The sequence below is a fragment of the Cupressus sempervirens genome, chromosome 3 (genome assembly GCF_028749045.1).
Source record: "Cupressus sempervirens isolate cs-2001-9-10 chromosome 3, ASM2874904v1, whole genome shotgun sequence".
NCBI lineage: Eukaryota > Viridiplantae > Streptophyta > Pinopsida > Cupressales > Cupressaceae > Cupressus > Cupressus sempervirens.
In genome coordinates this window covers 97,319,131-97,463,309 of record NC_143120.1, presented here as the reverse complement: position 1 = coordinate 97,463,309, position 144,179 = coordinate 97,319,131, and positions in this window count along the sequence as shown.

Here is a 144,179-nt window from a genome sequence, read left to right as displayed (position 1 = left end):
TGCTACTACCTGTGCTTCTTTTGATGGCTCATCAATAACCCTTGGTTCTGGTTCTCCTTGTAATGATGATTCCTTTTGAACATGTTCTTCTAAACTCGGAGGTGGAGGTGCCACTGAAACCTTATCTACCATCATAACCTGAGGTGAAGATGGGGGAGTTGGATGAGGACCTGGTGTCTCGGGTGGCATCTACATCCAATCTTGTTGTTGAAGTTCACCTATAGGAGTATCTCTAATCTTATCTCCAACCAATTTTGTACCCACTAGCATGAAATCAAAATCTGGGATAGAGAGAACATCATCACCTAGCTCCCTTTGCTCATTCACCCATCGTTGTACTTCATCTTTCAAAGAAGAGAGTTCTATCATTTTAGATTGGGTGGGTGATGGGGTGTTTGTGACACTCTTCCTTCTTTCCAATTTTGTAGCTTTGGCCAGTCAAGTTCTCCTTTGTAGAGGCACTTGCTCCTCTTCATCTGATTCTTCCTCAGGAATGGTTTCAGGAATAGATGGATTAGGCACTAATCTTTTACGAACTCTTTGCCTCTTGTTCATTCTAACCTTGATCCTCTTTTGTTTCTGTGGAACCATAGGAGAAGTGGGCTCTTCATGCACTAGATGAATGGATGTATCTAGAATTTCTCCCTCTTCTTGTTGACTTGTCAAAATAGGAGGCAATGGAAAATCAACCTGAATATGAGAAATTCTAGAGTCTTGAGGCTCTTGGAGAGTAGATTCCTATCGCTGCAAAGGGGCCTATTCTTCAACATGCTCTTCCTGAATCCTCTGAGGAGAGGCTCTCTTCCTCTTTTTCTTCTTCTTCTATGAAGGATGGTAGTATCCCACTAGATGATCAAGCTGATAGACTATTTCTGGCCTGATAGGAGACTAGAGTGCAAAGATAGGAACTGTGACTTTCTTCCCCTTTACCCTTTTTGGGTGACCATGTGCATGGAATATCATTGTATCTAGAATTGGATCAAGTGGAAAGGGTTTCTTGATCCAACTCTTTGTCATTCTGATGACATGTCTCACTCGATGATTAATATCATCTCCTTCCTCTCTATCAATTTCTGCATTCAGGATGGGCCTCTCACCAACTTTATCTATATTTAATAGGGGATCTAGTAGCTCCTATGAGTCTTGTAGCCTTATCTCATCTGGGATGGTCAAATGGAGAGCCTTTTCTGCTAAATACAAAGTCATTCTACAATAGTCTCTGATACAAACATCGTAGTCATTTGTGGCATTCATCCAATGATCTTTAATGGCATCCTTGTGATAGAACTCATTTCCTACCAGGTTTTCCACTTTACCAAAATTGTCAAAGAATGGCCAGGGAGAGTTATATTCTTCAAGAGCATAATTCTCCCATTCCCACTCGAAAGTCAAGATATCCTACTTTCTCTTTACTTGGTATGCTCCTATTACAAAAGGCCAATCCCAACAAGGCCTCCATTATTTTTTGATCCTCTCATAAGCTGACTCAATCTACCAAGAAATTTCCATTAAAACCAACTTGTCACTTGGGTACCTTGGGAGTTTCTTTGGATTGATGGATGCTCCACCAACCTGAATGTATGTGAATGTTTGGAATTGAATGAAATATGCACTTAGAGCTATGATTTGTGTCTTGGCCTCATCAAAAAATCTCTTCCCATAATCCCCTTTGATGAATCAAATGATGGAAAAGATGAAGGCATCATTCACAATTCTATACTCCTTTCTCTTCTTCTTCACGAGCTGAGGATAAACTATATACAACCATGCATTAGGATCCCGCATACTGCCCTTCTTGTACAACCCAGGATAGTCGGTTGCCCTTGCTGTAAGTAGATATACCACATAAGAAGTCATGTAGAACTTCTTCTTGTCTTTTACTGTCCACAACTGGTCACACAAGTTCTCACTAAGTGTGGTGGCCCAATCCAGTGGCATCTTTGTGTGTTTGATGGTCTCAATGAAGTTGACCATGAATGGAGCAAGATGACATGCTAAGGGCAATCCCATAACTCTGCTCAGGAGAATGATTGAATATCCAATGTCATCCTTCATGTATCCTCAAGTCATATCCACTTTTCTGATTGTCTTCCCTCAAGGTGGTTTCTCAATGAAGTATGAGGAATATATGATGTCTATGGCCTCTTGGTAATGATCCTTATGCCACCTCTTAGCTACTTCATATGAAAGCCTAATGAACTGATCGGCCCTAGGTAGATGAAAAGCCCTCTAGATATTATTAGGTCATAGATCCAAGACCACTTCTCCAGTGATTCTCTTTACCACCCTTTCATCAGGGACAAAATGTCGAGATAGGGTCATAATTAATTCAATTGACTGCATAGTCTCAGGATGTGATGCTGCATTTACTAACCTGGTACGGATTAGGGTCGATCTCAAAGATGATCTTTCAGTTGGGTTGTTACAAACTCTCAAGAACTCTCCCAAGTCCGTGTGTCCAAGTTCTGTGTCTTTGATCTCAGAGTATTCATCATGCAACCATGATTTTGGGGTTATGCCTTGGAACCTATACACAACTGGTTTAGCTGTTGATCCATATGTGGACGCCATCTGATTATATTACCTACGCATCATGGAAAAAAAAAATATTAGATATCAAAAAAAATGAAAAAGAAAAAAGTTTCCCCTAGCGAACTTTATTTATTTATCTATTTATATATATATATATATATATATATATATTTTTAAAAATCATTTAAGAGTGCGTGGATAGGTGCGTGCCACTCACAAGGCATTCAGAAAAAATGAGCAAGTAAGAAGGGGAGGGAGGGTTTTATAACCCCCTCTCCCTTTTTGCAAAGCGCACCGCACCTTGATGCACACGTGCACTAGATGATGATGATTTTTTTTTATAGAATTTTTTGACGCTAAAATTTCTAACTAAAATTTCTTCTCCTGACTCCCGAACTATGAGTCTGGGAGTTAAAAAAAGGAGGGGGTCCCCATTCCTATTGAGCAATGGGGCGTGTGTTGTAGACACCACAACACTTGGCTTGGTAGTAGTGATCACAGGGGTAGAGGACCTTGCTAGTTTCTTTTGTAGTGTCTTTGATGGAGTCTTCACCTTCTTCTTAGGAGGTTCATCAACCTTTTCTTCTCCTTGATCTCCTTTCTCTTCATCTTCCTCTTCTATATCATCACCTTTCCATTTAGTGAGCATGAGAGGTGAATTTGATTTGGCAAGTTTCTTCTCTATGTTTTCCAGAATTTTCTTTCCTCTCCTCAAAATTTGTGGAATTTGAATTTGAAGTGAGATTTTTCCCTTGACTTCCTCATATTTTCCAAAGTATTCAACTTTGGGTCCACAAACTCATTGATGAGAGCCTCAATAATGTCTCTAGTTTCATCAATATTTACCTCATATGCCAGAGGTTTCACCGATGCAATTCTAGTTCTGATTGCCTATATATGAACTTTGTCATAGTCAACCAAGAAGTATATGTCTTGCTCATAGTCATCTACTAGTTTTTTAGGGATCCTAAACCTTATCTACATTCTCTTCTTAAAGTTTTTAAAGTATGCATCCATTATGCCTTCTAAATTCTCACCCATCTCATCCATGAGCTCATTAATTTGATATAACACTAGGGTTTCCTTCTTCCAAACAATAGCTCCTTCTGATGGAAATAATTTTTGCACATAAAAGAATAAACAGACCAAGAGTGAATCAAAATTATATGAGTTGTTCTTGGAGGCCGGAATGCTCTCCATGTTTTTGCTCAACTGGATGGGCTGGAGCTCGACGAGTTCAAAGGATAGGTTCTTCTTTACAACCTTGTATACTAGGTCAACTGCTTTACATGACATGTTGGTTGGTTAGCTTGAACTATAAATTCTGTTAGCTATGACATGGATGCCAAACTTGATTTCCATGTCATTTGCATTGTTCAACTTCATTCGTTTGCCATCCCATTCAGCTAGGGTTAGCTTTGCCAACTCTATCTATCCTAGGGATTTTGTAGCCTTTGACTTCTCCAACATTGGATACCCATTTGTCCTATGAATCATCTTCTTTGTGATGGGATAGGTTTTCCTATGCCAGGATTTCATGTCATGGACTTGGCTTAATGTCCATGTTTGTTACAACTATAACATTTACCATTAAATTTTGACTTTACATTGCTCCAACATTTGTTTGATGTATGCCCTATCTTTCCACAATGATTACATGTAGGCATTTTGTTGTTTTAAGCTCCTTTTTGTGATGATTCTCCTTGTTTAGTGTAGCCCAATCCTTCTTTCCCTTTGTATCTATTTTGAGATAGCTTAGTCAACTGATCCATGCTTTATGGTGATTTAATCATTCTTTAATTTTCTTCATTTTCTTCTCTAGGATCATTTATGAGTCTTTCATTTTCTATCCTTAGATTGACAACTTCTTGATTTGTATTATTTAGCTAATTTATCACAGTTTCCTAATGTAATGAAAGTTGGTGGATTTCATTGTCTTTTTCTTCTAGTCTAGTTTTGAGTAATCTTTTGTCTCCATCTATCATATTTTTTCATGTTTATCTTTTTTCTTTTGTTCCATAACTTCACATATCCTTACTAAATGAATCTCTTGTTCTCTTTTCAATTTCTTGACTTCTTCTTGCAAAATAAGATTTCTTCCAAGTAGATCTTCTATAGCTTCATTTGCTTCATCTGAACTTCTCTCTTTCTACAAATATCTTCAATTCTTTCTTCTATGTATAGATTGGCATTCATCTATGCTGCCAATTCTTTTCTTCTTTTCAAGAATTGAGAGAGTTGATTCTTTGGTTTCTTGATTTGTTCCATAGCCACAAGTAGATCCAACTTTTCATTTTCAAAGGCTTTCTCTAGCTTGTATATTTGCATTGTCTCTAATCTTTTCTCTCAATCTACTAAACTTTTGATAAGAGAAACTTTCTTTGATACTAATTATTGGAAATATAATGCAAGCTAGGTGATTGGGGGGGATGAATCAAGAACCACTTAAAAATTCATTCACTTAAACCACTTTGTTATTGTTATCTAATCTACTTTCATGCATGGAACATAAAGAAATAAAGTAACAACACCATAACACAATATGTGGTAACCTAGAAACCCTCCAAGTAGAAGGTAAAATTAGGGTGGGGATGACACCCACAATGCTTCACTACTTCATTAATAAATTTGGCATGTTAAAGCTTACAATTTATCACTTCTAGTGATCTACTCGGTTAAGAGTAAGAAGGACTGCTAGTTCCACCTTGTGAAAGAATTTATACAATATAATTAAGTATGTATTTTGTTAGGAGTTTCTACAAATGACTCTTAGGCCCACCCTGATAAAGGATTTAGAAATGATGCACCTATTAGGATGAATCAATGGATTGATCTCTTATATGCAACTATTTTTGTTGATGAATGTTCGTTGAAGTAAACTGATCACTTGACTGTGATAGATGACTCTCTGCATTTCCTTATGCTTATTGTAGCCTTCTAAATATTTTTCTCTTCCATATTCACTTGTACGTAATTTTCTTCAACTTGTTGTACTTATTTTTTTGGACAATCAAAATACATTATATTTATATCCATCCAAATAATCATATTATAGGTTGGCTACAACTATAATAGTTCCAAAAATAATTACCAAGTCATCTCAATGTTGTAACATGGGTCCAATGTCTTACTTGAGAGATACTACAGACACTTGAGCAACACTATCACCGTGGCTAACTCTAGCACTCGGTTGATATTAGATGCTCGATTCATACTGATCACTCAAAAAACATTGTTCACTTGGTTCACACTATTCTATCTTCTTGGTTGTAATTCAAGAATAAGAATGCTTTGCTAACTCAATTTATACTAGAGCTTGGTTGATACTATAAACTTGATTGACACTATAACTCAGTCAGAACTGTCAACTCGATTAACACTACTTCCTACATGCTAGGTTAACACTTTAACTAGGTTCATTCATAAGCTCAACTAACACTTTTGTCTGGTAGCTCAATCACTACTAACTTTCCATAATGACTAAGTGTTTTGGCACTAAGCGACAATATGTCTTACCATAAGGTTAACAACTTCAACTCAATATCCATCTCCTTCCACAAAGTCCTCTAAAAATGACCAATAAACTTATTGTCTTGGTCAGGAATAATAATTTTTGGAATCCATGCAATCTAACAATCTCTTTGTAGAAAATCTCAGTAATATGCACATCATCTAATGTCTTCTTACATAGTATGAAATGTGTCATCTTATAAAATCTATCCACAACAACAAATATGGAATCACATGCTCTTGTTGTCTTAGGTAATCCAAGAACAAAATCTATACTGACGTCACTCCAAGGTTTCTAAAGAATAGAAATAAGTGTATGCAATCCAGTATTTTGACTTACTCCTTTTGCAACTTGAAAAGTTCCCCAACTCCTTAAAAAATTCTAAACATCTTTATATATTTGTTTCCAATAATACTTATCCTTAAGAAAACTCAATGTCTTATCAATTCCAAAATATCTAGCCAAACCTTCACAATCATTTTCTTTTATCAAATCAACTCTCAAAGAACTTATTTGTATACACAACTAAATTCCTTTGAAAAAAATACCTTCTTTAATGAATTAATCATCATACTTACTCATTTGACTTGATATATTTGATGCTCTACATTGCCTCCACACCTCAAAAAAAATACGGTCAATATCATATAACTTCTCCATCTCATCAAAACCAAGAACTTCAACCTTCATGTTAGTCAACAAAGAACATATTTTGCTTAATGCATTGGAAACTTGATTAGTAACTCTACTCTTATGCTTGATTACAAATGTGAAACTCTCCAAGTACTCAATCCACTTCATATGTCTTTGATTCAACTTATGTTGACTTCCCAAATATTGTAAAGCCTTATGATTAGTATACAACACAAACTCCTTAGGAATCTAGTAATGACTCCAATTCTACTAGGCTTGAACAATAGCATAAAACTCTTGATCATACACAAAATACTTCCTTTTAGCATCATTAAAATTCTCACTAAAGGAAGCAACATGTTTACCTTCTTGACTGAAAACAACTCCTATTGCACTACAACTAGCATCACACTCAACTTGAAATATCTTCTTGAAATCAAGCAAAGCCAATCTAGGTAATTCAACAACCTTTAGTTTAAAAGTCTTAGAACTCTTATTAGCTCCATGTGTCCATTTAATTTTTTTTTTACCTCCTCTCATCATATTAGTCATAGCATTACAAATAGAACTGGAATTCTTTATAAATTTTTTGTAGAAACTAGCCAAACCATGAAATGATCTTACCTCACCCACATTTTTTAGGTGTAGGCCATTCCAAAATTTCTTTAACCTTCTCATGATTCATTCTCAAACCATCAACTAAAATCACAAATACCACATACACAATCTCCTCTTGCATAAAGGAAATTTTTTTCAAATTAATTAGCAACTTCTCCTCTTTCAATGTCTACAATACTTGCCTAACATACCTAAGATCTTCTTCCTTATTCTTACTTAATATCATAATGTCAACTAAGTAAACAATTAAAAAATTACTCAAGAATAAATTTAAGACTTCATTCATCAACCTCATGAAATTACTAGGTGTATTAGTCAAACCAAAAGGCATAACCAACCATTCATACAAACCATATTTTTTCTTGAAAGAAGTCTTCCATTCATCACCTTCTTTGATTCTGATATGATGATAACCACTCTTCAAATCAATCCTTGTAAATAGTTTTCTCCACTAAAACAATCATGTCATCCATCCTTGGCATAGGAAACCTATACTTCACTATTATCTTGTAAATAGCTCTAGAATCAGTACACATTCTCCATTTTCCAATCTTCTTAGGTGCCAATAAAATAGGTATAGCACATGGACTCAATATTTCTATGATCAAACCTTTCTATAACAACTCTTGCATTTGTTTGTTAAGTTCTTCATTCTTTATAGGTGTCAACCTATATGGTGCTTTATTTGACAATCTAGCTCCAAGAATCAAGTCCATGCATGAATTATACTTCTTATAGGTGGTAAACCATTAGGTATATCCTTAGCAACAATATCTTTATACTCATTCAACAAGCTTTGAATTTTTACTAGCACTTGACTTACAGTGTCATTTTCTGTTCTCACTGAACCTCTACTATCTTCTAGTACTTGGATTCTATCTATCACTTTGTCATTACTATACTCTATTGCTCAACCATTACTACCACAACTTGGCCCTCTAGGAATTGTAGAAAAATAAACTTGGTTCTTTTTCATATCCTTTTCAAATTACTTTCCACTGAACATGAAAATTCTTATGGTACTACAATTGATTTTATCAGGAGACTCAATCAAAGGCGTTATTTTATCTATAACTCTAGTCATCCAAATAGTATATTGATTCAATTTTCCATTTTACATAGCATGTTTATAATATTGCCAAGGTCTACCCAACAAAATATGACAACAATCCATAGGCATAATATCACACAACACTTCATCAAAGTAATATCCAATCTTTAATTTTACAACACATTGTTCACTTACCAATATCTTATGCTCATTCCTAATGCATGAAACATGATAGGGTTTAGGAAGCTTCAGCCTCTACAACTACAACTTTTTAACAAGCTCCTCTAATGCCAAATTTGTTGAACTTCCACTATCAATGATCACTTTGCAACATTTCCCATCATTCTTATATTTGGTCTTGAAAAGACTTCTCCTATGAATAGGTTCTTCGTCCTCAATTTTATTGCTACATAAAGTCCTTCTCACCATCAAATTTTCTCCAATCTCAGGATCACTTTGAGGATGTAAAGATTCACCTTATATCACAACATTCTTGCTACCACTTTCATTTTCACTAGAGTATCTACATTCGAAGGATTTATGCCCTCCTTTGCCACATCTAAAACAATTACCATGAAAACCATCTCTAGGATAAGAATTACCTCTTCCTTGATAAGAACTAGTGTCTCCTTGGTAATAATTACCACCTTTCCATTTGGTCTTTTCTTTATCATCAATTATCCATTCAAATTTTCCCTTATCTTATGAAGAATTGTCAAATTAGCTAACTTCTCCATATGATCTACCTCTACCTCTCTAGAATCTACCACCTCTACCTCTCTATCTTTGTTCATGATTCTTAGTCAAGATCTCCTCAGCTTTCAAGGCATATTGGTATGCTTCTTCCACATTTTTCAATTTTTTAAAACTTATCTCATCTTGGATTGTAGATCTCAATCCATTCAGATACCTTGCAACTTTCTCAGCCTCATCATCCACATGTCCAAATTTGATGTCCAATCTATAGAATTCTTCAATGTGATCCTTCACAGTCATGTCCTTTTGTCTCAAACTTTGCATCTTTCTTAACAACCTAACTTGGTAATTAATAGGAAGGAAATTCTTCTTCACCTTGTTCACCATTTTTAGCCAGGTCTGGATCTTCTCTTTTCCTCTTATTTGTCTATTAGTTTGCAAATGCTCCCACCATAGTGAGGCATGACCTTTCAACCTAGTGACTGCAATCTTTACCTTCGTATTATTAAGAGTTCCTTAAAACTCATAGAACTTCTCCATTCATAGATCCAATCCAACACAACATTGGTGTCCAATTTCCTATCATAATGAATAGTTTCCACAATAAGCTTTGAATATTGCCTAGATAACACTCTCAACAATATTTCCTCATTTTAATCTTCCTTGTGTTTTGGATTAGGGTTTGGTGTCATTGCTTCATCATCACTCACATCATCAAGATTCACTCCTCTCCTCTAGAAGGTCTCCACACCATCTAATATGGGTATAATTTATCTCAAAAATTTGATAATAGAAGTGTTATCATTCCCTCTACCTTGAATCATATTTATAAATAGGTTCTTATAAGATCGCAAACCTTTGTAAGTTATAGGTCAAATTCATAGATCTTCCACCCTACAACTAAGTTCAACTTAGGGTTCTACATGATCCAATCTCCACAAGGATGAACCTCAAGCTCTAATACCACTTGATACAAGGAGGGATTGAATATAGCTAGGGCTAGAGGCACACCTAACTATATAACCACTTTGTTGAGTAAACATAATGGAAGAAAATGACATAGGGAACAACACCAAGGAGAGAGAGAACAATAAACACTTTATTAGTTTATCAAATTATCTGCATACATGCCCAACTATAAGGCCTTATGTGTTACAGGCAACAAGATTTTACAAAACCCCAGACTTAGAATTTTTATAGGTCCTTAATTTGGACATCTAGATATTCTACCTTGCATTCCCATCCAAATTCTCAAAGTGATGCCTAACCTTAACCTAAACACCTCTATTTATTCTTGCCAAAATGACTTATAGAATATTCTATATATTTACATAATAGAAGGTTGGTTTTAAAATAGTTTGCACACATCCCAAGTCAAGATTCTTACATTAAATTCACAATCCAAATTAAATACATAAGTTGACTCAAACTAAGAACTAATCATAGACAAATTCGGTCAAAGGAGGAATTCGGCATCAAGAAATATTAGGTTCACATACCACACAAAGGAACACTCGACTGATAGTGGACAACTTGACACATACATAAATGCTTAGCCAACATTGGACACCTCGGCACATACAAGAACTTAGCAATGACTGCAGCTCAGGAACCACTAGAACTCAGCATAAACTGGCAGAATGAACAAAATGAGCAGGATAGCAAGGCAACCTAGGATGCTCCTGCATCAATCTTTGATGTTGATTATTGTTGTGCATGGGTTTCTTATCATTTTACTTTTTAAGACAATTATTAATCACATGACCATCTTTGCCACAATAAATACAATGAGGTTAGAGTTAGAATTATTCCTTCAATTATTATTATTATGATTTGTATTATTATTATTATTATGAGACTTAACATGCGATTTTTTATTTGAATGATTAGAGTTATGATGATTAAGATTATGGTTATTATGATGATTATTAGGATCAAATCTAAAGTTGCTAATAGAATTCCTAGATATGAAAACATGTTCACTTGACTTAAGAGTACCAAAGTGAATTAGTTTAGCTTCTTCCCGACGCAATAAGTTCTGAAAAATAACATAAGTCAATTGAGAAGATAAACTAGGAATAACAAGTTGAGCACATATATTAGTAATAAATTGTTGAAATTGTCTAGGAAGACACTTTTTAAGAATAACATGAATCAAACGGAAATTGGCTAATTGAACACCTAAACTAATCAAATGACTTTTAAGAGCATCAAATTTTAAAAGAAGTACATCCATGGTTTTGGAATCAGTATACCTAAGATTCTTGAGTTGATCTTGCAATTGTATTTTGTGGGATTCATCTGGGCTATCATATGTGGTTTGAAAAATAGTCCATGTTTCATGGGATTTAGAATTATTTTTAATTAAAATATATAAATCTAGAATTATAGAGATTACAAGTAAGCATAAGGCTTCTTTATTCTTTGTTTTCCAAGCATTGTTTTCATCTTAGGTGGCAGATGCAATAGGCTCAATAGAAGCAACAATTGCAACATCCAAAATAAGTTTAAAACAAAAAATAAATGAGTTATAGATTTTCCATGAATGATAATTAGAACTATTTAATTTAATTTTAGGATTTAAGATAGACATGATTAAATGATTAATAAAGAATGACACACAAAAAATAGTGCCCCTTGATTTAAACTACAAGTACTAATGAAAAGTATAAGAAAGTCTTAAGAAAAAGTACACTAACTTATTTAATTGATTTTTAATAGCTGAAATAAAGTTACAACAAACTTATGTAAATAAATGATAGTTAAAAGAATGAAAAACTAAAGTAAAAGATAATGAAGAACTTAATATAATCTGATGGAAAAAGGCCTCTTATGAAAGTAGAGATTGAGACAAATTACAATAAAGACAAATAAAAAAAATCAAATGCTTAGTCTCATAGGTCTAATATGCCCTTATGAAAAATAGAGAACCAAGAAGCCGATATTAAAATTAAACAAACCAAATTATAAGATAGTGAAAGAAATCTTACAAAGGGCACACAAATAAAGGTGGAAGAGTCGATCCAAATAATAGAAAGAATAAGAGAAAATAATGGAGATAAGAGCTGAATATATTTATTAAAAAAATTGCTATTGCGATAAAAATATCAAATCAAATAATCACAATGAAGGAAAAAAAGTTATAGAAGAGTTCACCATTTGTAGACAGCAGAGATGATATATTTTGAGACCAATGCCAAAGAAGGATCAACAAAAGAGATAACAGCTTGGAAGGCTCTGCCCATGAAGAAGCAAACTCCAAGATGATGAAAAAGCTCAAAGAAATGCACTAAGTATAGGACACATAAAACTCACAACTAGGAGAAAATATTTTAAAAAAATGCAAATCAATATAAGCACTTTAAAAAAATTGGCAGAGATGAACAAGACTACCAACCACCAAAGATGCTTGAACAACATGCTAAGGGCAAGGGGAGAAATGAGCACAAAGGTCAACAAAGAGAAAATCTTGATAGGCATAGAAGTCAAACATAAAGCTTAGAGAGAAAACATTCTAGAAAAAGATTGCAACAAGATATAAGGGGAGATAATGTAGAGAGGAGAAAGGGGGCTCCTTTCTATATGAGAGGCATAAAATATAACCTTTTGGGTGAGGAAAGCATGCGAGATATCACAAATATATGATTGCTAGACAATGCATAAATGAGAGAGAGAGAGAGAGAGAGAGAGAGAGAGAGAGAGAGAGAGAGAGAGAGAGAGAGAGAGAGAGAGAGAGAGAGAGTGTGTGAGAGAGATAGAGAGAGAGCAAAATCTTGGTTTAATAAAACCAAGAGTATAAATAGAGAAAGCAAATACATAGTTAAACTGAATGATAGACTAAAATAGTAACAAATGAAGAGATAAAGACTAGTGAAATAGAGATCAATATAGGGGACGATTAGATTAAGTGTATGCTAAAATCTAAGAACAATATCAGGGAAAAGTGAAAATTGAATGAAAATCAAAGTGAAGTTTCTATTATTTCCTGAAAGAAATGAAAATAAGCTTTCTGGCAAGTACAATATTGTAGAATAATAAAGAGAGAACTTTTAAATACAATAAAGTAATAGAGCTAAGTTCCTCTTGTTTTGGTGGCTAGCCTTCAAGAAAAGAGGAAAAAATTTGCAAGAATATTAATAATCCTCTTGTGGCAAGCCTTCCAAAGGGGGTTAGATATAAATAAAAGATAAAATAGTAAAACCCTACACACACAAGATGTTAGAATAAGCTTAAAAACTACAAAAACTCTTCTCTCAAAATAATTCTCCAAAGAAGGTGAGCTCCAACGAATGGCAACCATGAACACAAAAACTCAAAAGAAGCATTAGTACATATGCTCTGATACCATGTAAAAAAAGATGAAGGAGAGAAAGGAAAATAAAACAATACAAGTGAGTCAAGTGAGAAATATTGTTACCATGAAATAACCAAGTTCTAGAAGCATACACCAATGTAGAGAAACAAAGAGACAAATATTTTAAAAGGGGAAAGAAAAGAAAAATCTCTTGTAAGTATTATGAATGAAGGCAAAATCTAGAGAGAGAGAGAGAGAGAGAGAGAGAGAGAGAGAGAGAGAGAGAGAGAGAGAGATAGAGAGCTCATCACAATAATGTCAATATGATGTGTAGAGAAGAATGAGAAGGAGAGATCTCTTTTATAGAGACGAGAATGGAGTTACCTTTGTAACTCCAACTTCTATGAATACCACATTCATAAAAAGTGTGTGCAAAGTGTTAAGATCCTCTTAAGGAGGATCAACTAATTTTCTTTATAAAAGGAATTACAAAATGAGTTATCCTCACATGTGGACTAGAGGACAAACTCCATGTAGGAATCCTTAGAATATCCCAAATTAAATACATCCAAAGAAAGATTAATATTTCTAATAGGTTCACCAAAATGTATTGTGGCATAAAATATGGTGTGGTATACACCATTACGTTAGATAGGAGGAAAACCAAGATCCATTCCACACCAAACAAGGAATTGACTAGCACATGAGAATGCCCCAATATATAAACCCATTTTGTGATGATGAGATTATTTGGGTTTTGTTTTGCCTTTCCCTAAGAGAAGGAATCAAATAGTGTGAATATGAATTAAGATTACTTTTACATATGTGTGTTGAAAATATAAGCAAGTAGACAAATTAAGATGCAATGTAAATGAAATGACAAGAAAATAAATGTCATGGATAAGATTTGAAATGTAATACCAAAGAAATGAAAGAAAACAAAACTGAAATGACTTACCTTGATCCAAGTGTTGATGCTTAGTGTCAGGAGAAGTAAATCTGAATCTTCCATGATGTTATTACTTGTAATTATATTTCAAAGATATAAGCAACTTTTTTTCTAACTTTGATATCTGTCTTATATTGTAGAGAAGTATCAATGCATCATTGTCTGATATACATGACAAAGACCTATATATACATACATGTATTCATACTGATGTATGCATACATGTACATATACATACATCCCTATTATGTATATATATTGTGATAGTATTTATATGCATTATCGACTAACTTAAGTGGTCAAGATTCACATTACTCTTGATAGACCTTGCTATCAAAACTTTGTATTATGAATCACGACAAATATCACTATCAAACTTTGTATTATTTATGATTGATGATTATCACTAGGCTTATTTTTATCTTTGGTGGATGTTTAGTCAAGATGCTATAACTTGCGTAATATGTATTACATCTTGTGTCGGGTTTACAACCTGTGACTTGGCACTCATAATGGTATGGAGATTACGCCTTGTGTTATCAGGTAACAAAATAATAATAATTAAAGAACATTTATAACATGGCTTTGAAGGGCCATGTCCCTATGTGGCCCTTGGGCCACGTAGAGGCATGACTCTTCAGAGTCATGGCTGTTTGGGTGCCAATATATTTGTGTTCCTTCAACTACAGTGAACATATTACAAAAAAAAGGTAATACAAGTACCTATAGTATTATATTCACATCAGTATATCAATTGCTATTATTATTTCACTGCATTTTTTTTACAAAGATACAGTAAAAGAAATCAAAAGATGAAGAAGGAAGAGTTCCAATACCTGCTACAAATACATGAAGATAAGTAAAGTTATTTTGCTCATATTGATTCTGAATTATAGAAATATATTTGTAATTGTTTATCTATCAGAGATCCTTTAATTTTAACATGGTATCAGAGCTGCACTGATAAGAAAACCATTGCAAATATTTATTTTTGAGTCTAATTTAAAGGAAAAATAAAAGTTTTAAAAGGTATCAAAGATGGTGAACCATGTAAGAATCGAAGATAGATTAGATGGAGCTTCAAATTTTTCATCTTGGAAAACTAGGCTTTTAATAATTCTAAGAGAGATGGAAATAGAAAATTATATTGAATCTAATTTACCTATGCCTGGAAATGAATATAAGAAAGCAACATGGAAAAGGCACAACAATAAGGCAATCAAAATAATCATAGATTTAGTTAAAGATCATATACTTCCTTCCATTGCAAATCTCAAAACTGCATTTGCTATGTTCACTACAATTCAAAGTACATTTAAAATTAATAATACAAGTAGATTGCTCACTATGAAACAATATCTACTTTACATCAAAATGAAAAATGGAGAATCAATCACATCTTACTTCCTTAGAATTATTGAATTAAAGGATCAATTGGCTACTATGAAAAATCAAATAGATGATAAGGAATTGAGTATGATTGCACTTAGAAGACTTCCACTTTCATGGGAAACTTTCATTAGAGGTTTAAGTTCCTATCCCAAACTTCCAAAGTTTGATCAATTGAAAAATGAATGCACTCAAGAGGAGTCCAGATTAGCATCTAGAGGTTTAATTTCAAATCAAGATGGTGACATCCAAGCTTTGTATTCCAAATTAAATAAGAAAAGAAAGTGCAAACATAACAAGAAGGAAAATAATAAAAGTCACAAATCCCACAAACATAGAGATTGGTCCAAAGTAAGATGCCTCAAATATGATAAGCTTGGTCATTCCTACTATGTGTGTCCTGAAAAATAGAAAATTCAAGCAGCATTGGCAAAAGAAAAAGAAGATAGACAAAAAAAATTATGCATTTATAGTAGCTCTCTCAAGTGAGTTAAACTCTAATCACAACACTTGGATCCTAGATAGTGGAGCTTCTCACCATATCTCCAGATTTAAAGACAAGTTTGAAACTCTCACAAATCATGAATCAAAAGAAGTTACTATTGGAGACAACTCCTCTCATCCAATTAAATGCATTGGTACATGTTCTATTCAACTGGATTCTAATATCACTCTGCAACTAAAGAACATCCTTTATGTGCTAGGGATCAAAAGAAATCTTATCTCAATCTCTGGACTTGCTAATCAAGGTACCATGTTGCATTTCAAGGAAATAAAGTTCTATATTGGACTAAGAACTCTTCTATCAAGAAAGCTATAACCATAGGGGTTAGGGATGGAAGTCTTTATAAACTATGTAATTTGTAAAACCTAGAGTTAAACTTAACTCTCAATAAAAATAAGTCAAACTCCATTGAAATTTGGCATAGAAGATTAGGTCATCTTAATTTTTGAGCTTTAGCATCCATAAGTAAAATTGTAAAAGGTCTTCCAAATCTTAATTTAGAGCACTCAAGTATTTATAAAGGGTGTGCCTTAGGGAAAAACACTAAACACTCATTTCCCAATAGTGTTCATAAATCTAAAAACATACTTGAGTTGATTCATATAGATCTTTGTGGTCCTATGTCATTTCCTTCTCTAAATGGATGTCTATTTTATGTAATCTTCATTGATGACTACTCTAGGAGAACTCAGATTTATTTTCTAAAACAAAAGGAGTCTTCTGAACTCTTATCCAAATTCAAAGAGTTTAAAGCCCTAGTTGAAAACCAATCAACACAAAAGATCTGATAATGGGGGTGAATTCACTTTTGATATTTTCAAAAACTTTTGTATTTATATTGGGATTAAGAGGGAGTATTCTATACCTTATAATCTGTAATAGAATGGAATAGTTGAAAGAAAAAATAGATCAATTGTTGAATCAGCCAGGGCCATGCTACATGATCAAAAGCTTCATTACTCTTTTTGGGTTGAAGCTTCCAATATAGTTGTCTACATTCAAAATTGTTGTCCTCACTCTATATTGGAAAACATCACTCCTGAAGAAGCATCTATCAAAGTTAAACCAAATTTAAGTCATCTAAGAATTTTTGGATGTCCAATATACATTCACATTCCAAAAGAAAAGAGAACCAAATTAGAGCCTTCTAGGAAGAAGGGGATATTCATTGGTTATAAAGAAACTTCAAAGGGGTACATAATCTAAATTCCAAGACAAAGAACTATTGACATTAGTAGAGATTTCATATTTGAAGAAGACACCACCTTCAAGACTTCTAGTAATAATGAAGAATCTATTTCATAAGAAGATCAAGATACAAAAATTGAGAGGGAGGAAAACTCTGACATCTCAAATCATTCAAAATCTAAAAAATGTCAACCTTAACAATAAGAAGAGACCTCTTTGGGCTAGAAAGATGTTAGCTAAAAATCAAGTTGAACCAAATGATGTAATTCAAGAAAGAAAAAGGACTAGAAATCAATCTTGTTATGTTGCTCTATTATCTAAACTCATAAAATCTGAACCTGCCAATGTTAAAGAAGCACTTTCACATCAATTTTGGAAGGAAGCCATGATTGAAGAATATAATTCAATATTGAAAAATGATGTTTGGGATATAGTACCAAGACCTAAAGATAAATCTATTGTTTCTTCTAAATGGTTGTTCAAGATTAAACATATTGCAAATGGCAATATTGAAAAATACAATGCAAGATTGGTGGCCCGAAGTTTCTCTCAAAAGGAAGGCATCAATTATGATGAGACTTTTTCCCCTGTTGCCAGATATACTTCAGTCAGAAAAATCCTAGCTATTGCTACATCTAAAGGATGGAAAGTACATCAAATGGATGTCAAAACTATGTTTCTCAATGGAAAGATTGAAGAAGAAGTTTATGTTGAACAATAAGAAGGATTTAGTATCTTTGATTGTCAGACTCATGTTTGTAAATTGAAGAAGGCACTTTATGGTCTTAAACAAGCTCCTAGAGCCTGGTATGAAAGAATAGATAATTATTTACTCAAACTAGGATTTGCCAAGAATGAAGTTGATCCTAATTTATACTTCAAAATAGAAGGTGACGATATGCTCATCTTTGTATTATATGTTAACAACTTATTAATCATAGGTGATGAACACATGATAGAAAAATGTAAACAAGATCTCTCTGCTAAATTTAAAATGAAGGATCTAGGGTTAGTTCACTATTTCTTGGGGTTAGAAATTTAGCAACTGGACAATTGCATTATACTAAATTAGGGAAAATACACAGTTGACATATTAAACAAGTTTGGTATGATGGAATGCAAACCAACTGCTACACCTATGGAGATAGACTTACACAAGCTAAAAGATGATATGAATGAATTTGAAGATGTGGATCCTACTTATTATAGATAGATTATTTGATCCTTAATGTACCTGGTTAATACTTGTGCCGACATTTGTTATGTAACTCATACCTTGAGTTAGTTTATGTGCTCACCTAAAAAGATACATTTGTAGGCAGCTAAATACACAATGAGGTATTTCAAGGGTACTATTGGAATAGAAATAAAATATGACAAAGTTAATCTTGAGCCAACTAGATACTCTAATTTTGATTTGGCTAGAAGTTCTATTGAGCACAAGAGTACTTCAGGATACTGTTTCAATCTTGGATCTAGTATGATCTCTTGGACTAGTCAAAAACAAACTTTTATGGCTTTAAGTTCTACTAAATTTGAGTATATTGCATCCTCCCTATGTGCCAAAGAAGCAGTATGGCCCCGAAAGTTACTTTTAGATCTCTTCAAAAGACCATTGAAGCCTACAGTGATTTATTGTGATAATCAAAGTTGTATCAAGCTTTTCTCTAATCCCATGTTTCATAATCGCTCTAAACATATTGAAATTCCATTTCATTACATTAGGGATATGGTTAATCAAGGAGTTATTCAACTGGAATATATATGTACTAATGATCAATCAGCTGATATTCTTATCAAACCTCTTGCTAAAGTGGAATTAAAATATTTCAAGGAAAGGCTTGGTATGATTATTTGTAATGGAAATTTTTGAAATAAAAGAGTTGTTTGTTTCTTCTATTTTATATGTTATGAAAGGTGATTAGCTTTCATGGACATATTCAGTAATCTTTAATTATTTACAAGGTGATGATCTTGTAATTAGAGATTATTTTTGGGCTTCTCTAGACATTGCTTAAGTGCAAGTAGAGATTATTTTTGGGCTTCTCTAGACATTACTTAAGTGCAAGTAGAGATCATTTTTGATCTTATCTAGAAATTTTTTAAGTGCAAGTAGAGATTATTTTTGGGCTTCTCTAGGCATTGCTTAAGTGCAAGTAGAGATTATTTTGGGCTTCTCTAGACATTGCTTAAGTGCAAGTAGAGATTATTTTTGAGCCTCTCTACACATTACTTAAGTGCAAGTAGAGATTATCTTAAGCTCCTCTATACATTTCTTAAGTGCAAGTAGAGATCAATTACTGCTCTTTCAGTGTTGGTTATTAGATGACTCTGATCAAGTTTTCCTTCTCCCTAGCTAAAGAGGGAGTGTTGATGTTTAGCATTAGGAGAAGTAAATATAAATCTTCCATGATGTTATTACTTGTAATTATATTTCAGAGATATAAGCAACTTTTGTTCTAACTTTGATATCTATCTTATATTGCAGAGAAGTATCTATGCATCACTGTCTGATATACATGACAAAGATCTATATATATCTACATGTATTCATACTAATGTATGCATACATGTACATATACATACATCCCTATTATGTATATACATATTGTGATAGTATTGATATGCATTATCGACCAACTTAAGTGGTCAAGATTAATATTACTCTTGACAGACCTTGCTGTCGAAACTTTGTATTATGAATCATGACAGATATCACTATCAAACTTTGTATTATTTATGATTGATGATTATCACTGGGCTTATTGTTATCTTTGGCGAATGTTCAGTTGCAATGCTATAACTTGTGTGATATGTATTGCATCTTGTGTCGAGTTTACAACCCACGACTTGGCACTCATGATCATATGGAGATTATGCCTTGTGTTATCGGGCAACAAAATCATAATAATCAAAGAACAATTATAACATGGCTTCGAAGGGCCATGTCCCTACATGGCCCTTGGGCCATGTAGAGGCATGACTCTTTGAAGTCATGGTTATCCAGGTGCCAATATATTTGTGTTCCTTCAATTATAGTGAACATATTACAAAAAAAGGCAATACAAGTACCTGCAGTATTATATTCACATCAGTATATCAATTGCTATTATTATTTCACCACATTTATTTTATAGAGATATAGTAAAAGCAATCAAAAGCTGAAGAAGGAAGAGTTCCAATACCTGCTACAAATACATGAAGATAAGTAAAGTTATTCTGCTCATATTGATTCTAAATTATAGAAATATATTTGTAATTGTTTATCTATCAGAGATCCTTTACTTTTAACACCAAGGAGGCAAAATGAAGTTTGGAAATTCTACCATTATCCTATGGAAAATTAATGAAACAATAGCAAATTAGGATGACAAAGACATATAGTAGCCAAATCAAAAGATCTAAATGCTCCAAAACCAAGTCAAACCGAGGAACCTGTAATCAACATAGCTCATCAAAATCCTTACTCAAGCATTCAACCATCATTAATTGATCATAAACTATCATTAATTACCTTGGCCTTTTTAATTAAATCAAATCCATTAAATCCCTTGGCTAAAGTAGTTAATTAAAAGGAATTAATAAATTTCTTAAATTATAACTTATCACAAGAATGCAAATCAATTGTTAATGAACCAATGGAAGTGTACCACATGGATCATTTAAGGTTCAATCATTATCACTCCTTAAGAATCAATCTTAACCAATCATTTCATCTCATTTCCTATAAAAGGAATAGTAAATGTTGTAGAAATTTATACTTAGCATGCATTTTCTTTTAGTTTATCATCTCATGCTTCATTTTCATAATGGAATTTGACAATCTACCTTTCATATACTCATTTTAGATGCATTAGACTTGCACTATTATTGAATTAAATCTCTCATTCTAGGATTATAATGTTAGTGGTTAGGATCTAAATTGTGAGAGTATATCCTTCTTCATCTTCTCCATGTTTTGACTGGAATTTTCTCACATAATGTTACAAATCTATCATATTTTATATTTTCTTTCACCTTCCAATAAGTAGTAAAAATAATTATTTATAAAATGTTTTGTTCATGTTTCTTGAATGATAGACCTTATATCCAACTACCAAAGGAATCATACTTCACTATTGAGTCTTCAATATCATTCATTTTTATTACCCTTTTATCCCATCTAGATTTGGTTAACTAAATGACTTGATCATGTTGTGCAATTCTTTATACCTATATTTCATAGTTAACACAAAATCTAGTTACAACCTAAATAATCTCTTTCAAAATTTTGTAAGATTGGTCCAACCATATAAAGTGATCATGAACACAACTCAAGACATATCTTACTTGTTAATGCTTGAATCCTTTCAAGAAATATATCACATTTTTGAAACTGTTATAGGAAATAACCTTGTTTTCATCCTTCAACACCAAATTCTAATAAAATATCTCCTTATATTGATCATATATCACTGTGGCTCCTAGATTTTCCAATCTTTAGTGGATGTCAAATTTGAGATCCTTGACGTGAATGACTCTATAGGGTACACTAAATAAGGCACCTTCTAGATCAAATTCAACCAACTTAAAAGGGTGCTCTGTAGACTATGGTCAAGGTCTCTTAAATAAATCAATAAAAATAGGCATAGCCATCATTATAATAATGAATTCAAGCCTTGAGATTTGATAAATACCTCTAAACACTCAAAACTAGGTTTCATTGTAGAAAACTTGAAAACTACTTGCAACTCTTTACCAAGTCACCTATAGATGGTTCTCTTAGTATCTTAGATTTTCTTTTATTAATTAGGTGAACACCTCTGTAGCTTCTACACTACTCTTTGTTTGCATAAATGACAAATGAAGTCTAAAACACCTTTTATCTACTCTTGTAGACTACCATTAAATGTATCACTATAAAGAATAACCGTGCACCTCTTATCACCAAAAATATCACTTCTAATTAAGTAAAACCACATACAATAAAACCAAACCTCATGAAATACATCAATACATCTCCATGCATCAAATATGTAGATAGATCTTACTACACATACATCTAGGTGGTTTAAGATTGACTTGATAATACATTCTCCCCCTAAGCTAATGAAATATCTACGCCTGATGGAGATGTGGATTCTTCTAATGAATTATTGTCATCCTTCTTATTCCATACCTTACTCATGTAATTTATTCTATCCTCATCTATATTAATTTTTTCCCTTTCTTGTCATTCATTGAGTTCATCGATAGATTTCTTGATTTCTTAACATACTAGCAATATGCCCAATATTATGATATTAGTAACATGTCATCCTAGTATATTTGCAAGGTCCAATATTAACTATGTTTATCTTAAACCTATAATTAATCTCTATGTGACCATATTTGTGGTAATGTGAACAAGTAACATCCCACAAGTTCTCATTATAATAAGGACTTTGTTGGTTCACAAATGATCCTTGATTGCTCATCCTTCTCATGCACTCATTATCTCTATGACCAATTTTTTTTGCAATTATAACAATGGTCATTACATCAGGTCTATTTTTGAAAACCCTATTGGTATGATCCATCTGAGAGATTGAACATGTAGGAGTACTAGGTCTATTCCAACATGCATTTGCAATATGCACCACTTTATGATAGTTGAATCAAATAGGTTGATAAAAAAAATTACTAGGACTTTTCTTGCTCACCTTTGGTAGAAACTTAACATCTTTCTTGGCCTTTTGGGTTCTTGAATACTATCCAACTTCATAACTAGTATAACCTAAACCATGTGTCTCAACATGCATCATTTGGTTATTGATTTGTTCACCAATTTTTGCATAAATTTCATTTCAATTCTTAAACAAATCATCAAATCTTGAATCTTCCTCAAACCTCATTTTCTCATTAACCAAGCTCTCATTACTCATCATTAGATTGTTGAGCTTGTTTGGAATTTCTCACTTTTATTCATTTCTTTCATGTAGATATGAATGCAATGTTCCATCCTCTTATTCATGTACTTGAATATTTCATGTTCATTATCCTTCAAGTCTTTATCGTTTGCTTGTAGGGAATCCTCTACAACCTTCCTAGGTTTCTTTGTTTCTTTCCTTGCTTCCATCTCTTGACCCATCTTGATGGAAAAAGCTCCTAATTCCTTTTTGATATTCTTCTTGACTTCATGCAATTTCTCATTCTCTTGTGATAAGTCCTCCAATGCCTCAACTTTCTTAGATTTACTATTTCTACATTATTCCAATTAATCACAAAGATCTTTCCTCCAGTTAAGAGTATTTCAACCTGGTTAAGAGATATTATAAAGACTTGTTAGGATAGACCCAATTAGGAGATTTAAAACTTCTTCTGAGAGTGACTTTGTTAGATGATTTTTTCTTCAGATGTATTAGGACCTTGATCATCCAATCAAGAGCGTCCAATTAAGGGATTTTTCTTTCTAATAAGTTAGAATAAAAAACTAAAGAGTGATCTAATATTTTCACAAAATGCATGGCAAATCCAATGTATCTTTGATCAATTATGTTCTTTGAATTTCTTCTAACACACTTTTGAACCTTTGAACTATCATCACAACATCCATAAGAACACTAATAGTGACCACACATCTAATCTTTCATCTCCTTTTATAATTGTTTTAATACAATGGAAATACCCTAAAATGGTTTACTATGGTTTGACTTAAAATATAGTTCAAACTCTATGAGTGAGTGTTAATGTCTTGAATTTTGTGTCATAATGTTGGCCCCAAAAAAATTACTAGGTAACTAATACATTTTTTGACTTTTACATTAACAAGTTATCAATTCATCACAACTAGCTAGATGTCAATTATTTTTCTCTTCATACTATAACTTTCTTAACTCATCACATCTTCATTTGTACTTCACTATGGTAGATGAAAATTTGGAATTAGGTAGATATATCTATGATGAATCTTACCTATCAATCCTACACTTAGAAATATCAAACTTCTTCATCTCTCACCACAAAATTTATAACTAGTTATCCAATTACTAGTACACTAAACACTTCATAATTTTTTGATTGTTTGATTGATTACTCTATTAGTATGGTTGATACATCACCTCTAAAGCATATTGTTTCTAACAATGACAATACTCAAATGAGGATCCACCTATTCTCATACCAATAATATTCTCACACATCATCATTATGACAACACACATTACTTATACCTAACCTTGAAGAGGTTATCATAATCATCTTAGCCAAAATTTACTCTAGAACTATCCTCTAAGGGTCAAATATATCAGCTTATAGAGCCTTGAAATTCAACAAGTCTATTGAGAAAAGATTACATTTTACTAGAAAAAGAAAAAGTGTTACCAATATGGGTTATGACACAAATCATATGGATATGCCTCAACTTGATGAAATAAAAACAAAAAAATATAAGGGAGATGTTGGCCAAGGACCCACTAAACATTGAGATATGCACCCTTAATTTGTACTGATGGAAAAATAGAATTGTAAGATATAAAATAAATTAACTAGCTATGAAATGTGTAGAACAAATGGGTTTAACCAAGAATCCACAATATATCACTCAAAAAGTAATAGAAGGAGAGAAGCTAGAAAAAGGTTCACCGTGAAGTCAAGAACATGCAATGAAGTTTGTGATGGTTAATTATTATAATTAAAGGTTCACTTTAGAAAACTCAAAGACAATGCAAACTAGTAAACAAGGAAACAATTTCTTTTTCTTTTTCTTCATCTAGGATTATCAAGATCTCATGGTGCTCCTACATCAAAATCAATTTTCAATATCCCATGATGCACCTACATCAAAATCAAAGAGGTGAAAATTTTGATAGCATGTTCTAAAACAAAAATATTGAAGTTCACCATCCTATTTGTAAACATATCAACCAACTATGAAATGTCTTTGAGTGGAAATTATTGAAAAGACTCAGGAGGTGAAATCCAAATGGATTAGTCTCCTTCCCTAATTCCTATAGGAAAAAATAAGGTGAAATTAAAATTAGAGGCTAAGGCACAATTTACTTTATTAAAACTAGAATATTAGAGGTCCCAAATCATATAACAAGAGATGAAACTTGGGAATTATATGTTACATTCTAGAGAAGCATCTGTAGAAGAATCTTACTAGTAAAGTGTCTCCTCTTTTGCACAAACCTAAGTTTAAAAATACAAACAAGACAACTAAGACAAAGAACTGCTAATATGAATAGAGGTACTCAAGGAAAGGGGGAAAAGATATTGGTGGCTAAAGGTGAGTCTAAGTTGATTGTGAAGCATGCGAGATGTTTTTTGCAATGAATACTAAAAGGTTAAATAATTATTAAAATTAGGTATGGGAAATATTGAGTCTTTTGGATGCCTTCTCTATAAAGGTTGTACCTAGAAAGAAGAATAATAAAGAAGATTCATTGGCTATGTTTATATATATTTTACTACGTCACTTATATTATGGGAAAAACTCCTACAAAATAGAGATGACATGTTAGCCAATCATACCTAATAATATAGTTGTGACATCATAGGTTGTGTCGCATAGATGAAAAAGGTCTTAAGATTATATGGAATAAAAAGTTCGTTGACATTCTTCCTATTATTTTATTGATAAATATGATTTCTATGAGAAATTTTTTCTTGGTAAACATAAAATATTATCTAAAATAGTTTATGAAACAAAAAGACCACTAGAAATCATCCACTCAATTTTTTTTAGTTCAATGGTTGGTTTTATGGGAATGTGAAGCATCATGAAGAACAACTATCTTTGGTTGAGTTTGTAATTAATAGTTAAATCATCACAAAGAACTACTAGCTTTGATTGATTCCTCATTCAAAACCAATAGCTTTAATTAAGTTAGGAATTGACCATGACAAAGTGCTTCATCTATTGGAGGTAGAAACATTTTTTGGACTTACTACAAATAGAAAGTTATAATGAGAAATAGTATTTCATCTTGATTACTTGACAAAAATAGTAATTTTGACAAGTGTTACACATGTATTTGCACAATTCATACTTACTAAATGTAGTAAGTGGTATGCAATTAGGTCTTTACAACTCATTTGTTATATGCAAATATAGGTCATATTTTTCCATATGTTTTAACCTATTGGGAGATAGTTTCCTTGTGGTTTTTTACTGGTATATTTTTTCCAAGTTTTTTCACAAAAAAATTGTGCTATGTGTGTTGGTAAATAGATTGATCACTATAACATTATTGTTGGAATACTTTAGAATAACTAAGGAGGGGGAGGTGAATCAATTATCCAAGACCTAGATGTATAAATAAAATATTTCACAACTTAGTGAACCCATAAGACATTTATACTCATGCATGCATCCATAAGATTATGCAATCACTTAAAACTTGTAGGTTACCATCAAATCAACTTGCATAAATGTAAAGCATGAAACATAATGGATTCTTCAATATGCTTAACAAAATGATTTACGTGAAAACCCAATTTGGGAAAAACCACCAGTACCAAGCTAGTCTTTTCACTCTTCTGAAGTGATACCCTATGAAAGGTCAACCTTGTTAAAGGTTACAATACACATTATTAAACATGACCCTGTTAAAGGATTTCAATCACCCTATTGAGTGAGCCTTGTTAGAGGAATTTAGACCATTCACTTGGAATGTCACTCAGTTAAAGGGTTTACAAATGATTGTTAGGTCAACTTTAATCCAAAGGATTTACTCTAGACTAATACAATTATTAGAGAGTAATATTAGGGCTTTAATTGGATACAACTTACAACTTCATTTGCAGATTATAGATCTTTGTTCAGTCCTCAATTCTACTTGGCCTTCATACTTTTCAACTCTAATAGCTTGTTCACCCTTCAAGCATTCATCTCCTTAAGCCTTCTTGCTTAACATGTCATTGAAGACTCTTCTCTTAGGTCACTTGATGAAGAAAAATTGTTGACTCCTTGTCTCCCTTAGGTTCTCGCACATGAAAACCTTGCTTTATGACAAGTCATTCCTATAAATATAAAACTAAGATATTTTTCCACTCATTCTCCATCATCCAATTTAGAGTTTGGATGGATTAGGTAGGATACAATGTATCTACTCCATATCTCATATCCCTTCTAGAAACTTCTCCTAAAATCCACTTTGAATTCACCAAAAATGGTTTACTTTGAATTCTGTGCCACTAGCTCATCAACCTTATCTTCCACCTGGTTCACACAATCCAAGAAAAAAAATGTGTTGGCTCAAATTCATCAAATCCATGATCTTTTAAATAACATAGCAGATCAATATTATCAATCTTTTGATGCTCGACACATACTACATTGCTTGACATCCATTGTGAAATTACTCGATATGAACTAAAGTTTACTGATGCTTGACATCAACTAAACTTTACTCAGTATCCACTATTATGCTCAACATACACTAGAATGAACATTTACTTGGCTCCAACTAATTTTTTGCTCGGCTTGCACTAACATTGCTCAATAGCTACTATCCACTCAGTCAAGCTTGGTAGACAAACTTTGTATAACTTTTTCTTCTAAAATTTCTTAGTGTAACTAGCCTTTGTAACCTTAAGTAGATTATCAATACATCATGTCATTACTATCTTAATTGATCCTTGTACTTCATTACATAATCATAACTCAACCTTTCCTCTAGGTGCTATCATTACATCTTTTGATCAAATCCTCTTCATCAAGAAAATAAGTGATAGTACTTAAATCTTATAAGAAGTTGTCTTACCAGCAAATAGTAGGTTTGATATTAGTGACAAAACACTGATTGAAGCATATAGTCTTCTTCAATAATCTCCCTCTTTCAATCTAGTTCAACAATCTCTCTCAACAATGATCTTTTCAATATAATCTCAACAATCTCCCTCTTTGGCATTGATGGCAAACCAAACTGATCAACCAAATCAACCAAATGGTAAACACCTTTGTTCAACCAAACTGACTAGGTTAAAATAGTAAGACAATACCAAAAAGAAAACTTGTTTTGAAATCTCTCCCTCTATCAGCAACTTCCATCTTCTGATTAGGTTACAAAATTCTTTCTTATAACTCCCTCTTACCATATCTCCCTCTTATGATCAGTAAACTCTTCCTCTTTGACAATAATTTCTTGATATAATATTTCTTGATTAGTAAAACTCTCCCTCAACATTATACTGGCCTAATCAGTAGATCATCCCCTTCTTTGACAAAAATGACAAAGACTTGTCATCTTTAACATGACAAATATAAACTTTTTAGTTTCTTTAGTTTTCTCCCTCTGTCACCTTGCTTGTGACTGATTTGAAGTTTTAGCTCTTTGATTACTTCAGGAAGCTCCTAAAGTAAGATCCTCTGCATCAATGTGTAACATATGAAAATCAACTTGTTTGATGTAGGGCATTCCTCTTGTTACTTATATAGCCTTTAATAGGGTTATCACCCCTAGCTTACCTCTTAAATATTCATGAGCATCCTTAGATAATGCTTTTGTGAAGATATTGGCAATTTGTTCCTTTGTGTTGACATATTCCATCTTCACCTCTTTATCTTGAACTAACTCTCTCAAGTAATGATACTTTATTTAGCCTTTGTGTGCATCACAAAATTTTTTGATATATTGATAGCACTTGTATTATCACAATAAAGTATCATTGGTTCTGTGATCTCTTCCTTCATACTTTTGAGTAGTTGTTTGATCCATACAATGTTTGTGCAATTTACAACAGCAACAACATCTTTAGCTTTAGTAGTAGATTATGAAGTACAATTTTGTTTCTTGCTAGTCCATGTAACTAGTCTCTTTCCTAAGAAAAATGCTCCTCCATTGGTGCATTTTCTATCATCAATGTTTCTAGCCTAATCAACATCAGTGTAGACTCTCAATTCAAAATTTTCATTCTTCTTATAGTATAGACCAAATTCTTTTGTTCTTTTTAGATATCTCATTATTCTCTTCACAACCATTAAATGATTCTCTCTGGGATTTGTAGAGAATCTTGCAACTATCCCTACAGATAATGCAATATCAGGTCTATTATGCACTACATATTGTAATTTTCCAATCATAGATTGGTACAATGTTTGATTCACCTTAGCTAAATCATCATTCTTTGACAACTTGTGTCCTATCACCATAGGTGTACACACTGGTTTGGAATCCTCTAATCCAAAAAATTTCAATATTTCCTTGACATATTTTGACTGAGTGATGTATATATCATATTTCATCTAATATAATTGCAAACTCATAAAAAAATTGATCTCTCCAAACATAGAGATTTCAAATTCTTGCTTCATCTAATTTGCAAAATCCTTACATAAAGCATCTTGACCTCCAAATATGATATCATCAACAAATATTTCAAATAAAAAAATACCTTTGCCTTTATTTGTCTTCATGTATAGATTGTTGTTATCATTAGTCCTTTCAAATCCAATCTTATGAAGTCTCTCATACCATGCTCTTGGTACTTGTTTCAAAAAATATAGAGCCTTGTGTAGTTTACATACCATGATCTTATTGTTAACATCAACAAAACCTTCTGGTAATTCTATGTAAACTTCTTCCTCTAATATACCATTTAGAAATGCAGATTCCATTTAATAGACTTTGAAACCTTTGTATGTAGAATAAGCAAGTAAAGTTCTTACTCCTTCCAATCTAGCAACAAGGGAAAATGTCCATAGTTAGTTCCTTCTTCTTGTGCACATCCCTTGCAAACTAGTCTTTCTTTGTTCCTTGTGACTTCACCATTTTCATCTATCTTGTTTCTAAATACCCACTTGGTACTAATCACATATTTATCTTTTGGTCTAGGAACTAGACTCCATGTTTTGTTTTTCTCTATTTGTTCAATCTCTTCTTCCATGGTTTTACTTTAGTCATCATCTTCTAATGCATCTCTCACTAATTTGGGTTCTTTCATGCTTAGAAAACATGTATCACTTCTTAATCTATTTCTTGTTAGTGGTCTAGCATCTTTATCTCCAATGATTTGAGCAATAGGATGATGTCTTTTGACATACTTAGACAATCTTGGTTCAACTCTTGTTTCTTCATTTTTTCTTTCAAATTTAGAATCATTGTGTATATCTCTATCAAGTAGCTCAACATTTTTTTCATGTTCACTAATCTCAAAATTAGAATTTATATCCACTTCATTTTGTAACTCGGTATCTACATGTAGCTTGGTCCCTGAATGCAACTCGATATTCATAGGGTGTGACTCAACCATCATTGAAACTTGTTGTTGATTTGTAGCATCTTCTTCAACAGGTATACCTTCATAAAAGTATACAAATGATTTGTATTCTTCTGGTTCTTTCATACGTTTAGCCTCATAAAATTCTTTCTTGATTTACACATGGTTCAAGGTATAGACAACTATACTTACAACTTCTCTCTAGTATTTCAAAGTGTTATTCTTCTCCATCATGAGTGTTCTATCATAGTCCATTATAGATTTGTTCCTCCTTTCAACAATTACTTTTTGTGGAGGTGTTTTAGGGGTAGATGTCTGTCTTTTGATTCCTATGTCATCACAAAACATCTAAAACTCATTTGATGTGAATTCTCCTCCTCTCTTAGATCTCAAACAGTTCAAACTTTACATGTTTCCTTTTCAACTCTTGCTAAGTACCACTTAAACATTTGGAAGGAATCAGATTTCTATTTTAGAAATAAAAATGTCATCATCCTAGAATAGTCATCAAAAAATAACATATGTACTTATCTCCTTTGTAGCTTTGCACATCAATTGGTTCACACAAGTTAGTATGAACAATCTCTAGTATTCCTTTAGAGGTATAAGTTTTACTCTTAAAACTTGACTTTGTCATTTTTCCTAACTGACATTGTTTGCATATTACATTATCAAGTTTCTTCAACTTAGGAAAATCTCTAACTTTCTTCATGTTATTGATACTAACCAAGATATCAAAGTTAACATGACATAACCTCTTGTGTCATAGCCATACATCATCAAATTTTACAACAAGATGAGTAACATCCTCTATATTAAGATAGAATAGATTACTTCTAGTTTGATCACCATTTCCAATTAGTTTCCCATTTATGTTATATATCTTAACAATCTTGTTTTCAAACTCAACCTTACATCTAAAATTATTCAGTTGTGACACACTCAACAAATTATAGTTAATTCCTTCAACATAGTAAGCATTGCCACATAAAATCTTATCTATGAGTTTGATAGAACCTTTTCCATTTACCAAACATGGTGCATCATTATCAAATCTTACACTATTTCCATCATAACAATTCAGGGTAATGAACTTACTTTTGTCTCGAGTCATGTGATGTGAACATCCTCTGTGAATGATCCATCTATCATTCTTGTTCACACAAGTCACAAGTGCAGTTGCCTCATCTTCATTAGATTTGTCCTTCATTGCAACATACACCACCTCATCATCATATTCATCAGAATCATACTTAGTTTCCTCTTCAACAATGTAGCAAGATTTCTTACCTTTATCTTTATAATCTTTGTTTTCTGCATCTCTTCTACTTTTTTATTTGTCACCACCTCTATAATTCTTCTTGCCTAGACATCTAGCAACAATATGACCAACCTCATTGCAATTGAAACAAATTATGGGTAACTTACCTTTGAACTTGCCTTTATCTTTGTGGAATCTTCTTTCTAGTAGCGCTTCAAGTTGTTCAACATCCTCCTCATTTGTATCACTATCACTGGACACTGTCGTGCCCAAAATTTTAGGGCAAAAAGGAAAAAAACACAACTAATTTTTTTTTTTAAGGTAAACCTAGGTGGTCAACACCTTGATAATAAGGATGTTAGGTATCTGACACATTCAGCAAAAAAATCCAAAACAAAATACTCCTCTAGCGATTTTCTTACTACAAGATTAATCATAACCTAGTACTGGTTGATGCCATAGTTACCAAGGGCATGAACTTCATAGGTATTTAATTTTCAAATTTTATGACAACAAAATTTATTTACGAGTTATTGAATACTACAATTGTAAAACATGACAAGGTTCTTAATTCAAGTATAAAGATGACCTTTGTATACTTATATAAATGTGCACAGTTAATATGCATCCAATTAGTGGGTAGCAACATAAAACCATAAATATTATGTTATGATAGAAATCATACTTAGTTACTAAATGACCCCATTTTATAATCTAACTATCCTTTACATTAAACATCTAATCAATTATATATCTAGTGGACAATATCCTAACATGAATCAAGTGAGTTTACGAACTACTTACCTATGTCACTCATCCATAACGAACCACCACATGAGCTGAGTCATTAATCTATTAATGAAAATTATACATACATACATATATACATATATATATTATATATATACATATATATACATATATATATGTACATATATGTATATATCTACATATATGTACATATATGTACATATATGTTCATATGTACATATATACATATATATACATATATGTAACTACATATATGTACATATGTACACATATGTACGTACATATATGTACATATGTGTACATATGTACACATGTACACATATGTACATATATACACATAAGTACATATATACACATATGTAAATATGTTGAACATATATGTATATATGTACATATGTGTATATATGTACATATGTACACATATGTACATATATATATAGATAGATAGATTCCATTACACATTGCTTCACATTTATTTTTGCAATGTCCACTTACAAAGTTAGGATGTGGAATCATAATAATAACATCATCTGGTTCTCATGATTAGCTAAAATTTTAACAAAAGTAGACATTGTGAAATCTTATGAAAGATGAATCTTCCTCGAACGTTCAAGGAAGATTCATCTTTCATAAGATTTCAAAATGTCTACTTTTGTTAAAATTTTAACTAATCATGAGAACCAGATGATGTTATGATTATGATTCCACATCCTAACTTTGTAAGTGGACATTGTGAAAATAAATGTGAAGCACCAATTCTCTTATCATTATGGTTTCAAGAACTAAATGAGATTAGAAATTTGTTCCAAATATTTTGATTACAAATCATCTTACAATATATATCTCCTAACATCTAGAAAGTACCCTTAATTCATTTCATTACTATGCTAGTTCTATTTTATTTTAATTTACTCTTATCTAGATATACATTGTAACGAACTCTTACACTGTATCATATTAATTAAACTCTAACCATATTAATAATCCCACTCACTATGTACTATATGCAAGGTTATTGGAATCATTTACCAATTATTTTAATTCTAACTACTAATACACTTTTAGTAGTATCCACTAACAATTTAATATCAATTAATAATTAAATTTAATAAACTTATATACCAAGCTTATCTTCTACTAACTTTAACCATCACTAATCATTATCTACTAGTATATATGCAACACCACTTAAGACCTAATTTTTAAACTACTAATCCCATTCTTCATTACAACCCTTATTGATTTATTAATTACAACTCCTTCCTAACAACCACTACTATAATAAACTTACCCCCTTTTACTAACATCAACTTAAGTAATTTCCACTATAACTTGCTAACCCAATAAATTCCAAACCCCGTGTTTCCACTAATGTCCACCCATCTATTCCTAACAAACCTCTCTTTACTTAATTTCATGTGCCCTTACCCACATAGCAAAGGCTATCTAGCAATTCGTTCAACTACCCAGATGCCCGCATCCCCCCTGCCATATACCATCCGTTCTATCATGCCCTGATGATGCAATCCATATATCTGCCTGTTAACATTAAACTTAAAACTATAGAGTGAATATTTTATTAAACAAACAAATTGTCTGGAAGTAGTAAAAAATTGATCACCTCCAATTTGGAACATGCAACACGTTATCTATTGAAGGATGTAAAAATGTTAAAGACACAAAAGCTCACGCAAGTTTGATGAAATTCAGTATAATACAGATGAGCATTTTATCGTATTATTAAGAAAAAAAAGCCCATCCCCAACCTTTATTTAATAATAATAATGCTAGAAAGAAAAAATCAAATGTTTTCAATAAGATCCACAGAAAACTAGGGAAAGATCAGTAGGTAGAGTACAAAATGATAAACACAAAACACGCCTATTAAATCTCTTGAAATGAATGAACAATGAAGACTAGAAGAATCCAAAAATAATTAATCAGAATTTAAAAGCCTTAGTAATGATCATAATAATTAGGTTAAAAAGCATTACTAATAATTGCCTTCAGTGTCTTAGAAAGGACCAGATGTAAGAAGAGAAGGTCCCATTCACATAATGATTCAATTTGTAACAAGACTGACTTGACCAGTGAAATGGTTTTTTTTGAGCTATTTTAATTTGATGGATACTTTTTGTATTCAAGTCTTTTTCCACCATTTTTTACGCTAAATTTCATTTTCAATTGAATTATCAATATGAAAACAATGAGGGTAAAGTTTTGATTAATTATCACATAGACATAGATCATATATAATTATGAAATCTCATTTCTTATTTCTCAAGAAGAAGAGAGTGTGATCCCAAACATTAATGATGTTAAGAAAACATACACAATTCAATTGAGAAGCAAAATTTCATACTAATAATTTTTTAGTAGTCATATTATAATTTAAATTAATAAATAATTGATTTTAAGATGGATACTTTCTATCATAAAAATCTTTTAAGTTAAATTTCATTTTCACATGAAGGATATGAAAATATTAGATATGAGTGTGATTCAACTTAAATATTTAACAATTAGTAATACATGTTATTCACAAATGTATTACAAGTAGATTGTATTCTTTGTATAGTAATATGATTTTTTTTTTGATGTGATTAAATTGTTTCTAGTTAGACCTCATTTTCAATTCAACAACATGATAATATTAGAGATGTACGACTTATACTAGTAAATGTTTTACATCCAATTTGACTTGTCAAATTTTATTTCATTGTAACTATATAAACCCATCTATTTTAATATGATGAACACTTTCTTGCACTTAATTCTTCTCTATCCTTTTCTAGCTAAATGACATGAAGATATTAGAGATGGGTACAATGTTAATAATTTTACATGTCATTATAGATGTATAAGAGGTAAAATTTATTCTAAATTATTTATTAATATTTATACAAACTTTAAAAAGTGAGAAAATCCCTTCAAATTGTACTCTAAAGAGTCTTACAAGAAAATCCCAAGAAAAGCCCACAACTAAGGCAATACGAATTGCCAACTAATCAACGAAATCAAAAACATGAATTTGAAATTATTACAAAAACAACTTTCTAAAAAAATTGTAAAAAACACAAAAATCCAAATCCAGAGATCAAGATGAGATTTCAGGCTCCCAAAAAAATGTCAAAATGGCCACCTATTGAGCTTAATCCAAATAACTCCCTATAATGCAAGTGCCTATGAAATTTCAGCCAAAACCCACATCTGAGTCAAAAGTTATGACCCCCAAAAGTAAATCTCGACCAAAACCCACATCTAAGTCAACAACCTTGACCCCTAGATGCCCTTGCATCAGTTAAGTCCTAACCTGTTAAATAATTCTACTCTTATAATCAAGTAAGGGCTATGACATGAGATTTACATAGATCTGTTAGGATCACTCATGTGTCCTATTATTTTATAATGCAAGTTGTCTTATCAATCTATATTTAGCATAAAAAGTTGTCTTATCAAGATTCATTAGATGAGTTTTAAAAATTACCAAAAATGGAAAAATCCATTTTTCCCAAAAATCTCCCACATATGGTAATTTTTGGAATTGTAATAAGTAGGTGTTTGTTTTTATTGTAGAGGTAGAGCAGAGTTGTGAAAGTTTTAATGAAGAGTTATGGTATTCTAAAACATTTGTCTTGTGTCAATTTCTTAATTATTCGTTGACAAGATTGGGTTACATCATTCGGTATTAGAGTCATAAGATGGCTAGGAGAGGAAGAGGATGAGGAAGAGGAAGAGGAGGCATCATGTTGATGCAAAGATTGGTACTAAATATGCAGAGGAAGATTGAACAACTCAATGAGTGACTAGATAATCAAGGAATACAAAGAGGAAATGAATCTGATGAACAGGGAGAAAATGTAGATGAAATACTGGGAGAAATGAGCTATGAAGATAGAGTTCTCAGGGCTTTAGAAAGAAGGATCGAAGCAATTAAGATAGACATTTTAGACTATGTTGGTAGTCTCAAGCCAGAAGAACTAATAGACTGGCTGAATGAGAAAGGGAATTTTTCTGACTTGAAGCCTATGATAGAAGAAAAGAAGATGAAGTTTGCATGCACAAAACTAAAAGGATGTGCAATGATATGGTGGGATCGCCTCCAAAAGGAATGATTTATAAATGATAGTGAGAAGATTAAGACATGGATCAAGATGGAGAAAAACTTGAGAGAAAAGTTCTTACCCATGGATTATTTACAAACCCTCTTTCACATATTCTAGAATTTGAAGTAAAACTTGTCTTCAGTGCAAGACACATTAATTTGCTAAATTTTAGTCTTTCAATAATTGTGGATATAAATACTTGACACCCTACTTTCACTATCATTTCAAGCTTTTCTCTGCATGAAATTTTTGAAAATGTGTATTTAAAAAATGTTAAAAACCCATTGAATTTCCTTTTGCAAAATCATTAGTGCCAATCTTTTAAGGTTTTAACAATCAATCTAATTTTTAGCGATGAGAATACATCAACCTTCTTGATTAAAAAAATTGCCTTTTTTGAATAATGTTAGAAATGATCATAGAAAGTGGAACTTTTGAATAGTGATATCACTTTGGCTCATATCCTCTTTTACTTGAGTTTCATCTGTATCTTTGCATTTAATTACACACATTGTAGAAATCCCTATCATCGCCATTCTTTCCTTTTCATTATCTTTGAGGAAATGTTGTTTCATTTATTTCAAATATTCCAATTTAGCCTTCAGTTTCTGATGATGGTTTTTGAACCCAAATCCATATCTTCTTTTTCTCTAATTACATTAATTTAGCCTTTCTATTTTGACCCTCTTTCACTGATTGGCCTATTCTTTCCTCTTTATAAAACTCTCAAAGATATATTGGAAGTTTCATATGTGTTTACCTTCTTCTTATTTTAAAGTTCTATTTATCTCATTGGGTCCCAATGATTGTTGAATTTGAAGTTAACTTCAACTTGACATAGATTTAGGCATAACATGTGGGATAAGACTTACTTAAAGAAGGTAGTAGGAAGACTAGAGAAAAAAGGTAGTTCTAATGATAATGTTGGACTCTGATAATAGCTCCAAAAATGAACTACAAGATAAAAATTTATAGATGAAAGACTTGACTTGGAGTGTTTTTCCTCATAAGTGGGAAAAAAGGGCAACAAATGCGATCCATGAATACTAGACAAATTTTTTGATTCCCTTGGGAAGAAGCAACACCAAAAACACATGCAAGGTACAAGAAGAAGGATGAGTATTTTTAAATTATGAACATTATCCAAAGACAAAGACATGTCCAATGATTCCTTTAACCACTAATTATTAGTGTGGGTTTTAATTTTCCTAGTGAGACATTTATTTTCCTTTTGTCCTAATTTTACTCTACAAATTTAGTAAGTCTTCTCAAGTTAATAAAGTGAGTTTAATTAATCAATAACTAGGTATGTTGTTGAGTTGGCCACATCCTTTAAGGGTTAGAGGTATTTTAATCTTGTGTTTGAAAAAACCATTTAGGATCATAATGGACAATGAAGAAAAATTTAAGAGGGGGTTTAAATAATTCTCCTAAGATATTTTTTGTTCACAGCCAACGGATTCAAGCATATTTCAATTCCAAATTGGAATTTAGAAATATGGTTGTGTCTAACTAGAGGTCTTCTAAGAATGTCTAATTAATTTACAATAACTTGTGCCTATACATAAGACAATTAAGAGGTAGATGAATTAGCCAAGGGAATGTAGGTGAATTGGATGGTGGAGTTGGTTAAGAGTTGAGGTGGTATAAGGGTGAACATGCATGGAAGAGATAGTGATCTAAGGTAATGATGTTAATTTCACCCTTCCTTGGTCATGATGGTTAAATATTTTAACTCAGACTGAAGTGAGATAAAATAATATTTAAGATATTATATTTCTATATAATGTATTAAAATATGACACATATTATGTGGTGACAATATTTGTGTGAATGGGGTAAAGTATTGTGTCGAGAACATGACAACAATATTGAAAGAGCATACATCTCCAAACTTACCTAGGTTCAATGTACAATTGTGATCAGACCTCATTTCTAGTTTGAGGGCTAGGTTTGCACATGGTGTGAGGTGGTACCTAGGCTTTTTTTTGTGTCGTATGATCATATGAGGTCCAAGGTTGGGTATTGATATGTAAAGTTGTAGATTTTATTTCATAAGGGATAATTAGGAATTAAGTTTGTAGATACAGTTACACCTATGAGACTAATAATTGTAAGGTTCTTTAGAGTACAATTTGAAGGGATTTTCTCTCCAGTTGATTTATTTGAGAATTCAATTTTGCATGCCACCCAACCAAGCAACCAAAATCAATTGTAATTCCACTTTAATCCTAATTCAGTTGTAATCCTAACTATATGTAAAAAGTAACCCGATTGAGTATAATCTCTAATTGAACTCTAATTATATGAAGGCTAAACCTTACCAAATTTATGCACTGACCATATTTTAATTGAACCATGACCCTACTCTTAATTTGACCCCAAATTTTAATCATAATAATAAACATGAACAAACCTTTGCACTAATTAAGCCATAACACCAACCCTGATTGAACTCAAATGCTAACTATAAACATTGAATGAGTTGTAATCTTAATTAGAATTTCATTGTAACCCTAGTAACACTATTTGGAACCTTCTCAAATCTCATCCCTTATTGACATGTATTCCCAGGTCTTATTGTAACCCTACTAGAGTTCAATGTGGTAACTGTAATTAAAGACTTATTGAATTGTGCTCTTACTCAAGAACCATATTCAAAACAATGACCCTAAACATTATAGCACTCTCTATCTCAAATTTTATTATATTAAATTTTTATTTAAATATACACTAATAAAAACCTAACACACTATAATCTTTACTCAATACTAAACTCTAAGTAAACACTAACTCAAAACCTAGAAGATAACGTCAGTTATGACACTAATTATAATTCATTAAAAAAAAAATATTGAGTTAAATTTATTATTACAGATAAAATTGATTGTAATTGTAATTCTAATAATATCTATTAATGAAAATAATATTAAGAAGTTAAATTAGGAGCCTATAACACAACGACAACTTGTGAGCTTCTCAATCGAGTCAATGCATAACAATCATTAATCTCAAAAAATAATAATAATAATACTAGTTAAAATTTATTAATGAAAATAATATTAAACTAATTTATTAAATGACTCACATTAAAATTTCTCTATGTTTTCAAATAAACTTGTGAGTCTTTGACCTATTTAAAAAGGAAAAAACAATTTACCATCTACTATTGTTACTTATGTTTTCAAAAATATTCTAAACAATTTATGTAAGATTTTTTTCGAATTGGTTTTATTGAATTGGATTTAATAGGCATTTTTTGTGTTTATCATTTTGTACTCTACCTGCTGATCTTTCCCTAGTTCTTTGTGGATCTTATTAAAAACATTTGATTTTTTTTTTCTAGTATTATTATTATTAAATAAAGGTTGGGGATGGGCATTTTTTTTTTAATAATACAATAAAATGCTCATCTGTATTAGACTAAATTTCATCAAACTTGCCTGAGCTTTTGTGTCTTTAACATTTTTATGTCCTTCAGCAGATAACATGTTGCATGTTCCAAATTGTAGGTGGCCAATTTTGTACTGCTTCTGAACAATTTGTTTGTTTAATAAAAAATTTGCTCTAAAGTTTTAAGTACAATGTTAGCAGGAGGATATATAGACTGCATCGTCAAGGCATGGCAGAACAGATGGTATACAGTAGTGGGGAATGTGGGCATCCGGGCAGTCGAACGAACTACCTAAATAGTCGTTGCCCACCCACACTCTCTTATTTCTTCTCCCAAAGTCCATGTGGCTGGAATAGTCAATTCCCAATAGCTTCCTCCCCATTCTTGGAATCATGCCCCACACATCCCAATACCCACACCCTACCTTCCAACTCAACGTAGGTAGGAACCCATAAGTGTGTACGAAGTGGGAGTCACACTGCTAATTGAGAAGACATAGAGAAGTGACACATGGGCGATAGGTTTGATAATGGTTTGTGCCAAATACACATGGGAGGTGCTCAAGACTCAAGGTCTGACCCATGTTAGAGTTGGTAGCATATTTATGGCACTTGGGAAGTGGACGATGGGGCTTGAGGAGGAATGAAGGAAGTGGGGTCCACCTTACCTCATCACTCCTTGGGCTATGCTAAAGTCCTCTTATCCCAAATGCATTTCCTTTATGCAGTGGAATAGGGTCAAAGTGTGCCAAGTAGATGTAAGGATTTACTACTATTATTTTTTAGAGTGATACAAGACATGCCCATGTTGTCACATGAACCGTATCACATATCATTATTATTATAAATATATATTTTTATTATTGTTTAAGTTCTTTTCTCTTTCCTTTGTTAGGGATTTAGACTTATGTCTTGTCTCTTATAGTTTACTTTATTTATTTATGCCTTGGAAGGGATTTTGTGTATATTCCTTTGATTATTTTATTGGTCTATAATGGACCTAGGACTATTTTTTGCATTCTCATACAAAATCCAGAGAGGTATTTGTTCACCTAAAGGATTAAAGTTTTAGTGGTGAGTTTCTATCATAAGGTTATTAGATTTATTTTCTCTATTCAAATCATAATTTTGATGATTATTTTGGTATCATTATCTACCATTCTAAGAAGTATGTCAAGGTTGACAATGCTATTAAACTTACTTGAAAACATTGGAATAAAAGCTTGCATCCTAAGGTTTGTTCGTACAAGTTACTTGCTAAGCTACATCATTTTAATCTATTATATTTGAAATAAGATCCATTTAAACACATCTCTACTAGAACAATCCTTATAGTGAAACTTTAAATAAATTTACTTATCAAACCTATTTACATAATGGAGCCCCTTCTCATGAGCAATCATAATTGAATACATTTTCCATCTATGACTCTAGAATGAACATGACTCAAACAATGTCTAACATTTCCTATGAGGGTTGAAAACACCAAACTATCTATTTGAAATAGATTATCTTATAATTCAACTATATCATTAAAGACATTCATATCTTCATATCATTTCATGAGATTTTCTCATCTCATAAAGGAATGATCCAAGCAACACTTTCACAATCCTTACATTTCCAATATGAAATAATATTTCAATAATAAAATTAAGATGGAGTTTCCTCCATACAATGAAATACACTAATGACAAGTTCTCCTTCATGTGACACTGTCACAATGAGCAACTCCAAGCCTTTCCCATGAAATCATTGAGCACAAATCTGCAAATACATCATAGCAAACAACAAAGACCATGGGTGCTCTCCACCCAACCATAGGCCTCCAAAGAGACCACCCCCATGCTAGGGGAACAAGGCTCAACCCAGGCTGCACATACAATTGTGCAAGAACATATACATTACATCTCAAGACTTGAACAATCCCATCCCAAAGATATTTGACAATGGTTCACTAATGGAACCATAAACATAGGGAGAAGATGTTCTTTTCAATGGAGATTTTCCATGTCAAACAATACTTACAATAAAAAAAAATTCATGCCCTTTCAGGGCTTCCACCATATAACAATTTCATGCCCTTTTGAGGATTTCACAGACATCCTCCATACACATTACCATCAGTTGTAGCTCTCTTAGAGCCCATACTCCACCAAAAAAAAATTCCTTTTTACATCATATTTCCCTTATCACCCCCAACAAGATATGAATGATTATGGCATACAATGGAGCTCATACTCCAAGGTTCTCAATACATTTCAAGCCCAACTAACTCCTTCACCCTAGACTTCTCTTCCCTTCCCAAAGGATGAGTGAAGCCCTCACACCCATAACAACACTTATGCACAAAATCATGGAAGATCAAGACAAAAAACAAGAAAACAATGGAAATCCAAACTTCATGCACATCACAACACAACACAACATGATACAAGATACTACCACACATTTCCCTTACAATGGCATTCTCCCTATCTATATTCTCATGAATACGATACCAAGATTCAACTTCAAAATGGAAGCAAACTATCTACATGGCAAGAACACCAACCTTGAATCCCTTTGCAAAATGGAAATGAAAGTTGTAGAAGAGCTCCCTCCCAAGCTTCCAAACCCTCAGTGTCTCTAAAGTTAGAGAGTGGGTAGACACCACTAATTTTCTCCCCAATCACCTAAAAAGGATCCCAAAACCCCCACTATCTAAAAAAAAATCATAGCATAAGCTATCTTTTCTTACACCCTTGTCTCCTAAAAATGTAGCCTTGACCAACTAATAGAGTGGAAGAAGTCATGTGACACTCTAATTTTCGAATTTCTTCGAAAGTGACTTGTTTGAAGGGTTCCCAAGGTCATCTAGGCCTACTAAGGGTTAGATTTAGACCCCCAACCCATACCACTATCATGTGGGCACTTATTTTTCACCATGGTAAACCCCTAGGACCACTTTTTGATCCCCAAAAGTTAATGGAAAGTTAAAATTCTAACTTCAATGGATAGGGAATTATCCTAACACTTTTCAATATGAAGTTAACTTGGGTACTATGCTGGGGTTATGTTTAGGTTAGGTTACTTCCAAAACGCTACATGTCAAATCATTTCCATGTGGACAAAACAAGTACCATGTGACACAAACATAGCATAATACATTTAAAAAGACTTGTCTCAAGTAATACATGCATTCAACTATCACCCACATACCATTCACATTACAAAATAAGACACATTACAAAGAGGTCTGAATCCTTCCACAGATCCAACCTTGGTTATGTCAAGTTTCACATGGGTTTGAGCCTTGGTCCTCCGTTAAATCCCATGATCAAATTCCTGCACACTAAACCTAAGCATTAGTAGTCCAAGAAAAATCATATAAGTAACATATATATAGATAAGTACAATAAATCACTTTCACATTCAACATTAGGCTTCCATATTTCATCATTTCCAATTAACTTTCCCTTTTCTAATCATTTTTTTATAAAACATTCAAAACATTAAAATACCAATCCCTACATATCAACATTGATTCTTATGTAACATGGTCAGAGTAACATTTTTAAAAACCTCATAATCTATTTTCAACCATAGTGATGAAATATTGAATTCATGACTATTTAATTACAAGGCATGTGAGTTGGGTTTGTTTGCATATCTAAATCTATCATTTGGCACTAATTTCCACTTGAACATTGCAAATTTTCATTTCAAGTATTTCTACAGTTTAGTTTCCATTAAAACAATTAACATACTTTAGAATATGAAATGAAATCATTAAATATATCAATTAGGTCCTAATATGCAGACATAACTATGGATCATCAAAATGCAAATATTAGAATGACATAACCCTATAGTCTCAAAAGTGTATCAAAATATAGAATTAGAAGTGTCATAATGCAAATGTGTCATTTATACCATGATGGTCTGGGTGAGGCCTCACAGACACATACTTCTTTTTCTTCTTCTTCTTCTTCTTCTTCGTCTTCGTCTTCTTCTTATCAGGTTCCTTTAATGATACCTTAGCTTTGAAAGCAGATTCAATCTTTTTAGATTTGTAATTAGCAAAGTTAGATAGCTCAAAAGTAGTGAGTCTACCTACCAGACCTTTGAGTGATAGCTTATTCCTTGGATTACATCTTAATTCTTGAATTTCAAAAACTTTAATAGCATATATAGGAAATAATGTCCTTAAACTTTGCTTAGTATAGTATCACCATCTATATTACTAGTAACTCCTCTTATTGCATTGACAACTTCTTTTATCCTCTCAACATATTGAGAAATATTCTCACCTTCTTCCATTCTCATATCATGAACCTTACTTCTAAGATTTTCAGCTTTTGGGGCACCAATATGGTCAATGTGCTCCATAGAAATGGTAGATTGTGCATGATCTCCAAGTCCTCCAAGGTGTATCTTCATCAAAATTTTCCATGTACGAAAGTTATCTCTATTAACCTTGGGTACTTCTCTTTTTGACATCTTAATCTTTGTGCTTCTAGTACCTTTAAACTAGTCCTCTTAAGTAGATGGCTCTGATACTAATTAGTGGAATATTTTAGAATAACTGAGAGGGTGGGGGGGGTGAATTAGTTAGCTAAGGCCCAGATGTATAAACAAAACTTTTCACAGCTTAGTGAACCCATAAAAAATTTATACTCATTCATACATCCATAAGATTATGCAATCACTTAAAAATTGTAGGTTACTATCAAATCAACTTGCAGAAATGTAAAGCATGAAACATAACAGATTCATCAACACACTTGGCACAATGATTTATGTGGAAACCAAATTTGGGAAAAAAGACTAGTAACATGCTACTCTTTTCACTCTTCTAAAGTGATGCCCTATGAAAGGATAACCCTATTAAAGGTTACAATACACACTATTAAATGCGACCTTATTAAAGGGTTTCAATCACCCTATCTGGAGTGAGCCTTGTTAGAGGACTTTAGACCATTCACTTAGAATGTCACCCGGTTAAAAGATTTACAAATGACTATTAAGTCAACCTTAATCCAAAGGATTTACCCTAGATTGATACAATTGTTAGAGAGTAACAGTAAGGCTTTGATTTGATACAACTTACAACTTCACTTGCAAATTACAGATCTTTGTTCAGTCCTCAATTTTGCTTGGCCTTCATACTTTGTAGCTCTAATCACTTGTTCACCCTTCAAGCATTCATATCTAAATAGGAAATTAAGCTTCATAACCAGTCATTCCTATAAATAGGAAATTAAGAATTTTTTTGCTCATTCTCCATTGTCCAATTTAGGGTTTGGATGGATTAGGTAGGATACAATGTATCTACCCCATCTCTCATATCTCTTCTAGAAACTTCTCCTAGAATCCACTTTGAATTCATCTAAAAATAGTTTATCTTGAATTCTGTGCCACTAGCTCATCAACGTTATCTTCCACTTAGTTCACACAATCCAAGAAAACAAACTTGTCAGCTTAGATTCATCAAATCTATGATCTTTTAAATAATGTAGTAGCTAAGCATTATTAAGCTTTTTATGCTTGACACATACTACGTTGCTCAGTATCCACTATGAAATTACTTGGCATAAACTAAATTTTACTAGTGCTTGACATCAACTAAACTTTACTTGGCATCATTTTTTCTTCTCAACATATACTTGAATGAACTTTTACTCAGCTCCAACTAATTTTCTACTTGGCTTGCATTGACTTTTCTTGACACCTACTATCCACCTAGTTAAGCTTGGCAGACAAACTTTGTGTAACTTGTTCTTTTAAACTTTATTAGTATGACCAACCTTTGTAACCTTAAGTAGATTATCAATACATCATGTCATCACTATCTTAACTGATCCTTGTACTTCATTACATAATCATAACTCAATCTTTCCTCTAGGTGCTATTGTTACATCTTTTGATCAAATCCTCTTCATCAATCAAATAAGTGATAATACTTAAATCTTGTAAGAAGTTATCTTACTAGCAAATAGTAGGTTTGACATTAGTGACCAAACAATGAGCGAAACAAAGAGTCTTCTTCAACAATCTCTCTCTTTCAATCTAGTTGAACAATCTCTCTCAACAATGATCTTTTCAATCTAATATCAACAATTATTTCAAGATTAACCTCGGTTTCCCTATAAGGAGTGATGATTGTGCCAAATTTTGGATATATTTCAATTAATCACTATCAAATTATAATCTTATTTAGTATTTAGAGGGGTATCTCCCTCAAATGATATGGGTATTTAGGATTTTTTATACTTTTCACCCAAAAATACAAAAAGAACTGTAACAAAATTAAAGAGGACGATTAGCATAAACCTCAAGAGTAGACATACAAATACTAAGATTCATAATGAATGAAACATTATAAGAGGATTTATGTGCATAATGAGTTAACTATGTAATCACAAAATGAAGATAACAAATCTCAACATGGGACAAGACTATTTAACTTATCATGTTCAAACCAAGATACCAAAGCTTGTATGTGCTTCATTAATTTCACATATCACCTAAATAGAAACCCTTGGATTGCATAAATGTACAAAGAGACTACCAACTTAAAATATGAAAAATTAGTAATGATAACTCACCGAACACATCTAGACATATGAACTAAATGCATTCATTATTTTCCTCTTGAAAATATATGACAATATACAAGTCCAAGAGCTTTTAATACAAAATATCAAGCCAAAAATGTCTTTGGAAATTTCTCCATAATATCCCCCTTGTGAAAATTATTCCCCCCTTCATATTTATACTCCTATTGATAACTAACATTTTGGGTTAGAAATTGACTAAGTTGGAGTTTGGTAGCTATCTATGATTTTTGTAACTAATTCAAACTTTTACATAAACCAAAGCTAAAACCTTAACCTTTAGATGTTATAATAGCTAACATAAGTCACTTTTATACAAGGAGAATTGAATACTATAACTCTCAATTAAAATGAGTTGAAACCATAACATTAATGAATAACCAAGGCATCAGTGTTCTAGATGCAATCTCTCTATCTTTTCCTACTCAAAAAGTTATATGTACATTGCCAATTTAGTTCTTAAATAAAATAGCTTGTATAATGCATAAAAAATTCTCATGCACTCATCTTCAATACCACAGTAATGTTGATGATGTATTGAATATAAGAGTGGCATCACAACTAGCTCCAAGTTCTTACAATTGATACATAACCATCCATGACTTTGCATTTTAGATAGGAGAAATAGAAGCAATGAATCTTTTAAGTGCCATCTTAATTTGAATCTTTTAGATGTCCATATACCCTCCCATAGTTGCAAGCTTGGCATGGAAGTTTAGTTCCTTGGTAACTAATTGTATTTGTTCAAAAGTTTGTAAAGTTCCTTTTAACAAATTCATTTTGGTCAGTTTACTTCTTTCCTTAACATGACATCTATATCAAATATTTTTGTCAACCTTTCATGTGCCTCCTTTGTGGTGGATAATCAATTTATTGAAAGAAAAATAACAATCATTTGTGAATGCTTGAAATTTTGTAAAGAGTTTCACCAACCCCATCTTGAACACACAATGCAATAATTTAATTTCATTTCTCATGATGACAACCCTTGGAAGCACTTAGCCAAACTCTTTCATGTTTTCCCTACAACACCACATTCCATCCTATTATGAAAATTTCAATTATAAAAATTCTTCCATTATGCTTGTAGGGTAAATGCACAAAGATGAGTCTCAATTCTACAGAAGTCCATTTCACAGAATGAAACTTCTTCAAAAACAGGCAAGCAATTTTTAAGAATCGGATACCTATTATGTTTCGAGCTCCTAGTTTGTATTAAAAAATCAGGCACCTAAACCATATTTTAAAAATTGGATGCCCAATTTTAAATAAATAGGATGCCCAATTTTGAAAAACATAAATCCTATTTTTTGGACTTTTTTCATCATTTTTGTTGTGTTGGCATATGATTGAAAAGATCATTTGAATAGAAATGTTATTATTGTTGAAGAAGTGTTTTCAATCATTGTTTTCTCACTAATGTCAAACCTACTATATGTTGGTAAGACAATTTCTTATATGTTTCAAGCACTATCACTTAGTTGATTGATGAAGAGGATATGATCAACAAGATGTAATAAATACCTAGAGGAAAGGTTGAGTTATGATTATGTATTGAAGTGCAAGAATTAGATAAGACGGTGATAACATAATGTATTAATGATCTACTTGGGGTTACAAAATGTTTGGCTACACTTAGAAAAGTTTAGAAGAAAAATTTTGGACAAATTTCATTTGCCAAGCTTGACCAAGTTTATAGAAGGTGCCAGGTAAAGTTAGTGCAAGTTGAGCAAAAAGTTAGTTAGAGCTGAGTGAAAGCAATTTCTAGTGGATGTTGAGCAAACTAATAGGTGCCAAGAAAACTAATAGGTGTTGAGCAAGTTAGTAGATGTCAAGTGATTTTTAGTATGTGTCAAGCACCAGTAAAATCCAATTAATGTTGAGTAACACAATATGTGTCGAGCATCAATAAATTGATAATGTCGAGCTATTGCATTATGAATAAGATCAAAGATTCGCCAAATAAAAGTTGAAAAGTTTGTTTTCTTGGAACTTGTGAATCAGGAGGAAGATAAGATTGATGAGCTGGAGGAACAAAGTCTTATGTAAACCATTTTGGAGGTGAATTCAAATGTATTCAAAGAGAAGTTTCTAGAAAAGACAAGATATGGGGTAGATACATTGTATCCTACCTAATCCATTGAAAACCCTAAATTTTGAGATGGATAATGAGTGAAAAAAAGAGTTCTAATTCCCTATATGTAGGGATGTCTGGTCATGAAGCAAAGAGATTTAGAGGTCAGAGAGATTTTGGATGTGAAAATATGACAAGGTGAAGTAAGAGGGTTTGCTTCCTCAAGTGACTCGAGAAGAGAAGTCTACAATGGTGAGCTAAGCAAGAAGGCTAGAGAAGGATGAATGCTTGAAGGGTGAACAAGCTATTAGAACTACAAAGATTGGAAGCAAAGAAGAGTTGAGAATTGAATAAATGATCTATAATTAGCAAGTAAGGTTGTAAGTCATATCAAATCAAACTCTATTGTTACTCTCTAACAATTGTATCAGATTAGGGTAAAATCCTTTGGAGAAAGGTTAACTTAACAGTCATTAGAAAATCCTTTAACAGGGTGGCATTCCAAGTGAATGGCCTAAAGTCTTCTAACAAGGCTCACTTTTAATAGGGTGATCAAAATCCCTTAACTGGGTCAGATTTAACAGTGTGTGTTGTAACCTTTAATAGGATTGGTCTTTAACATGGCATCACTTCAAAAGAGTGAGAAAGGAGTAGCATGTTACTGGTAGTTTTTCCCAAATTGGGTTTCCACATTAAATCATTGTGTCTAGTGTACTGATGGGTGTGTTGTGTTTTATGCTTTATATTTTTGCATGTTAGTTTAATAGTAACATATCCATTTTAGTTAATACACAATGAATGCATGCATGGTTAAAAATGTCATATGGGTTCACTAAATTTAAAATGATTTTATTTTGACATATGGACCTTGATTAATTGGTTCACACTTCCCACCCCTGCCCTCCCCCCCCCCCCCCCCTCCCCACCCCTCCCCCCCCCAAAATAATTCCTCCACCCTAAAATAATTCATGAGAGCCTAGTTGCTTAAGAGGATTAGTTTCAAGGTACTAAAAGCATAAAGATCAAGATGTCAAAAAGAGAGGTACCCAAGCTAAATAGAGATAACTTTCCTGCATGGAAAAGTTTGATGAAGCTACACCTTAGAGGACTAGGAGATTGTGCATAAACTTGCAATATAACAGAATATGTTGATCCAACAGGAGCCCTAACTACTAGAGATTTGAAGAAAAAGAAAGAGCACAATCAGGCTATGTTGGAGATTGCCTCTGCCCTGAGCTATGTTGAGTTTGATGATATCAAAGATCTTAAAAATGCAAAGCAGATATTGGATGCACTAAAAACCATCTATGGAGGAGACAAAAATATTCAAAGAGCCAAGTCAAATAGCCTCAGAGGTAAGTTTGATGACATGAGAATGGAAGAAGGTGAAAACATTTCTCAATATATTGCTAGAATAAAAGAAGTTGTTAGCATAATAAAAGGTGCAACTAGTAAAATAGATGATGACATTATGCTGAGTAAAGTCTAGAGAACACTATTGCCTATATATGCCATTAGAGTGTTTACAATTCAAGAGTTAAGATGCATACCAGGAAATGATCTAACCCTTGAAGGTCTGGTGGGAAGACTTACTACATTTGAGTTATCCAATTTTGACAACTACTAACTAGAGAGTATTGAATCAGCTTTCAAAGAAAAATTGTTACTAAAGGATTTTGAGGAGGTAAAGCCAAAGAAGAAGAAAAGAAAGATAAAGTATGCATCTAGTAATAGCAGTACATATGAGGAAGACATTGAACAATTGGAGGCATTACTAGCAAGAAGATTTTATAAAAAAAAAGGTAAATTCAAAGATAAGCTACCTATCATTTGTTTTAATTGCAATAAAGTTGGTCATATTGCAGCAAGATGTACATAGAAGAAGAACTTCAGAGAAGGGAGCAAGCACAAAAATAGAAGAGAAGACGATGGAAGAGACTACAAAGATAAAGGCAAGAAGTCATGCTACATTGCTGATGAAAACAACTCTAATAAAAATGATGATGATGTAGTATATATTGCAATGAAGGATGAATTAGATGAGGATGAAGCTACTGCACTCATAACTTGTGTGAACAAGAGTGAAAAATGGATCATTGACAGTGGATGCTCACATCACATGACTAGAGACAAAAGTAAGTTCATTACCTTAACTTGTTATGATGGAAATAGTATAAGATTTGGTAATGCTGCACCATGTTCATAAAAGGAAAAGGGTCTATTAAGCTTAGGAACAAGATTTCATGTGACAATGCTTACTATGTTGAGGGATTGAATTATAACTTGTTAAGTGTGTCACAATTGAATAATTTGGGATGCAAAGTTGAGTTTGAAAACAAATCAGCCAAGATATATGATACAAATTTAGAAATCTAATTGGAAAAGGTGATCAAACTAGGAGTAATCTATTCTATTTGGATATAGAAGATGCTACTTGTCTTATTGCAAAATTTGATGATGTATGGCTTTGGCACAGGAAATTATGTCATGTTAACTTTGATAATCTGATTAGTATAAGTAACATGAAAAGAGTTAGAGGTTTGCATAAGTTGAAGAAACCAAAAAATATAATGTGCAAACAATGTCAACTAGGCAAGATGACAAATTCAAGCTTTAAAAGTAAAGCTTACACCTCTAAGGAAATACTTGAAATTGTTTGTATTGATTTGTGTGGACTTATTGAAGTAAAAAGCTACAAAGGAGACAGGTATACAATGCTACTTGTTGATGATTACTCTAGAATGATGACAGTCATGTTTCTAAAACAAAAATTAGATATTGTTCAAATGTTTAAATGGTACTTGGCAAGAGTTGAGAAAGAAACAGGTGAGAGCTTGAAATGTTTGAGATCAAATAGAGGAGAATTCACTTCACATGAATTTGAGATGTTTTGCAATGATAGAGGAATCAAGAGATAGATATCAACACTAAAGACGCCTCTACAAAATGGAATTTCTAAAAGAAGAAATAGGTCAATAATGGGCTGTGCCAGAACACTAATGATGGAGAAAAATGTTGCCCTAAAATACTAGAGAGAAGCTATAAGTACTATAGTATACACTTTGAACCATGTGCAAGTAAAGAAAGGTACTCACTCAACACCTTTTGAACTATGGTATGGTCATACACCTAATGTAAAATATTTTAAGGTATTTGCAAGAAAATTCTATATTCTTAAAGATGTTAGGAGTGGAAAGTTTGATGCAAAGAGTGAAGAAGGTATATTCCTTGGTTACTGTTACCAAAATTTTACACATGCTGAAAATTTTAACAGTACAGAAGGAAAACATTTATTTTCTATTCATTTACATTCCATCATTTTGCAATCATACAAAAAATCATGAGCAAAAGAAGATATAATGTTCATTGTATAAATCATAACTGATATGTACAATTTTCATATTTACAAAGTATGAAAAGAATAGAAAAGTACTGAAATGACGTATCTCACACAAATCGTGAGTACTACTATATTTCATATGTATTAAAAAAAAGTAAAAATAAAACATATGAGAGAAAGATAGAGGTAACCAATCATTTCCTTTTAGACTTTGACTGGTTAAGTGTTCTCTATTGTCACCTTGTTGCCTTGGTCTAGCTCTTGATCTAGCAAGCTTCTGGTTCTTCGTTCCCCTACAAGAGAAAGAGGTGGGGTTAGATCAATATAATCTAAGCAATGATTGGTTATCTATAGTTCAATACTTGCACATGTCATATTCTTCTTATTTTGAATACATATAAAAAATAGTAGAACGAATTCTAAGTGCTTTAATGCAAAAGTAGGAAAATATAGTGTTAAAGAGACATATTAACTTTGGTATGAAACCTTTCATTATAATTAAGATTAAATGCAAACCACAAAAAGGGTAGTTTTATGAGTGTCACGAGCCCATGCTCGAACCTTATGAAACAATCATCATTATCACTGTTGTAACTCACAATGTGTATTTAAAAGGAAACAAGAAGACAACCCACTTTGATATTGGTGCCATAACAATGAAATATACATAGAGATATTGAAATATTAGCAAGAAATAACCATGAAGAACATTAATTATTTTTTAGGAGAGAGTGTTTAATATGTTATTCTAGATAAAGCTCAAGATCAAACTCAGAACATGAAAATGTAAAGCAAAGTAGATACAAGAGGCCATGAAGAAATTTTGCTACAAATAGCCCTTGATGCAGCAAGGAGGATTCTTAGTCATATGAAATTGCCTAGCATATCAATGTTTAAAATGTCATTTGATGCACTAATGGAAAATTTGGACAAGTATTCACAGGATGAGAAAGATATCCTATCTATTATGTATCACATTGGCAAAATAGGAACTTCAAGTAAAAGAATTTTATGGCAATAAATTTGTTCAGAAGTTAACTTCTTATTCAAATGGAGAATTAGGTTTGGATCATCCTTACATACCAACATTTTTGATCTTAATGTTGGCAACAAAATCTTTCAGTATGCAACAGTAACAATGAAAATCAAACAAAAGTAAGTGTCAAATTTGCATATGAAAAAGGAGCAATGTCCAAATCAGCAGGCATAGAACAGTCACAAGTGAATCTTCTATTGTTGTTCTTATGTTTTCTGGATAAGCAGAGTTGTGAACATATAATTTTTATGGCAACACTTGAGTCTCAGTTGATTAGCTTACAGGAAGAATACTGAAATGAATGCCAAGTTATGGGTTATGATTCAATGCCCTCTAATGCTGAAGCTTTATAATCTAAAAATTTTCCATTTTAAATGCAAGAAAGTTGTTGTTGCAAGATCCATGATATATATATATATATATATATATATATATATATTTATTTATTTATTTATTTATTTATTAATTGGCAAAATAGGAAATTCAAGTAAAAGAATTTTATGGCAATAAATTTGTTCAAAAGTTAACTTCTTATTCAAATGGAGAATCAGGTTTGGATCATCCTTACATGCCAACATTGTTGATCTTAATGTTGGCAACAAAATCTTTCAACATGCAACATTAGCAATGAAAATCAAACAAAAGTAAGCATCAAATTTGCATATGAAAAAGGAGCAATGTCCAAATCAGCAGGCATAGAATAGTCACAAGTGTTCTGCTGTTGTTTCTATGTTTTTTGGATAAGCAGGGGTGTGAACATATAATTGTTATGGAAAGACTCGAGTCTCAGTTGATTAGCTTACACGAAGAATACTGAAATGAATGCCAAGTTATGGGTTATGATTCAATGTCCTCTAATGCTGAAGCTTTATAATCTGAAAATTTTCCATTTTAAATGCAAGAAAGTTGTTGTTGCAGCAAGATCCATGATACACACACACACACACACACACACACACACACACACACATATATGTATATATATATGTATATATATGTATGTATATGTATATATGTATATATGTATGTATACGTATATGTGTATATATGTATATATATGTATATATGTATATGTATATATGTATATATGTATGTATACGTATATGTATATGTATGTATATATACATATATATACATATACATATATATACATATATATATATACATATACGTATACATACATATATACATATATACATATACATACATATATATATATTTATATATATGTATGTATATGTATGTATATGTATATATGTATATATGTATGTATACGTATATGTATATATATGTATATATATATATATGTATATATATCTATATGTATATATACATACATACATACATACATACATACATACATACATACATACATACATACATACATACATACATACATATATATATATATATAAAGAGTAATTGTAACAGCAGTAGCATTGAATCCAAATCACACAGCTTATACTGGAAGAGACAGAAATTCAAGTTTTCCAAGATTTAAAGTTCCAACTCTAATCATGGCGAATTTTAACATAAAACATAACAGCAAAGATGTTAAACATTTTAAACATAAGCACCAGAGCTTCTTTCTCCATATATAAAGTGGTTGAGCGGGAATCGAAAAGGAAGCCCCAGTTAATGCACATCTCATATCTCAAATAATGTGTGGAAGACATTGATAGTTAGTTGCACATTGAGTGGACAACAGCTAGTTAAAGATGCCATGACAGATTTGGCAATTCATAAATAGAAAAAGAGAATACTCTAATGACAAATGAAATGCATTTATTACTAGCAATGGAGATCCAATTAAAAATTTATATGGCTCTATGTCTTCCCAAGAGAATGGAAAATATTTTAAACAACAAGTTTTAAGTTATGCTACTGGAAAAGCCATTAAAGCTGAAAACCCAGAAAAGCAAAGAAAAATAGCTACATAAGCTTTACATTCTACAACATATGTTTCAAAGCAGTACATGGAAAAAATCTAAACAGCATAAAAGTTCCAGCAAAGTAAAGCTTCAAATTGATTCCAAAAAGGCTTCAAATTCATTCCAGTAGCAAGCATCATTTATGGTGACATTTTAAAATCCCAAATAGAAAACAAAGTTTCCTCATGGCAGTGGCTATTTTGAAAACCAATAAAATATCCAACAAGTAGCTTGCAAAGTGGCAAGTGTTTTCCAAACATACCTTCAAGCAATGATGTTGGCTACCAAATGACTAGAGAAATCTTCCAATGGAAGCTCTTCCAATGGCAACACACACAGACTAGCAAAACCCTCATTTTCATTCATGCTAGTTTATCAAATGCAAAATGATAAAATGATCAAGGTTTAGGGTTATGAAAGGCTATAATATGCCTTTTTTTCTTTTAATTTTCCTTTGGAATCTGTGGCCTTTACATGGCTTTTATTGTTTTTGTTTTAAAAACTTGGTCATTTTTGTAAAGGGGGGAAAACTATTTTAAGTTGGGTGTTTGGTTTTATTTTCTTTTTGCATAGATTTACTATTGTAAAGGAAAATATTTAAATGATATATTTATAAATTGTTTAAAGTTTTTCCTATTTTTAAATGCAAAAAAAGGAAAATGAGTCATTGTATGCTCATGTCATGGTCTTAAAGAGGAAAGATATTTTGGAAACATCTAGAAGGATTATAGGTCTGGGTCAAATTTAATTTTGTTAAGGTACTTGAAGGGTCTTTATTGATTGTTGAAGACTTTTGGGGTGGCTTTATGTGATTCATAGGGTTCTTAATGACTTTGTGGAGTTTTTTCAAAGGGAGGTCATTAATTTAGAGGTTTCCAGGCCCTCTTTTCTAGGCTTTTATTTCTAGATTTGACCCAAGAGTTGTTGGGGGTACTTAATGAGTTTTGCAACTCATTTTTGGAGAGTTCTGATTATGCAGGAGACCATTTTGTGACTACTTTCTGAAGCCTTGTTCTTTTTTGTAGAATTTGTAATTCATCTTGGAAAGTTCAATACAGGTGACAAAATTGTTCATGTTATTTTGGTGTTACTTGTTAAGCCTTCTTTCTTCCTACAGTTTTGTGTGTGTATCAAAATGATTTGATGAAGTAATTTGTGAGCTTTTATTATTCCTTATTAGTTTGTCTCATTTTAGCATCTGGGTGTAGGAAAGTAAGTCTATCTGCAGGTTGTAGTTTGTGTTTTAAAACCTTATTACAAATTATTTATGCAGGTCTTTACAGAAAGATGTGTTTTTTGCATGTACTCCAAATAGCTATTTGATCCTTCTCTGTTAAGTGTGTTTAAGTTTTCCATATCATTTTGGTGTATCACCATCTCCTAGTTTAGGTTGTAGGTTTAGGTTCATTCTCAACAATCTCTTACCTTTTCCCTAAAGTTTAGATTAGGATCTTGGAAATATCACTGAATATCCAATAGGATCTGGCCTAAAATCTAGAGGCCTCATTTCATTTGCATGTCCCATGAAGTGAAGTGATTCCCATGTTAAGTAAAGATTGCTAAACTCTTTCAATTCAGTACTAGGTGCAAATCCTAAAACTTAACAGTTACTCTACAAAAAGTAAAGCTTATAAGTGTTTAATTACTAACACTAACAAAATTGTGGAAAGTGAAAATGTGAATTTTCATGAGTTTACAAAAGCACATGAGGCTGAACCTACAAAAGAACTAGAAGATTACAAGACATTTGTATACTACTATAAAGGAATGCCTACTAAAGAAGATGCTACAAATCATGCAGTAAACTAGCATCAAGTTTCAACAACTACTGAATCACATCCTGTGAATGCTGAGTTACAGAATGAGAACATTGTACAATCTAACTCTAAGATTGGCACACATGAAAGAGATGCTAAAACACCTGATAGAGATGCACATAGTGATACTGAAGCTAAGAGACAGAATGCAACCATAAGAACTGAGCCTAGATTATCCAAATATGTCAAAAGACATAATCCTACAAATCAAATCATTGGAGAAAAAGATGCAAGGCCTATGACAAGAAATAGGTTGAGAGGTGAAGCATGCTTCCTAAGCATGAAGAAACCTAAAATCATGAGAGATGCATTGGAAGATAATGATTGGTACAAGGCTATGGAAGAAGAAATTCAGGAGATAGAAAAAACCAAGACTTGGAGCCTAGTTCCTAGACCAGAAGATAAGAATGTGATTGGCACAAAATGGGTATTTAGGAACAAGCTATATGACAATGGTGAAGTAAAAAGAAATAAAGCAAGACTAGTTTGCAAAGGTTATGCACAAGAAGAAGGAATTGACTATAGTGAAACATTTTCCCCTATTGCAAGAATGGAAGGAGTAATAATTTTGCTTGCTTATGCTGCATACAAAGATTTTAAAGTTTATCAAATGGATGTTAAGTTTGCATCTTTGAATGGAATATTAGAAGAATAGGTCTACATAAAACAAGTAGAAAGATTTGTGGATAAAAATAATAAGAACATGGTATGTAGATTGCATAAAGCTCTATATGGATTGAAACAAGCACCAAGAGCATGGTATGTGAGACTTCATGCTTATCTTGTTAAGATTGGATTTGAAAGGACAGATGATAACATCAATTTGTACATGAAGATAGATGAAGAAAAAGGTATATTTTTATCTGAGATATTTGTTGATGAAATTATATTTGGAGGACAAGATGCTTTGTGTAAAGATTTCGCAAATTAGATGAAGCAAGAGTTTGAAATGTCAATGTTTGGTGAGATCAAATTCTTTGTGGGACTACAAGTATATCAATTGAAGTATGGTTTATATATCACTTAGTCAAAATATTGCAAGGAGATATTGAAGACATTTGGAATTGAGGACTCAAAACCAATAAGTACACCTATGGTAACAACACTCAAACTATCAAAGAATGATGAATTAGCTAAGGTTAATCAAACATTGTACAGATTCATGATTGAAATATTGCAACATGTTGTACACAAAAGACCTAATATTGCATTAGTTGTGGGAATAGTTGCTAGATTCTTTGCTAACCCTAGAGAGAATCACATGATGGCAATAAAAAGGATAATGAGATACTTGAAAGGAATAGAAGAGTATGGTTTATACTATAAAAAAATGAAAAGCTTGAGTTGAAAGCCTACACTGATGCTGATTGGGCTAGAAATATTGATGACAGGAAGGCACTAGTGGAGAAACATTTTTCTTAAGGAGAAGACTTGTTACATGGACAAGCAAGAACCAGAGTTGAACTGCTGAAGCAGAGTATGTTGTTGCTGCTATCAATTGCACAAACATTGTATGGATCAAGTAGTTACTAAAGAAAATGAAGGAAGAAATCACTGAACCAGTGACACTTTATTGTGATAATACAAGTGCTATAAACATATCAAAGAATCCTATAATGCATCAAAGACACATTGCAATAAAGTATCATTATGTAAGGGAGTTGGTTCAAGACAAAGAGGCAAAGATGGAATATATCAACACAAAGGAGCAAATTGTTGATATCTTCATGAAAGCATTACTTAAGAATGCTTATGAGTATCTAAGAGGTAAACTAGGGGTGATACCCCTATCAAAGGCTATATAAAAGACAGAGGGAGTACCTTGCATCAAACAAGCTAACATTCATTTCATACAAATTGATGTAGTGGATCTTACTTTAGGAAGTTGCCTAAAGTAATCATAGAGCTAGAATTTCAAATCAGTCACAAGCAAGGTGAAAGAGGAAGAAAAATTAAGAGCCTACAAAAGATTATATCTGCATATGTCAAAGATGTCAAGTGTTGAGTATATGTCTTTCGCATTGTTGTCAAAGAGGGAGAAAGTTCAGTAAACTAATCAAGAGCATACTGATCAAGAGGAAGATGATGAAAGCAAAAAATCAAGTCAGAGGGTGAAAGTATAGTGAAAAAGAAGAACAATGAAGTAAAGTTACATCATTAGAAGATTAGAAGACTAGAAGCAATAAAGAGGGAGAAAGCAGAAAAACAAAAGAGGGAGATATTCTGATATTCTATTGATCCATAATAGAAGAGAATGTTATATTTTGTAACCTAAGAGGGAGTTGTTGACAGAGGGAGAAGTTTTATTCACAAGCTTTCTTTTTGGAATTACCTTACTATTTTAACCTAGTTAGTTTATCATTCATTTGATTGGTTGATCAGTTTGGTTTACCATCAATGCAAAGAGGGAGATTGTTGACATATGATCGAAAATATTATTTGAATAGAAAGAATGTTATTGTTGAAGAAGTGTTTTAAATCATTATTTTGTCACTGATGTCAAACTTGCTATATGTTGGTAAGAAAATTTCTTATATGTTTCAAATACTATCACTTAGTTGATTGATGAAGAGGATTTGATCAACAAGATGTAACAAAAGTACCTAGAGGAAAGGTTGAGTTATGATTATGTATTGAAGTGCAAAAATCAGTTAAGCGAGTGATAACATAATGTATTGATGATCTACTTGGGATTACAAAATTTTTGGCTACACTTAGAAAGGTTCAGAAGAAAAAGGTTGGACAAAGTTCATTTTCCAAGCTTGACCAAGTTGATAGAAGGTATCAAGTAAAGTTACTGCAAGTCGAGCAAAGAATTAGATGGAGCCGAGTGAAAGAAATTTCTAGTGGATGCCAGGCAAACTAATAGGTGCCAAGAAAGTTAGTAGATGTTGAATGATTTTTAGTACGTGTCAAGCACTAGCAAAATCTAGTTGATGTTGAGTAACACAGTATGTATCGAGCATCAGTAAATTGATAATGCTAAGCTATTGCATTATGAATAAGATCAAAGATTCGCCAAATAAAAGTTGACAAGTTTATTTTCTTGGAACTTTTGAATCAGGAGGAAGATAAGATTGATGAGTTGGAGGCATAGAATCTTATGTAAACCATTTTGGAGGCAAATTCAAATGTATTCAAAGAGAAGTTTCTAGAAAAGACAAGATATGGGGTAGATACATTGTATCCTACCTAATCCATCAAAAACCCTAAATTTTGAGATGGATAATGAGTAGGAAAAAGACTTCTAATCCCTTATATATAGGGATGTCTGGTCATGAACCAAAGAGAGTTAGAGGTCAAAGAGATTTTGGATGCAAAAATTTGACAAGGTGAAGGAAGAGGGTTTGCTTCATCAAGTGACTCGAGAAGAGAAGTTTGCAATAGCAAGCTAAGTAAGAAGGCTAGAGAAGGATAAATGCTTGAAGGGTGAACAAGCTGTCAGAACTACAAAGATTGGAAACCAAGCAGAGTTGAGGACTTAATAAGTGATCTATAATCAACAAGTAAGGTTGTAAGTCACATCAGATCAAACTTTACTATTACTCTCTAACAATTGCATTAGATTAGGATAAAATCCTTTAGAGAAAGGTTGACTTAACAGCCATTGGAAAATCCTTTAATAGAGTGGCATTCCAAGTGAATGGCCTAAAGTCCTCTAACAAGGCTCACTTTTAATAGGGTGATTGAAATCCCTTAACCAAGTCACATTTAGCAATATGTGTTGTAACCTTTAATAGGGTTGGCCTTTAATAGGACATCACTTTAGAAGAGTGAGAAATGAGTAGCATGTTACTGGTGGTTTTTCCCAAATTGGGTTTCCATATTAAATCATTGTGTCTAGTGTACTGATGGATGTGTTGTGTTTTATGCTTTACATTTCTGCATGTTAGTTTAACAATAACATATCAGTTTTAGTTAACACACAATGAATCCATGCATGGTTAAAAATGTCATATGGGTTTACTAAATTAAAAAGGGTTTTATTTTGACATATGGACCTTGATTAACTCCCCCACCCCCCCTCTTAGTTAATCTAAGAGAATTCCAACATGTTGTTGATAGTGACTTTGGAGATGGGAGCCCCATTTTGAATGTCCTATTGACCCCCCAGCTGATTTTTCACTCTTCTAGGTATTTTATTATGTTTTATATTATTTTATTTCATTATTTTTAGTTTTTTTCTTTACAATTTGGTCAATTTATTATTTTTTGTTCACGACTAATAGTTTTATAATTGTAACACTCTAGATTTGCATTGTAAATTATTATTTTGTATTGATTATGATTCAAATTATATTTAGATTATGTTTTCTCTCCTCCTTTACTCTCTCTTGTCTCTTTGTCGCTCCTCCCTTGAACTGTTTCCTTCCTTATTCTTTCTCTCTCATCTCTTCCTCTCTCCTCCCTTTTTTAATATTTAGATGTTATTTAAATTTTTGTTTTGTAGATGTTCATTTAAATTAATATTTTAGATGTTTGGATGTATTTAATTTATATGTCACATAATTAAAGTTAAAGCGATTGATGTTTAGATTGTTTAAACATGTATTTGCATTGGTGTTTTAGATTTTTTTCAACTAAATGGTAATTGTAAATTTTTGTGTTGTACATTTTAAATATTAAATAAAGTTAATGGTTAGGATTTATATAAACCCTATACTTAAAGTTAATGGTTAGGATTTATATAAACCCTATACTTGAACCTACACTCTACAATTATATATGTTTATGAAATTCTTTTCTAACCCTAATATATTAACTTATTGCCCTATTTCTATCCCTAATTCAACTATAATCCAAATCTTAGATATATATTAGACCTTGAATTTAATAATCAAACTCTAACCATAATCTTGAACCATAACTATAATTCACTTTTTGACCTTAACTCTAACTAGAATATTTTTCTCTACTTGAACCATAACCTTATTCTATCCTTAAGTCTAGTAAAAATTATGCTTCAACCATAAGAGCAATTGAACTATATAACTCTATCCTAATTTGAATCCTAACCATAATCCAATCTTAACAAGAGTCATAGTAACCTTGACCCTAATATGTACATCCTAATGCATAATCCCAAACTCTTACTTCAATCCTAAAACTAACTCTAAACCTTAAATGCCTAGCTATAATAAGTTAAGTTTCAAACCTTATATTTCTAACGCTTCCATACACACTAAATTTTAAACATAAATGTAAACCATGATGTTAGCCCATATCCATACCCTAAACTAAGCCTAACTAAGTTTTATGTTCATACCCCGAAATGTTTATTTTAAAACTCAACCATAACCCTAATCCTCTAACCTTAACCCCTAAAATGCTTCTTTTATACCTCAACCTCAACCCTAACCCCATATTCCTAAACCATAGTCCTAGGCCTAACTAGATTATCATAATTCAAATATATTATTCCAAAACCTTATTTAAGAACACTTCCAGTACTTAGCCTAATCTTGACCCTAATCCAAATATAATTTAAATTCTAATCCATACCCTAACCCTAGTCCTTTGTTTAACAATAATTTTAATTGTAAGCACAATTTTACTAATGTAAGCCATAACCTTGAGAATAAGTCATTCTATAAATTCAATCTCTCTCCTCCTCTTTTTGATATATTAAAGTAGTTAAAGATGTATTAGATGTTTATATGGTTTTAAAGATGTATTCATATTGATATTTTAGATTTATTTTAACTAAATAGTAATAACAATTTTATTTTATTTTGTACATATTAAACACTAACCAAAGTTAAGGGTTAGAATTTACTTAAATCTACACTTTACAATTATGTATGTTTTGTTGGCATTATGTTATATTTATCATTAGTGACAACACTTACTCAATTCTGAATGCTTACCGAGCATCTAGTGGTTACCTTGTAAGCTTAGCAGTTATACAGTTTACACCGAGCATTCCTGAAGCTACCGAGTAAATACAAGCAATGTGAAGACCAGCAGTGTCTATCAAGTTTCTTAGTGTCTACCACGCTTCAGAGTGTCTACCAAGCACTAGAAGAAGCAGTGTTTACCGAGTGAAGCATGGTAAACTCAGTGTGCAGTATCTACCGAGTGACACTACATCTACTGAGTCACTAATGGTTACTGAGTTCAGAACTGCATTGAGTGATTAGTATGGATCAAGCCTTCACTTCTACTGAGTGCATGACGATGCCGAGTAATGCAGTGGACGCTGTGTATTAGAAGGTCACCGAGTCAGTTCAGTGAACTCGAGTTATTTATTGTTGGCCTAACTTTGTAATGTAATTGTTCACTTGTATTTTGGATGACCTTGCAATTTTGTAAATTTGAAAGGTATATATGTAAGATATATTGTAATATATCAAGAAGTTCAAGGAATAGTGAAGGAATGTGAAGTAATTTTGAAAAGTATATGTGAAGGATTTTCAATAGCAGTTCAAGGAACACAGCAAGGTCAATATAGAGGAAGAAAAGTTATATTCATCACATAAGGTGATTAGTGCATAAATGATCTTATCAACAATCAGTTGTAAGTAGATCCATTGTTTCATCTTAATAGGTGAATCGGTCTTCTAAATCCTCTAACATGGTAGACTTAACAGTCTTTGTATAAATCTCCTAACCGAGTGCATGCTTCATTGTATGTTTGTAAATCCTCTAACAAGGTGGACCTAGTAGTCCTTTGTGCTCCTAATAGGGTAGATCACTAGAAGTGGTCCATGTGAGCCTTAACAGGCCAACTTCATGCTGCAGTATTGAAGTTTTGTGGGTATCATCCCCACCCTAGTTTTACTTTCTATTTGGAAGGTTTCTAGGTCACCAAAATATTGTGTTCTTTTGTGCAATAAATGTTTTATATTTCAGAACTGATGTATGCAATAGTATAGATGGATGTGTGGTAAATTTAAAGAAAAGTTTTAAAGTTACTAATTCACCCTCCCCTCTCAGTAACTTGTCATATCTTGAATATTTCCAACAATTGGTATCAGAGCTATGTGGTTCTTAGGATAAAAGTTTGGTAGCTTGAGCAAAGATCTAAAAGACAAATGGAGATATTCAAACTTGAAAAGGCAATTGAAAATGAAAAGCTAGATCTAGAGATGGCCATAGCTCAACTCAAAGAAGCAAAGGAGCATCTTTCCCAATCCTTGAAAAGAAGGAAGGAACTTGCAAGACAAATGAATGACCATCAGTATGTTGAAGAAAAGATTGAAGACCTTTTACCATCAAGCAGCTCAGATGAAGCTAATGAGGCAATCAAGGAGCTCCTAGCAAAGAATGGCTCTCTACACGAAGAAGTAAGAAAACTCAAAAGAGAGAAAGAAATCCAATCAATTAGGCTATGTGAAATTTTGGAACAAAGGAATAAGGAAAATGAAGACTTGGAGGCAAGAAAAAATGAAGAACATAATCAATCCAATCAGCATGAAGACCTCATTGATCAAATCACTGAAGCAAATGAAGAAATCAAGATTCTCAAAGCACAAAATGAAAGAATAAGAAGTGATCTAAATTATGAAAAAAAAATTAATGAAAGAATATTGAGAGAACTAAGATGTGAAAAGAAAATTGTTGAAAAATTAAAGAATGACTTAAATACTGAAAAACAAATCAATAAAATAATGTTGAAATCACAAGAAGGCATGAATCAATTGATTCAGCAAAATGAGCAGAATCATCATAAGCAAAAAGGTAAAGTGAGACTTGGATGCAATGAAGAACAAGGTGAATCTTCCAAGCAAGGTGCAAAAAGGAATCTAAAACCTTCATGTAATAATTGTGGGAAAATTGGTCATACATCAAACAAATGTTGGAGCAATGGAAAAGGAAAATTCAATGAAAATTGCTATAACTGTAATCAACATGGTCACAAAGCTAATGAATGCAAGGAGAAACAAAAATTTGAAGGTAATTGTCACAAATGCAAAAAGCATGGTCACAAGGCATCTCAATGCAGATCCAAATCATTCAATCTAGCTGAATAATTTGTAAAGGCAATATTTGGATGGGACTACAATACCTAGTGTAGATGTCATTATTGTGTGGAATATGGACACACTGGTATAAATTGTGCAAGGCATCACCTAAGGAAGAAGGAAACTACTACAAGGTGTTACACATGCATTGAACTTAGTCATATAGCTAAAAATTGCATGAATATAGGCAAAATTGAAGATGAAAAGAAAGCAAGGGCTGACAACATACGAAAACAAATGAAGTAGCAATGGATCCCTAAATCCACTAAAGGCACAAGCTCAAATCATGAAAGTGAAGTCACTCAAGAAGTGGGTGACTCCATCCCCTCAAACTAAATTCCTAAGAATGCATTGGAGCTATACTCAACAAGAAAATCATAAGCAATTCCAAGAAATATGAGGAATACAAATGATCTAATCAGTATTCCAGATACATCAAGATCACAGAAAGGTTATCTTTCACCGAGTTGCATTAGACTCCATCGAGGAAAGTGGTTAAAGATCTTACCAAGCAAGGTTGAGAGTAAAAGGAATTTGGTTTGCCTACCAAGTTGATACTCTTGTCAAGTTAGGTAAGTGGATGACAGTCTATCATGCACTATGACATTATGGTGCCTAGCATTAATGGCTAACTTTTCATCAAAATGAGCAAAATTCAACTTTAATTTTCATTGTATCCTTAGAGAAAAGAATTTTCTAGGTGCATTTCAAGTGATTCCAAGAAATTCTAAGAAAATTTCTAGTTAGGGAATTTGATCGAAAATTTTCATCGCTTACCGAGCAACAATGGCATTTGGAAGCACCAGTAGCAACAAGGCAAAAAGAGGATCAAAGATTTTGGTCAAGGGTGTAGAATGGAAAGCACAAAATTTTAAGTTAGTTCTTGCAGTGGCAGAGGCACTCAACACTAACGGCGCACAATCACAAATTCCACGAAAGGTACTTCTAATTAACAATATCCACACTCATTTTAAATGTTCAATTCAAGAGATAGGAACCCTAGAAATGGATAGTGCTTTAGAAGAAATGCATGTTGATGGCTCATTGAAACCCGAGCACAAGAATTTGGAAACAAAAGGGTTGACACACATATCACACCTGCCAAGAATCTTTCAGATAAAATGGATTAGGTATATTCTTAGCTATGTTCACAATGGTCAGTTATGGTTTGAGTGGCCTGTATTGATCACCAAAAAGATGACTCACAAGATTACTAGCCTTCCCATTCTAAGAAAAGCTAAATCCACCAAAACCCTAGGTCGAGATGAACTCGAAAAGAAAACCCTAGTCGAGTGGGACAATAGAGGCTTGAAAATCAATACCGTTATCAACATAGAGCTGAGGTTCATAATTCATGTAATTTCTCACAAGATTTACAGTTCCAGTCATTTGAACAATGTTCCATGTGAGGCAATAGACTTAGCATTCAAAGTTGTGAAGAAAAACTTGGAATTTGACCTGTCAAAGCTACTACTAAGGAAACTAAACAAGAATATGGATAGCATCGGGTCATCAAACAACAATCCCTGCAAATTCAGTTCTTTGTTATCATGTCTCTTCTTTTATGTACAAAAATTCTTTCCATCCAAAGGTTCTGTCATATGGAGAAAGGATGTTCCCATTTTGTATCATTTAAATGAGTTTATAGCAGAAATGGGTGTAAAATTTGATAGTATAATGGATAATTATTTTTAAGACTTCAAAGAAAGAATGAACAACAAGTTTCAGATTCCTCCTAAACTTGTTGAGGACTATAAAGATGATGTATGTTTCATGGTAGACTGTGATAGAGTATACATTCAGGTAGTTAGGCCCTGAGTTGGATGGGTGAAACCTCTCCCTTATGAGGTCAATATTGATGAAAATAGGGACATCATTGAAGCACTGGTAAACAAGCCTGTAGATCCCAAGCAGCCAGTCTTTGGTACTTATGATGAGGCAAAAGCTAGAATTTAATTAGAAATTAAGCTACCTCAAGCAATCAGCAAAGGTAAGAGAAAAATTGCTAAGATGAAAACTATCATTGGTCCCTTAATGCTTACCAAGGGAAAAGGAGAGGACAAAGAAGAGGATCAAGAACAAGAAGATGAAGAGCAAGAATTAGAGAAAGAGGTAGAGCCAATAAAGAAGAAAGGGAGGGTTATCATTACTAAACCTCCAAAGGCCTCTACAGTTGTTTTCACTAGGAGAGGAAAAGGCAAAAATAAAGGTGAAGTAGTATTCAACAAGCCCCAACTTACCTTCCAAGAAAGGTTGAAACAAATGGAAGAAGGAGCTAGTATCACAAACCTCAAAGCTTTAAAGTTTGAAACCAGAACTGATGCGAAGAAGATGCAGATTGAGGAGCTAGTACCCACCAAAATGGGAAAGTGGAAGTATTCCCTACACTAGATTGCTCCTCAGATCTCAAAAGAATTATTAGTAAGACTACAACTGAGGTGGAAATCAACCACATAGACAACAAAAGACATCTATGAACAATCCTTGAAGAATCTATTACCAAATCTCACTAAGGCAAAAGTAAAGGCAGCCATGGGGAATAATGAAGGTAAAATGATGATTAGATTTCACACATGTTTGATTCTAATTAAGGACATTGAGCATGTTGTAAGAGATTCAACAAACATATGGAAGAATATATATCATCTACATAAGCCTAGTGATGATGTAGTTGTGATCAAGGATGATGATGGTGACAGTGATGCTGAAGAAGATGACAACACTCCATGTGCTACTGTTGATATTGAAGATTATCAGGCACTAAGGGCTGATGATGAAGAGAAAGGGGAAGAAGCTGAAGAAGAAGACAAGGAGGAAGTGGATGAAGAAGAAGACCCAATGAAGATTGCAAAAAAAGTCATTGCTTCCCTCCTCACTCTCCACCTAAGCCGGCAACATCATCAGGGTTGGGGACAACTTCAGCAAGATTGATTGCATCTACCTCAGAAATATCATCTGCTCCTACCACCCCATAGCTCCAAGACTATGGAAGTATCAGTTACTTCATCTACTAAGTTGCATCCCTCTTCATCAACACCCAAACAATCAATCACAGCATCATCAACTATGCCAACTTCTTTTGCTCCTTGTATAGTAAGTTTGCCAGCCCATTCTACAATTTTGTCTACCATAGCTCTAACTACACCAATCTCTATTAGTACTTCAATTATAAATATTCTAGCCTATAAATTACCTAATGGTACATCATTTTTGGGAAGCACATCAATTTTGGATATAGTTGGTACTTCTCTCAGTTTTCCTCCAGTTGGACCAATTCAATTTTTTTCTACTAGTCCATCTATATCAACTATTGTTTATATTTCTAAATCCAAGGAAGTAAGCACTAAAGTAAAACCTAAGACTCCTCTAAAAATTCTACTTACTGGTAAGGAAATTGATGAATATTTAGACTTGGATAACGAAATTATTATTCCCAAGATAGATTTGGACACCGCCTCAGCCAATGAAACGAGAATGGTCAGTTAGCTTTTAGAGCTAAAGGAAAGGTAGAAGCAGCTAAGAGAAGAGAGGGATAGAGAATACACAATAATTGAGAATGCCAAAAATATAATTACTGAAGCTATTGCTGTTGATGTTGATCCATCTCAACACATTTTGTTACAATTAGAAGAGGTTGTAAATAAGTTCAATGAGGATACCTTTGGGTAAGAGAAGCTCATTGAAAAGGCAGAGAAGAAATTTGACAATAAGGTGCTTGAGCACATTGCAATAAAGCAAGTAGAATTATTCAAAATTTTGAGCAACCTTGAGCAATCTTTTACAAATGTAACATTACTTATTGGCAAGCTCTGTGATGTTACCGAGTACACCAAGGATGTTAAAGAAAAATTAAATAAGATAGATGTGGAAATGAAGGCTAGTGCTCAAAAGTTACAGCTTGACCATAGCTCAAAATCTTCACATCACATGAAGGTGAAATTTTTGTTAGAAATGTAGGCAAAGTTACTTAGAGAAGAAGCCAGGATCAGATCTACACTGATTGACATCTAGAAACATATTGCCTATTCAAAAACATTGATTCGCAACAACAATTTTTCTATAGCATATCATATGACTGAACTTTCTGTAGAAGTTCAAGTGGCTCTCTCCACCTAAAAAATTTTGCAAGATAATTGGGATAAGACATTGTCTCTTATTCTCAAGGTACACTCTGAATTTCTCTCACATTTTAGTGTCTCTATTTGAATTTTTTGTATATATTCTTTAGCATTATTGTCAAAAAGGGAGAGTATGAGATGAACAAGAGAGCAAGGGGAGTAAAAGAGACTTGTGAAGAAATAAAAATAAATGGACATATGTACAGATAAAATCTATGTATGCCATATGTATGGGGGAGACATGTAAGATATGTATATATAGTAGATTTACAAAGATCAATTTTGGTAAATCAAAATCAAAATGTCAGATAATATAAGTTTTGCTTCACAAGTGTTTTTGTCACTAATGCCAAAGGGGGAGATTGTTGGAATTATGTTATATTTGTCATTAGTGACAACACTTACTCAATTCTGAATGCTTACTGAGTATCCAGTGGTTACCTTGTAAGCTTAGTAGTTATATAGTTTACACCGAGCATTCCTGAAGCTACCGAGTAAATATAGGCAATGTGAAGACCAGTAGTGTCTACTGAGTTTCTTAGTGTCTACCATGCTTCACAGTCTCTACCAAGCAATAAGTTTGTATCATGGAGATTCAGTGTAAACCAAGCACAAGAAGAAGTAATTTTTACTAAGTGAAGCAAGGTAAACTCAGTGTGCAGTGTCTATCGAGTGACACTACATCGACTGAGTCACCAATGGTTACCAAGTTCAGAACTTCATTGAGTCATTAGTATGGACCGAGCCTTCACTTCTACCGAGTGCATGATGATGCCAAGTAATGCAGTGGACACCATGTATCAGAAGGTCACCGAGTCAGTTCAGTGAACCCTAGTTATTTAGTGTTGGGCTGACTTTGTAATGTATTTGTTCACTTGTATTTTGGCTGACCTTGCAATTTTGTAAATTTGAAAGGTATATATGTAAGATGTATTGTAAGATATCAAGAAGTTCAAGGAATAGTGAAGGAATGTGAAGTAATTTTGAAAAGTATCTGTGAAGGATTTTCAACATTAGTTCAAGGAATACAAAAAGGTCAATACAGAGGCAGAAAAGTTATATTCATCACATAAGGTGATCAATGCATAAAGGATCTTATCAACAATTAGTTGTAAGTAGATCCACTGTTTCATCTTAACAGGTGAATCAGTCTTCTAAATCCTCTAACAAGGTAGACTTAATAGTCTTTGTATAAATCTCCTAACCGAGTGCATACTTCATTGTATGTTTGTAAATCCTCTAACAAGGTGGACCTATCAGTCCTTTACGCTCCTAATAGGGCAAATTACTAGAAAGTGGTCAATGTAAGCCTTAACATGCCAACTTTATGCTACAGTATTAGTTTTGTGGGTATCATCCCCACCCTAGTTTTACTTTCTATTTGGAGGTTTCTAGGTCACCAAAATATTATGTTCTTTTGTGTAATGAATGTTTTATATTTCAGAACTAATGTATGCAGTAGCATAGATGGATGTGTGGTAAATTTAAAGAGAAGTTTTAAAGTTACTGATTCACCCCTCCCCTCTTAGTAACTTGTCATATCTTGAATATTTCCAACATGTTTATGAAATGTTTCTTTAACCTTAATATATTAAATCATTAGTGTGATTATATCCTTAATTCAACTGTAATGTGAATCCTAGGTATAAAGTAACCTTTCAATTTAATAACCAAACTCTAACTATAATCTTGAATCATAACTATAATTCACTTTTTGACGCTAACTCTAACTACAATATTTCCCTTTACTTGTACCTAGCCCTAATCCATCCTTAGGTTTACCACAATTTGTGCTTCAACCATAAGAACATTGTACTATATAAATCTATCCTAGTTTGAACCCTAACCATAATCCAATCCTAGAACTAGAGCCACAATAACCCTAATCGTAATATGTACACTCTAACTAACTATTGGTTAGCGAATTGGGATTCAACATTTAGGATTGATATTTTTTATTTAAATCCCAACTAAAAAACTAATCCATATATCAAGTATAATCATAACCCAAAATGTAATATAAACCCTAACACTTTAGGACCTAACGTATAAGTACAATCATAACATAACTGTACTACTAACTCAAATCATAAACGTAATATAAACATAGAAATTATATGAACACATAAACATTAAAATGTAATATATAAACCCTAATAGTTTAGAACCAAAAGTCTAAGCATAATCATAACATTGACTATACTGCTAACTTGAATCATAACCTAAACCCTAGCCCTAGCACTAAGCATTAGTACCAACCTATCTATGAAAAAATAGACTTCCATTACGTAATTGAAAACACTTACCCTAACTATGATATGTATTTTAAGATGTTTAAATAGTTTTAAAGACTTGTAATTAGATTTTTAAGTTTTAGAATTTTTTAAATAAAAAGTAATTTTGTGAATTTTTATGTTGTATATATATATATATATAGATATATATGCATATTATATTTCATGGATGACATATTTGTTGAGGACCCATGCCCAACCCCGCATCCGCCCCCTTCATCTCCACCCCCACCTCCACAACCACCTAGTCCTCCTCCACCACCTACCCTAGAGGAGTTGTGTAAGAGCATGATGCACAACCTTTGCGACCTCATGCAATACATATAAACTATTAGGCACAAGACCCATCCCCACCCCCCCATATTAACTCATATCTACAACTCTAATCCATTGTTGTGTTTTATAACTATAGGCCATTGGAATATGTGATCATCATGGTAGCATATCTCTAGACACATCTATGACATTAGCTAGTACTTAGGTATGATATATATGTTTTTATTTCAAAAAATTATAGCATAAATTATGTATTTTTAAATTTATGTACTTTGTAATTCATGTATATATAATTTTGACTCAAGGTCTATGTATCCATGATTTTAGGATGATGCCACCATGAGTGTTGGTGGGACTATAGGAATAAGCTAGATGGAGGTACAAACATCGTCCTTTAAGGTCAGTATGTTATTTACACATAGTTTATTATGATCTTTATCAAATTTTTAAAATTTATGTATTCTATTATAGGACCTCACCAATGCCACATTTGGTAGCTATGACAGTACACCTCCTCTTATTACAGAGGGACACCTATCTCACATGGTATTTTTTTAAATAAGTACTAAATATTTAATTTTATTTGCAAGCTATATTTTGAAACCCATTTTAATTAAGCATGTGCATATTGTCTTCTTAGGATGCCACACAGGATGTGACACACGATGCCCCACATGATGACACAAACTTAGATGAATGAAGTTTATTATCAATCATATAGAAATGGTACTCTCTCAATATTTTTTGATCCTCTTATGTACTATTAGGTGCATGCCTATAAACCATATGAACAAAAATTGCTACTTGTACTAAATTGTAATATTGTACTTGTACCTCATCTTGGGGTGCAAGTGTGTAGTTCTCTACAAAGTAAACAACTAAAAGTATAGTACCAATTGGAAACTTATTTTTACATATGTGAAATTGTCCATCAAGTCATCTAGAATATTGAGAATGTTTAACATATTTTGGTATGATCACACTCTTAAACTCATCCATAAATGCATGACAACTAACTTTATCTATAACTAGATCACACCTTCTTCCAATCTTCTCATCCTTCAATGGATATTCAATAGTTTTGAATCTTTTTACATCAACTAATTGTTGTCCAAAAGTAGTCAAAGAATTTTTATACAAATATTCATCTAACAAAGCAAGATTGCCACACATATCACATGTACCAAAAAGACATGCATTGAAAATAAAATATTGGTCATTAGGTAGCTTACAAAACAAACTTGATATAAAATCTTTTATAGCTTGAGGTGGTATTTTTATAACACATTTCTGCAACATTTCTTTACTATGCATGGTACTATGTATAGATCGAAATACATCATAATGGTAATGAAATTGAACATGATTTTTACAACATGTGATTCTTTCCTTGTTAATTGTTACATACCATGGTTTACACTTTTTAAAAGATCTTTGACTAATGGTAATAGTTAACACTTTATCATCTAAAAAATTTCTAAACAATTCAATTTGAGTCATGTCCAAAAGGTGTTTAGGATGTGGATCACGTATTTTTGAGTCAATTCTCAATTTTAAGAACATTTCTTGAATTAGGTGATGCTATTGTATTATCATACCACACAATTTCAACCAAACTTTTGACTTCATTAGTAAGTTTCATATTAGATCTCAGGAGTCTCCCACTAGAAGTCCACAAACTATTTTTTGGATCACATTCAAAGTTAACCCTTCTCTTTACATCTCTTTCTAAAGTTTTACAAATCACATTAAGATATCCACTTATGTTACTAATCAATCTTTTTCCAGTAGTTGATTTGTTAACTAAAGCTGTTGTTATTGCTCATTGTGTTGCATTCTTATCTTTAGAGCAACTTCTCTTTTCGATAACATTAAAGGCTCTAGCAATAGTGGATACAACTTGTTTTAAAGACTCATTTTTATTCTTGGGTTTTGCACAGATTCCTAACATTTTTATTACTTTTTTCATTTTAGACATTTTAATTAGTTGCTACATCAACTGACATTGAAACCCAAATTTCTTAGTATAAAAAGTTTTTCTGTATAATCTATTAGCATGTACCCTAATTTGTCTCCATGAAATCAATCCATGAAGATTATCTAGCACATAATTAGAAAAATTAAAATTATGCTCATGCACTTTAGTATCATTCAAATATGTTTTTTCAGTACTTGGTGTTTCTATGTCTACACTCATATATTTGTTGTTTTCAATTGACATTTCATTTTCAATGTTATTTGGAATTTGAATTTCATTTTTATTTTTTCTTGGTATTTCTTTTGGGGCTTGTATTTCTATTGGAGTTTGTTCTACATGATCATTTGACAATCTATTTTCATGAAGAAAACCTAAATCATTTAAATCGTAACCTGCTTCTACAAAATCACCAATTTCATCATGAGAATGAATCAAAGGTTTGGAGACACACCTGTACTGAATGTTTGATTAGAATGTGCACATAAATTGATGCAGGAGCATCTAGAGGTATAAGGGCAATCCTATGTCACCCAAAAAAATGTACTTAGACTTATTTTATGTTTCATGTGTTTTCATTTTTGGATACCCATTTGGGTCAAATAAAGGTTCCAACTCTCACAGTTCCACTATTTGTGTTTTGGGTTAGAGTTTTTAATCACCTTGGGATACGTGTAAATGGCATTAAAATAGGAGTCTGTAATTGAGCCATCATTTTGGTGAACTAGAAGGTGTAAATTGGTTGGATGATTTTCATTTTAATTTAGAGCATTCCAGGAAAAAAATCAAGTCAAAAGGCCCCACAGTTTGAAAGTTATTACACTTTTTCAATTTTTGGAGACCTCCTAAGAATGCTTCAAAGTTAGGTTAGGGGCATTAAATGACCTTGAATAGGGCCAAAAAATGGTGGATGAGTGAAGCTGGTCCATACGGCTATAGAGCACTTTGAGAGCTTTCTAGAAATGTAAATGGTTCGTCAATCAAAGCTACTTTAGTAAATGAAAGGGTCCTAATAAGTGGTGAGATTGAACTAGGACAAAGGAGGAGTTTACTACATACCAAGTGCAAGTGTGAGGATAAATGTTGTGATGTGATCATTGATTGTGGTAGCACTGATAACTTAGTATCAGAGGAGATGGTCTCTAAGCTGAAGCTCAAGAGGGAGAAACACCCCCAGCCCTATCGGATTCCTTGGGTGAAAGATGATCACAAGGTCTTGGGAAGTGAAAATTGTTTAGTGAAGTTCAAAATTGGGAGTTACCATGATCAAGTTCTCTATGATGTTATTCCAATGGATTTTTGCCATCTATTGTTGGGTAGAACGTGGTAGTTGGATAGGCATGCAGTACATGATGGTCATGCAAACACATACTCTCTAACAAAGGATGGAGTTCGCCACAAACTGAAGCCCATGAAAAAGGAAGGTGAAAAGGTATGTAGCAGTGCTAGGATTTGTATTCTTGATGGAAGGAAGTTTTTAGATGGCATGAAACATCAGTGTATGTGCTATGCTTTGATTCCTAGGAAAGATAAAGAAGGTAGTAGTGAAATATCACTTGAAGTTTCAAATTTACTAGGTGAGTTTGGAGATATCATCTCTGATAATGTTCCAGAAGGATTGCCATCGGTAAGACAAATCAGTCATCAGATAGATTTAATCCTAGGAGCTATTTTTCCTAACAAGGCTGCTCACAGGATTACTCCTACTGAAACCAAGGAGCTAAATAGACAGGTTCAGGAGCTATTGAGGAAGGGGTTGATTCAGGAGAGCTTGAGTCCATGTGTAGTACCTATAGTACTGGCACCAAAGAAGAATGGAGAGTGGAGGATGTGTACAGACTCTCGAGCTATAAATAGGATAACGATCAAGTATCAGTTTCCTTTGCCAAGAATGGATGATCTTATGCACTGCTTGAGTGGAGCTCAGTAATTCACAAAGATAGATCTCAAGAGTGGCTATCATTAGATACGGATACAATAAGGATATGAGTGGAAAATAGCCTTCAAGACCAAGGAGGGTCTTTATGAGTGGTTAGTCATGCCCTTTGGATTGACAAATGCACCAAGCACCTTCACGTGGCTTATGTATGAGGTACTCAAGAAGTTCTTGGGAAAATTTGTTATTTTCTATTTGGATGATATTTTAATTTTCAACAAGACTTTGGAAGAACATTTATTGCATATTCGTAGTGTCCTTGAAAGTTTAAGGGAAGATAAATTGTTAATTAATCTGAAGAAGTGCATCTTTGCAAAAAGGGAATTAGTCTACTTGGGGTTTGTTATATCACCTGAAGGTCTCAAAATAGATCCAGAGAAGGTAAAAGCCATCTTGGAATGACCTACTCCAAGGTCTACTACTAAGGTAAGATCATTTCATGGTCTGGTTAGTTTTTACAAGAAGTTCATTAAGAATTTTAGTGGCATTTGTGCACCCCTGACTGACACAATAAGAGGGGATAGAAAAGAGTTCAAATACACTACGCCACCTGCAAGAAGTTTTGAAATGTTGAAGAAGAAGGTGACAGAACAACCTGTGTTGGCAATTCCAAGTTTTAGAAAGGTGTTCTAGGTAGATTGTGATGCTAGTGGTAGTGCTATTAGGGCTGTATTGAGCCAAGAAGGTAAGCCTATTGCATATTTTAGTGAAAAATTGAATGATGCGAAAAAGAAGTATTATGTTTATGATCAAGAGTTCTATGCAATAGTTCAGGCCTTAAAGAAATGGAGGCATTATTAATTGCCAAAGGAATTTTTTTTGTATACTGATCATCAGGCATTACAGTACCTAAATAGCCAAGGTAAATTGAATCAGAGGCATATGAAGTGGGTAGAGTTCTTGCAGAGCTATACATTTGTGTTGAAGCATAGAAGTGGAAAATCTAATAGGGTTGTAGATGCACTAAGTAGGACACAATTGCTGCTTACAGTAATGCAGGTTGAAGTAGTTGGGTTTGATGAACTCAAGAATCTATATCCTGAGGATCCTGATTTTGCTAAAGGGTGGAAAGCTTGTAAAGAGCCTGTTGCTGTAGATAGAACCAAGTGGCTAGACTATTTGATTCAGGGTGGTATGTTGTTCAAGGGCAGTCAATTGTGCATCCAAGGAGTTCCATGAGGGAAAATCTGATTAAGGAGAAACATAGTGGAGGGATGGCAAGACATTTTGGTCAAGATAAGACCATTGGCATTTTTAGAGAACATTATTTTTGGCCTCAGATTTCACAAGATGTGAAGAAGTTTGTACAGAGTTGTCAGATTTGTCAAGTTGCCAAGGGATTTATTCACAATACTAGACTTTATCAGCCATTGCCTGTTCCATCAAAGCCATGGGAGGACATAAGTATGGATTTTGTTCTTGGATTGATGAGGACACAAAGGGGTAATGACTCAGTATTTTTGGTGGTTGATAGGTCCTCCAAAATTGAACATTTCATTCCATGCCACAAAACTCATGATGTTGTCCATATTGTAGACTTGTTTTTCAGAGAGGTGGTAAGACTACATGGTCTCCCAAGGAGTATAGTTTCTGATAGAGATACTAAATTTGTGGGGTATTTCTGGAGAACATTGTGGAAGAAGTTGAGAACAAAATTGAAGTTCAGTTCTACACATCACCCGCAGACTGATGGACAGACTGAAGTGGTAAATAGAAGTCTGGGCAATTTGCTGAGATGTTTAATTGGGGATAAGCCCAAGGGGTGGGATTTGATTCTACCACAAGCATAGTTTTCTTACAATAATTCTGTAAATAGGAGTACTGGTAGATCACCATTCCAAATTGTATATGGAAGTAGCCCAAGGACTACACCAGAATTGAGGAAGATAGAGAAAGGGGAGAGGACAAGTGCTGAAGATGAAGAATTTGTTGAACATATCAAGCGTCTACATGAGGAGGTCCACACACACATTACCAAGATGAACCAATAGTATAAAGCTAGGGCTTATCAAAAGAGAAGACATAAGGAATTCCAAGTAGGGGATCTAGTCATGGTAGACTTAAGAAAAGAAATATTTCCAACGAGTACTTACAACAAGCTAAAGATGAAGATATTTGGCCCCTGCAAAATTTTGAAGAAACATGACTCAAGAAATGCATATGAAATAGAGTTGCCAGATGGAATTCATATTTCAGCTATTTTCAACATTGCAGACTTAACAGAGTATCATGATGATGGTGCAGATGAGGGGCTGATGTTAGAGCCATGTTCAATTCCTACTTTTAAGAAGGAGGAGATAGAGGAGATTCTGGATAGTCGTGTGGGTAGGAGTACCAGAAATAGGCAGTATGAAGAGTATCTGGTCAAGTGGAAAGGATAGCCGATAGAGGACTCAACTTGGATATCAGTAGCTAAGGTTTCCCATTTGGGATTTTCTCTACCATTCATAAAGTGACAGGGTCACTTTTCAATCTACCCTGGGTGTTTGATGCAAGAGCATCTAGAGGTATAAGGGCAATCCTGTGTCACCCAAAAAAATGTACTTAGACTTAGTTTTTGTTTCATGTGTTTTCATTTTTGGATACCCATTTGGGTCAAATAAAGGTTCCAACTCTCACAGTTCCACTATTAGTGTTCTGGGTTAGAGTTTTTAATCACCTTGGGATATGTGTAAATGCCAAAAAAATAGGATTATGTAATTGAGCCATCATTTTGGTAAACTAGAAGGTGTAAGTTGGTCTGATGATTTTCATTGTAATTTGGAGCATTCCAGATCAAAAGGCCCCACGGTTTGAAAGTTGTTGCAGTTTTTTCAGTTTTTGGAGACCTCCTAAGAATGCTTCAAAGTCAAGTTAGGGGCATTAAATGACCTCCAATAGGGCCAAAAAATGGGGGATGAGTGAAGCTGATCCATAGGGCCATAGATCGCTTTGAGAGTTTTCCAAAAATGTAAATGGTTCGTCAATCAGAGCTATGGTTCAAAAGTTATGTCTCCCAAAAGTTCAGTTACCATTTCTGAATTCTTCTAGTTTTGCGTCGACTTCTAATGCAGCTTTTGGAGCCTTCTACTTGGTCGGTGGATGCCAACTAGCACTTTCTAGAATGTATTCCTAATCCTTAACCCTCCGGGGTCTATTTAAGAACATTTCTAGCATTGTAAAAGGCAATTCGGAGTGGAGTTTGAGAGAAGGTACTAGGAGAAGAATTTATCTCCAGATTTATGCTATTGTAAGCCCTTAGGGCATGTTTTGAAGTCTGTTTTCTCTGTACTGAATGTATTAGCATATTTACATAGTTAATAAAATTTTCCCCTTTCCTGTTGTGTCCATTCTGTGCTTGGGCAGTGTCCCCATCATAAATCTTCTTGTATTGGGTTCTCTTCTTCAACCTCTCCATCCATCATGGTATCCTTGATGTCTTTCACTTCTGAAACAATATTTGAAATTGAAGACCCAACATTGCTCAACTCTCTAATTATTTTTCTTCTGTCTCTTTGATGTTGTGTTTCCTTATCTTTGTTTGTTGCAATCGCCTCATTGGTCATAACTTTCATTCTCTTCTTTCTTCGTTGTTTTGATCCCATGCTTACACCAACTCTGAATCCAAATTAATCAAAGTTTGCAAAATGTAGAAGATGACAAGAAAGTAGAATAATATGACATAAATTCACTATTGCATCTTGAAATTGTCAAAAATTCATTACAATGATTATTAAGTGCTTTGTGGGTCAGCTTTTGGGGCACAACGGGTATTTAAGAATTAGGTGACCAATTCTTAAATCAAGTACTTGATTTTTAAATAATCTTGTACATAATTTTTAGAATTGGGTATCTAGTTATTTAAAAATTGGGTGCCCAATTCTTACAACAACTAAATTAGAATTGAGCACCCAATTTTTGAATTAAGAATCGACTGCCCGATTCTAAAGCCATGGGTGGGAATTTACCTTTGGCATTGGGTTTTTCCTTAGGGAAATACATGGTATAGGCTTGGTGGGACCAAGCCTGTACCTTTATGTATCAAATATTGACTAAGACAATTATTTGACAATTTCTAGCATTGTCATAATTTTTATATGGTCTTCCTTATTGAGTTTTTTGTCAAAATGAAAACCCATTATAGGTCTTACTGTTCTACTTACAAAAATGTAAATTTTATAATGTTACGAGTTCATTTTTTATTTTTGCATTATTTATTAATCAGAAGTGTTACTTAAAAATAAAATAGTGAGATTCGCTGGAACTTTGATAACTTTTTAAATTTTTCATATTTCTTAAATTAATTTACATGTCATCAATCTGCACACAATTCTTTTAAAGTTTAAAAAAAATCAAAAAAGTTAAATTTTGATTAAATTATGGTGTTTGTACACGAGAGGTTTTAGAAATTAGTTTAATCGTCAATTAAAATTTAATAATAATAAAATCATTAAAAATTTGAAGTAAATTATTCTCATCAATCTTTGGTGTGTTAGGTAACTTCTTTTAAAAGGATTCACAAAAAATCATTTAGTCATGTCAAATAATGGTGTTCGTACATGAGTGTGCTATGATCCTGAAATAAACATTTTGGAAAAGTGCTTTTTAAAGATCCATACAAAAAAAAAACTATCATATGGATATACAAATAAATTACATATTCAAAAAGGGGATTCTGGGCACTACAATTTTTATTTCTGAAGTTATTTTTATATTTAATCTCTAAATGCCTCAAATTCTGGCATCAATTGACAAGATATTTCAAAAATAGGAAAAACACTTCCACTTTTTAGCCAAAAGTGAGGCCCAACTTCTTGCATTGACTTTGTATGGGTTCTTATAACTATTTTGAAGTTGTGATATTGCTATCAAGATTTAACTGTGTAGTTTTTGAGTCATACTCCTTGACTCATATTTTATGAGTAGTGATTCAACACAAATTCATCTCTTATAAGAATAAATGGAACACTTAGCACTCATTAGATCTAAGTGATGCTCACAGAAGTGAAGCATCATGACTTCATGGTAGGTCACCCATCCTAGTACTACTCCATCTTGAGCGTGCTTAACTACAAAGCTTCCTCCATGGTTAAACCCACTCTGTTTGCAACCCCATTTGCAAAACCTTCACCAAGTGTTGTGCCTTATGAACCATTTATTAGAAAGATCCTTAAGGTCATCATTTGATAAGTAGGAGATAATTTCCACAGCAAGTCAAATTATGATACATAGTTAAATCTTGATAGCAATATCACAATTTGTATTTTGAAGTTCCCATTTTAGTAGTGAGCAAGTGGGTGTCTTTGAAAATCCAACAAACAAACATGTCTAGTACCATGTTTTATCCATTTGTAATATCTTATTTACCTTCTATAGGTTGCAGCTTGAGCTACTGAAGGCTTGATTATATTAAATATTTTGAGAGATTCTCTTGTAAATTCTAATTTTAGATGTTCCATTCAATCATACCTGTTGTGAGATGTGTGTCGTCTTCAAACATCTTGCCAATCTACCTATATGGTTTTCTTGTACTCGCATGTTCTCAATATGTTTGACCAAATTTCTTATCAAAATTGTTAATATAAATTCATATACCATTTGAAACTTTACCTTTGATATTTCTAGGGAAGATGCAAGTAAGAGTTGCAAAAACAATCATTAAAAATATCATTTTGTGCTCCATAAGAGGACACATCTTTGAAGCATCTGCATAGCTAATCGCATGCATAACATTTCTTTGCTTCCTATCTATGAATAGCAAAAACTTCATGTGACAAAACCTTCATGGATTGAATTTTTCCCTGGGATTTCATTTTCATTAAGAAGGATTGATACCACATAGTGGTATGCCTACTATTTCATCTGTGTTGTTTGTGTTCCATAATTTGTTAAGGCATTTTGATAAACAATTTATACTTTTTGTCTTTGCATTGCTATGTTCCCATTCCAAAGCCTTCACAACAAATTTATTTAGCCTTGTTTCTTTTGGTTATGATTCCATATTCTGCATTCACATGTACCACAATATCTTGTTGAACACCCTATATCAAAGCATCCAATTTAGTCTTTCGTATTTTGATGTGTTGATTGATGTTCAAATGTTTGTATATTTCTCTTCACCATTGCACACTAGAGAAAAAAATGGGAGGGCTTGTGAAATTTAACTTTATATCTGCAAAAGGAAATCTTGATAGAGGCTTCAATGCCCTTTAGAAAATCCATTTAGATATTTCCCTGTGGCAACATTCCACACCAAACTTTGGTGCTGAAAAATGTTGGAATGATGAAGTACAGTAAGGAGTACCATATGGTGAATAAGCCTCACAATACGAGAAAACCACAGTATGGTGATGTTGTGGCATCAAAGGTGTCATGGTGTTAGAGACATTGTGCGATATAGTACAGTGGTTTCATGGTGCTGGAGGTGTCGTGGTGCTAGAGGCATGGTGCCAAACAGTACAGTGGTGTCATGGTACCAGAGGTATCATGGTGCCAGAGTCATGGTGTTGGATAGTATGATAGTGTCATGGTGTTAGATAATATGGTGGTGATAGATAGTATGGTGGTGATGGACAGTATAGTGGTGACAGACAATACATGGTGTCAAATAGTACAGTGGTGACAGAGAGTACAATGACAGTTATGGTGTGAAGTAGAATTGGTTGACCAGTTATGTAACGTAATGGTTGACATACCAAACTCCCTAATGAATTTCATAGTGTATAAATGTATGCAAAATTTTTTGAGGGTTGGACAAGCCTAATGCTTGGCAAAATGTTACTAAGTCTGTGGTTGACAGTAATGGTTGTATTGTTGTAGAGGTTGTGAGGGCTGAGGCTATGAGCCTGAAGGACAAAGTGTCATAGTGGTAGTAGTTAGGTTGATTGTAAATATGATCTAAGCCTGAGAACATTATTGTTTATATGTAATGTATGTATTATTATAATAAAAAGGGCAACACTCTGGTTCTTGGTTGGTGGGTTTTTCCCAAAAGGGTTTCCCACTTAAATCTTGGTCTCTTGTATATCTTGTGTGCATTATTGTTTTTTTTTGTGTTCTTTATTTTCCTATACATCTCTGTAGATTCAAACCGTTTAGGTTTCCCTTTGTAAATTGGCATTTGGAAGGTGTTTCTGTAAGAGCTTTCCTAACAAGTGGTATTAGAGCGATTACCCATTACCATTATCTTGTTGGTAGAGTTGGTTGTATTTGGTAGGGTTGGTCATTTGGTGTCAATTTGGTTCCAGTGGGAGTGTATAAAGTGTTCATTTGGAAATTGAGATGGCAAGTGCATTAGCAAGAATAGAGATTGAAAAATTTGATGGCACAAACTTTGAGTTATGGAAACTGAAAGTGGAGGATATATTGGTAGATCGAGATCTATGGGTTGCTATGTCTGGTAACAAGCCTTCAGGCATGAAGTAAGAATATTGGGTTTTAACAAATTGAAAGGCCAAAGGACTGATAAGGCTATGTCTTACAAATTATGTTCTCTTGAATGTTCATGAGGAGAAAACTGTAGATTCTTTGTGGAAGAAGTTGGGAGATATTTATCAAGGTAAATCCTTGATAAACAAGCTTTTCCTTAGAAAGAAGTGGTACTCCTTGAAGAAAGACAAAGGAACAGCTATGGTTGATCATTTAAATGTGTTCAATATGGTGATTACACAACTAACATCTATTGGCATTTTTTTTAGTGAAGAGGAGCATTGCATGCTACTGCTATGCTCATTGCCTGATTCATGGGATCATTTTGTGATGGCCATTGGAAGTACTACCACACAATAAAAAATGGATAAAGTGATTGCTACACTTTTGTTAGAGGAGATGCGGAGAAAATCTATTGAGGTTGTGAAGGAGGCTCGCATTTCTCAAGGTAGAGCAAAGGACAAAAGCAAGAAGGACATGGAGCCTGAATCTTTTGGGAAAAATTCCAAAGTGAAGTGTTGGAACTGCGGGCAAACTAGTCATATCCCTAAAGTATTGCAAAGGGAAGAAGAAGAAGAAAATGGAGAGTTCTTCCAATTTTGAGTCTTCTCAGAGTGATGATGAAGATGCAAGCAGTCTTGCTTTGGCTAATTGATCATCTAATGATGATTGGTTAGAGTGATTCAATCTTCGTGTGGAAGATGTTTGTCATGATGCCATGTGCAACTTGACACCATAGTTTAGTGGGAGTTATTGGCAATGACGTAGTGAATGGTCTTCATTGGTATTGCAAATGTTGAAGGTGTGAGATTCTAATGTGGCAAAAGGATCTTTTCACATTTGCTGAAGTACTATTTGGAGATGTTATCTTCATGTGACTGAAGATGTTGACATCTTCAAGATTCAATGAGTCTTTGGTAAAGGTTTAGATTTTGCTTTCATGTTAGCCATGTTGGGTGACTCCATACTTCGTCAAGTGGGAGATTATTGGAATGACAAAGTATAGTGAGGAGCACCATATGGTGAATGAGCCTCACCATATGGGAAAACCAAAATACAGTGGTGTCGTGGTGCTAAAGGTGGGGTGCTAGATAGTATAGTGGTGTCATGGTGTTGGAAGTGTCGTGGTGCTAGAGTTGTGGTGTCATAGTGTTAGAGGTGTTGTGGTGCCAAAGTCGTGGTGATAGATAGTACATGGTGTTGGATAGTATAGTGGTGACAGATAGTACGGTGATAGTTATGGTGTGAAGCAGAATTGGTTGACCAGTTATGTAACATAACGATTGACATACCAAACTCCCTAAAAAATTGCATAGTGTATAAATGTATGCAAGATTCATTGAGGGTTGGACAAGCCTAATGCCTAGCAAAATGTTGCCAAGTCTATGGTTGGCAGTAATGGTTGTATTGTTGTAGAGTCTATGAGGGCTAAGGCTATGAGCCTAAAGGATAGAGTGTCACAGTGGTAGTAGTCAGGTTGATTGTAAAGATGATCTGAGCCTGAGTCCATTATTGTTTGTATGTAATGTATGTGTTACTGTAATACAAATGGCAACACTCTGGTTCTTGGTTGGTGGGTTTTTCCTGAAAGGATTTCCCACATAAATCTTGGTCTCATGTATATCTTGTGTGCATTATTGTTGTTTTCTATGTTCCTTATTTTTCCTATACATCTATCTAGATTTGAACCCTTTAGGTTTCCTCTATAAATTGGCATTTGGAAGGCATTTTAGCAAGTAGCTTTCCTAACAAAAAAGAGCAATATCTGGATTTGTTTACACCTACAATTTAATGTTCTTGAATATTTCTTAATCCATTCAATAAATTGATATTGTGAATATCCTACAATCATGGCTATGCATGAGACTACTTCCACAAGAAAAAAATTGCATTCACACTGTCAAAGTATTATCTAAGACCATAATTCACTGAGGAAATTTATAAGGCAAATCATAGGCCTTGTTTATGAACCAACATTCTACAAACATAACCTACCAAGCAATTCCATTGATAAAGTCTTGAAAAAATTGCCCACATCATTATGGGTTGATGATTGCTTATATTGTTTTCTGTGTCTACCAGTCCACAATTATTCACACACAATTCTACACCTTCTAATATTGGCATCAAGTATGGATTTTGGATATGTAAAATGTGGCTTTGTTTCCCACCATCTGCATGTTTTCATTAGTCAACATATGGTAGCTACGAATCTTTGAAAAATGAATCTCTGAAACTTAAAACGTTAAGCATTGGTGTTTTGGAGTTATTTTCAATTTTTAAAAAAATTTAAGAAATTGGAGAAAACATTGCATCCTTAATTTTCTTAATCGTTTTAGTTAAGAGCTAATTTCTTAGTTAAAATTTTAAACTATTTAGAAATTCAAGAAAATATTGCATCTTTAATTTTCTAAATCTTTTTAGTTAAAAGCTAACTTCTGAGTTATAGTTATTTATTTCTCTCTCTTTTTTTGGTGTGTTAAGAAAAACATAAATCTAAATCATTAACTCTTAACTTTCAAAAAATTAAGATTTCAATTCTTAAATTTTGAAAAATTAAGATTTTAAAAATAATTAAACATTCAACTTTGAGCAATTAAAAAATAGCACATAAACTTCAAATTCACTTAACTTTTAGCTCAAAACTCTCATTGTAGATATTTGAAATGTTAGAAACAAACTATAGCCTTTGAAATCATAAAACCACCAGGAATTGAACTGAAAGCTGACTATTTTAAAGCTGGAAATTTAAGGGCTTAGTTGAAAATAATCAGAATTAAAGATAAAAGCATTAAGATCTCATAACAAGGGTGAATATTGTTTGAGGGATGAGTTCAGTAAGCATGTTTTTGTTATTTAGTAGACAACTACTACTTATAATCTTGAAAAAAAGATATCCAAAACAATGAATGGAATGATTTAAGAACATATTAAATGACTAATCTTGATAGATGCTTTTTTGTAGAAGCTATTGGTATTGTTTGTTATTTTTTTAATAGATATTCTCATTTAGATATTGATGTAGAAGCATTCTAGGTAAGGGCAATCTAGCATGACCCAAAAATATTGTCTAGTTTTTCTTTAAGGGTCATCTTTATGTGCAGCTACTATTTTTTTTAAGTTGTTATTTGAGCTCAAATTGTTCAAATTTCTTCTTTGTAGGTTTCCTTTGGTTATATCTTACTCCCAGTAAAATTTCATTGCATGATCAACTCTAGTTCCAAAGATATTTAATTTTTTAAGTTTGAGTAGAATGGTAAAAAATTTTGAAGTAATATTTGAAGGCTTTAAAAGGTCTTGAAAAGGTGTCAAACCTTGGCTATTTAACGCTTTGAAAGTTTCCACTACAGGGGACTTCCTCCCATTTCTAAAATGGGAATGTAATAGCTAACTAGGTCAATGGGTCAAGATTATGGCTTCCAAAGGTCCTATTCTAATATAAGAAAAGATGAATAATTATACTTAAAGAATGGTTGACCTCAAAGTTTAGGGTCAAAATTTCTAGAACCTTCTAGAGTGGTTAAAATTCTCCTATATAAGAAAGATCATTGAGTTATCTAGTGTAGTTTTGATGGTTTATATGGTGGCTTTGACTTGTTGATTATTGTAAGGAAAATGTTTGTGTGGTTGTAGCATCTCATATTTATGAACATTGTAATATCAGTTCATTGAAGATCTAATAGAAAGAAAGTTTCATCCTCTTGCAATTATTTGGTCCTTGCAATTTGTTCTTTACTCATCTATTAAGTTGTGTGTTTATGTTAATAAGGGGAGTACCCTTCATCAAGAGGTATCAAGGAATAAGTTCGTAAATTTGTAGACATGTCTTCAGATGTGAGATAGTTTGCATGGTAACTATAGTTGTGGATTTGAGAGATAAGTGTAAATAATGTCTCCACAAATAAACTATGGTGGAAGGGTTGTAGGTGTGACAGAAAAGAGCTTTAGAGCCCTCCAGAGACAAGTGCAAGCATTGAAAGAGGAACTGCAAAGAGGAGTTAATATTAGGGAAAGAGATTAAAGTGAAGATGAATTTAAAGAGAAAGGACAAACTGAAGAAGAAGAAGAGACAAATGGAGACCCTAAGAAGGCTATTTTTTTTAGGGTTATTTCTAAGCTTGGAAAGAGGCCAAAATTTGATCTTTCCACATTTTTCTAGAAATCTTAAACTAGAAGAATTGATCAATTAGACCAATGATATGGAAGAGTACTTTGAGTATGAAGAGGTAGAAAAAATAGAGTAATTTCTAATAGGGTTGTAGATGTCCTCAACAAAAGACAAAATTTGTTGACATAGATATTGATTAAGATTGTTGGGTTCAAGGAACTCAAGAGTTTGTACCTGGAGGATGCTAATTTTGATGAAGGTTGGAGAGCTTGTACAAAGCTTGTTACTCTCTATAAAGACCCAAGTGGTTGGATTTCATTACAAGAAAAACTTACATATAATAATTTTTTCAATTAGAATATTGGTAAATCATCATTCTAGATTATATATAGTAGTCCTCAAAATGCTTTAGAATTAAGAAAGTTGGACAAATGAGAAACAAGTAGCACCAAAGTTGAAGATTTTGTTGAACACTTGAAGAATTTACATGAGGAGGTGAGGAAGCATACTAATAAAATTAACACATGGTACAAGGTTAGGGATGATGAGAAAATGAGGCAAAGATAATTTCATAAAGGAGATGAAGTCATGATTCATTTAAGGAAGGAGAAATTTCTAGTGGGAATGCATAATAAATTGAATATAAAGAAGTTCAGACCACACAAGATATTGAAGATACATGATTCAGACTAAGCTTATGAAGTAGAGTTAACCAATGAACTCAATATTTCACTAGTGTTTAATATTTTAGAGCAAACAATGTATCACGAAAAAACTGTTGAAGATGAGGTAACAAAAGCACAAAGGAATATTCTAGAAACTACTTTAGCTACAAAGGAGATTGAAGACATCTTGGATTGTCATGTTAGTAGAAGCACATGAAACATGTCATATGAAGAATATTTGGTCAAATAGAAAGGATTTTTATTTGAAGAGCCATTGGAGCTAACAAGGGAGAAGGTTAAATGTTTTGATTTTCCTCTAAACACCCAAGATGTGAAAAGGTTATTTCTCATATTACCCTAGGCATCTAATACAATATGATCATGTTTGTTCGGAAAATCTTGCATCACCCAGAGATATTGTCTAGTTTTCTAATAAGGGTTATCTATCTGCAAGGTTTTGATTAAGTAAAAAGTAGATTTTGAAAGGACCCAAAACCTTGTACAAAGGGACAAGAAAGATATAATAATAAGAATCTTTAAAAAACTATGGAGAACCACCTGAAAAACTAGAGGGACACAATAATGTTCCCAACATGAGGGAAAACAACCCAAGTAAAACATATACCATCAAGATTTGCATTTTGGTCCCTTCATTTGAGAACATAAAGCCATGTAGCGAATGAAGGTTTGGAGGAATTTCCTTTTTTTTCCTTTAACTGAAGTCCAACCAACCTCCGCCTTCCCTGCAACTTTTTGCTAATTCCCACTAAACCCCAAAACCCTCGTAGCCAAATAGCCAACAATAGTGTTCTACAAAGATTCAACAACATAACAGACATCAACAAAATTCTGACTCAAAATAAGCAAAGGGTTTGGAACCATAGAGTTAGCAAGAGACATATCATCAACAACACTTTGAGTCAAAACCATAGTAGGGACAACATGCACAGCATCAAAGACATCAACAAAATCCTCATCCAAAGTGAGATCAATATGCGAAGAACTATCCAACCCATCCCAAACTAAATCAGCTTTGTGAACTATATAATGATCATCTGAAACCCCCACCCACCAAGAATGATCTAACCTTATCAAAGGAGCATCGAGTAGTAAGATGGCCTATATTATGACACTTCCCACATCTAAAGGGATACCTTCATAATCAAGAAGTTGAATCCAGGAACCACTTGAGTAAGGCAGCTTCATCATAGCAGGGACACCTTTAGAGATATCCATCTCCACAAAGATGTGAGCATACATTGTCCTAAAGACATTGGAGGAAACCAAATCAACCATTAAGAAATCCCCAAGGGCTTTCCCCATAGCTTCCAAGACCGAGTCCTACCATAGGTGAAGGGGGCGATTCGACAATCTAACCTAAAGAGGAATCTTATCAAAGGACTTAGTAGTCAGGTTAAAAGTTAGATACCAAGGTTTGGACATCAAGGGGAATTGTTCCTCCCAAGAGAAACCACAAACAAGATGGAATCCCTATCATCAGCATTAGAAAATTTCACAATAAAAAAACCCCTTTCCATAGAGTAGATCTCAATTAAATCTAAAATGATTCATTCCCAAAATTTGGAGATCCAAGCATGCAAATCTGAGAGAGAAGGCCAAAAACCCCTAAAATGAAAGATAAAAATAGTAGCAAAGAAATAATCCACATATGTATTGATCTCTTCAACAATGTCTGATTCAAGCTTGAGCAAAAGTGGCGTGCATATAGGAACAGGTACAGCCTCATGGCTAGCCACAGCCAAATGGAACACCTTTTTTTAGAATTGGAGCATTAATACTTTCTTCAAAGGCCACCACATCTACATAAGAGATAGAAAATCAGCCTCCAACCACTCAAGAAATAGCAGGAAATTCATCCACAGCAGGAACAACAGTATTAGTTCTAGAGGCAACCATAGTAGGAGGGGGCTTAGGAACCCTGACAGAGAAAGTTGTTGCCATAGGGAGCCTGGCCGCAGCAGAAGTAGCCACCACACCATGAGCCTCCCTCACACCATCATAGGAATAGTAAGTGGGAGCAAAAGCATCACAGACGAGAGGCAAAATTTCAAAAGCATGGGCAAGAGCTATTGTGTTATCTATGTGCAGAGTTACTATTTCTAGAAATTTACTATTTTTTAGTAAGTTGTTCATTTGAGTTCACAATGTTCTAATTTCTTTTTTAGAGGTTCACTTTGGATATATCAACCTTCTAGTAAAGTTTCATTGTAAGATCAAGTATGGTTTTGATATTATTGAATACCTTTTGGTTTTGATAGAAGGGTTAAAGAACTTTGAACTCAGTTTTAAAGACTTCAAAGGCTTTGAAAGGGGTTAAATCTTGACTAGTCAATATTGTAGATCCCTTCTTGTCATTTCTAAAATGTGGTTATAATATCCAATCACATCAACAGGTCAACAATTATTGCCTTTGAAAGTTACAATACATAGAATAGAAAAATAAAATCCTTTCAAACACTCGTTTTGAGTTCTATAAATTGTTTGAGGCCTATTCAAATATAAGAAAAGATAAATATTAATATTTTGGGGATAGTCGGCCTCAAAGTTTAGGTTTAGAATTTCTAGAACCTTCTAGGGTGGTTAAAATTCTCCTATATAAAGAAGGTTGTATGGCTATCTAGGGTGGTTTTCATGGTATATATTGTGACTCTGGGCTGCATATTATTGTAAGGAAAATGACCATGTAGTTGTAGCATGTCAAATTTATGAAAATTACAATATCATTTCATTAAAGATAATAGAAATCAAGTTTCTTACTCTTGCAATTGTCCGGCTCTTGCAATTTGTTATTTATTTCTCTATTTTGTTGTGTGTTTGTGTTAATAAGGGGAGTATTATTCATCATATATTATTATCAAAAACTCCATATAAAGAGTGTATGAGTAAAAATTATTTTTTTTTTTAGTTAAGGTCTTTACTTATGAATTTTTTGTTCATATGCCTCAAGATAAACCATCTAAATGATATCCAAAGGCTGAAAAATGCATCTTCATTGGTTATGGTGAAAATGTAAAAGGTTATAAGCTTTAGAATTCTCTTAACCATAAAATGTCTTCTCATTTAATGTTTAGGTCAAAATTACAAGATTAATTCAATAATAGAAATACATAATAATAATACGGTAAAACAAGGTTGATAGCCTTGGATCCATCGATATCAAAGAGAAATATCTCTTTGTGAACCCAATTAAATTAATTATTTAATTATAATATTTAGTCAAGACCAACTCTACTTTTACTTCATCCACAAGATTATTTTCATTTTAGATAGGTATCCTTATCATATAATCTTAAGATTAAAGTTTGTGCGTTAAAATATTTACTAGAGAATACAACCATAATCCTAATTTTTATTTCTCATCCATAAATATAATGACTAGTTTTCTACTATGTGCAAAACAAGTTTTGAAGGGACTTGAAACCCATCACAAGTAGATTTTGAAAGGGATCTAGAACCTCACAAAGACAAAATGTAGCCATAGATATTGCGAATACAATCTAGCAGCCCAAGAACCAAAAATAAAGTGCACCCTAGGAAGAGTAGGTAAACAAAGTATCGATTGCCCCTAAAATAAAAAGGATAATCAAGGAATGCCCAAGGCAAGGAAATACAAAAATGAGGGTTTTTACAATAGGCTTCCTCATCTAGAACAAGGGAGGGTTTTAACAATAGTCTCCCTCAACCTAGAACAAACAAAGTAGGTGATGAGCTAAATGCTAACACACTCTAAAGAAAGGATCCAAGATCCCAATCTAAACCAAAAAATTGTCCATTGCTAAGATTTTCCTTTGGCTCCCTTCTTATGGGATCAAAGAGTTATATCAAAAGAGGTTTAAGACTTCTTTAGGAGTTTTCTTTTAATCATGATCCCACCTTTTTCCACCTTAACACTCTCATCCTGTAAGGCAATCAAATCCATCAAAGAAATCCTAATGTCTATTGGGAGGACAATGCATTGTGTTGAACTAGTGAAATGAAAACCAAAGCTAGATGCATTCCCAGAGACAACACCACCCATAGGGACAGAGCTAGTAGGACCAGTAGGGACCATATTAGAAACACCAATAGAAACCTTATAAAAAATAACAACATACCCAAGTAGAGCTTTATGAAAAAACACTAGTTGAACTAGGAAGATTAGCATGAACCTTCTCAGAAATGTCTGCTATGGGACATCATAGTAGAAACATCAACAATATCATAAACCAACCAATAAGAAATCGGATAAGATGTGACAAAACCTTCTTTAGAAACCTATGACTCATTGATAGAAAATCCTCCCTAACCATCTGGAAGGAACTCTTGAACATCGTTTAATGCTGAGAAGCAAAACCTTTCTACCATGAAGATGGCTTCTTGGATTTCACTTTCTATACATCACAATTAGCTACTACATTCCTTATTTCATAGCACCTTCTACAACTAAAGGGAATCCCTTCATAGTCCTAAGGTTGGATCCAACTACCCTTAGGGGAAATAAGTTTAATCTCTACAACCAACCCTTCAAATGCATGAATATTGACCAAAATTTGAGCACAAGTGGAGTGAAAAATATCACAAGACTCTATATCCACCATTAGAAAATCTCCAAACACCTAACCCACCTCCTCTAGAAACAAATCCACTCAAAGATCAAGTGGGAGATAGGGGAGTCTAACCCGGATTGGTATTTAAAAAGTTTCAGAAAAAGGGTTGAAATTTGAATATCAAGGTTCTACCAGCAATGGGAAATTATTCGTCAAGCTAAAACAATGCAAAAACTACTAGAACTCAAACCCTCTATTTTGGCTCCAACCTTTCATTCACTCAAGATCTCCCTCAATTTGTACAATATTCATGGTTTAGTCTCTAACACACTACTTATTTCCCTCTTGAAGCTGTTATTGTCATATTGATATTAGCATTGAAGTTTTGGAGATTCTTCTTCCTTTCATGTAGAACTTGTGAGAAGACAACTCTACTTCTAAACAATTTTCATTGTTTTCCTAGGAGATGGGTAACTTTACATCTTGGAAGCTTTCTTAGAAAATATTACATTGTTTTTCATTTCTTAGCATATTCTTCACACTTGTGTCTTTTTGTATGTAAAAAATTGTCCAATCCATATTGGTCATCTGTAGAGGTAAAAACACTAAAATGAGGATTTGACTATGACAAGACCCAAACCAGACACTTTAACATTTCTCTCCAATCTTCTGTGTGTAGGCTTAGAGGGATCACATTGTGATAGTTTTCATTTTTTTGGTGCTCTCTCTCTCTCTCTCTCTCTCTCTCTCTCTCTCTCTCTCTCTCACATTTATTTATTTGAGTTTCCTTTCAATTTTCAATGCATGGTATCTCTCTCTCTCTCTCTCTCTCTCTCTCTCTCTCTCTCTCTCTCTCTCTCTCTCTCTCTCTCTCTCTCTCTCTCTCTGCTTTCTCATTTATTTATTTTGAGTTTCCTATCAATTTTCAATGGATGGTATATTTTATCACATTTCAACACTTTCTATTCTCAAAATTTGTACAAGGTCCATACAAAGCTTTCCTACAATAATCTTATTTTCTATTCATATGGTATGGCATAATTCCAACCCAAAGTCCTGGATAAGAGCTTGATCGACTCTCGTCCTTATATGTTCGATTGTAGGAGAACTTACAATTTAATCCTATTTTAAATAAAAGTTATAAATAGAAACTCACAAAACCTCCTTATTGAAACTACAACTTCATAACTAATTAGGTATATTCAAAGGTTGTGATTACCTTTGGTTTATCCAAGTGTACTGTAAAAATTTGAGCTCTTAAGGATAGGTATTATTCCATATAAGTTCAATTTCCCACACATTTTGGGGGACCCAACATGAATACTCCTTGAACATATACAAAGCTATACGAATCTTAAGAAAAAAATTCTTTTTTTTTTCCCTTGAAGACTATTGAACCATGTGTTAGTGTTATGTTCTTATGATCTTCATGACCCAATCTAATAGTTTTGGGAATTTAGTAACAAGTTTGCATAATTTAAATATGTTTGAATCAAAATGCACTTTTAGTCCTCCTAGACTATGATCAAGATTCCCAGACAATCCAAATTCTCCTACACTCAAAAACATTTCCAAATTCTTCACCAAGTTCTCCTATGATGCTTGGATCTCCTCCTATTTTTTATGATGAGGCCACTCTTGGGGTGCCCTTTCAGCAAGTCCAATCCCTAGAGAACCTAAGAGACTTTTAAGACTAAACTCAAACTCATATACTCAAGTGACCCCTCTCATCAACATTATGAGACATATGATCATCTTCAATCACATGGCTTTGAGCTTTTTTGTGGATTGACCTATACAGTTGGGACTCACGTAACATTATGTACATTTATTGTAACTTTCCCTATTGATTCTTAATTAGATAATTTAGGCATGCTAATAAGTGTGTCAATGTCAAAAGTAGTTGTGCATATGGTTAGTGTTAATCCAACAATTCATGTTACTTCTAGTGGTCCTACCACTGTGTGTTTCTTCCTCCATAAATTTTAGGACAAATAAAACATGATAACTATCTTGTACATAAATTCTCTCACCCTCCATCATGCCACTTGTTACTGAACATACATAAGAGGCCATCCACAAAGAGAGTCACATAATCTATCACAAACAAATTATAAATCCTGTCTTAATTGATATCCCTAACACAAACACTAAATCTAAAAGTAATAATATGCATTTTTAATTTTCTATCAAGAACCAATAACCATAACTAAAATAACACTCACAACTAATAACACATTGAACTAACCATACTTGCAAGGTATAAGTAACATATCAAGTGAATCTCATAGCACCAAAATATACAACAAATAACATGCAACCACAAGCTCCAAATGCAATATGTGCCTTACACACTCCCAATAGATCCCATTGCATAGGTAAATTCAAATCTACAATGAATCCACTAATAGTAATGTATAGATTCCCATATATACACACATGCACATACACAAACAACATACATCTAAACATATCATAACCAGGATTCCCAATCCTTAGGAACAAGCCCAATAAACCATCTCCCAAACTCAATCATCAGTCAACATCATCATAATAACTCAAATGCACAAGGAGGTAACCAATGCCAAAAATCTTTGAAATTGGATTTTTCATAACTAACAATCTCTATAGCTCAAGGTCCATATCTATGAAAGATAAATACTACACTAGAAAAGGAACAATAGGTAATGTCTTTCAAGCAATAAATTACCAAGTAGACCAAGAGTGGGGAATGATAATTCTTATCAAGATATCCAAGTTTCCATCACTCACTCTAAGAACAATCTCATCTCAAGTTCATCCATCAACTATCTCAACACATTTCTCTAATCACAAGAGAACATCAACATCACCTAAGTCTCCAAGAGTATCCATGACCATTTATTATTGATCAATTCATGTGAAACTTCAAATGCAACATAGAACCACCATGGAGAAAATAAGAAAATGATCATTTACTCAATACAAAGAAAAAAAATCCAACCTCATGAATCATTAAAAAATATGACAACATGATCTAACCAACTTCTCCTTGGAGATGGCATGCTTCATATGAACATATCAAACAACTATAACATTCCAAAACTCTAAATGTGCATCAAAAGTAAACTGGTATAATAGAAACCATTATAATATATTAAATTAAAGCACAAAATCCTACCTCAACCAAAGACTCCTCGAATCCTCAAAGATGTCAGTGTCTCCAATTGCCATGTGTTGGTGTAAATAGATATTTATTATTTACACTTTACTTAAGTTTACTTAGGTTAGTGCATTTTTTTATTATTTTGCATTATTTTATTATTTATTTTGTGAGACACTTAGGAGTTTGAGTATCTTTATGAGTTGTCATGTTGACAACACAGAAGTATGCAACTCTAATTCAGCACATGGTGTCTACAACACTAGAGTTTGCATCATTCATTGAGTTGTCATGTAGACAACATAGTTATTCGCACTCCTAATTTAGCACATGGTGTCTACAACATAGATTTGCATGCTACACAATTGTAGGCTTATCCTCTCATCATCGCACTTACTTCCCTACTTAATGAAAGATAACTTGGTTATATGACTTATCATGATGTTGATTCTTAGGAATTCTAGATGCATATTAGAGGCCTTCATATACAGGTACTCCTAGTGTACATTACATTGAATTGAATACTATATAGTTATTGTGATCATACTCTGGTCTATTTTGTGTTTGTGTTTGAGTTCCTTGGTCTTGGGTGAATTTTTCCCTAAGGCAAATTCTTACATGGTATCAGAGCTAAGGGAGATTCTCATCACAAAGCCATTGGAGACCTTGTTGCTTCATCTCTCGTATCTACAGAAATTGGGAGTGTCTAGAGCCAAAGAAGACCTCACCATTACGTTTAGAGCAACAATTTAGTGAAAATCAGCTATAAATTTGCCTATTTTAGGCCATAGTTGATCGTGAGGTAAAAAAAATTTGCAAACTGAAACCCGAAGGCCTGATTTGCAAATTTGGTATGGTCATTGTTTGATCTACTTAATTCATTTTCAGATCTGTAATTTTACTATTTCTTTTTATTTTTCAAAAAAAATTCAAACTTTTTTGTCCAGTCGGGCTTGCAGAGAATTTTTTTTGCAGAATCGAGCAGTCACACCCTAGCCCTATAAGGAGGAATATTCGGCATATTATGTTACAATTGGAATAATCTTTTACAGGTGGCACCAAAATATTTCACACGATGAAAAACATCAATAATCTAGCAAGGACACAACGAAATATTCCACTTACGGTCGAGCAATAACAACTCACGGTGAGTGGCCAACATCCCACTTCAGTGCTTACAAGTTATTTGTAACCCCATGTGCTTACTATTTTAAACACTGCCCTTTACAATAACACCAGCAATGTAGGACTAAAGTCCCACTGGATTTAAATCAAAATTGACAACTGTGCATTTATTCTAGCCCTCCAACGCATTTATTCTGGTAGTCGAGAAGCAAACTATCAGCACTGGCATTCTCCTTTCCAGTGGTTTGTACCAATCCAAACCTGTACATGCATCACCATTACCATGGAAGACTTGTACATGTTACATCCAAAGCGCCTAACACGTGGCAAACTACAATCCAACCACGTGAAACATTAGAGTCAGTGCCTTGTCATCATCCAGTAATTAGCACACATGGACTACCAGATTTAGACACATAAGCACTGCCACGTCCGCCAACCATACTACCAATTCAACCGATTTTGTATAGACACATCAGCTCACCGTACCCTACACACTCAATAGACTCTGTATGCCATGTTAGTAAGAACATGTTATCCATTCATACCATTTGTACTGTTGATGTCATCAACTGTATAGGTGACATCATCACCACGTCAATAGGGGCCTATGTTTTTGCTGACATTAGCAAAGTACTATCTTAAATTTGATGGTCATTTGAGCATCATTCAGAGGCATTTTTAAACTATTGTGATGGTTGTTTGACTATCAAATTTAACATCATGTTTTCCTCTCTAGACCCCTCTTTAGATGCAGTTTTGATTTGGCAACCCAAATTTTAGAGGCCATAACTCGGTAATCTGAATTCCAAATCAAGTGTATTTTTTTGATTTTGGGTAAAATTTCTTGAACATTTTAGTGGTGTAGCTATTTTCTAGTTTTGGTGCGCAAAATTGTTAGATATGACATTTTTTGGTGACTATACCTATCTAATCCTGCATTTTGCAATTTCAAACACATTGTACGGGCTCATCTGGACTCCTTTTCAGGTTCCTTTTTTTTTGTGAGTGCATATTTTTTCATCTACTCTTCATATCTGTAGTCTGATTGTAGGCTTGTGTGGACAAAAATGCCACTTTTAGAAATACGTCTTATTTTGCATTGTATTGCTTCATAATTGTTGTATTTTTGAGCTACATTGTAAAATTCCAGATTTGTTCTCTATACAAAAGTTGTAATCAGAAAAATTAGAAAGCCCACTTTGTCCATTTTGACAAGTGGCCTATTGTAAATGCACTATATATAAAGTGCCAAAATCATTCATTTGGGGAGGGGATTTTTTGATTGAGTGAAAAGGGAGGTGTGTATTGTGTATTATGTCTCCTTGATCTTGTGCTCTTGCATTATGGGTTCTTTTTCAAAGTTAACTCCACATAATTATGCTACTTGGAAAGAAAACATTAAGGAACCATTGGTAGAAAAAGGTTTACCGTGTTATGTAACTAGTACAACAAACAAACCTTCTGTTGATGTTAATGAAGCTTGAAAAGAAGACTAGGAATCCAAACAAGAGATGGACCTAGGAACCTTGTTGAAAAATATCTCTAATCCTATCAAATTTCAAATTAGGAAGGTTATTGATCCAATAGAGGTATGGGCTAAACTTGAAGCATTGTATGGGACAGTAGATGAAGACATGGCTTACACCATAGAGGACAAACTTCTCAAGTTGGATCCTAGGAATTTCAACACCATCAAAGACTATCTTACCCAAGTAGACATGTATAGGGCACAACTTAAGGATTGTGATGAACCCATCAAGGATGTAAAGATGATCAAACACGTCGTGACTCATCTTCCACCTGAATATGCTCCTTTTGTATCTAGTTTTAATTATCACAAATTAACAATGGGTAGTACCTATGTTAAGCCTTCATTTGAGAAATTTTTAGTTGATCTTAGAACATGACAATCTAGTGGGTATGGGAATTCTCAAGTCTTCCAAGACCAAAGCCTTGGTAGCAAATGAAGGTAATTCGAGTGGTAAAAACTCCAACAAGAAGTACAAGCAATGGAAGGCTAAGCCACAAGATAACACACAACAATCCTTTTCAAATCAATCTTCTTCCACTCAACACTCTTCTACACAACAAGGAAAGTCTTCTTCCAAAAATAATCAAAAGGGGAACAATCCTAACAAAAAATAGAAGAAAATTTTTTCCTATTGTAAGAGGAATGGTCATGATGAACATGATTGCAAGGATAAGCATATTGATTAATTGGTCAACATAATGAGGAAACACAAAATTGATGTACCAAATGCATATAAGGATAAGGGATCTTCATCCACTTCAAAGGGTAAGGGACAAGCTTTGGTAGCAATTACAAACAATGTTGAGGAATGGGTTCTTGATTTAGGAGCAACACATCATATGGGTGCTTCAAGGGAGCAGTTTTCCTCTTTAAAACCATCAAATGTACCTTACATCTATGTGGGCAATGATACTCAAGTAGAAGTTGAAGGGAAACATAATGTTGAGTTGGAAAATGGCATCTTTAAGGATGTTCTCCATGTTCCTAACCTTAGCACCAACCTTCTCTCCATCTATCAGATAACTCATTATGGATGTGGCAACAAAGTAGAGTTCCTCCCCGATACAGTTGTGGTGAAAAATCTCCAAGATGATTCTATAGTGGCGGTTGGAAAGGCTAATCATGAGACAAGACTTTATTCTTTCTCACATTTTGTGCCTAAGTCCACTTCCCTTACCTTTTTGACTCATTCAAATACACAAAGTAAACTATGGCATGAATGATCTGGACATCTCAATTATTGCTACATTGAACAACTCAGTAGCAAGGATATGGTCATTGGTCTACCTCAAGTCAAGTATTCAGAGGGTGTATGTCTAGGTTGTGAAGCAGGCAAGCATCCTAAAGATAAATATGACAAGAGGAAGTCTTGGAAGGAAACTACTATTCTAGAATTGTTTCATAGTGATGTAGTCAACCCATTTTCCAGTACCATTATTTGGTAAGGCCTACTATGTTCTAACCTTTATTGATGACTTTTCATGGTAGGGAATATTTCAACTTCAGGCTTATAGAATTTTGCACACATGAGGGTATTGATCTTCAACATTCAGTTGCATACATGCCATAGCAAAATGGTGTCACTAAAAGAAAGAATAGAACCCTTAAAGAAATGACCACTTGTATACTTCAACATAAGTCTCTAGATCAAATGTTTTGGGTAGAAGCCATGTGTTGTGCCAACTACATCCAAAACAAAAGTCCACATAAGGCCTTAGATGGAATAACACCTTTTGAGGTGTGGTGTGGTAGAAAACCAAGTGTAAAACACTTCAAAGTTTTTAGTTGTCCATCATGGGCAAGGATACCTCAACAAAAGCGAAAGGCATTAGAACCACAAAGAAAACCATGTATATTTGTTGGATATCCTGACCATCTCAAGGCATACAAACTAATGGATCTAGAGACTCACGAAATATTTTATGAGAGGAGTGTTCACTTTGAAGAAACTTGTCCAAGTTTTGCTTCTTCAACTCCTCCTTCTTCCTCCTTCATGGACAATGATCATAGTAATGATAGTAACTCAGAAGATGAGATTCCTTCAACTTTGACTCATAGGCACCACCTTCATAAGGTCAATGAACAGTTGAGGACATTCCTTCTTCTTCCACCAAACCTCGTTGGGTACAATAGACCCTTTATGCAACAAGTTCATTGGTGGGGAATCTTTTAGACACTCGAAAGGCAAGGTCACATCACAAGTCATTTCTGCATGCATATATAGCCATTGCTTCAGATCTACAATAATTTAAGAAAGCATTAGGGATTCCAGAATGGGACAAGGCTATGGAGGAAGAATATAACTCTTTGATGAAAAACAACACTTGGGACTTAGTTCCCCTTCCTAAGGGAAGAAAGGTGGTTCAATGTAAGTGGATCTATCAAACCAAATTTACAACGGATGGAAGTGTGGATAAGCATAAGGCTAGACTAGTTACTAAAGGTTCCTCGCAGGTTATAGGTATTGACTATACAAAGACTTTTGCACCAATCGCCAAGATGAACTCCATTCACTTGACACTAGCTATTGTTGCAACTCATAGTTGGGTTGTACACCAGATGGATGTTAAGAGTGCTTTTCTAAATGGTGATCTTCATGAGGAGATTTATATGGAACAACCACAGGGGATCGTATAGGATTCTACTATGATTTGTAGATTGAAGAAGTCTATTTATGGTCTTAAGTAGGGGCTTGGTATGCTAAGATGGATTCCTTCCTACTCTTAGTAGGATTCACCAAGTTTCATTTTGATTCAAATGTCTACATTCTTCAAAAGGATGACTCACACTTGATACTAGTGGTTTATGTAGATGACTTGATCATTACAGGGACCACTTCATCCATCATTTCCAGTGTTAAGACCTCTCTATAGGATAGATTTGCTATGATAATTTTTTTCCTCATCTGAGGTCTTCTTCTCTCTCATCTTCTTTATTTTACTTATCTATCTTTCTAGAGGAGAGTTTTTCCCATGAGGTTTTCCCTCTTTCTCCACTTTATGAGAGATTGCATTGCATCATTGTATGTAGAGCATTACTTATGTACATGGGTACCTAACATGGCCTTGTAGTTAGGACCCATTATGCATTCATAAACTTAAGTGCATTCCCCTAAGTTGCACTTAAGGGGGTGTTGGTGTAAATAGATATTTACTATTTACACTTTACTTAAGTTTACTTAGGTTAGTGCATTATTTTATTATTTTGCATTATTTTATTATTAATTTTGTGAGGCACTTAGGAGTTTACATATCTTTATGAATTGTCATGTTGAAAACACAAAAATATGCAACTCTAATTTAGCACATGGTGTCTACAACACTGGAGTTTGCATCCTTCACTAAGTTTTGATGTAGAAAACACAGTTATTTGCACTCCTAATTTAGCACATGGTGTCTACAACATAGATTTGCATGCTACACCATTGTAGGCTTATCCTCTCATCATCGCACTTACTTTCGTGCTTAATGGAGAATAACCCATATTTGGTGGACATGTTCTTGGTTGTATGACTTATCATCATGCTAATTCTTAGGCATTCTAGATGCATCTTAGAGGCATTTATATATAGGCACTCCTAGTGTGAATTACATTGAATTGAATACTATACAGTTATTTTGATCATACTCTGGTCTATTTTGTGTTTGTGTTTGAGTTCCTTGGTCTTGGGTGAATTTTTCCCTAAGGAAAATTCTTACACCATGAAAATAACCCTTCTACAACAATAGCATCTAAGGCATCCTCCAACATCTACAACACTAAAGAAGATCATTCACCATCTAATGATGAATCCATGTCATTGTCAATAGCTCTCACTGAACCCTGATACCATCTTCTAAATGAATACCTTTCAAGTCTATACACATACAACTTTAGTGTCAATAACATCAAAAGTTTAAACCAATATTTCTAAACCAAGAAGATACAATGACCAACAACTAGCAATCAAGAATCAATCCCACACCACTAATACATCACCATCAAAAGCTCCCACTGAGAAGTGGAATCAATAGATAGCCAAGTTGTCATGACATCATGATAAATCACATGCTACATGTCCCAATGCTAACTATCCAGGTACCATAAACATCGTCCTTCCTCTCATCTCAAAAGCAAACATACCAATGTAGAAATGACTATAGATGAGTCCAACAAACAAAATCTACATCAACAATGAGTCAAATTTGGAGGATATAAATAGTCCACAATAGAGTCATCCCATTGCAATTGAATAAGTGATCTTCCAACACAACTAAATAACTCGTGGGTCAAACATTGCAACATGAAAACTCATCATCACATTAGTAAAAGCACAAACTAAAGAGTAGATATACCATCCCTCTTGGCCTCATGTTGCCTTCTGTCATCCATCCTTCATGAGGTGGTGTGCCTAGTGAGGACAGTTGTATTTTCTCTCCCCATTTGTGCCACCTTATACATCATCTATGACTAAGATTCATTGAATCCACTCATCAATTATTGTTGGTGGGGAAGTGATCATAGGGTGTCTGGATTATCTTTCCCTTATAAGCCTAAGGGTGGGGCACTCCCTTGGCCTCATGAGACTATCCTTCATCACCATGAGGTGGCATGCTTAGAAGAGGACCTCATAACAATTTGTCCCTTCTTGCACTCCTTTCCTAACCTCATGATTGGTTGGAAATCTTATCATTCCACATAATTTCCAATATCAATTTATGACGTATTATATATCTAATGCATCAATACATTATATTATAGCTCATATACAATAGTACCTAATAGATACATATTTATACATACCACACTTAAACACTACTACTATAGACTCCAACAAACAATTATTTATTGATCTGATTGCTATTATCTATGCTAGGGTCAATCTGCTCTTATGTGTTGACACTTGACTGATCTATTTTTCTATATACCTGCTATGTCTGACAATTGTCTAATAATTTGTTGTTCTTGGATTTTATTTCTGCATTTCTCTGCATATTCCATTCTCCCATCTACTATAGATGGCTTGAATTTCTTCTCCCAAACCTTTCTTTTCCATCATTAGTTTATCTCCTACTTATACCATTTCAAACACCAGGAGGTATAGCTATTTGCAATTTGACAACCTTTCCAGAAAGGTGATCACTCATCTTAAAAGAGGTGACCACAAAGGATAGTACATCATTTATCACAAGAGGTGTCTCTTTACAAAGTTTGTTAGTTAGCATGAACCATGAAGTAGATTGGCCTCTTTAAGAGGATTGTTACCCTCCTAATCTAGTCATCCCTCATTATTGGTAGAGGTCATATATCGTATTTATAAAGTCCTAATCCTAGTGGGGCATGATAGGTTCCAAGAGTATGCAGTTATTTGTGCATGGATTTTCTTCTCCTGATCAATTATTTTGACCTTCCAAACTACAAATACTATTGATTAATGACTTTTGTATCAATTTTATACTACTGAAAATTATACAATCAGAATTGAGTTTTGTTACTACTACATGTCTTTATAATATGTTGATGAGCTCTTGTTTTAGAAATACACAGATTGAGAAGGTTCTTTCAACAATCAAGCACTTGGAGAAAACATCTCAAGAAGTTTGTTTTGAGAAAAAAAAGTTGACTTGAGGGAGAATGATAGATTGATGAGAAAGCCTAGAGCAACACCAATATCTAATGAGAAAGGTGGAATTGTCACTAGTTGACCCTAAGCCAGAACTCACATTGGCATTAAATGGTTTTTGACAAAACAAGGTTGTAGATTATAATTTTGGGATACAAAAAGATGCCTATCAAAAATTGTTCCAAATAATGTAATGCCTCACCAAGGGACCCAAAAGAAATAACCTAAAGATTTACTAAGTTTGGAAACATTTAAAAATAAATAAATAAAAAAGAATAATATACATGTTAAACACATAGTAGCGAAAGCAATAACATACAATCAACTAAAAGCGTACATAACAGGTTACATTTCTTAAGGATCCCAAGATATTGAATCACATATAAATTTAATCTAATACTAAGTCCATCAATAGCACATCCATATGAAAGAATAATTATAAAGTCCAATGTGCATTTAAATAATATACATTTGTTCTAAATGCCTCTCGGCAAATTAAATTCGGCATGCTCAATCATCCATTGTACATGTCATAGGGTATGAAAGGCTTAAAAGAATATACATATGTAGGAATAGAAATACATCATCCTCCTTGAATCCATGATACAAAGTACAATAAACATGAATGAAACCATCCACCATACATGATACATCCATCCATCATAAGAGATATAACATTCACCTTGAAATATAACCATCCATCATAATGATACATAGAAAGAATGAAAGTAAATGTAGATAAGGAACCTCTAGCCATGGTGACTACAGACAGATCTCAATGGTAAGAGTGAAAATGCACTACCAACCGACTGTGTGAAACCTAAATGGCCCACTCCCACCATGCTGAGGAGATAGTCTCAAGTCCCAAATAGGATATCAAATCAAATATCACTAGTACTCTCTAATTCTAGAATCCTAAAAGTAATCTAACTCAAAGGGTTTCAAGATAGGTCAACATCTATACCTAGAGGCACACAAGACACATAGGAAACCTACTATGTAAGTAGGCAAGTGTTATCACATGAATCATGCTAGAGTTATCCTGGTAGTCTTTTAGGACCCCGACCCCCTAGTGATCCCTATGCAGCCACTAGTATGCTCTCTTACTAACAAGGCATACTACAAAATGCAAGGTAGCAACCAAACATTCTGTCTACTCTCATCTTAGTTTGTACTACCACTCGAGGCATGGGCAAGAGCATACAAAGACTTTTATTAGGTTTATTTTACTCTCATTTAGTGTAATTTTTTCACTTATTAAACAACTTACAATGAGTTACCCTGGCAGCCACTTAGGGCCCCGACCTCCATTGCAAGCCACTTCCCAACAATACATATAGATTTCCTACCCTAGGCTCATGAAATCACAAATCACAGAATTATGGTAAAATCACTTCAGTCCTATACAAGTGACTGGAAAGCATCGTAAATAAAATCATAATAATCACATCAATTCTCTACGAGCAACTTAAAAGCATCAAAGACAAATCACAATATCCATCGGTTCTCAACGAACAACTAGAAAGTATCCCAACAATATTAATCAATGACTCAAAATGGTTAAATCAGGTATCTTATAGCATAAATCTCACTATCCCACAAAGACACTAAAAATAGTAATCAGCAATATAAAAACACTCAACATAGAGCATACCATCACATACTATGGTTAAGTAAAAGTAATCAAGATTGAGTCAACATGATACCACACTCACAAAACTCCCAAGCCTCTAGGAGATGTCCTAGAACTGGTCAGCAATCTAGTCAACCCCAAAACCCCAAACACAGATAGCATATAGAAACAAGATGCAAGTACATGTTTTGGCTCGTTTTGAATCACAAGGTTAAGTTAGATATGAGGTTCTAGTTTTCGTTTCATAGTATGTTTTCAAGTTAGAAGAATCCTTGTTTACCCTATAGTTAACCCATATTTATATTCGAATAAAAATTAAGGTTTTACCCCCATATTTTGAAATCAATTTTCTAAAATTTGCTAAGGGTAAATACTATATTTATTTGAAAGTTGGCTCATTGATTTCTGATAGAACAATAGTAATTTCTACTAAAGTCAGATTTACAATTTAAAAGGTATCCTATCTTACTCACTAATGCTCACAATAATTAAATTTTATCTTAAATAAACTAATGTCTATAACATTTAATTAATTTTTATAAATTTAGTTTAAATAAATTAATAACTATATTAAATATCATTTATTAATTTTTTTATAAATTAAAAACTTTTAATAAAATTTAATAATAAAATAATATTTAAAAATTATAATAAATATTATTTAAAAACTTTAATTAAATATATATTTTTTTTTAAAAAAATTAAAAACTTTTTTTAAAAATGCAATTAAAGCCTGTCGGCTCAAAGGAAGGCTTGCGGTCTACTATAGTACCCTGCTATCGCAGGGCCTGCGACGACAGGGGTATAGAGTACCCCTGTCATCATAGTATCTGCGAGGGTAGGTACCTTCTATGCACCTAACAGCAGGGGGTACGAGGTAATTCCCTCTCCCTCCAATTTTTTTTTTTTTTAATAAAAAAATTTATTTAAAAAAAACGTATTTACATAAACATTTTTTTCCCTTTTTTAATAGATACTAATTTATTTTATTATAATTTGTAATCAACAAATTTAATAAAACAAATTTATTTAAAGTATATTTTTTTAATCAAAACCCAGAATTAATCTGATGAAGGAATATAGCGTACCCATTTTTTTTAAAAAAATTATTTTCTCTAAGAGGATTTTCCATTTAAATTCAAACCCTTCTCAATAAATTTCTCATTCATTTAATCTACTGAAAGAGGATTATACAAAACTCTTGATTTTCAATTAAACAGAAGATCTGATTATTCAACATGATGTCTTCCTCTCATCAATTGTAGTCTACCCCTACCATTTCATATATAAGAGATCCACTTATCTTCATTATCTTTAGACCTACATGATGTCTTCAACTCGCTACTGCAACATGTGAGTACCTAACCCAAGTTATGCAAATCTAGTAACTACTACTTAAGGAAACAGTTATGGTTTATACTCACAAGATGATTTAAATATCAAAAGAAGCAGGTATGTGGTTAATGAGTTTCCAATCACTTCTCGGCTATCCAATGAGAAAGCAACAGGCTTTAAAATATACAAGCTCATAGCTATGATTTTAATAACCCATTCATGAGGCTTCCATAGACCTATACACTTAGCAAAAGTCTACCAAATAACAAAGAGGTAGCATGCAACAAAAAATAGATTGTGCACAAACATAATGAAATGTCTGCTGCCTTACGAATTCAAATTCAATTATTGAATGACACTGAGAACTTTGTGCATATGTTATAGAAAAACTTGAATGGTGCAAAGGCTTGTGCAATAGATAGAGGTCTGCACAGAGAATTGAACAATGATCAAAAACCATTCACCCTATGAATAGTGCTAACAAATTGTATAGAAGCTTTATCATTAACACACAAACTGAATTGTTTTCCTGAGCTAACACAAGGCACACAGAAAATTCTAATTGAAAGCATAACAGAAGGGCGATAGAGACAAGCCTTGAATTTGTTTGATGCGTATCTATTGAAAAATGTTCTAGAAAGTTGCTAAAAGATAGATCAAGCCATACACAAAGGAGAAGCCTTGCCTTGCTCCATTTCTTCACAAGAAGAGCAATAGATACAGAAAGCCTTGCCTTGCTCTATTTCTCCATTTTTAATTGAAAGCATAACAAAAGGGCAATAGATACAAGCCTTGAATTTGTTTGATGTGTATCTATTGAAAAATGTTCTAGAAATTTGCTAAAAGATCAATCAAGCCATACACAAAGGATAAGCCTTGCCTTGCTCTATTTCTTCACAAGATGCCCTTGGAACAAGATAAATCTAATTTGGTCTCATGAAAGTAGAGCCTTATTCCAAGCTACATCATGTAACATGCACATGGATATAATACTTGATATGTTAAAAAATGCAAAGGATAAACTTTGTTGAGGTAAAATATATCAAATTGGAGATTAAATTTCAAGATAAAAAGGAATTCTAGAACTTTTTATTTTGGTTTCATGAAGCTTAGAGCTCAAATGAAACCATATGGCTTTTACACTAATCTAGATTAATACAAATATTAAATGGATATTCACATAGGTCTCCCACCCTAGCTCATAATATCTTATAAGAGGAAACATGTCCATTAATAGCAAGCAAAATGGAGCACACCAAATTTCATGACTGTTCCAATCTCTAGAAATATATATGCCTACCAATTTACATTGGTTTTATGGTCACAATTTGCAACTTATAGCCGATGAACCCTCTAAGCATGTGACAAAATGACCCCTTGAACCTACCTAACACAAAGAGCTTCTGTATGTGAAGGGAAAACCTTAGCTAGGAGGGGGGTTTTCTACAAGCACAAAGGTTGCATCTAACCTTCAACACAAACAATAACTATCCAGTTGCCTATATAAGCTTTGATGGCCTCCTTGCCAAATAAGCAACTAAGGAAAACCATTTCATGAAGATCTACTTCACTGATGAACAACAATCCAAATATCCAACATGTCAGAAAAAATATGGAATTGAAATGAGAAATGGATATCCTGGTGGCCAACTGAAAGTAAGGTGAGTGAGAAATCATATACATCAGGTTAAAGTTTTGGTTGTCTCTTGAAATTTTGAAATATGGTCAACTTCTAATCCATAAACATTGAAACTTGTTTTTGCTGTTTAAATTTGAATTTGCTAGTTAAAGTTGAAACTCATTTTATCATCATCATCAATATATTGTGCTAGTATAGAAGCAAATTGAGATGTATCTGGGAATAATGATATTAAAATACAAGTTGGTTTATGGAGATGCCAACATGTAGTGCACGTCCCTTATGTTGGTTTTATTGGTCATGTGTGAACTTGTACCTAACTATTTGGGTGTATGCCAGCTTTGAAATTTTAATAGTTTGAAATTAAAAGCACTTTTCTCACACAGCAGTTGGATGTTTACATCTTGTGGAGCTCAGGTAAGAAAAAAATATAGGAACTGATTGTATGCATTTGAGATCTCATGTTGCAAATATAAGTGGAATGCCCTCTTCCAATAAGGAGAGCATTATGTGGTGTTTCCCTATCTCTAGGGCTTATCCTATTAATGAGTACATTTCCATTACAATTTGGAGTATTTCTATCATCCTTAGCTAGTTCTGTGACATCTAATTTTAGAGTTCTGATTTGAGCAAATTGGAACATTTTTTTTTGTTGATTTTTTCCCAGATGGCTCATATTGTTGAAGAAGGCTACACACCCAGATAGGCCTTTAGTCAAAGAGATCTTAGATTCATTTGGAAGATAATTTCACAAGCTTCTTAAAAGGTGGTTATGGTAAATATTTGCAGCAGCACAAAGGAAGTAATGGTCATCTAAAGTTGGCCTTGTGATCCTATTCTTCATGTACTATTTGTACACAAAATTAGTGCAAATTATATATATGTTTCCTCCTGCATCCACATCCAAAAAAAAATCCCTGCTTCTGGAATCCGCATCTAAATCAGTAACTTAGCAATAAAGGATGAAGTTGAGTTTGTTTCCCAAACCACAATGGTGGAATGGATACCCCTCCTATCCTTCACTCACAAAATCCCTCCAATGATCCATGCTTGCCAAGTGTGAAGGTCTAAAATAAAATAAGGGATGAAGTTGAGTTGTGCTCCACATCACAATGGTGGAATGGATACAATAAGAGATTCTATTGAGTTTGTGTCCCACATCACAATGGTAGAATGGATAGCCTTCCTGAGTTGATTGTGTTACATCCCATTTTTCCATTATGGTCTTTTTTGGGGATTCAAGAACATTAATGCTACCTGTTTATACATAGGCAATTATGGATTGGAGTGGCAGTTGCAAGAAAGTAGTCTTGGTTCATTTCATTATAAAAATATTTCTTCTTTGGGTGGGTCATAATATTCAACTAGCAACCTATGATCATTTTTTCCCATTGACATTCTCAACAATAGAAAAATGTGCAGAATCTTTGTGTAAGTCACTTAACCTGATTTGAATGAAGTTCTTATGTAGTTGATCAGATTATCATGTGTTGTTTTTCAATTGATTCTAAGTCTTTCTTATCTATTTTCAATAGTAGTAGTTACATAGAGGGGATGCAGGCATATGTTGATAAACTTAAAAACATTTGGAAAATGCTTTTGTATAGTGAGTAGCTACCTCTGCTCTTTGAAGAGTTATCCTTGAGTTTTTTTTTTGTGTTGCTGATGTCATAGACACACCTACACAACCATTTGTGGAGCTTTCGCACAAGAAAATTCATCATATGCAAGGTTTCCTTAAATGTAGCACAACACAAGATAGAATGCAGATATGAAAATGCTTCTTGTTCTAAAATGGTTGTACAGAGTGTTGGATCTGAGTAGCCCATCTACAATTTCATTTTTTTCACATGGGTTGTAGCAAATACGATTAAAAATTTGGGATAAAGTTCTAGATGCTTGCTGGGAGACACAGTTTGATTTAGATAATATGAAAAGAAGATAACGAGTTCCAATCTTAAAGTCAATATATTAGATCAAAAGATCAAAGCTTGCTATATAGAGAATGATTCTTTTCCTATGTCTATGTATATCCATGAGAAAAGATGGGCAAAATTTACAGGAAAGTACCATGAATTTTTCAAATTCTTTTCAGTGGTATCTCCTTTGGGTACTTTGCTTTGAGGAGTCTGCTATAGGTTTTGTATTTTTCCTCATGGTATTGATTCTATTTGTTGACACATAAGGCAGTGATCTACAGTATAGTAGATAAAAGCATTTACTAGTTACACTTAATGCATTAAGAGAAGATTTATTGCAATTCAAGCGCATGCAATAATTTTATGAGTTGTTTGATTTGAAGGGACATTTGACATTAGATATTTAGGTACTATCTTCCATCCTGCCATATATCTTTGGTCTTGGCCTGAAAAATAAAAGAAGATCCTAACTACTTACCTGGATTCTACTTCCAACGACCAGCCAAAGAAACCAAAGATTTGATGAAGATCCACACTTATCAAACGCGTAGCTTATTTCCTCCAAACAGAGCTTTGTTTCCTCATCTTGTGAGAAATTCTTTGTTGCTTCGTGACCACAATCTTTGAAGTGAAAAAGAACTTGTTCGACATAGAGCAGATGCTTACCATCATGACAAGTGCTTTCACACAAGTGACCGCATTGGAGAAGAGCCCTACAAGGCCATGCGCATAACAAAGGATTGAAAGAAGATGCATCTTTAATGCGTAGAACAAAAGGAGGGTTGCAAGGATGTCTTGGATAATGAAAATATATTTCCTCGCTCAAACAATCCTGTTCTTGAAATCTAACAACAAGTTGTGATTGCCACAGAAATATAGTGCTCCTCTTGCTCGTGATACAGAAACGCACAACCTATTTTTCTTCGCCAGATATCCAAGATTCCTATCATCGTTGGATCTTATGAGGGAAACAATCACAATGTTATTCTCTGAACCCTGAAAACCCAACAGTAAAACATCAAACAACCACATTGACAATGAAATAGGGCATTGACCTTTTTCATTTTCAAAACAATATGAAGCCCGTGTTGGTCAAAATTTTGACCAACACGGGCATGGATTTTAAAACAAACATATTTTTCCTTGCATAGTGCGATCAATCTAAACCATTTTAATAGATGGTCAAAAAAATTGGTCAAAAAATAGGGTCAAATGTACTAGTGCACCATGGTGGACGTGGTTGTGGATCATAGGGATGAGGATTATCCATTGGTGAAATAAGCTTATGTTGTAGCAATGTTTTGTAAACCACATTCAAAGGTTATCCCAAGGGTGTATACTCTTACTTAGGGCATGTGGCCCAAGAATTTTTCAATTTGTTCCTGGATGTTTTGTTGTTAGGAGAAGGTTTCTCAGCATTTTTGGCCACTTTGAGGCCATCTGTGAGATTAAATGCCGCTTTGGCAGGTTTGGGTGTGACATTGTCAATGACTCCATCATGTACAATTTCTCAATTCTTGTTGATATGTTTGGTTTTATCCCTGTTGGAAGTGGAACCTTTTTTTATGTCCCTCTGAAGAGAAAGTTCACCTTTCTTCACCATAAATTCTTTGATACGGATAGCCTGCGTGATCATGTCTTCAAAGGTATGTGGACCTTGAAGTTGGACTTTATATTCGAAATCAAGTAGGAGGTTATCAGTGAAAATGTCAAGCTTCTCCATTTCTAGAATTTTGGAGGAATATTTAGTGTACAGTTGTTTCCACCGTTGGAGGAATGTGAGAAAAGGTTCTCCAACTTTCTATTTAAGGTTGCATAGATCTTGAATATTGACAGGGTGTTGCATATTATGAGAATATTGTTGAACAAATAGATTGAAAATTTTGTCAAACATCTTGATACCAAGAGGTAAATGTGAGAACTACTCCAAAGCCTGACCACCTAGGCTTTTAGGGAATAAACACATGAAGTATGTTTGCTTGTGTATAAACTCCATAGACAAATCACCAAATTCTCGCAAGTGATCTTGGAGATTTGTAGTACCAAAGTACTTTTCATACATGGGTAGCTCTATGCCTCGTGGGAAAGGCGACATGTTTATGCTTTTGTCAAATGGAAATGGACAAAGAGTGTCCAATGTGTATGTCTTTGTGGGCTTCTCCTTTTCATGCATCATCTGAGCCAGTTGATCTTGCATAATTTTCAATTGTTTTTGGAATTTAGAAGTCTCAGTTTCTTCTTCAGGCATGATAATGGTTTCCACATCAAAATGAGAGGGTAGCTTAGCTCCCTCTTGGGCAAGTTTGAGAAAATACTTTTCTTTTTCTTCATTGAGTAGGATTCCCATGACTTTTTGAAAGTTTTTGTCTCTTCGACATTTTTCTATGTGTTCAGGGAGTATTTCCACCTCTTCCTATTCCTCATCGATGTCATAGTCTTTCTCTTTCTCTTTGTCATTCCTAGGTGGTTCTTGATGTCTACTATGACCACCATGTTCAGGTTCATGATTTGTAGGAAAGTGTTCCGTTTCAGTGTGTTTTGTTTCAAAAGGTCCACTGAAAAAGGAATCAGATATCATGTTTGGTGATGTAGGACCTCTACCTGTCTCAATGTCCTCTTGATACAAAGGATTCCTAATTTGTTGCAAGTTTATGGAAAATATTTGTTGAATTTGAGGTGACCTGGTAGGTGAGGGAGATTGTGAAGATGCCTCACTAGCCAAACTAGATACAGATTGTGTAATGAAAGGTAAGTGACCTCTGCCACAATTACAACCCCTAGCATGACCACATCTAAGGTTATGGGGATAAAACACATTTCCACTCCTTGTCGCTACAGTCATAGATGAGGGCAAAGAGAAAAAACCTAGACAAGTACTGCTCTAAGACTGAGTCTCAATAGGGTAGGACAAGAATGTTGTATACTAAGGCACAAGTAGTATGATTTGAAGGCTAGAAAAGCCAAAGGTTATGACTATCATAACACAGAGTATGACAAGCATTTAAGAGATGGAGACAAAAGACAACTCAAGAGATGACCAATCAAAGTATGAGACACAAGTATTCAACTAAGCAAAGTGTCGTTGTTTCAAGACTATTTTCAAATAGAAAAGGACAACTCAGTGCAGGAAACTAACTGGACTAAGATCACAGATTGGTCAAACTGACTAATTTGATAGTTTTAGAGTAGGATTTCATATGAAGATTCTCTCCAAGTCACATGAAGTTCACCAGGTCACGCGAATACTCATGATAGTGGTTTAATTTCATGTGAGAAAGCTTTATAGGTCACGCAAAGACTCATGACAGTGGTTTAATTTCATGCGGATATACGCAAGATCTTGCACGAAGATCTGAACAGGCTTGCACGAAAAGATGAATTCTCTCATGAAAAAGTACAAGTTTGTGCGAAGATTAGGACCAAATTAACAATAGCGTTGGATTTTGAAGAGATTTTCAAATTGTTTGGATAGATTGGGTAGATTTACCAGACAAATTTGATCGGAAAGATAGTGAAGTTAACTCAGTAGGACATTTGGACAATGTTTAGGATTCAATTCAAGTAATGTGTTTAAACAAAGACAGTGGGAAGCAAGCATTAGTCAAAAATAGTCCTACGGAGGGCAAAGCAACTCGACAGGATAGGGGAATCTTGACCTTTATTTGTTGTAGATAGTTTTAGACTTGTTTATGACTCAAGAACAAACACACTTTTATCCCTAAAAACAAAAATTGGTAGAGAAGGAAAAACCTTTGTCCCACATCTTATGTGCATGCGTGTACCTCACATAGTCGTGTCACCCCCTAGAGGGTGCCCGTGTTTTTGGTATATTCAAAGGACTCAATAATATACGCTGAAAAAGCACCCTTGTGGTAGGGGATGAGTGCATATACCACCTTCAAATGTCCAGTACCATGCCTATGGTGAGTTCTACAAGAGAGATTCTTCCCCCTCCTTGCACAAAGATTATGCCTCCTTTCGGAGGTGAACCGGGTGACTTTTAACTAAGAGATTTTTACTCAGCTTCTGTTCGTATTAATTCTTGGTGGCTCCACAAGCAGAGTTGAGGCCAGCAGCCCACACCAGCATCTAAAGTTGCACCCTACTTACTTAGCAAGCTAGGGGCCAATGCTGACCAGTGCATAGACAAAGCTTCCCCTTGACATGCAATATCAAGAATTAATGGAAAGAAATTAATTTGGCTTTGGAGTCTTTCGCTCTACAAAGCATCTTGATTATAGTGAGTTGGAATCTCTGATGAAATGAGTGTGCTCACTTGGGTCATTCTCAGAGGTTGGATCACTCCAACAGGCCCTCTAAAGGATTGACTCAAACTGGTGGTTTGATCATAAGGGTCAAAGTTTCTGATTTTCCTCAAGGGGAAAGAGCATACTGCTCTACCTTACTTTCTCACTCAAACACGTAAAACAAGTTAATCACTAACTTAGCTTAATCAATCCCACCTTGGCCTATTCCAAGACTTTGATTCCTTAAAAGGAAATCAACATCCCTTCATCAAAGGCTTCATTTGGGAGAACCTCTAAGTTGCTTGCCTCCCTTGGAATGCCATCTTTCAGAAGAATCTAGGTTTCTGATTCACCCTCGGTCATGACCTCCAAGTGGTGAAGAGCATAATCCCCTATTCTTCCATCTTGCACCCTAAGAATTTCACAAGCCCTATTTAATCTAGTTTGAAAAGCGAGAAAATAAGACATGCTATTTTGTGGGTTTGAAAATTGGTCTTCGACAAACATATCTTTGACAACATCCTACAAGCAAATTGTTAGTCCATGTTTGAATGGGTTGTATGAGGAATCTTTGACAAATTGTCCTACAGACAACAGTTAAGCTGCAAAAAATTAGAGAAATAGAGAAACACAAATTCCAAGAAAAGTACGTTAAGAAGATTGAATAAATTGAGAAATAAAAGTGCTTGAAACAAAATCTATTGTTACAAGATCTTGCACAAAATTTTTGGCAGAGATGTGCAAAATCTTTTTACGGCCCGTGCGAAGAAACAAGGTGCCACACAAAAGTTCACGCGCTAGGGCAATTTCTCGCATGAACCGAAAAGAATCTTCATGCAAAGATTCAGAATCCTCATACAAAAATGGATTATCTCGCATGAAGATTCTTGCACCTGCGCGAAACTGTATGGAACTGTACAGACATAGAGCTTGAAAACTTATTTAAAAAGTGCAGAAAAGGCCTGAGAAATTGATTTTCTCGGCCCCAAGGTGGGCGCCAGAAATGTACGCGTGAATATGTGGCCTCTATTTAACACACACACTTCAACACGGTCATTATTTGTGGATTCATCCTAGAATGAACATGAGATTGTTCACCCAAGATTTGCCCTGCAAGCTGACCTGTTGCTTTCTATCTAAAGTGATTTTGCCTATTAATATCCTCAGATTTGAGGTGTAAGAAACCAGACCCTCTAAGAACAAAGTATTTGAGAATGCAATTAGTCTATATGAAAATGCAAAGTAATCTAGAATATGCATTTTAATCTAAGAATATATAAAGCAAATTATGCTAAATGTATGCATTTCTAAAACTATATGGAATTAAGCTAAGAAATGTATGAAAGATAACAATGAGCTATGTGAGTGCAAAATGCAGTAGCAATTTCATGTCTATTCAAATTCCTCCTCCCAAAATGAAGAAATGAGGGTCTCTTAAATAGATTTTCCTAGAATCCATCAACGGTTGAGATCGATTTCAATCAACGGTCAGGATTGAAGATGAGGTTCAGTTAAGGTGGAAGATTCCCAAATTAAAGGGAGTTAACTAACTCAAATTTGAGTGTAAGATTCAGTCAGCTTAGATAGACTTTAGTGTGAAAGCAAGTGATCTGGGTCAGTTCTAATTTGATCAGCAGTGAACTGAGAATTTCCATTTTTGAACTAAAGAGAAGAATTAGAAAGAATATTTATTTAATAAAATGAGATATGCTCTCATAAATACCTTTTCTATTTAATTAAATAATTTTATTTAATTAATTAGAGACACTTTTCTTATTTAATTAAATAACTTCATTTAATTAATTAGGAATGGCTTCCTATTTAATTAAATAACTTTGCTTAATTAATTAGAAATAGCTTTTCTATTTAATTAAATAATTTTGTTTAATTAATTAAAATAGGCATATTTATTAAATTAAATAAATTTAATTATGTAGTATATTAGCCTTAGGAGATAATTTATGAATACTTTAGATTAAATTAAATTGAAATCAAATAGGTTTGATGTGGCTAATATGAGTGCATAGTATAGGGATTAAATAATGAGTATGATGAATGCAGATTAAGATTTTTTGTATCTGACAATTAAGTCAAGTAGCGAGTAGCAGAATGAGAACTTGCCTAGTGAAATAGGACTTTACAATTGATCCAAATAGACTGGGATTGGTATAATGGCAATGAGCCAATTTTGGGGTATTATATATGCTACATGCTAAGAATATGCATTATAAATTTTGGGCTGAAGTTATGGATTGTGTCACTTATCTTGTTAATAGGACTTCCACCAAATCCCTCTAGGATATAACTCTAGAAGAATCTTAGTCTAGTAGGAAGCCTAATTTACATCACTTAAGGATTTTTGGATCTATTGCTTTTGTCCATACCCCTAAAAAAAGGCATAAATTAGATGCTAAGTCTTCTCCTTATATTTTTGTTGGGTATGATGAAAATACTAAGGGTTACAGAGTTTACGATTCTACTACTAACAAAGTGCAAGTTGCAAGGGATGTTTGTATTGCACAAAATGGATTTCATGATTGCTCTAATGTGCAAGATGTAGAATTTAGTGGCACTAAAATAGTGCTAGTGGAGGACCCACCTCATTCTCTAAGCCCTACTCCTACTCTTAACCCTCCTCCTCAAGTGTCATCTTTTATTCCTACTCTCTCTTATAATGATAGTAATGATGATAATGTTGATACTACTAATGCATTTATAGATCACATTTCTTCTTCTAGTGATGAATCTATTACTACTAGGAAAAATCCCAAATGGCTTCAAAGGTTACTTAACGAGAGAGATGATTATATTATTAGATTTGATCGACTTAAACCTAGGAGGATTAATTATTGAAATTGTGCTTTAATGAATTCTATTATGGATTCCAATGATCCTAAGTCTTTTGAACAAGCTAACTCTCAACCTCATTGGAAAAAGGCCATGTGAGAGGAGTATGATTATTCAATTGTTAATCAAACTTGGGATTTAGTTAGTGTAGCTCATGGTAATAATTTAGTTTCATGAAAATGGTTATATAAAACCAAGCTAAATGCCAATAATCAATAAGTAATTTTAAAGCTAGACTAGTAGCTAGAGGTTTTTCACAAGCTGAAGGTTTAGATTACAATGAAACTATTACATTCGTTACTAATATGCCTACTATCAAACTTGTTCTTTCTTTAGCTATTGAAATGAATTGGCCCATTCATCAAAATGGATATTAAAAGTAGTGAAAAATTGGTTTGAAAATTGAAAAAATCTATTGATGGTCTCAAAAATCACCCAAGGAATGGTATTCAAAGATAAATTCCTTCTTTATTTCTCAAGAATTTACTAGAAGTAAAAATGTTCCTAACTTATACATTAAGCATATTCAATATGATATTATCATTGTTATTCTATATGTGGATGATTATATTCTTACTCCAAGTTCAAATACTTTAATTTCTAATATTAATTTTCAACTTAGTAAAAAAATTCAAATGATTGATTTAGGTATTTTACATTACTTCTTAGGCATTCCAATTTGGAAAAAACCTAAGGTTATTTTTCTTTCTCAAAGAAAGTATGCTCATTATCTTTTGGAAAAGTTTAAAAGATGAATGATTCTAATCATGTTTCAATTCCATGTGAATTAGGAACTTTGTTAATGGATGATATGAATACTCCCTTTGTTGATGAAATGTTGTATGCTATCTGATCCTTACTAGACCTGATATTGCTTATAGTGTCGGCTTAGTTTCAAGGTCTATTTCTAAACATAAACAAACACATTTTAAATAGCTAAAATAATATTGAGATATATCAAAGGAACCATTAATATGAGATTGTATTATGCTGCAAATTCTGATTTTACTTTGCAAGGCTTTACTGATTTTGATCTAGGTGGACATCCCAATGATGGGATATCTATGTGGTTATTGTTTCTTTGTTGGTTCAGATGCAATTTCTTGGAAAAGTAAAAAAGAACATTCTATCTATCTTTTCTCAATTGAAATTAAATACAAAGGTTGTACTAATGATGTAGGAGCATCTTGGGTTTGCTTGCAATCCTACATGTTTGGAGGGATTTTGGTTAAGTTTTTGGACCTTGGCATGGTTTAGGAACTTGGCATGGTTCGGGAGCTTGGCATGGTATGGGAGCTCGGTATGGTCTAGGAACTCGACATGGTTTGTGGTTGTTCAACTTAGTCTATGGAGCTCGGATTTGCTTATGAATTTACTAGTGCTCGACTTGGTCTTGGTTTCTATTGGTACCAAGTTGTCTATGAGCTAAAATTTGGCATTTAATTTGTGTATGGGTATTTAATTTAGTGTTGCATCTAACTTGTGGCTCAACCTATATTTAATGTAAGGGATTTAATTTAGTTTGTAATGAGCTAGGTTGACTTATGGCTTATTTAGGTATAAGTAAAGGGTCTTGTAGTGTCTTTGCGCAAGAAGAGGATGATTCATTCCATCTTGGAGAAGGGGATGAAGTGTAGATGCAAATTTGAAGAGCTAGGGTTGTGGCTTGAGAAACAGAGGATTACTTGGTGGACTTGAGGGTACAAGTGTGAATTCTTCTTGGTGTTCTTATCCAGTTGTGGATTTGGACTAGCTGAAAATGGTCTGTAGTAACTAGATCTTGTGGGATCTTGTAGAACTAGTATTGTAATTGTTGTTTGTATTTGGCCCTAAGTCAAAAATTCTTACAGCTAGGCATATTGCATGTAATTGGTTATATCTATGAATAAAGACTTGTGATTTGGTATCAAATCTTACATTATTGTTGCTTTGTTGTTGTATTTCTACTATTTAGTTATTTGTTGGGGGTTTGGAAATCTCCTTTGGGAATTCTCCTACCTTGCACTACATTAGATGGTATCAGAGCCAGGTTTTTCTTCAATGTGTTGATAGATCACCAAAGCTGAGACAATTTGCTCTAGGATTTACAAAGAAGGTTGATCTTGTGGCTAATTGATCTTCTAGATTGGTGGATCTATTGCTTAGGGTTTTCTAAAATTTTGGAAGATGCCTCCAAGAAGATTGAACCCTAGGGAAATTGATGATCTTAGTGATTTTGTGGAAGAAAGGATCTCTGAGAAGATAAGAGCAAAGTTTAGATCTGAGACTGCATTGATAAAGAGTGACACGATTACTAAAATTGTAAGTGCTTTAGGTGGTGTACCTAGGCATGTGGGTACTGAAGGTAGTTATGAAGAAGTTGTTGGATCTAGCGGTGAGGACAAAACTGATCATGTGGAGAGACCTATTGGAACCATGGTTGGTCAGTATGCTAGACCTGGATCTCAGTTAAAGTTGAAGCATAAGATGGAAGTTTCTAATTTCTCAGGTACTTTGACTCCTAAAGACCTAATTGATTGGATTGGTGAGTTGAAAGACTACTTTGAGCTTGAGCATATTAAGGATCCACTCAAAGTAAGGTTGGCACAAACTAAATTGAAAGGACATCCTACTCTTTATTGGAAAGAGTTACAAAGAGACAAAGAAGAGGAAGGTGAAATGAAGATCTCTAGATGGAAATTGATGGGGACTAAGTTGGAAGCTAAGTTCATCCCTCTAATTATGAACTTGAGTTGTTTAAAAGGTTGCAGAATCTGAAGTAGAAAGATATGTCTGTGAAAGATTATACTAAGGAGTTCTACAAGTTGACTATTCAGTCTGGTCATAAAGAATTGTCAAAGGAAAAGGTAGCTTGATACACTAATGGTTTGAGATTCAATATTCAGGATGAGGTTGGTATGCTAAATATTTCTTTAGTCAAGGATGCTTATCAGTATGCCCTTAAGGGAAAAGATAAGTTGAAGAGGAAAGTTCAAGGTAGTTCCTAAGGGAAGGAGAAGTAGGATAGCTTGGCAGAAGCTAAATCAAGTGCTAAAGGTGAACCAAGACCTATTGATCAAAAACGGAGGACAAATGGAGGTGGATTTAGAGGTAATTGTTTCAGATGTGGTAAAAAAGGCATAGATATTTTGAATGTCCTATTAGTAGGAAAACTATTTTTGTGAATGATGTTGTACTTCAAGATAGTCAGCCTAAGCAAGGAGAAAGTTTGTTGTCTTGATGAGTATTGGTTGGTGAGAGGACATTGGATTCTTGTCAGAGGACTAGTTTGTTCAGGACATATTATACGTCTAGTGGTAAATTTTGCAAGGTGGTTATGGATGGTGGTAGTACTGATAACCTTGTTGCTGAAGAGATGGTTCAAAAACTTAGTTTCAAGAGAGTGAGACATCCTTATCCTTATAGTATTGGCTGGTTGCAAGTTGAACATGCTTTGGAAGTGAGAGAGCAATGCCTTGTTGATTTCTAGATTAGGTAGTATAAGGATCAAGTGTTGTGTGATATTGTGGACATGAACAGTTGTCATGCAGTATGATTTTAGGGTTGTGCATGATTGTGTCAAGAATGTATTTACTATTGAGAAAGGTGGCAAGAATTTTTCCCTAATTTCTTTGCAAAATGAAGAGCTCGGTAGGAGGAACTTGAGCATTGGCAGCCAAATTGAGTTGGCAAATTCTAAGAAGATTGGAGATCAGTATGGAAATTAGACCTATAGCACATTGAGGATGGATGTAAAGAAGTAGAAATTGAACAAAGGAAAGAGTGTACAAGTTGAAGACTTAGAGGATGTGTATGTGAAGAACTAGTTTGGGATTTATGTGTTGAATCCTAGAAGATGTTCTTCCAACTACTAAGAACATCTTTTCAAACCTAGGGTTTCTAATGCAGGAGCATCTTGGGTTTTCTTGCAATCCTCCATGTTTGGAAGTACTTTGGTTAAGTGTTGGGAGCTTGGCATGGTCTGGGAGCTCGGAATGGTCTAGGAACTCAACATGGTCTAGAACTCAGCATGGTCTATGGAGCTTGGCTTTGCTTAGGAATTTAATGGTGCTTAGCTTAGTCTTGGTTTTTGTTAGTGCCAAGTTGTCTATGAGCCAAATTTTGGCATTTAATTTATGTACGGGTATCTAATTTAGTGTTGTAGTCAACTTGTGCCTCAACCTATATTTAATGTAAGGGATTTAATTTAATTTTTAATGAGTTGAGCTGACTAATGGCTTAGTTAGGTATAAGTAAGGGGTCTTGTAGTGTCTTTAGGCAAGAGGAGGATGATTCATTCCATATTAGAGAAGGGGATGAAGTGTAGATGTGAATTTTAAGAGCTAGGGTTGTGGCTTGAGAAATAGAGGATTACTTGGTGGACCTGAGGGTACAAGTGTGAATTCTTCTTGGTGTTCTTATCCAGTTGTGGATCTGGACTAGCTAGAATTAGTGTGTGGTAACTTGATCTTGCAGGGTCTTATAGAATTGGTATTGTAATTGTTTTTTGTATTTGGCCTGAACTTGGAAGGCCTTATAGCTAGGCATATTGTATGTAATCAGTTATATCTATGAATAAAGAGTTATTAGTTGGTATCAAATCTTGCATTAATATTGCTTTGTCGTTGTATTTCCACTATGTGGTTGTTTGTTGGGGGTTTGGACATCTCCTTTGGGGATTCTCTTGCTTTCACTGCATTAACTAATGCATCTAAGGAGGCTATATGGCTAAGAAGGATACTTGAAGATTTGGGTCTACCTCAACAATCACCTACTCCACTATATTGTGACAATCAAAGCACTATTGCATGCCTTAGCCAAAAATCTAATTTTCCATGCAATGAAAATGAATATCTCTCTCTAGCATCACTTCATTAGAGAAATAATTGAATACATGCAAGTAATACTTCTTTATTGTAAGGGTGAAGATCAAGTGGTTGATATTTTGACAAAGCCACTTTGTAAAGAGAGATTTCAATTTTATTGTAAAAAATTGGGTTTACAACCCCTTGATGTAAACTCCCCAAGTAAATATTAAGGGGGGGTGTTAGAAATATTAATCTAACTTTGGATGTATTATATTTGGGATATTCCAAGGATACCTACATGTAGTTTTCCCTCTAGTTCACATGTGAAGGAAATGTCATTTACTTGTCCTCTAGTCCACATGTGACGAAAACACATTTTTTAATTCCTTTTATAAAAGAAATTAGTTTATCCTTCTTAAGAGGATCTTGACACTTTATACATACTTATTATGAATGTGGAATTCATAGATGTTGGAGTTACAAAGGTAACTCCTTTCTTATCTCTATAAAAGAGATGCATCCTTCTCATTCTTCTCTACACATCACATTGATGTTACTGTAATGAGCTATTTTATTATCTCTCTCTCTAGATATTTCCTTCATTCTAATACTCACAAGGGATTTTATTTTCTTTACCCTTTCAAAATATTTGTCTCCTTATCGCTCTATATTGGTGTATGCTCTTGTAACTTGGTTATTTCATGGTAACATTATTTCTTACTTGAATCACTTGGATTATTTCAGTTTCCTTTCTCTCCTATATCTTTTCTTATAGAACCCACTTCTTTAATGCTTGTTTCTTTTGATGTGGTAGTTGCATGTATTAGTTCACCACTTTATATTTTGTTGAACCTACCTCTTTCACGCTTATATCTTTTGATGTGGTAGTTGCATGTATTGGTCACCACATTAGATTTTGGTGAACTTGATGACTTGCATATCCATTTTGATTTTTCTTTAGATTGTCTTCCTTTGTTAGATCCATTTGTATTTAGATCTCGATAACTTTCATTACATTTCAATCTTGCTATCATCATTGTGTATTTTTGGATAGTTAGATATATCTTTAAATTTTATGCATTTTCTATAGTATTGTTATATCTTGTATTTGCATTGACTTCTTCTTTTATCACATGTTGTGATGGCATTCATCTATTAGTATTTTCATAAGCCTTATCAATGTAAGTCCTACCTATACAAATATGGTTAGAAGATTTTGTAGCTTCATGAGTTCCTTTGATATTGTGTCCTATTTCTTTCATACGAATCTTGATGATACCAAAATATGCTTCTTCATGATCCCAATCTTAGCAAGGAAAAAAATATTTCTCATTATTTCCATGATGAAGATGAAGCCTTAAGTGTTCCTACTTCACAAGTCCAAAAACTTACCACATAATCTGAAAAAAAATGAAAATTTGATTAACTTAGGAGAACCATAATCCTTAGTCTATTTCTATTTTAGAGAGTATGAGAAAGATTATTCATAAGGGTTAACATGAAATTAACATCTAGTGTGTCATTTCTCATCTTGTCCACTCAAATCTCAAATCTCTCCTTGAAGTTTCTCAAGATCTATGTCATATTCCTTATACATATTCTAATACCCTCTCCATACTTCTACAATGATCAACACTTCAATTGACATCCCTTCTGCTTCATATAATTTCCCTCCATCATCTAATGTTTATTTTCTTATCATATCTTCCACTAATTCACCTATTGATATTATAGCTCAAAAAAAAATTTCCTTACAACAATAGATGGCTTCCTTGACTTAATCCAAATTTAATGTTCCCACATTTGACATTTCTAATCCTTTACCTTTAGATGTTATTTGAGTTGTTCTACCTTCTAACATGGAAATTCCTCACCTTGAGACATATAATATTAAGAGTGATTGTGTTATCCACATCAAGACATTCCAAACATTATATAGTGACTTTTCTTATGACTATAGGTTGATGACAAAGTTATTCACTAGAAATTTATGAGACAAAAATATCGTGGTGGTATTTTTCTTTACCCTATTATTTTATTTATTCCATTAAAAAACTTGCCAATGATTTCATTCAACAATTCCAAAGAAATATGGCTCCAAAAATTTATTTAATTGATTTAAGGCTTTGTAAAAAAGGTGTTAATGAAAAAGTTAGTGACTACATTAGTAGATTCACATTTGCATTTTTAGATTTATTATTCTGTGCTTGATGTTGATGTGCACTGCATAATTATTTATAATTTGCAAGAATAAATACATTAGGAACTAGATTCATCTTACTAAATTCTCTTCCTTTTCAAACCTCCATTTAGTGTTTCATCATTATCATGTACGAGTGAGTTAGCTTGAGAATAATACTCTAATGGATTTGTTCCTATTGACAAATTTGATTCATCATCTCATCCTGACAAATTTTAGAACCCTAACAATTACATCAAGATCAACAAATTGTCTAATACAGTGAATGTACAAGTATTAGCAACATCTAAAAGTGTGCCCAATTTTTTCTCTATTTTTAGACCTTATCACTTTTAGATTCCTTTATCTGAGCCATATCATTTTTTATGACAAAATTGGTTACTGCTAACATAATTAAGCTTCATCCAGTAAAATCAATTGCCACAAGCAAACCACTTCCTCATTCTTTTGATTTTAATATTTTTATCAATATCACCATCAAGTTGGACATGATATGGATTTTTTCCTCCTATATATATCAATTGTTCTCATTAGTAGAAAAGGATAGTCGGTAAGTATTGAAGTTAGTGGTTGGTAAATATTGTTACCAAGTAAAGGGAGAGAACAAGTGTAAGTAAGGAATAGGTAGTTGTAACTAAGTTTTATATACACCAAGTAGGAGTAGATATGTGTACACTGAGCACAAGTTTGATCGAGCTATGTGATTACCAAGTGACAACAATTTTACCAAAATAGAAGATTGAGTTTCCTAAGTTGTACAAGATGAACATGAGATTTGGATATTTTATAAAAATTAAGGTATTTTTAATCTACCAAGAGAGAAAATGGTTTACATGGATTGAGGATAATATTTCAAAAGATTTATTGGGATTGATGCATTACTTTTTGGATTCCAAGGCAAATGTTTTAACTAATGAAATAAAATGGGGATAAATGAGATGAAAAGGATGAACATGACCCATTGATCAAAAGTAAACTCTAGAAGACTCCTAACCCTCATTAGGTCATACATCAAGTGGTAAAATATTTCTATATAACGACCTATGTATAAAAGTTTGAAGTTATTTTTTCTAGAAAGTTGTTGTGATATGAGGAGAAGGGTTGTTATGTTGATGGAATGAACAAGTGGGGAATCTAATGTATAGTATAGGTATCACTAGAGATATCTAGGGTAATGAGAAGAAAAAATATTTGATTTATAAAATTAAGTTGTATATCTTTCATATCAACTCAATGTTTACTTTCTTACCATTGTAGTAGTTAAATCCTTTAACGAGGTAGATCTAACAGTTTTCATTGTATATATCTTAACTAAGTGCATATTTCATGAATGATGCAAAATCCTTGAGAAAGGTGGATTTCTAGATCCTATTGTATTACTTCTAATAGAGTAAGTCACTAGAAGTGACACCATTGTAAGCCTTAATAGAAAACCTCTTTCTAGAATAGTGAAGGTTTTGTGGTTGTCATCCCCACCACTATTTTCCCTCTAACCAAGTGTTTTTTCATTACCAAATCTTTGTGTCATGTGTATTGATTTAATTTTATTCTCATGATGAATTAGATTAGATATGTTTACTTTCATTTTAGTTTATGAAGTTAAGAATATGTATAATAACCAAGTACATAAATCATAAGGGTTAATCTATTTCAAAGGGTATAAAGTTTTAAAGGATACTGATTCACCTCCTTCTCAACATCGTACCTTTCCCAAATATTCCAATAGGAATAATATCACTCTTTGAAAAATTCTATTAAAGATCTTATTGTCTTTAATGCTATTTCTATTGATCCTAACATTAATTGTGTGAATACATATGTTGCTCCTCCTAATCAAGATCCATACCAACTCATTCAACTTATGTTATTTCCCAACCTTCCATGACTGATAGTGTCTATGATGATAAAGTTAAAGAGGCTATTCATGTGGTCAATCATGTTGAGCTTATTAAATCTATACCTCAACCTAATATTCAAATGATACTCAACTTTATATTACCTTTGACCATTCTGAGATGATCACCACACCTAATGGTCCTCTTTATATTGTTTCTCAAGTTGTTGGTGCTCTTTCTTGAGATATCTTGGTTGATTATTCTTCCTTAATATTATCATTGACATCTTTCTACTATGAATTTACATAGAGATTCTTATAGTCAACATGATTCTTGGATACAAACTTGTAATGTATTTCTTTATCATTCTCATGCTTCTATCCTACTTCTTGTAGAACTCTCTAACAATATGGTTGAGACAACATTTCTTATTATTCCTACTTTTGATAGGAATAATAAGAAATGTTGTCTCAACAAAAGTTATCATCTTTGCAAGTTATTTCTTCTCCTATTCAAAAATGTCTTATATTTCCTCATAATGGTGTGGTTAAGACAATTAACCAAAGTATTTATCAATCTTCTCATCCTAGAGATGTTTCTAATCCTAATTTATTTTGTCCTTCCATTCCTCAATTGGCTAAACATCATCCTATTTATCTTTTCCACTATCATCAAGCTTATAAAACTTGAAATTAGATTGTGTAACTATGTCAACATAAGCTAGTTCATTCTAATGGAATCTGTCTCATGTCATTTTTTTCTCCATTATCAATTCCTCAATTTCTTATAGTGGTTCCTTTTATTCCCTCATCACAAGAACACAAGGACTCGATTGTAGTTGATATGATTCCACTAGAAATATGTAGTAAGACTAAATGATATTTATGCCCATGATCACCATGCTAAGGATAAGGCACAAGCATGTAAAGCTTTATTCTCTAATACATTGTCTACTTCTCTTTCCATTGATCATCATATCATGGATTCTATAACGAGATGTGGTTTCTAATAATCATATAATGGCTAAATATGATGATACTATTCATGTTTTAGATTCTATTAATTTAGAGAAAAAGACACTCTTGATTATCCTAATGCTGTGGTTATCTATCACTCCTAGTCATGAGTGTCATGATTCTTATTCACAAAAGGATCCTTGATCACAAATAGTTATTCCTTGATCACAAATAGTTATTGTTCTTTCTTTTGTGCTAGATGATGCTTCTCTTGTGAGTTATCCACCTTCCCTAAATACTATAGATTGAGATGTAGGGGCAGTTGATATGCTTGATTAATTCATCTTGTATGATGGATCTTTTGTGTCTTTACCTGTTTTGATGTGCTTCCCTTGTGATTTGTTTCTTGTTATATGTTTTGTTTAGATTTCTTTAGACGATCAGTGTTGCTCCCTTAGTACAATGTGATAAGGGAATCAAACACATTGTAATCATTTTTCTATTTGTATCTCTCTCTACATGTTGTTACATGTTGTATTCTGTACATGCTACTATTCATAAATGTACCTTTGTGTATTCTACTTGGGATGTTACAACATCGTAGCATCAATTTTTTTTGGTCTTGATAATTTTGGCTCCAAAAGACTCTTCTTTGTAACTCTTGCATTATTTTTGTTCATGGTAATGTAGTTCTACTTCATTTGGGCCATGATGATATTTCACTTGGACATAATATTCCACATATTATCATTTGATCATACTAACCCCATAGCTAGTATAACACTTACGTACTCTATTCTTTTTTCATGTTCTCATTCCTTTTATTTTTCCTTTTCTTGGGGGCATTTCATAGTAGAAACATTTCTAGAGGATGCATATACACTTCATTAAAGTCATAGATTTCATTGAGGCATTAGCAATTTCTTTAACATGGGGGCATACACTCTACTCACACTTGCACACATGCATTGTGCTTCTGTTGTATTTTTTGACCCCTTCTTGTATTACTAACAATCCTGAAGGCCTGATCTTGTGATCCCTTAAGGACACACAAATCCTTATGCCTAGATCTCCTTTTCGATCCCCTCAAGGAAAAACAATCCTTAAATTCATGGATCTCCACCTTTATATCCCCTATGGGAATGAAACGATTACACTTGGGTCTTTGTATTTTGATGGGTTGACTAGCATGTCATACAAACTTTCTAGGCTTTCAATTCTAGCTTCATTACAAGACACCTTTTGGTGTGATTCAAGGCTAAAGAAATCACTCTCTCCTCTCCCTTTCTCTATCTCTTGTTAGTGATCATCTCTTTTGTCATGATTTTGGACCCAACAAAGACTCAAGTATCTTGGGAGATTAATTGTATTTTTTTCTCCTTATCCTTGACAAGACCATCTTATGATTTTGCTATAACTTATCTTGACTTTGAGTTTGACTCACACTCTCTCTAATGTGGGAGATAAATGTATAATCTTAAAGTGGAAGAACCCATTAACTTGGTAGATCTTAATAGATGTTAGCTCCTGTTTGGTGATCTCTTAAGCTATGGATGTATTCATGCTTTATATGTTTGCCTAATCATTTTTGTATTTTTTTCATCCATTGGTTATGAATAAGTCTAAAACTCGAACCAGGCTGGGCCCAGGTTCGGGTCGATGTAGTCCTCAAGAGACCAAGTTGAGGTCAACATAGTCCTACATAGGGTCCAAGACAAAGTCAACTTGGTCTCCTGAGTGACATCTTTTTTAGATTTCAAGAATTAATTCAAATTTGCAATCTTGCATCTAATTAATGTCGGCTCCCTACTTGCATTTTCACTTGGAAATGGGCATATAAAGAAAATTTCTCCTTTCATTTTGATCATCCCCAATGTTACATCCACAAGTAAGGAAAACATCTAACATCTTCTAGCAATCTACACCTTTGCAAGCATTCATTTTTGCGTTCAAGGAGTTTTAGCAAGGAATCATTGGAGGTTCTCTTTCATGCATTTCCTTTTCAAGATCTAGCTTTCTTCCTTGTTAGTATTGAAGTTGACCATTGAGGAGATCACTAAATAAATCCTTCTTACATTGAGGATGTTTACATACATGGATCTATGAGTTGGTTTTAGTAGATCTATTACACAGTTCGAGATATCCTACATTCAAACATACTCGACAAATAAGGTAAATATTTTGTTAGCCCCAACTTATAGTGTAATTGATGATGCTATGAATATGTGTAAAAGACTCATATTAATTTTTATATTGTTGTTGATGTCAAAGTCCTAGTTGACTAGACATTATGCTATCTCATGCAAGTGCCATACAATTTGATTAATGAAGAGGATTTGAAGAAAGTATGGTGAAGATAAAAGATGATATGTGAGGTATTCAATGGGGACTTGAATGAGTTGGACAATGATTATGTAATATTGATTTCATTGTTCTGCAATCATGTAATGTTGCAATACTCAAGTCAACTTGGTCCTTCTAGGTCGAGTCATCTTGATTCTCAAATATTGTTGTATTAAGGATATTCTTGTTAATGTATTAAGGATATTGTTCTTAAAGATGATATGTCAATTTTTCTAGTACTCAATTCAACCTAGTCCTTCCAGGTCGAGTTGGTCCCAGAGTCATCTTGATTCTCAAATCAACTTGGATCCTTAGGTCAACTTGATTCTAGCACCTCTAAATCTTCAAACTCTACTACTATAGGTCTCTCTACTATCCTGATCTATCACTATTTTGTCAATTTGCCACAACATAACAATAAAATTTCTAGATTTCATTTTGGCTCTCTTGATCAAGATAAGTCATTTCAATCTCATGTTCTTTCATTTCCTTGTTACATTTGAGATTTGATTCATAGCATAGATTTTCATGTTATTATTTCATTTACATTACATCTTAAATTGTCTACTTGCTTTACATTTTCAACATTTTTTTTAAGGTAACCTTGATTCACATTCATGCTAGTTGATTCTTTCTCTTAGGGAGAGGCTAAATAAAACCCAAGTATTTCCATCATCCCAAAAGGGATTTCATATTGGTGCACTCTCATGTGCTAATTGAATCCCTCTTTAGTGTGGAAGGATCTTGCTTTTCCTCCTATCTAATGTAATGGTGAATAATAAATCATTTTTACATTGTACAAGTGTGTTGTTGGTTTCTTCTTTCAATGTAAAAATAGATAGCTTTCCTACCAAGCAAACCATGCTTGCCCAATGTTAAATGAGCAAATGGTTTTTGTGCACTTCAATCATATTATGAATGTTGGTAATATATGATTATATAGATGTCTTGATAGTTGTCATTTATGACAACATGTATTCAACATTTCAATTATGCATTTAGAGTTAGAAAATTGTCTAAGTGTTAGATAGTTTTCAGCAGTACAGAGACAGATGTCATGTGTATGGACGAATCATCAAGAGTTAGCTTATGTGTAGTTGAGGAAAGCTCTATGACAGTGTCATTATGACGTGTTCCAGCACACAGGTGTGTATAGACTGTACGATGCAAGTTACAGTTGAAATACCAATATGAGTATTTAACAAAACATAATAGAGCATATTAGTAATTAGAGTTGTATGACTTTAGGAATTATTAAGGTGACAAAATAATTACTAAGTCATGATGAGCCGACTATGTGGATATCAATCCATAAGTTATTTCATGTTATGTCAAGCATGTGAAGACATGAAGGCTAATTGGGTAAAGTTTTGCTAATATGCAAGGTATAAGTAAAGATCCTATCTTACGCAGATAGTGTGTGATATGTGATATGTGAGAGATTGTAATATGATGTGCAAGCAATATAAGTGATGCAAAATCTAATGTATGATCAGAGAAAGTGGAAATTACAGCAATGAGAAAGTATTGTATGTATAACTTCTTTAGGATAGAAATATTTCAGATCTTCATACGAATAAGCTAGAACATCTCTATATTCACGAAGAAGAACAATGAACTTTTCCTTTTCTTCGTCTGTGCACCAATTTTTGATGTTCACCAACTTTGGGTCTTCATTTGTTCCAATGTTGTGTTTCTCATAATGTTCCATTGACCTGGTTCTTTCCTTTTTTTGTTCTTTGATATATCTATCATGTTTATCAAACAATTTTTCCAAAGAAACCAAACCTTTAGGAATCTTGTTCCCTTTGAGTTGAATGACTTCATGACTGGTTTCTAGATCTACTTCAGAGAGCACTTCATTGGGACCACATTCACCTCCTTCAAAATACATTTCATCAAATCCTTCTTTTGTCTCAAGAAAGTTGATAATCTGATTATCACCATTGAAAACTTGCCAATGTTCACAATTATTAGGAATACTTGGTCGGTAGACCAACTGTATTTTGTAGATGTTATCTTCAAAATCCTGATGTGGAAGTAGAAGAGTAGCTGAAACTGCAAGTGTATCAGCTCTATCATTCAACTCTCTAGGAATGACTGAAATGTTGAAAGCATCAAAAAGTTGGATGTAATCCCAAGCTAAATCATGAGTGTCTAAGTCAGTCATTTCTGGCTTGATATTGACCCTTAATTTGATACACTACCAATTCAGCATCTGATGGGACACAACCCAAGAACAGAATGGACACAACAGAAAAGGGAAATTGTATTAACTGAAAAAAATAAGCTAGTACATTCAGTACAGAGAAAATAAACTTCAAAACATGCCCTAAGGGCTTACAATAGCATAAATGTGGAGATAATTTCTCCTTTCAGTACCTCCTCTCAAACTCCACTCCGAACTGCCTTTTACAATACCAAAAATCTCCTTAAATAGACCCCGGAGGGTTAAGGACTAGGAGTACATTCTAGAAAGTGCTAGTAGGCATCCACCGACCAAATAGAAGGTTCCAGAAGCTACGTTAGAAGTTGACACAAATCTAGAAGAATCCAAAAACGGTAACCAAACTTCCGGGAGGCATAACTTTTGAACCGTAGCTCCGATTGACGAACTGTTTACATTTTTGGAAAGCTCTCGAAGCGCTCTATAGCCCTATGGACAAGCTTCGCTCATCCCCCATTTTTTGGCCTTTTTCGAGGTCATTTAATGCCCCTAACTTGACTTTGAAGCATTCTTAGGAGGTCTCCACAACCCAAAAAATTGTAATAACTTTCAAACCGTGGGGCCTTTTGACCTAATTCTTTTTCTGGAATGCAAATTACAATTGCATTCATCTAGCCAATTTACACCTCCTAGTTCACCAAAATGATGGCTCAATTACATACTCCTATTTTTTTGGGATTTACATGAACACTGATAGTGGAACTGTGAGAGTTGGAACCTTTATTTGACCCAAATGGGTATCCAAAAATGAAAACACATGAAACAAAAACTAAGTCTAAGTATTTTTTTTGGGTGACACAGGATTGCCCTTATACCTCTAGATGCTCCTACATCAGCATCACTTTTAACATGCAAGTTCTGAATTCCTCTAGCCTGCGCCATGTTCAATCCCAATATCAAGGCTTCATATTGAGCCATGTTATTGGTGTTAGGAAACTGCAACTTGTACAAAAATGGGAAGAATTCACCATCAGGAGAAATAAAAACAACTCCAGCACCGGATCTCATGGAAGCACAACTTCCATCAAATTCCATAACCCAAATAATATTAGAGTTGCTTGTACTTGCACCAGAATCATTTAGAATAATTCTTCCTTCAAGGGAATCAGTAGAATCACTTTCAGAATGCATCTCTTCATCCTTTAAATAATCCATAGGATCATTTTTAGGGATATTTTTGTCATCAAGAATGACATCTTCGTCTATGGCATCAGCAAATTTCTCAGTATCTGATAATAGTGAAGAGCTTTCAGACTCTGTCCAATCTTTAGCAAACTTAGATATTTCATCAATATGTAGATAATAATTTCCCATTCCTGCTGATTCAAAAAGAATTTGGGCATGTGGATCATTAGATTTGACTACCACATACTTAGTTTCTCATTCAGGATACAATTTTTGTATCACACCCTTAACAGGTATTCTAGCTTCAGTCATATCCATGTTAAGTTCTCCTCCTACATCCTTACAGAAATTGCGACCAAGTAACATACCATAGGAGGCTGGTACATTAGCAACTAATACTGTCATTTTGATCTTTTTGTCTGGGAAAGATGCAAAAGCAAACTAAGCATCTTTGATTTGCCCTTTTAGAGGCACCTGTTTGTTCTCCATAGAATAACAGCTACCAAAAGATTTGGTTAGGGTTAAACCTAAGGCATCTGCAACTTTGGTAGGCATGACATTATCAGAGGCACCTAAATCTATGATGCAGTTACTTAACTTGAAACCATTGATCAAAAGGGAAAGATAGAAAGATTCAATCTTCCCTGGAATGGAGGATTCAATGGTAACTAAGTTATTTTGCATATTCTTGACTTCAGGAGTAACCAGGTGGGTTTGAGTAGGGTGGGATTCTTTCACAAATTTAGCAAGTCTTTTCATCTGGTATGGATAAGCTTGTAGGTATTCTACCTCAGAGATTTGAATTTTGGTCTTCTTAGCATGATCTATACTATCAAAAGCTTGAAAGGAATTTGCTAAGGAAGAATTAAAATTTTCAGCCTGAGATTTAGGCATACTGGGCTTCAAAACAGATGTAGGAATAGTTTGATCAACACTTACTTGATTTTTAGCTGGATCATTAGGCAGACTGGGCAATGGTGTTCCCCTTTTTGCAATGGTAACAGGCATCTGAGGAGCATCCAGCTTCTTTTCAGCCTCTTCTTTTTGTTGAGCCAACTTAGTTTGTGAACATGTCATCACCGCATAAGCTTGTGCAAAATCAATTTCATGATCTTCTTCAGCATTGTACTACATATAACCAATAGTAGAGTTGCCAACTACCTAAGGATCTTCATGATATAGAGCAGCAATATCCTTGGAAGGATATTCATCTTGATTTTCATTCAATGGATCAGCTTCGAAGTAACCATTAGCTATGTTACTTGGTGGTGCTTCGAGCGCAAGCCTCTCTGGTGGAGGAGGAAGCTTATTCTGATTCTTAGCCGCATAATTGTTTGTAGCATTAGGAAAAAGTCACCTTGGAATATCCTTATATGGTGTTGCATATGAACTTTGAGATATTTGTTTCTTGAGAGCAAGAAGTTCATTTGCCAGCTTTTGAACTAGTGGATCGGATGTACCCAATGAAGAAGATTTCGAGGCAAAATTATTCTTGAATCGGCTAGCATCTTTTTGAATCTTTCCTGCAATTATTAGATCATCTTCAATCTCAGTTGTCAAAGATTGTGCGAGAGCCAATGTTGCAGGGGCAGCCCTTCGAAGTAAAAAGCTAACTTTAGGAAGTTAAGTGTTGATGAAGAAACACTTCAAAGTCGTAGTAGTGGGCTGAGAAGCAGCTGGAATTCTATTAGCTAATTTATTGAACTTAGCAATAAACTCTCGCATTCCATCATTTTCCTCCTTCTTCATTTGTGTGAGTTGTGCTAGGAGAGCATGCTCATCTTCTGCAGGCTTGAATCTTTCAAGGAACTTAGCATGCAGAGATGCCCAATCAGTGATTGAATTAGGTTCTAAATTATAGAACCAATCAGCTGTTATACCTTGTAAAGTCTCAATAAAGAGTCTTATAGATATATCTTCATGTTCCACACCAAAGACTCCCACAGAAATGTAAAAGGCTTTAATGTGTTCATCGGGATGTTGCTTACCATCTCCGTAGAATTTGGGAAAATTCTTACAAGAACCTTGAGGTAATGCATGCAATGGTGCTGCAATATTTAATGGGCCAAAAGTTGCTCCCCACGGACCAGCAGCCATATTGATAACTGGAATGTTAGTAGTAGCTAATTGTAATTGTGTAGCAGATAGCAAGGGTTTGAGGAAAAACTAGGAATTTTCACTAGGCACAAAGGACTTATTTTTAGGAGGAGGATAACTTGTAGTACGGGAGAGAGAGGGAATAGTAGTAAGTAAGTCAAAACGAGCCAGTTGAGCCCAAAATGATCTGGTAGAGCTTGAAGAACTTTCTTCCTTCTTCCTCTGGGAATATATGTACTCAAAACTTGCCAGTGTGATAACTAGTAATGCCAATCAAAATAAGGAACTAAACTTCAAATGAAAACTTAAAGCTTCCGAATGCGTTCAATCCCCAGTAGAGTCGCCAAAAAACTGTTGGGTGGATATTTTGCAACCGACAATTTTGGATAAAAATTCAGTCACAAAATAGGATGACCAGCCACAGCGTGTGAGACAGAGTCTCTCCTACCTTAAAGGGAAGGCTCCCCCTTCTCACTGTTCCTTAGACCAACTCAAAGTAAGCAAGAAATTGAGAGATTTATAAAGAGGGTGTTACTATTATCCTTTCTTCTTAACTTTCAAGAAAGAATCCATTTATTCGTAAGGTGAATAATGGGCAAGGTGAATCTCTAATTACACTTCTATCACGAGCTAGAAACAGTGATACCGATAAATTTTAACTAACTCAAAGGCTAGTCAAAACGTACCAGTTTGGCTCTAAGTCTTGTTGTACTTCTATGTGGTAAAATGTTTACAATTAGGGCACAAAGACTCCTAAAAGTAACAACAATCTAACTATTTTGTGAATCAAGATGAAAATACAAGCTACAGAAAAAGCTTCTAGCTATGGATTTTCACAATTGTTCCTGGTCAAAGCTTGGGATTCAATTGTTTCTTAACTCTTTTCTATCAATCACAAGATACAATATCAATGACAAAAGATAGTACGAATCAAAGGTAACTTGAATGAATTATAGAAAAAGCTTACAATTCACATAAATAACAATCTCACTTAATCAAAGTTAAGTCTCAAATGCTCCTTTATATTCACTTTCTCTCAAAATAGTGCTACACAAACAAAGTTCTACTGGCACAATTTCTCCAGAGCTCTCTTGTATATAGATAATGATGATTTTACAATGAGGGGGGCACTCCTTTATATAGGCAAAGAAGTTGAGAAAAAGGGGGAGGAAAAAGTGGGAGCAACTCAACCAACTTTGACCAAGTCTAACTACAGAAACTAAAAGGGTTACATGCAACTCGCATTACACCTTTTACATACATGCAATTCGCATTACATCTTTTACATACATGCAATTCGCATTACATGCAATTACACTTTACCATCTAATGCATCTAAAACAACTATGAAGTAGAAATTACATAACAATCTTAAAGATTGCTTCTTAATGCTTTGAATTTTACAATGACGTTACGCACTGTAGTAAGATCAGCGATCTCCATTATCTTTGATATGGCTTCAATCCTCACTACATTCTCATATGCTGATTGAACAACTTTAGAATTTGTTGTTGTATTATCCAACAAGTGTTTTGTCAAGGATTTGTACAAAACGAACTTGTTCATTGTGTGCGAACCAAATTCTTCAGAATTTACATCAGCGTTGATTCTGATTGTATATTCTGAATTCACTCTCTCTGCTGCCAAAAGATTACCAAGATTATCAGTAACATGGCATCCCAATTGCTCCAAATCACAAGTAAGGCTTGTTTCAACTGCTTGACAATCTTCAAGAGCCACTTGCAATTTTGTGATCAACTTTCTTAAGGTCTCTTCCTTGTAACCAATGAGTCCTTGAAATCTGAAGAACATTTCACATGATGGAAGAATGTCACATGAGACCATAGCATTTAGATCAAATTTTATCATTTCATCCCAATCCTCAAGGATTTCCTTCAGGTTATCTGCTTCTTGAGTCAAAGAAGAAATTAAGCTTAGTTCCATTTTGTTCATCTCTTTGATACGCTTTACAAGTGCAAGTGTTTCTATGATAGCTCGAACTCCTTCAACAATGATTTCCTGTATCCAAGACTTAGAAGCTTCAACCAACCTTCTTTCTTTAGATGTTTGTGATGCAACAACATTCTGAGAAGATTGCTTCTGGATGACCTCATTCAAATGAGTTATTTCCTGTTTCAATTGATTCTTCTTTTCCCAAAGCTCATGACTGCTTTTTGATACATTTGCCAATGCATCATGAGCATCTTGCAAAGAACTCAAATGAGATTGCCTTCCAACTTCAACCTTAGTAAATTTATAATCAGAGCTAGTGAGTTCTTCAACAGGTTTATCTACTAAGGGCTCAACAACCTCAACATACTTGTTTTTGTCAGAATCAACCAAAATTCTAGAAACAATCTTGTCCTTTAGAGATTTGGATTTAGTCTTCTTCATAGGAAGATTGTCAGGAGGAACAACCACCTTCCTTCTCTTCATTGTTATTCTACTCAATCATGCAGGTAGGCTAAAACTTTCATCTGTAGAAGCAAGCACAGTGGAGACCATTGGCATTGATCCAGATTGTATATCTGTAGTGATTGAACAAGATTCAGATTGCACTGTTGTAGGCATAGGAACATGTGGTGAAGATTCTACCATGAAAAGTACAAATCCTGTCAAAGATGTATCAATTTGGGAAACTTGACCACTAGTAAGAGTTAAAAAATCTTCAAACACATTTGCTAAGTGTTCAAATTGATCATGTGTAGGAACACAAGGAGCAACAGATGAAATTAGAAGAGCCATGGTATTAACTTCTGAGATGAGAATAGAGTGAGTGAAAATAGTAGAAAATGAATCTACATCATCATCAACCTCATGCAAATAGGGCTCTTCATGTGGAGAAGATGTGAAAACTTGTGTAGGCTTGGGCGGAGATATGATTCTTATTTCTCCTTCTTCATCTGAATCTTCTTTCTCAGATTCTGTTTCCAATTCTTCTTCTGATTCTATCACTGATTCTTGAATTGGTTCAGGAACTTGTGATGATTTAGTCCCTTTTCTGCCCTTTAATTTGATTTTGAGAGTATTCTTGACATTTAAAGATGAAGCACCATCTTTCCTTGTAATTTCCAGTTTTGACTTCCTACCAGGAGGACCAAAGCTTCCACAATCCAAACCCATTTTAGGATTTACTCTTTTTAGACCTTTACTTTTCAACCACTTGTTAGTGTTTTCTAAGATGGATTGAAACCTGTCCATAATAGATGTACCTTCTTTTTGTTGCCATTGAATAGGAAAAGGACACATTTTATCAAAACTAGCTTGATGAAATTTTGAATCAAGGATGTTGTCGTCATCTTCAACTTGAAAATCTGGAGGGATTTCCAACATATTAAGATCGATTATTTGTTGCAAGGTTAACCTGCAATAATCCATCTTCATAATATCAAGCTCTATTCTCATGTCAATCCAAATGTCTTCAATGTGATGAACATGAGTATAAGCCCTCTTTATCTGAGAGTTCATCTCTCGATAATCAAAGTCAAATCTAGCCTTGAACCTCTTCAATGTAATCAATTGCAACTCTGCTTCCATATTATTTGCTTTTGGCATAGAAATAATTGAATAATTGCCATTAGATAAAGGCCTAGTTGAGGTGATGCCAAATCCAGGCCTATGTGATGCATGCTGATCATTCTGCACGTCCATGAGTTGTCTTGCTAACTCCATTAGAATAATTTGAAATATCCAACTCTCAAGCATGTGAAAGTGGGAAATTGAAGAAAAATGCAGTCGTACTGGTTTACCTTTTCCCATGCTGCATTAGATACTCTTTTGATACACAACTATTTGTCGAACAGACACCTGTAATGTCCAAATAAAGCATCTTGGACTCTTCTATAATGATACTTATTGTTAGCCAAAGTAATTTGGTCATAGTATTCCCAAACAGGTACTTGAAGATGATCACCTTTGGTGGAAAGCCCCAAAAAAGACCCTATAGCAGCAGCAATGTAAACTAAATATGAATTCATGTAAAAAGGTACTGATGTTCCTACATTGCATATTTGCTGACAGAGTGCAGTACTAATAAGCTCTCCCCAAAAGATATGTTCTTTGTTCTCTATGATTTGAAACATAAATTTATACATTCATGGCTCAAAGTCGGAAGAATCCTTAAGACCACAGATTCTGTTGAGAAGGATGATGAGATCCTTGTATTCTTGTTTAAAATTGGACCGATGAAGAGTCTTTGGCCACCTGAAAAAATTACTTATTTTGTTGTCTAACCAGTAAAGGTTGACATACTTCTAATAGTTACTTTTTTGTTCATTCCAACAAGCCAATGAAGAATCTTTGGTCAAATCAACACATTCTGATTTATGAGGAACTTTGAAGACTTGTTCAATCACTTCAGGGTCAAGGCTAATAATAACCTTGCCGTCAACATCTTTGATATTCCTTGTCTTAGGAGTGAAGCGCCGAACACATCCGTAGACAAAATCAGGTTCTATGGCCGCCATGGGAAATGTAGAAACCAAATGGATGTTGCTTCTTTTAATATGTTTTATCTCATGCATAGCTGGAGCTTCAATCCTTTGTAGAAAATTGGCTACATCTACGTGACCAATCTTGGTGTCTAGTATGTTATCCAGAATAGACATAACTAAAGAAGGAACTGCATGAGCCAATTCTTTGTCATATTGGTATTTCATCTTGCCCTTGGATTTGGAAGGTGAGGACATTTCTTGTGCTTGTACTGTAACACAAAAATTCTAAAACACAAATACATCGTCAGAAGGAATCTCCATGTAAGTGAATTCCAGAGCAGCAATGAAGATTCGAAAATGAGTGACTTTTGAAGAGGAAGCGTATGCATATGCAACGAAATGTGAATTGAAATGAAATGGAAGTATGAATATGGAAAATGGAATGAAATGGAATGGAATGAAAATGTGCGAAGGTGAAATGTGTGGGAATGCGTGCAAAGAAAAAGTTGCTGATTTCAAAAGTGACTTAAATGTTTTCAAAGCTTTATTGAATCTAACATGCATATATGTAAATGCAATATGTAACGGAAGGTGAAAAAATGAAATGAGGTGTAAGTGCGAATGCATATACTTTATATGTATATGCGAATGAGGATGGAGGGTAACATGTAAAATATGTTATGAGGTGGAAACATGTATTTATTCATCTAAGTGCAAATGTGTATACGAAGATGGAAATGAAACAATGGAGGTGAGATAATGAATTATATAGTCACTTTTGGAGGAAGAAAGAAGTCAAAATTCATGGAAAGTGAAAATAACATATTTTTTGTCTTTTCAAAATATGACTTTTGATCAAAATTAGACCTTTTAGATGCAATTACACGTAAAGCATTTCGTGTAATCGTGTTGTACGAATGAAAGCGAAAAATGAGATGGATGAAAATAGAAATGGAAAATGGGATTACATGCATGTGCAGATGGCGAATGAAGTGAAAAATATGTAATCGCATTTGTCAGATGAAATGTGAGATGTAATGACATGGAAATAGAATGTGAAATGAAATGATAATGCTTTCGCATGTAGTGAAGGAAAAATAATTTTTTGGGAAAAAACTTGCAACTTCTCCAAAATGCAGAAAAATCGGCAACAAGCACACAAAACCAAAACAAGAGAAAAACATACCTTTGAAAACATCTCAAAACATGCCAAGATGTAATGCATTCCCAAACATGAAATTCGAATTTGGAACTTGGGGAAGAACCAAAGACATCAAAATGAAGAAAAATTGCACATTCTAAGGCAAAGATTTTCATAAATGGCATCCATCCAACGATTTCAAGCATCAAATCAGCAAGGATAAGCATGAATTAAAACACAAGAAAGAAGAAGTCCACTTACTTGATGAATATGTGCCAAAAATGAAGGAAAATATGCTCTTTCTTTGAAATTTTCTTCAAAAATGATGAGAATTTGTCAAATCTCCAAAATCCGAATGATAGAGGGTAACAAACAAGGAGATTATTATGCAGGATCATAAAACGTGCCCTAAATTAGCTCCTCATTCCCATGTTTTAAAGATTTGAAATTTTTTGAGCCATTTTTATCAAAACAAGCAAAAAACGTGATCTTCAAAGTAAAGTATTTTGATGATTTAACACCAAAATAATGATCCTCAACCAATGTAATCACTTAAAAAGGTAAAAATGACTTGATCTCATGCAAAAACGTGATCAAACTTGGCAGATTTATGGATTTTTATGCAAAAAACGTGCCCTAGCTTGAAGTTTCAAACATGTTTTTGGGTGCAATAACTTGATTTTTGATGAGGGCAAAATGATCACCTCTCCAAAACATGATGAATGCAATTGATTTCATTCAAATCCATGAAGAAAATCAAAAGTTATGATCAAAATAGGAAGTTTTTGGAACAAGAACATGTTTTCTTCACATAATAGGACATTTTTGTGTTCATTGCATATTTTAAAACATGTAATAAGGTAAAATAGGACCTTTTTGATGCAATCGCATGTTTTAAAATATGTCTTTAGTTATAATCTCACTTTTTGAAGCCCATTGCATATTTTAAAATGTGCAAGTCTCCAAAATCTCACTTTTTGGAGTCACTTACATATTTTATAAACATATCTCACCTTTTTTCATGCACAAGCATGAAAACTCAACTTTTCATGTCATTGCATCAAAAATGTCCACTTTTAAAAGCTTTTGATGTAATGACTTGAAAAAAGTCCTCAAAATGACTTTTTATATGCATTAGCATGAAAAGTTTCCACTTTTCATAGTTTTTTACATGCATATGCATATAAAATGTCCACTTTTAGACTTTTAAGTTATGCATTTCACTTATTTCTATAAAATGTCAACAATATGGGTCAAAAATAATATTTATGTATTATATTAATCAATATAAGTCATAAACATTAAGTTAAAGTGACATTTATATAAGTATTTGATTTAAAAATCAAAAATTTAAAAAGTAACTATATAGTTCTATAGTCACTTTAAGTGAAAAATTAAAAAGCAACTCAACTTAAAATTATAACATAAAGTGCACTATAGTCATTTTAAGTTATGAATTTAAATGAAAAGTAACTTTAAAACATAACAAAAAGTGAGTAAAATGTTATATTTTCAAAAAATGAATGTCAAAATGAAAATATAACATCATATTTTTAATTCGTGCTGTTGCACCTAAAATGTCCACTTTTGAGGCACTAAAATGACCATATCTCTTGATTGACAACTCCGATTGACCTCTAGGTTAGACCGAATTGAAGGGGAAAATGAAAGGCATAAGATGAGCGAATTCAAAGGACCAAAAACAAGCAAACACAAACTCAAAAGCAAAGAACGAACTCTGAAGGCTTCAAAAATCAAGCAAAGGCTCGACAGAAAGAAAAACAAAAACGACTTGATGAAGGCCTTCAGTAAAACAATTTGATATTCGAATTGAAATGGATCAATCGATCAACATTAAGCAATTGAATATCAAATTCAAGCTTAGAGAGACACGAAACTAGCTTAGAAAATTTTTGTGTTGTTACCAACATTTTGTGGTGACAAAATGCACGACAACAGCTACAAAGTCCCATTTCGAGTAGTCTTCAGTTTTGCATTTTCTACCCAAGTGTCAAACAACGATAGAGGGCCCAGTTTGCCTTTCAATATCTAGTACCCAGTTAAGATTCATGACTCGTCACTTTGAGGATGTTTAGTATGCATATCAAAGAACCTATATTCAAAGTTTCAAATTATTTTGACATTTTTTGACTAGGTTTTGAATGTCTCAAAGTTGGTCAGATACCTCTCTTATAAATCTGCAAATTGTTCATACTTTCCAGTAGCCCTATTTGACAAGTTATAACTTTTGACCTGTTGACCCAAATAAGAAAATTCCTATTGCATCATATTCTAGAGGTTAGAGACTTGCTACGTTCCTAATTTAAGCTTATAACGAATCTGTTTGATCAATTTTCAAATGTGATTCTGTTTGCAATTTATAGAGTTTCATTGGTAATCAGAAATACAAATTGATTGGGAGCCTTGTTTGAGACGTCATATCTTTGAGTCTGTGATTGGTGGAACCAAATGGATTGTACCCCTACATTCTACTCCAAAAATACTACAAGTTTTTCAGTTTTCAAATCTTGATGAATTCGTTTGCATACTTTTCCAAGGACATTCCATTTGTAAAAAATACTTTTCTACTAATGTTCACTGTCCTACAAATCCAGGTAGCCAACTTTAGACCTTCGTCAAATGTGTCATGTGATTTGTCATGAGTCCAAATCACAAAATTATATTCCCCTTATGACAATGAACTAATTCCCTAGTTTTCAAGCCTTCAAGTGTCCATTTGCCTAGTTTTCAAAATCAATTCCAAACGCATTTTCTAGTTTTCTAACATGTTTATTCACAGGTGAATTTAAGTAGGCATGTTCGGAGGTCGATATCTTTTGAACCTGATGTCATCATGTGACGAGATTTGGCAGGCCTATTGAATATATCAGAGAGAATAGAAGTCCAGAGTCTCGGAGCCTGGCCAGGTGTTTATGTCAGTTTTTGAAGCCAAGCAACAAGCCTCCTAACACAATTTTCACAGTGGTGTGGAAATGTTTTAAAATGAGTTTAATGATGATTCACTGCCCAAATTTGATTTTAGATAGTTTGAGGTGATCATTGGATCATTGTGCAATGTCAGCTGTCCGAAAACAAAACAAAATTTAGCCAGACCCATTTTGGGGCCCGGTTGATTATCATCAGATTACTGAGACAATATTGTTAGTGTAGTTTTTTATTTTTCCTATTTTGCTAGGTTTTTCCTACACTTTTAATAATCTCGCTTAGGTTAATAAAGCATGTCTTATTAGGTGAATGGTTGTGAGGTGTCACCTTCCTACATGTGAGCATCCATTAGCTATCTTGGAAAGATACTTTGCTATCTTTAGTCCGATAGATGGTTGCTCCTCATTGGTTGGTGTTGCCACCTCCTCCCTCTTCCTAGCCTATATAAGCATGCTACCTGGCTTGTATTTGAATATCTCTTATTTTTGCATCCTCTTAATGCTATTTTGCGTCTAGCATTGGCATTACTCTCTTGGAGACTAACTCTGTGTTACTATTTTGATTTTGTATCATTTGCATTCACAGTTTAGATATTTACTCTTTGCACTAGTTTTCTGGGTTATTAATCTTTTCAGATTCTAACATGGTATCAGAGCTTTTCTATGTGCAAGAGTAGATTTTAGTTTCCTTATTTGAGAGATTCGGGGGGGGCTAATAAACTTTATTGTAGTTTTTTGAAAAATGAAGTATGTTCTTCTCTTGCATCTTTGGATGATCTTGAGAATCAGAAAAGTTTTGACAAAAATGATTTTTCTCTAGGGTTTCAATCTCAAATCTGACAACCAACTTGCATATTTGGAGTTTTCAATCAGTTTTGCAAGTTCCAGCATGCCATTGATG